Raw genomic sequence first — 144,179 nt, forward strand, 5'->3', positions numbered from 1 at the left:
GACTCAGATACACCATCTCTGCCAGGAGGAATGGGACAACATTCACACAACTTATTCTGGGAAGCTTGTGGAAGGCTAACCAAAATGTTTGACCCAAGTTCAACAATTTAAAGGCAATGCTACCAAATACTAATTGAGTGTATGTAAACTTCTGACCCACTGGGAATGTGATGACGTTATTGTCGGGGAAGTAATACAATCCTAAATGTATTCCCCTTCTATTATTCATGAGTGTGTACCAGTGTGCGAGAACCAACACACACAATGTGTGTATTAATTAAGATTGGGGCAGTACACTCCGACAGGAAGACCGGATAAATCCTTTCCCCTCTCATATGCCCTACATCCATCAGCACCCCTAAAATAATGCTGGTCCTCTCCCTTAGTGGGTGTTAGATTATTTATTGGCATGGGGCCATGTGCATGTTTCCTCTGCTGAGAGTGATGGAGCAAAACTCAGCTGCCTCTTTTCTGGGAGGATTACGGTGTTCTACTCTGTTCGGTTCTCTCCCTGTGGAGAGGAGGAGATAGAGAGAGGCAGAGATTACTGCAGATCCACCCGTTATTCTCTCCTATTTCCAGCCCCCTCTCCACTGAGGTAGAAGTATCCTGACATTTTGCCCCTCCACTCCTCCATCTCTTGCTGGAATAATGTATCCATTCTTCCTTCCTTTTAATTAATTAATGAACCTGCATGACAACACTGCATGAATACCTTCATCAGAGTTTGAGTGTATATATACGGTACATGTGACATACAGTTTGTATGTTTATGCTTGTATGTTGTGCTTCGTAGTTCTCTAAGCAGACTGACTGACTAGAGACGGACACTCGCAGACCCTCCTCGTCTTCTTCAACATGCTGAGGAAGGGTTCGGAGTTGCTCCTGGCCACAGGAGGTGACAGGGAGGTGCTGCTCGATCTGGATTACGTGACGAGCAATCGGGGCGAACCCCAAACCACAGACAGCTATGGGAGTCTGCAGAACGGGGGTTTCATCCCACCAAGATATGTAAGTGTCCCCCACTCCCTCCCTGATTTGGTCTCATCCTATTGCTGCTCTGATGATGACTTACCTAGAATGTTGAATGTTGCAGTGCATCTTGAATGGGGGTTAGTGCTGATTTGACTTCAAGCTTTCTCCTCATATAGTTGTATTGATGTCAATATGATCCCCAAAAAATATTTTCCCTAAAAACAGTGTTTTCATTTTGATTAAAATGTTATTTTATGGTGATTGAATCTAAAATCAATATTGCGAATAAAGCTTTTGTGCTGTTGCCTATTGCAATAGCTACAGCTCGTTCCAAATCAGTCACATTATATTTGTCGAATACAACTGGTGTAGACTTTACCGTGAAATGCTTGCTTAAGAGCCCTTCCCAGCAATGCAGAGTTTAAAAATACGAATACAAATACAATAGTAACACGAGGACACAATTAGATTTCACTGTCATTACAGCCATTTTTCTGTCCTATTTATTTATCTGATATGTAAATGGACGTTATATTGATATACATTATATAACGGAAATATTTTCAGCTTTCAGCTGCAGCGGCTTCTTCTGATGATAATGACGATGATGAGGATGACCCCATCTATATACACTGTGATAAAACGAGTAGCCGACCGGAACAACCACTAGGGGGGAACTACTTTAGAGATGGAAGAACCAAAATAGGTGCTTTTAGGCTTTCTGTATATCTATACAGTATTATATTTTACTTTAAGTTGCTTGACTTTAATGTTTCCACCACAGCACTAAAGTCACCTTTTTCAAATAATTAAATAATTATGGTCTTTACTTTGGGCCTTAATCATTTGAATCAGGTGTGTTAGTGCAGGTCTGGAATAAAAGCCTGCACACCCAGTAGCTTTCCAGGAACAGAGTGGCAGATCCCTGCTAACAGACAGTATAAAGAACAAGCCACCAATCAAACTCTAACCTATGGCTTTGTCTGACTGATCCTGAATCAGACTTTGTTCTAGTATGGGAGGTGAAACCGAGAAAGCATCGCTCCAGATGGAGGGGCCAATCTGAGACCAGCGGTCCGGAGGAGGTCGGAGCCAGGGCAGAGGAGGGGAGCAGCAGGTCTGAGCGGAGAAAGGCTCAGCTAGCTCGATGGAGGAACAAATTCACCCAAAACCTGCAGAATGCCGGCATACTGCTGGAAAAGGTAATACAATATACACTACTAACTCACCTAGCTCCACAAGACTTAGTGGTTAAATCTAGTGTTTCTACTTTCCCAATAACAATCGTTCCTTCTTAATGCTAATGCTCTGTTGACAGATTTACTGTTAAATCTAATAATGCTTATATGCTGCAGCACACTGTAACATATAATTCATAATTTTGTGAATGTTCTGTAATGATTGATGTTTGGCACTAGGTGGAGACGGCGAGCGAGAAAAAAACTATCCATTATCTGAACCTGAGCGCCCCTTGGGATGTGTTGGTGTATTACGCAGAGGAGCTCATTCTGAGAGCACCCCTACAGGTCAGTGCTAACACTACACTTTATGACAGTGCAAAATACAGTCGTGCAAAATACGGTAAAACCGATACTATGGTGTGTGGAGTGTTACGGAGAATGTTGTTTTTGTGTCGCAGGCCCAACCGAACCCAAACTTCAACACTTCTGACCGGATCCTTCGGAAACTATACATTCCCAACCTCATGGCGGAGTCCTTGCCAAACAGGCCGCTGGACTACTACACTTGTGCCTTTCGCAAGTCAAAGATGGAGAAGTGAGTCCCTACATCCCGGAAACTTCCTGATATCGGATTTGATTGCTAATCCTCAACAATTAGTTGAGCCACATTGCGTGCTGACCTTTATAAAAGACCCTGTTACTGTAAGTTGTAAATGACTACAGGTTTAACCTCTGTTTGTCACTTCTCAGGTTCCTCGGCTGTGAGAACCACGACACCTACTTTACTAACACACAGAGACACCGTATAGTGAGTGCATCCATTGACTTTCTGCATCTTCACCCATTTGTTGGATAATAATGGATGTACACCAGGAATAGATGGAAATACTGTACTGTATATAGGCCGACCTATATGTGGTCAAAAATGCTTTACTTCAGACTATGTCATTCTCATATGGCCAATTGGCTGTCCATGGCAGGTGTATGAGCTTCTGGCGAGAACGGTGTACGGCAAGAGGAAGAGAGCAGAGGTGGGCGTGGCTCGACTGCTCAACGAGGGGGCATACACTGCAGCGTTTCCCTTGCATGAGGTCAGAGACATTCTTAATGTACCGCCGCTAGGGCTGACACCATTAGTTGACTGGTCGATAGGCTGTTGGTCGACCGAGATTTCTTCTTTTCTTTTTTTTTTTGCATGGTGCACAAGAATCCTGTCTAATTCACACCTGTCTCAGTGGACTAATCCATTGCGGAGGCTACGGGGATGGCACAGTCCATCACTCTAAGACATGTGACAATGAAATTGTATATGGTTATATTATGTACAAATAATGGTACAACACTAATAAATCTAATATTATTTTAATGCGCTTTCTCCCGTTTGGGTACGGTCGCTGTCCGCGGTTCTGAAACAATCTTGCACTGTAGATTTGGCGCCTTTTCCTATGTTGCTATGTGCATAATAGCAAAATTAACACGCTTATTAGGATTGAGAACAATGTGGTGGAGGCAGGAGCAGCAGAGACGAGGAAACAACCTTAGCCTAATTGTCTTAGAAAATTGAGGCAAGAGGAATCTCCAACTTAAGTAGGTCTATAATCAGTAGCCTAACTGTTAAATGTGTCTGGCTTTATAAATCATCCAAAAATGTCTACAGAGATAAGGCAGATCTTGCTTCTGTTGCCTTCTGTGTTTGTTAAATAGCCTACTGATTCTGTGAGCACCAAGCCTCATGCAAAGGCAAAATGTCGGATCAAGCAATTTCACTCAGAGTGCAAGGGTTGAGGGAATAGGGAATTTTTCCTAAATAAATTAGGGATTTCGGTAACCAAACCTTTCAGTCAGAAACAAGTAAGTAACTAAATGGCTGAAATGATGTTGCAGCTCCAGCACGGACATCGAAATAAAGACTTGCTGTGCTGTGGTGCCTTTTCGCTGCAGTAGGGAGGAGATCAAGACAACGTGGGCCAGTCACTCAGGCATTCGCTGGATTTTTTTTTTTAACACAGTGTGCCCATCGTGCTTTTTCTTGAGTCATTTGTGTGTCTTAATTATTAAATGAAACAGTGTGCTTAAAGCATCAGACAAGTTCGGTGCATATATAGTTGATTTTATTCTAACACATAGGGTGTGTCTGTATACGGTACATTCGGAAAGTATTCAGACCCCTTGACTTTTTCCACACGTTGTTACGTTAGACTTATTCTAAAATGTATTAAATTGTTTCCCCTCATCAATCTAATCACAATACCCCATAATGACAAAGCAAAAAGAAGTTTAGACATTTTTGCAAATGTATTAAAAATAAAGAACTGAAATATTGCATTTACATAAGTATTCACACCCTTTACACAGTACTTTGATGAAGTACCTTTGGCAGCGATTACAGCCTCGAGTCTTCTTGGGTATAACGCTACAAGCTTGGCACACCTGTATTTGGAGAGTTTATCCCATTCTTCTCTGCATTTCCTCTCAAGCTCTGTCAGTTTGGATGAGGAGCGTCGCTGCACAGCTATTTTCAGGTCTCTCCAGAGATGTTTGATCGGATTCAAGTCCCAAAGCCACTCCTGCGTAGTCTTAGCTGTGTGCTTAGGAACGTTGTCCTGTTGGAAGGTGGACCTTGGCCCCAGCCTGGACCTGTGCTCTGGAGCAGGATTTCATCAAGGATCTCTCTGCACTTTGCTCCGTTCATCTTTCCCTCGACCATGACTAGTCTCCCAGTCCCTGCCACTGAAAAACTTCCCCACTTCCCCAGGTCTCCTCCGCTTGTTCAGGCCCCAATTTTTTTTACAATAAAATAAAGTTACATCTTGGTTTCATCAAACCAGAGAACACAATCCTGTCTCAGAGAGCTACGGACAATTCCTTTGACCTCATGGCTTGGTTTTTGCTCTGACATGCATTGTCAACTGTGGGACCTTATATAGACAGGTGTGCGCCTTTCCAAATCATGTCCAATCAATTGAATTTACCACAGCTGAACTCCAATCAAGTTGTAAAAACATCTCAATGATGATCAATGAAAACAGGATGCACCTGAGCTCAATTGCGAGTCTCATAGCAAAGGGTCTGAATACTTATGTAAATAAGGTATTTCTGTTATTTATTTTAAATACATTTGCAAAAGTAAAAACTTTTTTTGCTTTGTTATTATGGGGTATTGTGTGTAGATGTATGTGTTTAATCTATTTTAGAATAAGGCTGTAACGTAACAAAATGTGGAAAAAGTCAAGGGGTCTGAATACTTTCCGAATGCACTGTATATATGGAAAAATACATTTAAACAGATCAGGATGCTTCTCAGTCGACCACACTTTTTTTAGTCGGGGACAGCCTTAACCGCCACACACAAAGACATCTATCTGCCTAGTACACCAGTCTTTGTTAAATGTGTGTATGTACGTGTATGTTTGTTAGGGCCCCTTTGAGCTTCCAGAGTATGAGGTGCATCCAGATGAGCTGAACCAGAGGCAGGTCTTGTTCCAGTATTGGGCCCGCTGGTCTAAATGGTACAAGTACCAGCCACTTGACCACATCAGAGAATACTTTGGAGAGAAAATAGCCCTTTACTTTGCCTGGCTGGGTAAGCAGGATTCCTCATATAGTAAATCTGATACAGTACCAATATTTTGTTCTGTACTGCTTTTATGGTTATACTTTGGGGTGTGGGGGTTATGAAACTGAACACACATCAGAAAAATCTGAGATTTAGTGGCAAGCATCATACTTACGAAGACTTAGATGAAAGAGAGATCAATATCTTTTCACTTATGATATGTGGTCAATTTACCACAACAGTACAGTTTTGTGAGTTACCCCCATTGTATTGTTTGACATAGAGAGTTGTTGAGGAGGTTTTTGTCTCTCTGTTCCTCCTCTGTAGGGTTCTACACAGCCTGGCTGCTCCCAGCGGCGGTGGTGGGGGCCTTTGTCTTTGTGTCAGGACTCATGTCCATGGGGACCAACACTCCTGCGTGAGTCCTGAAACTCCTTCACTTACAATGCTTTTCTAACAGATTCATTCCTTTGGCTGTAATCAAGGTTCATGGTTTGAAAACTGTACAGTATAGAGGTCAGATTATATATCTTTACTATGAATAGAGACGAAAAGCTGGATCAAAGTGATGTTGTACCAGTATAATTACAGTATAATTTATGCAACAGAGTGGCCTAGTGTAAGGCACAGTCTGGGGCTCTGCAAATGTCATGCAGGCTGCTCAGACATAATGCATTGCCCACAAGAGTCCTCTTCAGTGTACTCATGCAGCACTTAGTCTGTTGCATTGCTTCACTGTGCTGTGTGTGTTTGTATATATGTGTTTGTGTGTATGTGCACATTTTACTATACTTGTGAGTACCAAGTCCTCACAAGAATAGCAAACCAACTAAAATTCAGAGAAGTGAGGACATTTTGCCTGTCCTCAATTCAAAATAAAAAGGCTATTTTAGGCTTAGCTGTTAGGGTTAAGGTTAGGATTAGGAGTTAGGATTAGGGGTTAAGGTTAGGGTTAAATTCTGGGTTAAGGAAAAAAGAATTTGGAATGGGAATGAATTGTTGGTCCTCACAAGTATAATAAGACGTGTGTGCTTGCATACACTCGCATGTGTGTCCGTGTTCGTTTCTATGTGTGTGTTAGGGGGAGAAAAACATTTTGGTCAGTATTTTCCATCTCAAATCTGTTTCCATGGCAAGATGCTGATAATTGCTTCCTCGGGTATCAGTGTTTGATGGCTTGGTGGTGAATCACAGAAGATTTACATTAAGAGCGAACATGGAGAAAGTGAGACTAAAGATGCAATAATAGAGAGAAGGAAGAATAGCATTGAGCCTCTTACAAGCCCAAGGGCATTAATGTAAATCCTCCTGTTCATTGTGGATTAGTGCTATCAATCACTGTACTGAATAAAAGCCAGAGAGCTTTAGTCTCGGGTAATGTACTGTGTAGCAGGAAATCAAGGGATAATAATCTTTGCATTACATGCAAATGCAGACTGGGGTTGTGTCTGAAATTGCACTCTATCCATTATAGTACACTACTTAATAATAAAGTAGTGCACTACAGATTTTGGATCTTAACTTGATCACTATTTTTATGCAGAGAATTTTCCTGCTTTATCAAATTAGCCTTGTTTTTATTAACATTTGCATTTCTCTCTCTCTCAATGCGGGGGAGGTCGAGTCATTGGGATCAGGGCTTGCTATCAAAATAGTGTTCTCTCTCACTCAAATATGCTTAGGTCCTATTACTTTTTTATCTGAAATGCAGCCATACACATCAACAACCGTTGTTTTATATAGCTTAATAACACAAGATAGATATTGATCTCCACTAGGCTACAACATAGAAGTGTCAAGTGTATCCTAACGTCATGAATTAACTTTCAAAATTGAGTTCAGTTGTGGCCTGGGGTCTAGCGGTTAGGGTTGCTGTCTTCAGTGCGTACACATAGACCTACCATGTCAGCTTGGGTTCAATTCCGGCCAATGCCCTTCTGGCATAACTAACAAAATTCTTCCTACTGACTTGATTAAGTTACACATTTTGATTTTGGACATCAGTTGATTGACAGATATAGAACGCTAAAATTTCCTCTGGTGTGGATGCTCACCTACGTTTTATAATTAGGCTATGTATCATTTGTTCATTTAGATATGGTCTTTGGTGTGGATTAAAAGCCTGTATTGTGTGGCTTTAATATTTTATTTCATAAAGCTGTGATGTTAATCAAAATACCTTTTTGTCACATGCACCGAATACAGCAGGAGTAGACCTTAACGTGAAATACTTTACAAGCCCTTAACCAACAATGAAAGTATTTACTAAATAAACTAAAGTAAATCATTTTTAAAAAAGTAACACAATAAAATAACAATAATGAGGCTATATACATGGGGTACCGGTACCGAGTGGGGGGAAGGGGGTTAATGCAAATAGTCCAGGTGCCCATTTGATTAGTTGTTCAGCAGTCTTATGGCTTGGGGGTAGAAAATGTTAAGGAGTCTTTTTGACCTAGACTTGGTGCTCCGGTACCACTTGCCGTGTTGTAGCCGAGAGAACATTCTATGACTTGGGTTACTGGAGTCTTTGACAATTTTTCGGCCTTTCTCTGACACCGCCTAGTATATAGGTCCTGGATGACAGGAAGTTTGGCCCCAGTGATGTACTGAGCTGTACGCACTACCCTCTGTAGCACCTGACGGTCAGATGTCGAGCAGTTGCCGTACCAGGCGGTGATGCAACCGGTCAGGATTCTCTCAATGGTGCAGCTGTAGAAAGTTTTGAGGATCTTGGGGACCCAAGCCAAATCTTTTCAGTCTCCTGATGGGGAAAAGGCGTTGTCGGGCACTCTTCACGAGTTTATAGGTGTGTTTCGACCATGATACTGTCATGGAAATTCTTACACAGGGACACTCGAAGTCAATCTTAAAAGAACAATCCTTCATTTGTCAGTGCGCTGGAGAGGTTCCAACCAACTCAATGCACCATAGTACACTTCAATCAGGAGCTCCCCCTGGGCAGTCCCAGCAGTTGTCTTCTATACGGCTATACACAGTTATATTTGCATGATTTAGCATAATTAATGAATCATTACCATTTTGTTTCATTCATGTGACCGACCAATACTGGTTCATAACATGTGACAGACCAATACCTCACAAGGCTTTGTCTCTCTAAGCTGAGACCTTGAAACTGAGATACCTTTTGTTTTTGTTCTCAAAACAAGGTCTGGGCATACTGCCAAATTGCAGCTACTGATAATCAAATCAAATCAAATTTTATTTGTCACATACACATGGTTAACAGATGTTAATGCGAGTGTAGCGAAATGCTTGTGCTTCTAGTTCCGACAATGCAGTAATAACAAGTAATCTAACAATTCCAAAACTACTGTCTTTTACACAGTGTAAGGGGATAAAGAATATGTACATAAGGATATATGAATGAGTGATGGTACAGAGCAGCATAGGCAAGATACAGTAGATGGTATCGAGTACAGTATATACATATGAGATGAGTATGTAAACAAAGTGGCATAGTTAAAGTGGCTAGTGATACATGTATTACATAAGGATACAGTCGATGATATAGAGTACAGTATATACGTATGCATATGAGATGAATAATGTAGGGTAAGTAACATTATATAAGGTAGCATTGTTTAAAGTGGCTAGTGATATATTTACATCATTTCCCATCAATTCCCATTATTAAAGTGGCTGGAGTTGAGTCAGTGTCAGTGTGTTGGCAGCAGCCACTCAATGTTAGTGGTGGCTGTTTAACAGTCTGATGGCCTTGAGATAGAAGCTGTTTTTCAGTCTCTCGGTCCCAGCTTTGATGCACCTGTACTGACCTCACCTTCTGGATGATAGCGGGGTGAACAGGCAGTGGCTCGGGTGGTTGATGTCCTTGATGAACTTTATGGCCTTCCTGTGACATCGGGTGGTATAGGTGTCCTGGAGGGCAGGTAGTTTGCCCCCGGTGATGCGTTGTGCAGACCTCACTACCCTCTGGAGAGCCTTACGGTTGAGGGCGGAGCAGTTGCCGTACCAGGCGGTGATACAGCCCGCCAGGATGCTCTCGATTGTGCATCTGTAGACGTTTGTGAGTGCTTTTGGTGACAAGCCAAATTTCTTCAGCCTCCTGAGGTTGAAGAGGCGCTGCTGCGCCTTCTTCACAATGCTGTCTGTGTGAGTGGACCAATTCAGTTTGTCTGTGATGTGTATGCCAAGGAACTTAAAACTTGCTACCCTCTCCACTACTGTTCCATCGATGTGGATAGGGGGGTGTTCCCTCTGCTGTTTCCTGAAGTCCACAATCATCTCCTTAGTTTTGTTGACGTTGAGTGTGAGGTTATTTTCCTGACACCACACTCCGAGGGCCCTCACCTCCTCCCTGTAGGCCGTCTCGTCGTTGTTGGTAATCAAGCCTACCACTGTTGTGTCGTCCGCAAACTTGATGATTGAGTTGGAGGCGTGCGTGGCCACGCAGTCGTGGGTGAACAGGGAGTACAGGAGAGGGCTCAGAACGCACCCTTGTGGGGCCCCAGTGTTGAGGATCAGCGGGGAGGAGATGTTGTTGCCTACCCTCACCACCTGGGGGCGGCCCGTCAGGAAGTCCAGTACCCAGTTGCACAGGGCGGGGTCGAGACCCAGGGTCTCGAGCTTGATGACGAGCTTGGAGGGTACTATGGTGTTGAATGCCGAGCTGTAGTCGATGAACAGCATTCTCACATAGGTATTCCTCTTGTCCAGATGGGTTAGGGCAGTGTGCAGTGTGGTTGAGATTGCATCGTCTGTGGATCTATTTGGGCGGTAAGCAAATTGGAGTGGGTCTAGGGTGTCAGGTAGGGTGGAGGTGATATGGTCCTTGACTAGTCTCTCAAAGCACTTCATGATGACGGAAGTGAGTGCTACGGGGCGGTAGTCGTTTAGCTCAGTTACCTTAGCTTTCTTGGGAACAGGAACAATGGTGGCCCTCTTGAAGCATGTGGGAACAGCAGACTGGTATAGGGATTGATTGAATATGTCCGTAAACACACCGGCCAGCTGGTCTGCGCATGCTCTGAGGGCGCGGCTGGGGATGCCGTCTGGGCCTGCAGCCTTGCGAGGGTTAACACGTTTAAATGTCTTACTCACCTCGGCTGCAGTGAAGGAGAGACCGCATGTTTTCGTTGCAGGCCGTGTCAGTGGCACTGTATTGTCCTCAAAGCGGGCAAAAAAGTTATTTAGTCTGCCTGGGAGCAGGACATCCTGGTCCGTGACTGGGCTGGATTTCTTCCTGTAGTCCGTGATTGACTGTAGACCCTGCCACATGCCTCTTGTGTCTGAGCCGTTGAATTGAGATTCTACTTTGTCTCTGTACTGACGCTTAGCTTGCAGAGGGAATAGCTGCACTGTTTGTATTCGGTCATGTTACCAGACACCTTGCCCTGATTAAAAGCAGTGGTTCGCGCTTTCAGTTTCACGCGAATGCTGCCATCAATCCACGGTTTCTGGTTAGGGAATGTTTTAATCGTTGCTATGGGAACGACATCTTCAACGCACGTTCTAATGAACTCGCACACCGAATCAGCGTATTCGTCAATGTTGTTGTCTGACGCAATACAAAACATGTCCCAGTCCACGTGATGGAAGCAGTCTTGGAGTGTGGAGTCAGCTTGGTCGGACCAGCGTTGGACAGACCTCAGCGTGGGAGCCTCTTGTTTTAGTTTCTGTCTGTAGGCAGGGATCAACAAAATGGAGTCGTGGTCAGCTTTTCCGAAAGGGGGGCGGGGCAGGGCCTTATATGCGTCGCGGAAGTTAGAGTAACAATGATCCAAGGTCTTTCCACCCCTGGTTGCGCAATCGATGTGCTGATAAAGTTTAGGGAGTCTTGTTTTCAGATTAGCCTTGTTAAAATTCCCAGCTACAATGAATGCAGCCTCCGGATAAATGGTTTCCAGTTTGCAAAGAGTCAAATAAAGTTCATTCAGAGCCATCGATGTGTCTGCTTGGGGGGGGATATATACGGCTGTGATTATAATCGAAGAGAATTCTCTTGGTAGATAATGCGGTCTACATTTCATTGTGAGGAATTCTAAATCAGGTGAACAGAAGGATTTGAGTTCCTGTATGTTTCTTTCATCACACCATGTCACGTAAGGCATACGCCCCCGCCCCTCTTCTTACCAGAAAGATGTTTGTTTCTGTCTGCGCGATGCATGGAGAAACCCGTTGGCTGCACCGCCTCGGATAGCATCTCTCCAGTGAGCCACGTTTCCGTGAAGCAAAGAACGTTACAGTCTCTGATGTCCCTCTGGAATGCTACCCTTGCTCGGATTTCATCAACCTTGTTGTCAAGAGACTGGACATTGGCAAGAAGAATGCTAGGGAGTGGTGCACGGTGTGCCCGTCTCCGGAGTCTGACCAGAAGACCGCCTCGTTTCCCTCTTTTTCGGAGTCGTTTTTTTGGGTCGCTGCATGGGATCTGCTCCGTTGTCCTGTTTGTAAGGCAGAACACGGGATCCGCGTCGCGAAAAACATATTCTTGGTCGTACTGATGGTGAGTTGACGCTGATCTTATATTCAGTAGTTCTTCTCGACTGTATGTAATGAAACCTAAGATGACCTGGGGTACTAATGTAAGAAATAACACGTAAAAAAACAAAAAACTGCATAGTTTCCTAGGAACGCGAAGCGAGGCGGCCATCTCTGTCAGCGCCGGAAGTCTGAGGATTTGTTCAGTCAGCCACTTGCATGAACACAGAAACTGGTTTATAGAAGAGCACATGAATAGAACACAGAAACTAGTTATAAGAAAAGCACAAACACAAAAAATCTGTTACATTAGTTTGTTGGTGATGTGGACACCAAGGAAGGAACTTGGAACTCTCGACCCGCTCCACTACAGCCCCGTCCATCCTTTTCCTGTAGTCCACGATCATCTCCTTTGTCATGCTCACATTGAGGGAGAGGTTGTTGTCCTGGTACCACACTGCCAGGTTTCTGACCTCCTCCCTATAGGCTGTCTCATTGTTGTCATTGTGTCGTTAGCAAACTTAATGATCGTGTTGGAGTCGTGCTTGACCACGAAGTCATGGGTGAACAGGGAGTACAGGAGGGTACTAAGCACGCACTCCTGAGGAGCCCCGGTGTTGAGGATCAGCAACTTCCTGGAGGCCAGGATCCTGGAGCATAGGGAGGTGTTTAGTGCCAGGGTCTTTGGTGCAATGATAAGCTTTGTGGGCACTATGTTGTTGAATGCTGAGCTGTAGACAATGAACAGCATTTTCACATAGGTGTTCCTTTTGTCAAGGTGTGAAAGGGCAGTGTGGAGTGTGATTGAGATTCCATCATTTGTGGATCTGTTGGGGAGGTATGTGAATTGGAGTGGATCTAGTTTTGGAATGATGGTGTTGATGTGAGCCATGACCAGCCTTTCAAAGCACTTCATGGCTACCGACATGAGTGCTACGGGGCGGTAGTAATTTAGGCAGGATACCTTCACTTTATTGGGCACAAGGACAATGGTGGTCTGCTTGAAACATGTAGGTATTACAGACTCAGCCAGGGAGAGGTTGAAAATGTCAGTGAAGACACTTGCCAGTTGGTTTGCGCATGTTCTGAGTACACGCCCTGGTAATCCGTCTGGCCCCACGGCCTTGTGATTGTTGACCTATTTAAAGGTCTTGCTCACGTCGGCTACGGAGAGCGTGATCACACAGTCATCTGGAACCTTTGAACCTATTTGAGCTCAATCAAAGATGATTTTGTTGAGCTGAGACACTCTTCTCTGATGTGTAAATTGTCAGACTATTCAATTTACTTCTTCAAAAACATTTAAATAAATGCAATTAACGTGTGGGCCTAATGCAGGCTCAGGTTTGTCACTAGATCGCCCAGCACTGGACACGAACTCACGAAGCTCGGAGCCAGAGAGCACTGCCAGAGAGGAAGAGGCGAAGCGAGAGACCCATCTCGGCCAAAAATCTGTGTTCTCCAGTAGGTGACGCTGTTTTGTTACTTTCGCTCAACAAGAGAGGAGTTTTTGTATGGAGGTCAATGAGAGTGTCAAATTTTGTCAACAAAAAATTTAATGATGTATTTGCTTGGTTGATTTGATCTAATAGAAGTTTTGTAATCCTTAGGTTGTTACGAGTGTAACAACCCATAACAACCCATCCCAGCAACTTTTAGAAAAAACACTTTAGAGTTGTCTTGAGATGCCTATGCATATTCATGGAATGAGGCTAAGAGCATCCCTCTCCAATACAGGTGGTTGATAACAACAACAACAACCCTCATCCAAAATTGTGACCCGGTCACGATTTATGCTTGATCCGGAAATGTGGTCAGGAGGCTCCGTACAGAGTGTGTCACGCTATTGCAGAGGCTTGCGGTGGACCAAATCAAGTTAAGGAAGTTGTCAAGTAAGTGAGTTTACGGAGAGTCAACAGTCAAGAGCCATGCGTCCTGCGAAACACTACCCTGCCAAGCCGCACTGCTTCTTGAAACACTGCCTGCTTTACCTGGAATGCCAGCCGCACCAATGTGTCGGAGGAAACACCGTACAACTGGCGGCCGTCTTAACGTGCATGCGCCCAGCCCACCACAGGAGTCGCTAGAGCGAGATGGGACAAGGACATCCCAGCCAACCAAACCCTCCCCTAACCCCGGCGACGCTGGGCCAATTGTACATCGCATCATGGGTCTCCCGGTCTCGGCCGGCTGCGACACAGCCTGGGATCGAACCCAGATCTGTAGTGATGCCTATGCACTGCAGTGCCTTAGACCACTGCGCCACTTGGGAGGCCCCCCTTTTCCTCGATCCTGACTAGAATGATGGAGGTACCTTTCCCCAGATCTGTGCCTCCATACAATCTAGGAGCTTCACGGACAATTCCTTTGACCTCATGGCTTGGTTTTTGCTCTGACATGCACTGTGTCTTTCCAAATCATGTCCAATCAATTGAATTTACCAAAGGTGGACTCCAATGAGGTTGTAGAAACATCTCAATGATGTTGAGATGAGGTGCTTCTACATCTGCATTGCTTGCTGTTTGGGGTTTTAGGTTGGGTTTCTGTATAGCACTTTGTGACATCGGCTGATGTAAAAAGAGCTTTATAAATACATTTGATTGATTGAATTCACCACAGGTGAACTCCAATCAAGTTGTAGAAACATCTCAAGGATGATCAATGGAAACAGGATGCATTTGAGCTCAATTTCGAGTCTCATAGCAAAGTGTCTGAATACTTATGTAAATAAGTATTGATTGGGGTGGCAGGTAGCCTAGTGGTTAGAGCGTTGGGCCAGTAACCGAAAGGTTGCTGGATCGAATCGCTGAGCTGACAAGGCAAAAATCTGTCGTTCTGCTCCTGAACAAGGCAGTTAACCCACTGTTCCCCGGTAGGCCGTCTTTGTAAATAATAATGTTCTTAACTGACTTGCCTAGTTAAATAAAGGATAAAGTTAATCATTTTTAAAATATTTTTTTAAATGTGCAAACATTTATAAAAACCTGTTTTTGCTTTGTCATTATGGGTTATTGTGTGTAGATTACTGAGGACATGTTTTTATTTCATCCATTTTATAATAAGGCTATAACATAACAAAATTTGGAAAAAGGGAAGGGGTGTGAATACTTTCCGAATGCACTGTTTCAAACCATAGCCCACCCCTAACCTTAACTCCTCGGAATTAATGCCTAAATTGTTAACCTTTTGTGTTGTTTATTTTTTAACCCTTTTTTAACCATGTGGAATTAACCCTGTAACCACGCAGAATTAATGTGTCAAAAATAGACATTCATCCATGAGTCAAAGGGGAGTGGGCCGGATTCGAACCCATGCCAACTCTGGCATATGTGTGTCGGGTAAACTGCTAGACTACACAGGCACAATTGCTTGCCTTGAACATATAAAAAAACGATTGATAAAAAAAAAAAAAAAACGATTTTCCGTAACGGAAACGACATATATCCCCTCCAAATATGTAAATGTATTATAATCCACATAAGAATCCACAAGAGATGCACTGCAGCCTGCACCTACCTTACATAAGGTTCAATGTAGGTATGGTACTGCATTGGATACAAACACTGCTTCCAGCTGCCCCCTGGCATCGATTCTAAATTATTTTTCAGGTATTAAAATCCTCCTGCTTCAGGATTATTTTCCTCCTGCAACAAAAGGGGTCAAATTAAGATTCAACATCTGTATATAGGAAATAGGGTGCCATTTCAGACACAGCCTGGACTAAAAGTAGTGAAGTCTGTGTCTGTGATTGTGTGTCTGACTGTCCACAGCAAGGAGATCTGTAATAGTGGGGGCAGCTACCTGATGTGTCCTCTCTGTAAGACCTGCAAGCCCTGGAACATATCTGATATCTGCCCCATGGCTCAGGTATTGTATGCTGGACATTTACAATAACAAGGGGGTGTGAGTGACTGTTTGATGTGCCTATTGAAACCTCTATCCCTAATGTGTTGCTTTTATCACAATAATGAACGATCATTATGGATAGCTTAGCCGTCCCACTATAATGAATCCATAGATGACAGGCCCATGTTGTGTGTTTGTGTTGGCAGGTGGGCTACCTGTTTGACCACCCCGGGACAGTCTTCTTCAGTGTGTTCATGTCCTTTTGGGCTGTCACCTTCCTGGAGTACTGGAAACGCAAGATGGCCACCTTGGCTCACCACTGGGACTGCATGGACTTCCAGGAGGAAGAGGTCTGGATAATAGCCAATTCATTCATTTAAATTTATATTCTTTCATAATTCTGTGATATGTGTTACCGTACATACTATAAAAACAGAGAATCAACAAAACTAAGTTGAGCCTCATTTCACATGATTTGTCACATATTTGTAAAATAACCCAGTTCTTGAGCAAGGGCACATCTTTATCCAGTTTTACTGTAGTATTGTTCACAGATATGGAGACTGCTTTGTTAACATATGCAGTGGTGGAAAAAGTATTCAATTGTCATTAGAAAATTAATCAAGTAAAAGAGAAATACTATACTGAACAAATATATAAACGCAACATGTAAAGTGTTGGTCCCATGTTTCATGAGCTGAATTAAAAGATCCCAGAGATGTTCCATACACTCAAAAAGCTTATTTCTTATTCACATGTGTGCTCGTCATCCTTACCATGGTCTTGACCTGACTGCAGTTCAGCATTGTAGCCGACTTTGTAACCGATTTGCTGTTGTCGATGTTTTGGACAGAGTGCCCCATGGTGGTGGTGGGGTTATGGTATGGGCAGGAATAAGCTACGGACAACAGACACAATTGCATTTTGTCAATGGCGATTTGAATCCACATAGATACTGTGACGAGATCCTGAAGCACATTGTTGTGCCATTCATCTGCCGACGTCTCCTATTGTTGTGCCATTCATCTGCCGCCGTCTCCTCATGTTTCAGCAAGATAATGCATGACGTCATGTCACAAGGATCTGTACACAATTCCTAAAAGCTGAAAATGTGCCAGTTCTTGGCCTACATACTCATCAGACATGTCACCCATTGAGCATGTTTGGGATACCTTGGATCGACAAAGTACGACAGCGTGTTCTAGTTCCCACCAATATCCAGAAACTTCACACAGCCATTGAAGAGGAGTGAGACAACATTCCACAGGCCACAATCAACAGCCTGATCAACTGTATGCAAAGGAGATGTCGCGCTGCATGAGAGAAATGGTGGTCACGCCAGATACTGACTGGTTTTCTGATCCACGCCTCTTACTTTTTAAAATTATTATTTTTATATATCTGTGATGAGCAGATGCATATCTGTATTCCCAGTCATGTGAAATTCATAGATTAGGGCCTAATGAATTTATTTCAATTTACTGATTTCCTTATATGAACTGCAACTCAGTTAAATCTTTGAAATGCTTGTGTTTTATTTTTGTTCAGTGTACTGTATGTACTTCAGTTAAAGTCTAAAAGTATTTGTTTTTAAATATACTTAAGTATCAAAAGTAAATGTAATTGCTACAATATACTTAGGAACCGAAAATATAAATAATTTCACATTCCTTATATTAAATCAACGGCATGATTTTTTTATTTTTTATTTTATTTACGGATAGCCAGGGGCACACTCGGACATTATTTACAAATGAAACATTTGAGTTTAGTGAGTCCGCCAGATCAGAGATAGTAGGGATGACCAGGGATGTTCTCTTGACAAGTGCGTGAATTGGACCATTTCCCTGTCCTGCTAAGCATTCTAAATGTAACAAGTACTTTTGTGTCAGGGAAAATGTATGGAGTCAAAAGTACATTATTTTCTTTGGGAATGTAGTGGAGTAAAAGTCAAAGTTGGCAAAAATATAAATAGTAAAGTATAGATACCCCAAAAAACGACATAAGTACTTTCACCACCGAACATATGTCCCCCATTGGTGTGTGTGTGTATCTAGGAGCGTCCGCGGCCTGAGTTTGCGGCCATGGCTCCTTCTATAGAGTACAACCCAGTGACGGGAGTGAAAGAGCCCTACTTCCCAGAGAGGGCCCGACTGTCTCGCATGCTCACTGGCTCTATGGTCATCATCATCATGGTAAGACACTGAGTTTTACTCTCTTCGTGTCCTTTGTTCTATGGTCTTTTACGTGGCGGAGTACGTCAGGGGTAGCAGGGTCCCAGATCTGTCACTGACATGACAATAATAATTATTATTATTTCAACTGTTATAGAGCTTTTCAAAGAATCTCAAAGCGCTTCAATGACTAAACGAGTTGGCAAAACGTCATACCCTACTGATGAGGAAAAGGCCAGGAAAGGATGCCATTTTAGTGTACTGCATTTGAGACACAAGTGTGTAAATAAGGTGTAGTTGGACTAATAATTGTCGTATTCTCCTCACTCCTCTTTTTTCTTTCTACCCCTGTCCCTAGCTGTGTGTGGTTATGATTTTCCTCGTGTCAGTGATTATGTACCGTGGGATAGTGAGTGTGATGATGTACCGCACAGGCAGTTTTGTGCTGCGCACTCAGGTACAGTACAATACTCTCTGCTCTGATAAATAAAGCTGCTGCTGGATCAGAATACCCTTCAAAACACCTGATAATGGCTGACATCCTGCATCTAGCTAATGCTAGGAGATGCTGTACATTAGCTTGGATTGATACATCTTCTTGGATACATTAGCTTAGGTTTTCTCTGTATGTATGTATGTGTGTATGTGTGTGTGTGTGTGTGTGTGTGTGTGTGTGTGTGTGTGTGTTTTCTCCCTCAGGCAGGGAACATTGCTAATATCTCCAGCAGTATGGTGAATCTGGCCCTGATTCTGCTGATGGGGCAGGTCTATACTGCGTTGGCACTGCAGCTCACTAAATGGGGTAAGAACATGACCCTCAGACACCTCTGCTTCAGCCAATACACTTCCACGTAATACATCAACCCACAGGGAAATCCACTTCCTTGGACTTAGATTAAGCGTCTACATCAATCACAGTGGCCTATAATATAAAACATTGTCTATCAGATAAGCGTGAAGACCATTTAAGCACCAAGTAGTATATTGAAAGTGGTGGTGTCATTACAGTACAGCATATGCATTTGGATACCAGTAAAGTACATTTAATGCATAATATTACCCTCAAAGATTTTTCTCTTACTTTCATGGATTCATATTTGTTTAAAGATTTTTTTTATTGTTTGATTTGTTTGTTTTGGGATGCTTGGACAGAGATGCACAGAACACAGACCCAGTACGAAGATGCATTTACCTTCAAGGTGTTTGTATTCCAGTTTGTCAACTTCTACTCCTCTCCCTTCTATGTGGCATTCTTCAAGGGAAGGTGAGAATAGAAGGTAGTGTTTATTGTTAGATGATGCAACAGGTATCTGGCTGGTTTGAAAACCCTATTCTATTGGCAGGTTTGTGGGTTATCCTGGACACTATGGTACCTTGCTTGGCATGAGAAATGAAGAGGTAAGTTTTCAGAAATTACAACCCATTTTGCATACAAAGAGCCATGTTCTCATACAGACATTTTCATGTTACCTGATGTAAGTGTGTTCCAGTATATTGATGTTATGCATTTCTGTGTGTCTCTACTTTGCGCATGTGTGTGTTTCAGTGTGGTCCAGGGGGTTGTCTCATTGAACTGGCTGAGCAGCTCTTCATCATCATGGTGGGGAAACAGCTCATCAGCAATGTTCAGGAGTTTGTTATCCCGTATGTTTCCTTCCTGACTATCCTACTTCTAACTCTGGGGCGAATCCTAACTTCCACTTAAAGATTAACTATGTAGAAATCACTTAATAATTATATTAATTTCAGTTTATGTGACAAAACAAGCAAGTATAGTGTAGAGCAGTGCATGGCTGTCAAAGGTACGCCAAATAAAAATGTGATTCACATTTTTTTTTAAATGATTTTCTTCACATTTTCAAACAGTACATTCATATTTTCCAACGGAGCTATACATTTGGGTGAGGGTTTTTTTCTCTTTCTTTTTTTAATTGAGAGACAAGCTTAAAGTTTTCTTTACTGACCATAATTTTCACTTGTCTGACCGCTTGCATGATGACGGGTTTCTCACACGACCTGCCCATATGGGTGATGTTTTTTCTCGCCTGAATGATCTGAATCTAGGATTACAGGGACTCTCCGCAACTATATTCAATGTGTGGGACAAAATTGAGGCTATGATTAGGAAGTTGGAGCTCTTTTCTGTCTGCATTAACAAGGACAACACATAGGTCTTTCCATCATTGTATGATTTTTTGTGTGCAAATGAACTCAAGCTCACGGGCAATGACAAATGTGATGTAGTGAAGCACCTGAGTGAGCTGGGTGCGCAATTACGCAGGTACTTTCCCGAAACGGAAGACACAAACAACTGGATTCGTTATCCCTTTCATGTCCTGCGTCCAGTCCACTTACTGATATCTGAATAAACTCTGCGCTCAGAGTTTCATCATTGATCTATACATAGAACAGATCAAGCGCTTCTTAGACTTGTGTTCAATGCGAATGACAGATCTATAACACACATTTCTATGTTAATTTGATCACTCCACCCAAAAAGTTACATACTGCAGCTTTATGTCAAATGTTCCATTAGTCTACTATTGACATCAATCCATGACTCAGTGAACATTTGGAAGTTATGACTATGTCATCCTTTGTATAACTTTTTGGCCATGAAAGTATTATTTTTTTGGTAGCATGATCTGCTTTGCTTTAGCCAACCCTTTTGTTGTCCATTCACACACCTTTACTTTTTCCATATTAGGTTGTGTTACAGCCTGAATTTAAAATGGATTACATTTAGATGTTTTTGTCACTGACCTAAGCACAATATCCTATAATGTCAAAATGGAATTATGTTGTTAGACATTTTTACAAATTAATTCAAAATGGAAAGCTGAACTGTCTTGAGTCAATATGTATTCAACGCCTTTGTAATGGCAAGTCTAAATGAGTTCAGGAGTAAACATTTGCTTAGCAAGTCACTTAATAAGTTGCATGGACTCACTCTGTGTGCAATAATACTGTTTAACAGGATTTTTGAATTCCCTCTGTTCTGAACAAATAGAGTAAAAACTCAAACAGATGACAAGAAAAAGCTCAAACCAAGTTTATTCAACCCACTAGGTGCTATAGTTGCAGAGACACATACAAGTCACACAGGCATATTGTATATTTATACTTTCTGACTAGGCGGAGTCACCTTATATGACTAGGATAGAAATCTGGCTATGTTGCTAGGCAAGAACAAACACTCTGTTCCTCTCATTGGTATTGTCATGGGTATGTAAGTGTGTGTGTGTGTGTGTGTGGACTGTAGATAAAGGGTTGTTATAGCGGGCCTCTCTGGCCCCCCTCCCAGAGGTTTCTTCTCTCTTCAACTGTTGACCTTATCTTGAGTTGAGTACCACATCCCTCCTGGTACTAATTTCCCCGAAACTGGCCTGCCTTATCAGGAACTGACTAGATTGTTGCTCTTTACCTCCTTCCTTAGGAATTTAAAATTCAACATTAAGATGTTTTGGAAAATTGCCTCTTGTCTCACCCAGTAACTTCCCATACACAAAGTTCCTATTCACCCTTAAACGTAATCAATAAGTTATAATATGGTGACAGGAAAAAGTATATTTCAAGTTAGAATCCAACACTACACAATCTCTGTACCCAAGACATACAATTATCTGTAAGGTCCATCAGTTGAGCAGTGATTTTCAAGCACAGATTCAGCCACAAAGACCAGGGAGGTTTTCCAATGTCTCGCAAAGAAAGGCACCTATTGGTAGATAGGTCAATTTTTTTTTTAAAGCAGACAATTAATATCCCTTTGAGCATGGTGAAGTTATTACCCTTTGGATGGTGTATCAATACACCCAGTCACTACAAATATGCAGGCGTTCTTCCTAACTCCGTTGCCGGAGAGGAAGCAAACTGCTCAGGGATTTCACCATGAGGCCAATGTTGACTTTAAAACAATTACAGAGTTTAATGGCTGTGATAGGATAAAACTGAGGATGGATCAACAACATTGCAAAACACGCATCCTGTTTGCAACAAGGCACTAAAGTAAGTTCTGCAAAAAATGTGGCAAAGACATTTAACTTTTTGTCCGGAATACAAAGTGTTATATTTGGGGCAAACCCAGTACAAGACATTACTGAGTACCACTCTCCATATTTTTAAGCATAATGTTGGCTGCATCATGTTATAGGTATGCTTGTAATCATTAAGGACTGTGGAGTTTTGCAGAATGAAAAATAAACGGAATGGAGCTAAGCACAGGCAAAATCCTAGAGGAAAACCTGGTTCAGTTTGCTTTCCACCAAACACTGGGAGATGAATTCACCATTTAGCAAGACAGTAACCTAAAACACAAAGCCAAATCTACGCTGGTGTTGCTTACTAAGAAGACAGTAAATGTTCCTGAGTGGCCGAGTTACAGTTTTGACCTAAATCGGCTTAAAAATTCATTTGAACCCCTTTTTTTTATCCCCAATTTCAATCTTGTCTCATCGCTACAGTTCCCCAAACGGGCTCGGGAGGCGAAGGTCGAGTCATGCGTCCTCCGAAACATGACACGCCAAACCACGCTTCTTAACACCCGCCCACTTAACCTGGAAGCCAGCCGCACCAATGTGTCGGAAGAAACACAGTTCACCTGATGATTGAGGTCAGCCTGTAGTATACTGTACTGCTGTATTGGCCCAGCCAGCAAATGAGCCATTGTGGTGGTGCTGAGAAATGCTCTCTCTATTTAAATTGCTCATTCTCTCCTCTCTTCTCCTCCCTCTCCTCCTTTCCTCCTCTCCTTAGTAAGGTGAAGGCATGGCAACAGAAGAGGGCGCTGAATAAGGTGCGGGGAACGCAGAACTCCCAGGAGCCTCGGCGGTGGGAGGAGGACTATCAGCTGGTGGAGTGCGAGGGCCTGTTTGAGGAGTACCTCGAGATCGGTAAGACAACAACCACACTCTGAGACTCTCAGAATATATTCCTTATGGATTTAGTGGATTTTTATTGCAAACATGCAAATGCAATATTTGAAGGCTAAAAGTTGATGAATTACATAAAGTGTAAATCCATCAAGTTAGTAGAACTCAAAACTCAGGGATTTCACTGTTCAGGGACACAAACAAACAAAGAATAAACACAAATCGGTTTGCATACATAAAAATGTGTGAATCTTGCTGTATCAATAGTGCATTTCTTTTTTGTTCTTTCAAGTGGATATTGTTGGTGTATTGTCAATGCATTACTTTCTTATATTATCATAAGAATAAAGACAAATCCCTCCCGTCAACTCCCCCCACCCTTATCCCTCGACTTCCTCAGTAGAGTTGCTAACTTATGACCTTCTCCATTCGTCCACAGTGCTTCAGTTTGGCTTCATCACAATCTTCGTGGCTGCGTTCCCCCTGGCACCGCTCTTTGCCCTACTCAACAACTGGGCCGAGGTGCGCCTGGATGCCCACAAGTTTGTGTGTGAGTACCGGCGGCCTGTTGCCGAGCGCGCTCAGAACATAGGCGTGTGGTTTAACATCCTGGAGGCCCTGTCGCACCTGTCCGTCATCGTCAACGTGAGTCGCACAGTGGTGCTCTCATCATTACCCGTGTGCTGTATTTTTTTTTTTTTTAACACCTGGTCTGAAAACATCTGATAAACTTTTATTTTGTAATGTCACTTTAAGCAGTACATTAAAAGGATTCTAATATTATTATGTCTATTATTATGTCGAGTTTTTATAATTTGTGTTCATTTTAATTTACTGTACCATAAAATAATTTTGTATGTCAAACTACCCCTTTCAGGCTTTCTTGATCGCCTTCACGTCGGATTTCTTACCACGACTGCTCTACCAGTACAAGTTTGACAACGATCTGAACGGATATGTTAATTTCACTCTGGCCTATGCTCCTCCCAGCTACACCAGCCATCCCATGTGCAGGTAACTGTGATCATAAATACACACCTGAACATAATATAGTAGATATAGTATAGCTGTTGTACATACTTAAAGGCATGGTTCAGTGAAATGACATGTTTAGATATGTGATTCCATTGCTTGGCAGCAAAAATTGCAGTCACAGAAAAGGAGTGACTGCAATCCACATGTTGGTGTTGTTAAAGGGATAGTGCGAGATTTTTGCAATTAAGCCCTTTATCTACATCAGGGATGGGCATTTTTGATGGGGTGGGGGCCACAAAAAATCTGAGCTCATCATGAGGGGCCACAGTGGCTCGCGGGTCTGCGTACCCAAATACATCCCCACCTTGCGAGTGTGATTGTGGAGGCCAGGTCATCTGTTGCAGCACTCTCTTTCTTGGTCAAATATCCCTTAAACAGCCTGGAGGTGTGTTTTGGGTCATTGTCCTGTTGAAAAACAAATTATAGTCTCACTAAGTGCAAACCAGATGGGATGGCGTATCGCTGCAGAATGCTGTGGTAGCCATTCTGGTTAAGTGTGCCTTGATATCCAAATAAATCACAAGAGAGTGTCATTGGCAAAGCACCTCCACACCATCACACCTCCTCCTCCATGCTTCAAGGTGGGAACCACACATGCGGAGATCATCCATTCACCTACTCTGCGTCTCACAAAGACATGGCAGATGGAACCAAAAAGCTCCCATTTTGACTCATCAGACCAGAGGACAGATTTCCACCAATCTAATGTCCATTGCTTATGTTTCTTGGCCCAAGCAAGTTTCTTCTTCTTATTGGTGTCCTTTAGTAGTGGTTTCTTTGCAGCAATTTGACCATGAAGGCCTGATTCATGTAGTCTCCTCTGAACAGTTGATGTTGAGATGTATCTGTTACTTGAACTCTGTGAAGCATTTATTTGGGCTGCAATCTGAGGTGCAGTTAATTGCCGATTTCTGAGGCTGGTAACTCTAATAAACTTATCCTCTGCAGCAGAGGTAACTCTGGGTCTTCCTATCCTGTGGCGGGCCTCATGAGAGCTTGCTTCATCATAGCACATGATTGTTTTTGCGACTGCACTTGAAGAAACTTTCAAAGTTCTTGAAATGTTCTGCATTGACTGACCTTCATATCTTAAAGTAATGATGGACTGTCGTTTCACATTGCTTATTTGAGCTGTTCTTGCCATAATATTGACTTGCTATTTTACCAAATAGGGCTATCTTCTGTATACCAACCCTACCCTGTCACAACACAACTGATTGGCTCAAATGCATTAAGAAGGAAATAAATTCCACAAATAAACTTTTAACAAGGCACACCTGTTAATTTAAATGCATTCCAGGTGACAACCTAGAAGGCCAGCATCCCAGAGTTGCCTCTTCACTATTGACGTTGAGACTGGTGTTTTGCGGGTACTATTTAATGAAGCTTCCAGTTGAGGACTTGTGAGGCGTCTGCTTCTCAAACTAGACACTCTAATGTACTTGTCCTCTTGCTCAGTTGTGCACCGGGGCCTCCCACTCCTCTTTCTATTCTGGTTAGAGCCAGTTTGCGCTGTTCTGTGAAGGGAATAGCACACAGCGTTGTACAAGGTCTTCAGGTTCTTGGCAATTTCTTGCATGGAATAGCCTTCATTTCTCAGAACAAGAATAGACTGACAAGTTTCAGAAGAAAGGTATTTGTTTCTGGCCATTTTGAGCCTGTAATTGAACCCACAAATGCTGATGCTCTAGATACTCACTAGTCTAAAGAAGGCCAGTATTATTGCTTCTTTAATCAGAACCACAGTTTTCAGCTGTGCTAACATAATTGCTAAAGGGGTTTCTAATGATCAATTAGTCTTTTAAAATTATACGCTTGGATTAGCTAACACAACATGCCATATATATGTGTATATATATATATATATATATGTGTGTATATATATATATATGTGTATAGGTAAATACAGTGGGGCAAAAAAGTATTTAGTCAGCCACCAATTGTGCAAGTTCTCCCACTGAAAAAAATGAGAGAGGCCTGTAATTTTCATCATAGATACACTTCAACTATGACAGACAAAATGAGAAAAAAAATCCAGAAAATCACATTGTAGGATTTTTTATGAATTAATTAGCAAATGATGGTGGAAAATAAGTATGTGTGTGTGTGTGTGTGTGTGTGTGTGTGTGTGTGTGTGTGTGTGTGTGTGTGTGTACATACAACAATATTTTATTCCTCTCAAATGTTGTGCACAGATTTGTTTACATCACTGTTTGTGAGCATTTCTCATTTGCCAAGATAATCCATCCACCTGACAGGTGTGGCCTATCAAGACGTGCACCCACCAACCTCTCAACCGCAGACCACATATAACCATGCCAGTCCAGAACCTCCACATCCCGCTTCTTCATCTGTGGGATCGTCTGAGACCAGCCACACAGACAGCTGATAACACTTTGGGTTTGCACAACTGAAGAATTTCTGCACAAACTGTCAGAAAGCCTTTCAGGGAAGTTCATCTGCATGCTCGTTGTCCTCACCACCACTTGACCTGACTTCTATTTGGTGTCGTAACCGACTTCTGTGGGCAAATGCTCACCTTTGACTGCCACTGACACGCTGGAGAAGTGTGCTCTTCACAAATGAATCCTGGTTTCAACTATACCGTGCAGATGGTGTGTATGGCGTCGTGTGGGTGATCAGTTTGCTGATGTCGACGTTGTGAACAGAGTGCGGTTATAGTTTGGGCAGGCACAAGCTACGGACAACAAACACAATTGCATTTTATCAATGGCAATTTGAATGCACGGAGATACCGTGACGAGATCCTTAGGCCCATTGTCGTGCCATTCATCCACCGCTATCACTTCATGTTTCAGCATGATAATGCACAGCCCCATATCGCGAGGATCTGTACACAATTCCTGGAAGCTGATAATGTCCCAGTTCTTTCATGGCCTGCATACTCACCAGACATGTAACCCATTGAGCATGTTTGGGATGCTCTGAATCGAAGTGAACAACAGCCATTGATGAGGAGTGGGCAACATTCCACAGGCCACAATCAACAGCCTGATCAACTCTATGCGGAGGAGATGTGTCACACTGCATGAAGCAAATGGTGGACACTCAAGATACTGACTGGTTTTCTGATCCACTTTTTTTTTAAAAGGTATCTGTAATCAACAGATGCATATCTGTTATCCCAGTCATGTGAAATCCATAGATTAATTTATTTCCATTGACTGATTTCCTTATATGAACTGTAACTCAGTAAAATGTTTGAAATTGTTGCGTGTTGCGTTTATATTTTGGTTCAGTGAGTATACTGAGCATTACGTTCCACAGGGATTCTGGCCTATGTTGACTCCAATGCTTCCCACCGTTGTGTCAAGTTAGCTGGATGTCTGTTGGGTGGTGGACCATTCTTGATACACACGGGAAACTATTGACTGTAAAAAAAACACCAGCATTGCAGTTCTTGACACAAACTGGTGCACCTGGCACCTACTATCATACCCCATTCAAAGGCACTTAAATATTGTGTCTTGCCCATTCAGCCTCTGAATGCCACACATACACAATCCATATCTCAATTGTCTCAAGGCTTAAAAATCCTTATTTAACCTGTCTTCTCCTCTTCATCTACACTGATTTGAAGTGGATTTAACAAGTGACATCAATAAGCTTTCACCTGGATTCACTTGGTCAGTCTGTGTCAGTTGTTTTTCGTGTTTTGTATGCTCAGTGTATATAAAATATATTACTTTATTTGTAAAATGTATCTGCAGGCTTACAACAATGGCGTCCCTCAGGGCCTCCAGTTGCCCATCCCTGATCTTTGGCTTAATTGCCAAAATCTTGCTCTATCCCTTTGTCATGTCTTTGCTATGCCGGATTAAATGATATGACATGCTATTCTATAAAGTAATTTCTCTGTAATTAATATTACCTGATTGAACTAATCATGTAAATGTAATTAACTAGGAAGTCGGGGCACCACAAAATAATGTTTATAGAGCTGTTATCTTCCGAATTAACTCTTACAGACCTAGTAATCTTTTACATCAGTAGCAGTTAATTATTAATCGTCACCTTATTCAATCTCATCTGAACATCTGGTTATCTTCACGAACCCTGGCTAACAAGTTGAATCAGCAATACAATTTTTTCTTTATTATTTATTTACTAAATACATAAAAAGTCACACAGAATTACATAAACACAGGATGGATCATACATTGATTACTGGTTACACAAAGGAAAGGGGGTTGGGTTTGAATGAAAGCGCGGGGAGACTGAGGAACAAAAGGTTCTGTGTCTCTATTGGACATTAGGAGCTATGCTATCGTAAATACAGAATCTTATGCATTCTAAATAACCGCCAATTTGGAAAAGAAAAATGCAATAAATATTTACTCTGAGCTGCGATTCGATCGGTTGGTCGTAGATGGAAGGCCGGGTTGTCCTTTGAAGAATGTCTGGTGGTAGAACGGATACTTGGTAGTACCGTCATCGTGTGGTAAAATGACTACTTTGTCCGTCCTTTCCTAGCCCACGTTTACAGCTGCTGTTGCTAACGCAACGGCTAGGAGGTATCACTTCTTTAGTGAATAAAAGTTCAAAGTTCATACCAAGTTGCCATGCTATATGCTCATGCTATATTCTGGCTGGTATCGTCGAAATTCATCCTTCCAACGTGTAGATCGTCACCTTCACGTTGAGATTCGATGCTAATTTCGTTAAGTTCTTGTTGTTCAACCAGAGCTCACGCTGAGGTTGACTTAGTTCTGTAGGTGATCTTGTCCTTTTAACACAGGGACCGCAAGTCCTCACGTCCTTGGAACAGAAAGTAGTATTTTTGTCAACGGGCTTATATCGTGGTGAAGAGAAGGGCGTGTTTCATAGTTTACAACCAATGTCTGTTCACTTGGGCGGGGCCTCTGTGTGAGCAGAGTTTACTCTATGACAAACCTTTCTCTCATTAAGAAGCTAAAATTACATTTAATCTTTTCACAAATAGTTTCATATTTAAACATTTAAATTGCACAACAATTCCATGTGAATCTGATAACTAGAATGTGTAGACTTTCCAAGATACAGTTTATGCCATACTATCATTAGTAGTAATGTCTCAGACAACAACTGATCTGACATCATATTCATTAAGTACCAATGCATATTTTCAACTGGGTGGATTATCAAAATATGGTTCTGTTTCCCACCTTTTGATGTTACCAGACTCTGGATGTTAACAAAGGCTTTCCAAGAATCAACTCTATAATGTAGAGAGAGAGAAAAGGGGAAAGCTATTTATGGGGGTCATTAACCTCCCCCAACAGGCCAACATCATGACACCTTTAAACTATCCAACTGCTAACAAATGCTATAAGCATTTTTATACCAAAACTCCATGAAAGTCGAATTCTCCTGTTTTAGCATGTTTTAAATGTCATGCCCAAGTCTGTCCAGTAGAGGGCACAATTGATGTTTGCAACCCTGATCTGTTGTTCTTACCCTGACTGTGTGCTCTGTTGTCTGTAGATATAAAGCCTTTAGGGACAACAATGGAAATTACACTCTGATTTACTGGGAACTCCTGGCTGTGAGGTTAGGCTTCATCATCGCTTTTGAGGTACGCAAGGATCTGTCTGTCTGTCTGTCTGTCTGTCTGTCTCTTTTGTATTCTTTCTGTTATACTGTGCCATGTCCACCTTTCTATTCATTACTTGTCTTGTCCTGTTCTTAACCCCTTATCTACTACCTGTGTATGTTATTGTGTACCTTTGCCTCTCCATCCTCACATGGTATTTTACTCTTTAATATTTTATCACCTTAATACTGCTCTTCTCAGAATCCCTCTACTTCCACTGAAGTTTCTCTGTAATTTCACCCTCGGTACTCTTTTCCATCTCTGCCTCTCTCTGTCTCTCTCTCTCTATTCTCTACCTTCCTGTCACCGCTAATGTGTGCTATTTTTCCCTCCCTCCCTCTCTTCAGCATGTGGTGTTCATTGTCCTGCGAGCGATAGACTGGATGGTGCCGGACGTCCCTGAGTCTCTGGGGCTGAAGGTGAAGAGGGAGCGCTACCTGGCCAAGCAGGCCCTGGCAGACAACCAGGAGGCCCTGTTGGTGAGTCATCGAGGTTCGGCCTCCAGCCAAGGTTAGTGGAACACAGCGATGCTCACACACCCTCACCACACACACACTGCTTTGCTGCACGGAATCATTCTGCTGGTCCGGTCGGTCAGGTCGTTATTGCAAAAGAGAATGTGTTGTAATTTGTCATGACTTTCCTGGGTAAATAAATGCACAAAACACAGACAGGCACACTCACACACACCCACTGCAAGACACCATTGGCCCCACCTCCTCCACTTTCATGCTGTATCATTGACCTACCAAAGAAGCAATGCAAAGTCATCAGCTTGTTATGACTCTTTGATATGTCCTGGATCCCTTAAAAGGCTTCCTGGTTTGTCTCCTTTCCATCATGACCGGTGATAAACGTACACTTAATGGGTTTCCACCACCTTGCCATTTTAACCTGTCCAAGGCCTTTCAAATCAATGGTCATCAGGAGAGCTGATTGTGGACTACAGGAAAAGGCGGGCCTGTTCGCCCCCCATTAACATTGAGAGAAAGCATATTAAAACTATTGGGGGACACAGGCTCTAATGTGTTCACTCACCTCACTCCATTGTTTGATACAGTGCCAATAGTAAAACACCCATTACCTTATTAGGGAGTGTGTTATCCATGTTAAATATTATACCTGTGGCTACTCATTAGCTAGGGCTCCTGTTCATATGAAATTATAGAGACGTACAGTAAGTCATTAAGGATATGAATTGATGACTCGGTGTGAGTCTCAAATGGCTCCCTATTCCCTACGTAGTGCACTACTTTTGACCAGGGCATCCATAGGGCTCTGGTCAAAAGTAGTGCACTATATTGGGAATAGGGTGCCATTTAGGACTCAGACACACTCATTGAATCCACTGTAAATTTCCTGGAGTATTATGGGTGGTAAAACAGGAGACATGTTGAAGTAACTGCTTGACTGAAATTATCAAAAGCTGCTGTATAAGTAGAGCAAGCTGCATTGTTATTAAGTTACATATTACACTATCACTGAAACCAATTTGGTCTTAATAAATTAATTGCAGACTTTATAGCCTTTTAAATGCCCCCCCACCAAAGGCTTGACTCAATAACATTACACTGCTCAAGTTAGCAGCTAGCCTGGTTGCTCTGTCATTCATACTACTATTGCCGAGTTGACAATCTAGTTGTGCACGAACACGTGCGTACACACACACACGCACACATACACACACATAAGCAATGGCTAACCACACGTAATGTTTAAAGACTGGACTACAATGGTCATAATATGGCCCCAGAAATGCTCAAGTGCTCAAAGCCTAACCCATAAAACATTAACCTAAGTTAATGCATCCATAACGCTCTTCCCCTGGAATGTGTAGTCTCTCTCTCTCGCCGCATCCCATCAGCACGAGACTGGTGCTTTCTCACCCATTGTTTCTCTTTGTGGTCGTGTCAGTTGTGTGGTGGTGTGTGTGCTTCCCTGTGTTCTGACCATGCCGTTTTGGTCGTTGTGTTTCTTGTCGTGAAGGTCTTGGATGGGGTGAGTAGACAATCTCACTCCTGCAGTCTGTTGTGTTTCTATTAGGTATATATACTCAGTGTACGAAACATTATGAACACCTGCTTTTTCCATGACATGACCAGGTGAATACAGATGAAAGCTATGATCCACATGTTAAATCCACTTCAATCAGTGTAGATTAATGGGAGAAGAGGTTAAAGAAGGATTTTTAAGCCTTGAGACAATTGAGACATGGATTGTGTATGTGTACCATCCAGAGGGTGAATGGGCAAGACAAAATATTTGAACGGGGTATGGTAGTAGATGCCAGGCGCACCAGTTTGTGTCAAGAACTGCAACGCTGCTGGGTTTTTCACACTCAACAGTTTGCCATGCTTGTCAAGAATGTTCCACCACCCAAAGGACATCCAGTAAACTTGACACAATTGTGGGAAGCATTCGAGTCAACATGGACCAGCATCCCTGTGGAAAGCTTTCATCACCTTGTAGAGTCCATGTCCCAACGAATTGAGGCTGTTCTGAGGGCAAAAGGGGGCTGTGCAACTCAGTATTAGGAAGGTGTTCTTAATGTTTTGTACACTCAGTGTATGTACTATTCTGATATGAAGTTTAAGGGAGACAACAAGAAAGGCCATTCTTATCAATCCATAAAAGATGATGTCTTGTAAAATGAGTTTTATGCTATAACTCAGTAACATAATATGATGTAGCACATTTGTGTCTACTGTCTGTATGTTTGCTCTTGTGTGCTTCAGTGTTCTCTACAGTTGTTCTAACTAAAGCTGTACTCATGTTGTCTCTCCTTCCTCATTTTCTCCCTGAACAAACTCAACTGTACTGTATGCCTCAAAGCAAGCAACGCGTCCTTTGGCAACATGAGTTAGAACAGTAGTGCTGAACTTCTGCACCCAAGAGAAGCAGAACAGATGGAGAGGAGGGGTAGAGGGAGATAAGAGATTCCTTTGCATTTCGGGTCCCATCAATGGATTTGTTTCCCTGTTGCTCTCCGTCTGTTGTCTATGGTCAGTCTCTAGGTTTGTTTACGGAAGGGATGACTTATCCGCAAAGGGCCGGTGTGGTTGCAGGTATTTGTTCTAGCCAAGCTGTAACACATCTGATTCAATGACCAACTTATAGTCTTTCATTAAAACTTTGATTAGTTTAATAAGATTTGTTACTGCTGGGCTGGGACAAAACCTGGCACCTACAGTGGCTTTTTGCTGGTAATATTGGCCAGAACGGCCACCACCTGGTTTTCAGTATGTGAGAGTGGGTTTGTATTGTTCCAATTTTTTTGCTTGAATATTAGCAGATGACTAGACCTACTTCAACTCTGATGATTTGTAATGCTCTCACTGTGTTAAATGGACAAGCTTGATTTACTCAAACAGTAATGTTGTCTTCACTTTTCTTCAGACAGCCTGCTCTGTTGTGTATAGGTATACATAAATATTTATATATGTGAAACTGGTCCTGCTTTTCTATACTATCACTACACTATATTTGTATGGAGATAAAACCCGAAACATATCTTGTTTATCTTGTTGGTATAAGAGTTACTGCTGAACTATCATAGGATTGAAGTCCTCCTGCATGTGTTACCCGTTTTGTGCAAACTGTTTTGCATTTCAATATTAATAATGTTTACATACTGTTTTAATTACTTTATATATATATATATATATATATATATATATATATATATATATATATATATATATATATATATATATATATATATATATATATACTGTATTTTAGTAATGGCTCATCCTATATAACTACTGCTGTACACACATTTATATTCACATACTGTCCATAATGTCTATACACATCATTCACAGACACATATACAGTATTATTTATATTCTGGACTCATTTCTGGAAGCTAATTTCCTGCAATTCTATCAATTTTCCTACGTGTTTTTGTACTGTGTACTTACAGTACATATTGTATTCTTGACATAGCTCATTGTAGTATTTATACTATTGTACATTGAATTTTAGTTACACTGTTTATACACACCACATATTTATTTATATGTTGTATTCTTGACATAGGTCACACTAATATTTCTACTGCTCTATATATAATTTCTAGTATATCTTTTGTAAATTCATCCAATGTATACACTGTACTTATAGATTGCATTTGGATTACTGTTACAGTGCTATTTTCGTTGTTAATTGGATTCGTTCCGACATTTCTTGATTTCTTCTTGTTCTTTCCGTTTTTTTTGGTTTTTGAAATGAATTATTTGTGTACCTGTTTGATATTTCACTGCATTGTTAGGTGCTACTAACATAAGCATTTCACTGCACCCGCTACAACATCTGCTTGGTTGGATGAATTTGACATTTTTGATCCTCCAAATACATTTTCAAAGTGCTAGATACTGCCGTTGTCAAATAAAATCTCAAATATGTTCTCAAATTTCGAAATGCCGAAGAACTTATCTTACCAAAAAATCTCCTCCTCCCTTCCTCCCCACTCGCTCGGAAACATGACCCCCTCAGAAAATGAGAAATCCAGACAGATGAAACCCCTCTGATTTATTAGGAGTCAGAGAGAGACAGGTGTTCTGTTAATGATTTCTCTCCCTCCTTTCCCTCTTCTCCTACGCACCCTTCCAAAATATTCCTATTGCCTTGGGCAACTCTCTCTCTCTCTCGCCCTGTCTCTTTTCTCTCTCTCTCGCCCTCTCTCTCTACTGCTGTAGCGTTCATGTTTTGATTGTTATGATTGCTGTGAGTGTGTTCCTTTGCCATTCAGCCTGCAGGAAGTGTGCGCTAGTACATGTCAACTAGTGGAGGCAGGTATGCAACGTGGACAGGGCCTCCAACAGACACTGTGTGTGTCCCAAATGGCACCATATTCTATATACTGTAGTACACTACACTACTTGTCAAAAGTCATGCATGATGTAGGCAATAAGGTGCCATTTAGGACAGAGACACTGTACTAATAGTTCTCCCCTTATACCTCAACACCACACTTAACAGAGCAGGGAAGCACTCAAAGGCAGGGAGTGAGAACCCATAACACCACCCAATGGTATTCAGTTGATGTGTTGATTGAAAAGTGTCAACTTGTCATTTATCCACAAACAAGTTGCCATTGTAAGATTGAATGTACAATATTGAGTAGTTATGAAAGCACATCAACTGCCAACTAGAGACAGAATTTATATGATTGATTTCTGGATAATTGTTAGACATCATGAAAATAAAACTCAGAAAGTCAACTTCAAAACACATCAGTGTTAACTGTTGTTTTTTAAATGTTTAATTACGGAGTTACAGTGCTAGAGAGGTAGAAGCCAAGGAGTTCAAGCATGTCTTGCAGATACTTTCTTTCTGCAAACTGATATTTTTCTACCTACTTAATTACACACACACACACACACACACACACACACACACACATGCCTGAGCACACACACTGTCTACTTCCCACCCCTTTCCCCCTCCTACCTGCCTGCTATCCACTTGCAGTACATTTTTGTTGACACACGAGAATCCGACCCATGCATGCATGCATGCACACACACACACACACACACACACACACACACACACACACACAGACACACTCTCACACATACTCACAGAGAGGAAATATTTTTCACTCACGCAGATGGCTGCTAGCTCACTCCTCTCTCCCTCTCTTTCTATAAGCAGGTGTTAATATGCAACACTAAACTATTATAGACCAACAAAGAGAGAGGAGAGGGAGGATAGAAAGAATAGGAGAGAGTGCACTACCCCAACAGTAGCAGAGGGAGAGAAAGAGAGCGAGAAGGATTGTGAGCAAGGAGAGGGAGAGCAAAAGCTTAAAGAGGGATCTGCATGGTAAGTAGCCAGAAGAGCGAACACTTAAAACATTTTTTTTAAACAGCTTTTTGGTGGAGAAGGAGAAGAGGGATACAACGGAGGAGTCTGGACCCTGTCGACCAGTTCACTTGCCTGGGCACACTGGTCTTCAGACGAGTGGAGTAAAAAGTGAAGGAAAACGACTGAAGGGAAAGAAGCCGGGAGGAACACAAGGCAGTCATGGATAGCACATAGAGGCTCAGCCAGACGCTAGGATGGCCTGGATTCTCACACTGTCGCTGGCAACCGTCCAGCACAGAAGCTAAAGATACTCATGAGGTAGTATAGCCTATCTATCCATATGGATTCCTATCTCTCTCTCTCTCTCTGTGCATTGTAATGTGGAATGTAGACTCAGTGTGTACCATTGTTAGATGTTGTGACCTTCGGATAAGGGTGTGGTCTGGTATGGGGCGGATTATAATGTTGAATATGAAAGTTAATCCTGTCAAAACCGTGCCATGGTGCTGCTTTCAGACTATTGCTTTGCTGCGGGTCAGATGCATACATTTTGAGGTAGACGGAAAAATAGATAATCAAAAACACCCTCAATTTTACATTATATTGAAAAAAGCACCAGGTCATAATATGTTATTTTCATGGCATTTGAACTGAGAGTGTGTGTTCCTCTAATGTGCAGTCGACATAATGTGCTTTTAGAGTAAGACAGTTTGTGATAGTTCAGGGGTAAATTTTCATTATCATATGGGTGTACTCCATAATATTTCACTGTTATGGAATTAAAATGTATTTTAAAGTGCATTTAACAACTCAATAAATGTAATAGAGTAAAATATGCACAACAACAATAACAATCCCTGACATTTGCTCTAATCCAGAGACTGACTTTACAGTCTGAGACAGTATTGTGTACTGTATAAGGATTATGTATCCATATAATGCACACAGGCATCTGTCACTACATATAGATACTTTAGGAACACCACCTAAAGTACAGATTCAAACTTTCACATCAATTATTAATTAAAATTGTAAAATATTATATTGGAAGCGTTCAGTGGTGTAAAGTACTTAAGTAAAAATACAGTATTAACTGTAAATAAAGTATTCACACCCCGTGACTTTTTACACATTTTGTTGTGTTTCAGCCTGAATTTAAAATGGATTACATTTAGATTTTGTGTCAGTGGCCTACAAACAATACCCCATAAAGTCAAAGTGGAATTATGTTTTTAGGAATGTTTTGAAATGAATTAAAAGAAAAAGCTGAAATGTCTTGAGTCAGTTAGGAAAGCTAAGACTAGCTTTTTCAAACAGAAATGTGCATCCTGTAGCACTAATTCCAAAATGTTTTGGGACACTGTAAAGTCCATGGAGAATAAGAGCACCTCCTCCCAACTGCCAACTGCACTGAGGCTAGGAAACACTGTCACCACCGACAGATCTACGATAATTGATCATTACAATAAGCATTTTTCTACGGCTGGCCATGCTTTCCACCTGGCTACCTCTACCCTGGCCAAAAGCTCAGCACCCCCTGCAGCAACTTGCCCAAGCCCCCCCCCCCCTCCGCCTCTCCTTCGCCCAAATCCAGACAGCTGATGTTCTGAAAGAGCTGCAAAATCTGGATCCCTACAAATCAGCTGGGCTAGACAATCTGGACCCTCTCTTTCTAAAATTATCAGCTGAAATTGTTGCAACCCCTATTACTAGCCTGTTCCACTTCTCTTATCGTCTGAGATCCCCAAAGACTGGAAAGCTGCAGCGGTCATCTCTTCAAAGGGGGAGACACTCTAGACCCAAACTGTTATAGACCTATATCCATCCTGCCCTGCCTTTCTAAAATCTTCAGAAGCCAAGTTAACAAACAGATCACCGACCATTTCGAATCCCACCGTACCTCAGCCACGATCAAGGTCCTAAACGCTATCATAACCACCATCAATAAAAGATAGTACTGTGCAGCTGTCTTCATAAACCTGGCCAAGGCTTTTGACTCTGTCAATCACCGCATTCTTATCAGCAGACTCAATAGCCGTGGCTTCTCAAAGGACTGCCTCACCTGGTTCACCAACTCAGACAGAGTTCAGTGTGTCAAATCGGAGGGCCTGTTGTCTGAACATCTAGCAGTCTCTATGGGGGTGCCACATGGTTCAATTCTTGGGACGACTCTTTTCTCTGTATATATCAATGATGTTGCTCTTGCTGCTGGTGATTCTCTGATCCACCTCTACACAGATGACACCATTCTGTATACTTCTGTCCCTTCTTTGGACACTGTGTTAACTAACCTCCAGACGTGCTTCAATGCCATTCAACTCTCCTTCCGTGGCCTCCAACTGCTTTTAAATGCTAGTAAAACTAAATGCATGCTCTTCAACAGATTGCTGTCCGCAAATGCCCGCCTAGCATCACTACTCTGGACGGTTCTGACTTAGAGTATGTGGACAACTTCAAATATCTAGGTGTCTGGTTAGACTGTAAACTCTTCTTCCAGACTCACATTAAGCATCTCCAATCCAAAATTAAATCTAGAATTGGCTTCCTATTTTGCAACGAAGCCTACTTCACTCATGCTGCCAAACATACCCTCTTAAAACTGACTATCCTACCGATCTTTGACATCGGCGATGTCATTTACAAAATAGCCTCCAACACTCTACTCAGCAAACTGGATGTAGTCTATCACAGTGCCATCTGTTTTGTCACCAAAGCCCTATATACTACCCACCACTGCAACCTGTATGCTCTCGTTGGCTGGCCCTCACAACATAATTGTCGCCAAACCCACTGGCGCTCCAGGTCATCTGTAAGTCTTTGCTAGGTAAAGCTAGGTCTTTGCTTATTTTTATGTTATTTATTTATTTATTTCACCTTTATTTAACCAGGTAGGCTAGTTGAGAACAATATCTCAGCTCACTGGTCACCATAGCAACATCCGCCCGTTTCACGCACTCCAGCAGGTATATTTCACTGGTCATCCCCAAAGCCAACACTTCCTTTGGCCGCCTTCACTTCCAATTCTCTGCTACCAATGACTGGAACGAATTGCAAAAATCACTGAAGCTGGAGTCCTATATCTCCCTCTCTAACTTTAAGCATCAGCTGTCTGAGCAGCTTACCGATCACTGTACCTGTACACAGCCAATCTGTAAATAGCACACCCAACTACCTCGTCCCCATATTGTTTTTTATCCTCTTGCTCTTTTGTACCCCAGTATCTCTACTTGCACATCATCATCTGCACATCTATCACTCCAGTGTTAATTCCAAATTGTAAATATTTTGCTGGCTGATTTATTGCCTTACCTTCCTACTCTTCTACATTTGCACACACTGTACATAGATTTTTCTATTGTGTTATTGACTACGTTTGTTTATGTGTAACTCTGTGTTGTTGTTTTTGTCGCACTGCTTTGCTTAATCTTGGCCAGGTCGCAGTTGTGAGAACTTGTTCTCAACTGACCTGCCTGGTTAAATAAAGGTGAAATAAAATAAAAATAAGTATTTAACCCATTTTTTTAATGGCAAGCCTAAATAAGTTCAGGAGTAAAAATGTGCTTGACCAGTCACATAATAAGTTGCATGGACTCACTCTGTGTGCAATAATAGTGTTTAACATGATATTTGAATGACTACCTCATCTCTGTACCCACACATACAATTATCTGTGAGGTCACTCAGTCGAGCAGTGAATTTCAAACAGATTCAACCACAAAGATCAGGGAGGTTTTCCAATGCCTCACAAAGGGCACCTATTGGTAAATAGGTAAAAAAAAAAATAATAATTAAAAGCAGGCATTGAATATCCCTTTGAGCATGGTGAAGTTATTAATTACACTTTGGATGACGTATCAATACACCCAGTCACTACGAAGATACAGACGTCCTTCCTAACTCCCTTGCCGGAGAGGAAGCAAACCGCTCAGGGATTTCACCATGAGGCCAATGGTGACTTTAAAGTAGTTATATGGTTTAATACCTGTGATAGGAGACACCTGAGGATGGATCAACAACATTGTGATTACTCCACAGTACTAACCTAAATGACAGCGGAAAGGAAGGATGCCTGTACAGAATACAAATATTCCAAAACATGCATCCTGTTTTTGTTCTGAATACAAAGTGTTATATTTTGGGCAAATCCAACATAACACATCACTGAGTACCACACTTCATATGTTAAAGCATGGTGGTGGCTGTATCATGTTATGGGTATGCTTGTCATCGGCAAGGACTAGGGAATTTTTTAGGATAAAAGGAAACGGAAAAGAGCTAAGCACAGGCAAAATCCTGAAGGAAAACCTGGTTCAGTCTGCTTTCCAACAGACACTTGGAGATAAATGCACCTTTCAGCAGGACAATAACCAAAACACACGGTCAAATATACACTGGAGTTGCTTACCAATACGACATTGAGGGTTCCTGAGTGGCCGAGTTACAGTTTTGACCTAAATCGGCTTGAAAATCTATAGCAAGACTTGAAAATGGCTGTCTAGCAATGATCAACAACCAACTTGACAGAGCTTGAAGAATTTTAAATATAATAATATGCAAATATTGTACAGTCCAGGTGTGCAAAGCTCTTAGAGGCTTACCCAGAAAGACTCAAAGCTGTAATTGCTGCCAAAGGTGATTCTAACATGTACTGACTCAGGGGTATTTATGCAAATTAGATATTTCTGTATTTAATTCTCAATACATTTGCAAACATTTTTAAAAACTTTTTAAAAACTTTGTCATTATGGGATATTGTGTGTAGATAGATGGTTGAATAATTTTGTTTTAATCAATTTTGAATTCAAGCTGTAACAACAAAATGTGGAATAAGTCAAGGGGTATGCATACTTTCTGGAGGCACTGTACTTTAAAGTACTACTTAAGTCGTTTTTGGGGTATCTTTACTTCACTAGTTATATAAAGTACCAGTCAAAAGTTTGGACACACCTACTGTACACATTCAAGGGTTTTTCTTTATTTTTTTCTACATTGTAGAATAATAGTGAAGACATCGAAACTATGAAATGCAATCATGTGGTAACCAAAAAAGTGTTAAACAAAGTAGGCACCCTTTGCCTTGATGACAGCTTTACATACTCTTGGCATTCTCTCAACGAGCTTCATGAGGTAGTCACCTGGAATGTATTTCATTTAACAGGTGTGCCTTGTTAAAAGATAATTTGCAGAATTTCTTTCCTTCTTAATACGTTTGAGCCAATCAATTGTGTTGTGACAAGGTAGGGGTAAAAGACCAAGTCCATATTATGGCAAGAACAGCTCAAATAAGCAAAGAGAAATGACAGTCCATCATTACTTTAAGACACGAAGGTCAGTCAATCAGGAAAGTGTCAAGAACTTTGAAAGTTTCTTCAAGTGCAGTCGACCTGTGCAAAAGTGCAAAAACCATCAAGCGCTATGACGACACTGGCTCTCACGAGGACCCACCACAGGAAAGGAAGACCCAGAGTTACCTCTGCTGCAGAGGATAAGTTACCAGCCTCAGAAATTGCAGCCCAAATAAATGCTTCACATAGTTCAAGTAACAGACACATCTCAACATGAACTGTTTAGAGGAGACTGCGTGAATCAGGCCTTCATGGTCAAATTGCTGCAAAGAAACCACTACTAAAGGACACCAATAATAAGAAGACACTTGCTTGTGCCAAGAAACATGAGTAATGGACATTAGACCGGTGGAAATCTGTCCTTTGGTCTGAGTCCAAATTGGAGATTTTTGGTTCCAACTGATGTGTCTTTGTGAGACGCAGAGTAGGTCAACGGAAGATCTCCATGTGTGGTTCCCACATGAAGCATGGAGGAGGAGGGGGTGTGGGGGAGCTTTGCTGGTGACGCTGTCTGTGATTTATTTAGAATTCAAGGCACACTTAACCAGCATGGCTACCACAGCATTCTGCAGCAATATGCCATCCCATCTGGTTTGCGTTATCATTTGTTTTTCAACAGGACAATGACCCAAAACACACTTCCAGGCTGTGTAAGGGCTATTTGACCAAGGAGAGTGATGCCTCAGATGACCTGGCCTCCACAATCACCCGACCTCAACCCAATTGAAATGGTTTGGGATGAGTTGCACCGCAGAGTGAAGGAAAAGCAGCCAACAAGTGCTCAACATATGTGGGAACTCCTTCAAGACTTTTGGAAAAGCCTGTTGGAGAAGCTGGTTGAGAGAATTCCAAGAGTCTGCAAAGCTGTCATCAAGGCAAAGGGTGGCTACTTTGAAGAATCTCAAATATTAAAAATACTTTTCTGGTTACTACATAATTCCATATGTGTTATTTCATAGTTTCAATGTCTTCACTATTATCCTACAATGTAGAAAATAGTAAAAATAAAGAAAACCCTAGAATGAGTAGGTGTGTCCAAACTTTTGACTAGTACTGGATACTATATATATATTAGTATTCATTACTTTTATGACTTTTAGTTTTAATTTACTACATTCAGAAAGAAAATAATGTACTTTTTACTCCATACATCTTTTCAGACACCCTAAAGTACTTGTTACATTTTTGAATGCTTAGCAGGACAGGGAAATGGTCAAATTCATGCACTTATCAAGAAAACAACCCTACTTTCTCTGGTCTGGCGAACTCACTAAACACAAATGAAGCATTTGTAAATTATATACTGTATGTCTGAGTGTTGGAGTATGCCCCTGGCTATCCGTAATTTAAAAATCAAGAGCATTGTGCTGTCTGGTTTGCCTAATATAAGGAATTTGAAATCATTTATTTTTTACTTTTACTTTTGATACTTAAGTATATTTAAAACCAAATACTTAGACTTTTACTCAAGTAGTATTTTACTGGGTGACTTTCAGTTTTACTTGGGTCATTTTCAGTTAAGGTATCTCTCTTGGGTGCTTTTCCACCACTGGAAGTGTTATTGTTTGCATTGATTCTATTTCCATCTTCTTGGGTACAGTATAGGACATTAGGTTTTGTGAGGCTTTGATGTTGAGGTGTAGTGGTTACAGTAGGAGGCAGGAGCTGTGAGTAGTTGCAGAGCAGGGCAGGTAAGTGCATGTCTGGAATAGGTTGGGGGGGTATTAAATGAACTGTACATTGCTGGAAGTTGGTGCTGTAGTGTTAACACACACTTTCCACGTCTTAGTCTACACCAGGAGACAGTTCAGTTCAGCTGCAGGCCCTCTAGTGACTACACTGTAAACTGAGGAGTGTGTGTGTGTGTGTGTGTGTGTGTGTGTGTGTGTGTGTGTGTGTGTGTGTGTGTGTGTGTGTGTGTGTTGCGTGCATTTGTGTTTCTCACAGCAGTGTTTGTGCAGGGAGCGTGTTTTTCTCTCCCTCACTCTGCCTCCTAGCATGTTTGTTTGCCCATTTAACTCTGTGTCTCATAGGAACTGCAATCTGGCTAAGCTGTTTACAGACCTTTTTGAGGAACAAACAACTGATGCAATGATGACATTCAACAGCTTAGCAATATAACTGTTTAGTGCCTGTGAGGCTATTACATGGAGTTTGTCCCAAATAGCACCCTATTCCCTATGTCGGTCAAAAGTGGGGCGGCAGGTAGCCTAGTGGTTAGAGCGTTAGACCAATAACCGAAAGGTTGCTAGATCAAATCCCCGAGCTGACAAGGTTAAAATATGTGGTTCTGCCCCTGAACCAGGAAGTTACCCCACTGTTCATAGGCCATCATTGTAAATAAAAAAATTGTTCTTAACTGACTTGCCCAGTTAAATAAAGGTTCAACAAATAAATACTAGGGAATAGAGTTTCATTTGGGATGCAGGCATGCTCTAATCGGCTTTGTTTTTTTAAACTAAGTTTGATTGAGGCCATGTCCCCAAAGACGACTTCTTGTTTAGATATAGATAGTTGATGTAACACTAATGGCTGTAGTGAGAGAGAGTGCCAAGGTGATGCTTAGAGAATACCCACAAGTAATTTAGTTTGTCTTGTGTATGACTAAGTGTGCTGTCATTGGGAAAAGACTGTGTGTGAGTGTGTGTGCCTGCGTCCGAGCCTGTGCGTGTCTCTGTCTGTGTCGGTGTCTGTGCTGGTTGAATGAATGTGTGTGAGGGTATATCTCTGTGTGTGAGTCTGTGCTACTGATTTGCCTACTGGCTTATAGCATATATCTACTTGCAGAAACGGATAGACATACAACAGCTGCTGCACTCCAGGCTTATACGAGGATCTGTACATAAAAATGAATTAAGAGCCAATGTTTCACTTTACATAAACAGATTCAATATAGATTGCAGAATTGTCCAAGTTGAATGTATCTTTCATTAGGAAATTAAACATATCCCTTGATCACTGACTGTTTTGCTCCTAAGCATGCATTTTTAACACCAGAATATATTGCTGTGGGAAGGAAAGTATTGACTGAGTAATTTTATCATTTAGGCAAATATGATAGAATATACCATAACAAATATTGGGTAAAGTTGTGACTAAGCCCTCTTTGGATCAGACCATAATTATTGTGTGGCAGTGGGGGCTTCCCACAGTCTGTGATGTCACAGCCATATAGTAATGTTTGTTGTCTGGGGGAGGTGAAGGAGACAGCCATAACTTGACTGACTCAGACCCCACAGACAAAAACACAGCTGTGGTGGAAACATTGACAGAAGGTTGGTTCAACTATGCCTGGTGGGTTCCTTATCATCACTGATCATTGAGTCAGTGGTAAATCATTCCAGGGAAATGGCCTGTATATTACTATAAACTTAGAATATCCATAATGGTTATTATTAGTTATCATGTTATGACTATGTTAATCTAAGGTTTTCTTGCTGTGAGTCAACAGTTGAGTGATGGTCCTCTGAGTGATGGATTTTTATTTGAGGTCAAGAGTGATGTGCCTTCACTTAGACCTCACTGAGGTTTACAACTTAATTTACTGCAGTGTACACTTTACTCCCTCCCCTTCTCTTTCCTTCATATTCCCTCCCTACGCCCCTCCCCTCCCTCTCTCTGGAGCACCGGCCCCATCACTTGTCACTCAGACAGTCTGTGTGTGTATACATGTATGCACGTGTGTGTGTTTGTGTGTATGCATGTGTGTGCTGTGTATTTAATGTGCACTTGTGGCTTTGTTTGAGTGTGTACACGTATGCATGGGTGAGAGTGGCTAGAGGTGTACAGTGGCTTCGGAAAGTATTCAGACCCCTTGACTTTTTGCACATTTTGTTACGTTACAGCCTTATTTTAAAATGCTTTAAATTGTATTCTTTTTACACACAATACCCCATAATGACAAAGCAAAAACAGGTTTATAGACATTTTTGCTAATTTATAAAAATATCACATTTACATAAGTATTCAGACCCTTTATCCAGTAGTTTGTTGAAGCACCTTTGGCAGCGATTACAGCACTGAGTCTTCTTGGGTATGACGCTACAAGCTTGGCACACCTGTATTTGGAGAATTTCTCCCCTTCTTCTCTGCATATCCCCTCAAGCTCTGTCAGGAGCGTCGCTGCATAAATATTATTTTATATATATATTTTTTTATAAGTTACCAAAAATGTATAAAAAAACTGTTTTTGCTTTGTCATTATAATAGCAATTCAATCAATTTTAGAATAAGGCTGTAACGTAACAAAATGTGGAAAAAGTCAAGGGGTGTGAATGTACATAGGGCAGCAGTCTCTAAGGTGCAGGGTAGAGTTCCGGGTGGTAGCTGGGTATTGACTGTGTCTTTCATTTAACCCTTATTTTACCAGGTAAGTTCACTGAGAACAAATTATAATTTACAGCAACAACCTGAGGAATATCTACAGGGGAGATGAATGAGCCAATTGGAAGCTGGGGATGATTAGGTGGCCATGATGGTATGAGGGCCAGATTGGGAATTTAGCCAGGAAACCGGGGTTAGCACCCCTAGTCTTACGATAAGTGCCATGGGATCTTTATTGACCACAGAGTCAGGACATCCAATTAACATCCCATCTGAAAGACAGCACCCTGGGGCATTGGGATATTTTGGGGGGGACAAGAGGAAAAAGTGCCTCCTACTGGCCCTTCAACACCACTTCCAGCAGAATCTGGTTTCCCATCCAGGGACCAACCCTGCTTAGTTTCAGAGACAAGCCAGCAGTGAGATGCAGGGTGGTATGCTGCTGGCTAAGGTTCAGGGCAGGGTACTGGGCAGAGGAAGGCTAGTGATGACTGTTTGATGGCCTGGATATAGACGCTGTTTATCAGTCTCTCGGTCCCAGCTTTGCTGCACCTGTACTGTCTCTGTACTCTGTACTGTCTCTAGATGCTAGTGGGGTGAACAGGCTGTGACTCGGGTGGTTGAGGTTCTTGATGATCATCTTAGCCTTCCTGTGGCCCCGTATGCTGTAGATGTCCTGGAGGGCAGGCAGTGTGCCCTCGATGATGTACATATCATTTAAATTGTAAGCAAGTGTGACTTTTTATTATACATTTGACACATTTTCTGTAGTGACATCACGTTGATACGTACAGTACATTGATCAAACGTGGAAAGGATGGAATGATACATCTAAAAATGTACATAACATAAAACAACCAACCAGTTTTTCCCCTTGATGATATCTCATATTTTGAGTGTATTCAGAAAACATATATTTTAAAATACCCATTAGATTCACAAACGTGTCTGTTTCTCCTTTTGTTTATGAGTGTGTGTGGTGATCCTGTATTTGAATGATAAAACAGAGCAGAGAGGAAGCGTGGCTCACGGGCTGTGTGAAAGGCCCTTCCTGACAATGTTTCTTGCACACCCATCTAGAGCTGAAGCCTGCAGGCTGTTCCAACCACTGAGTTGGCTATGGCCTCACATAATCTAAATTGATATAGGGAGGGTTTCACACATGCACATATGCACTCATGCACAATAATACATTTCTGTCCTACAATAAAGTTAAACAGTTCTTCAATCAAAGACAGTTGTGCAGTGTTCTTCATGAGTTAATCCCTTCAGTTGTACATGTTAGTATTCTGTTCAAAAATTAACCCCAGATATGGCTGCAAGGTACAGTGTCTGTCATTTACTTGCCAACTTGAAAGAGAACTATGGAGTTTGTCCTTTGAAATGTTCAAAAGTTAGCATTTTAGCATGACTCCATTTCACCTCCTGAGGCTGTGCTCTTTCATCCTTTGTATCTTCCCCCTACATGCAAAACAAATATTACTGCGTATATTTTAGTAATTTAGCAGATGCTCTTCTCCAGATGAATTAGGGTTACGTGCCTTGCTCAAGGGCACATAGACAGATTTTTAACCAAGTCAGGTTGGGGATTAGAACCAGCAAACTTCCAGTTACTGGCTCAACACTCTTAACTGCTAGGCTACCTGCCAGCCTATTCAACTTTGAGGTGGTTTCTCTACCAACCCCAATCATGTTTCAAAACAAGCAGCCCTCAGTTGACTTGTCCATACCTGTCCAGATAATAAAGGAGAGAGAAAGACAAAAAATGCTGTCTTGGATCGAAACTGGAGCAGAGAAAGAGGGAGAAGTGGATGAATACCACAGATGCATCAACAGAATGTTCAAAGTACATGTACAAGTTCTGACACATGATCAGATCTGAATTAAGCAATCTTTGATTGAAAGCTGTTTGAGTGGATCTGAACTAAATGTAAATAACACATCAATAACAGAACTTGGGCAAGATTCCTTTGCCTTACTTTTCAAAGTCATAAGTTATTTAAGGCCTTCACAAATGCATCCAAATTTATGGATCTACCATAGTCAATGAAACAGTGCTGTCCATTGTTACGATGATGTGGATTCTCACACAGGATTGTTGAAAAGTTCAAACATCTCAGGGCTTCAGGTTGCTTTGTGATGAGAGGTCTTCAGTTCATCCTTAGCCTACTTTTTACAATTCAATATTATGGCATTCACCCGAATTCAATGCTATTCCTAGAAGAAGATGTAATGTAATTAGTCATTTATCCCCATCTATTACGCAGCATCTTGCAAAATAAATGTAATCTAAATGAGACTAACCTAGATAAATGAACAGATCAATACAAAGCAATAATAGAGCACATTTGCTAATATTTTGATATCTGAATTGAGACAAGAAATCAGCCTTTAATTAGAGTACTTCCTTCATAAACTCATCAGATTTGGATTCAAATACTTTTTTAAATCGTTCAAATATTTTGACTTTACCCTGCCTAAAGTGCCAGATGGGCGGGGATTGCACTTTTGGGACTTTTCTGATGGTTCATTGTGACACAGAAGCTCAATCAAGCACAGCTAAAGTATTTGAAATGATTTCAAATAGTATTTGAACCGCAGGTTTGAAACTTACCCTCCTGACTAAGTCGAGTGTGTGTCTGCTGCTCGTCTCCCTCACACAATCTGTCTCTTTGACAGGGGGGATATTATTGTCGAGGGGACAGGATGTGCTGGTGCACTGAGAGGGGGAAGGCAAAGCTGCAGATGTCTTATTGTTTACATGCGAGAAGCTCCACATTTTTGTGGGCTTTTAAATAATAAATTGTTGTTTGTGCTGTCTGTTAGCTAGGATCCCGACTCTTTGCCGTGTTTGTCGGAGGTCATATACTCAACAAGAAATCTTTCTAATGTTGTGTCCCTCTAATCAAAGACTGCTAAAATCACTCTCTCGCTATACTCAGGTGTGTGTCCGTCCACCAAAGTTCTCCCTGTGTGTCAGTTCTTTGTGCCATGGTAAGCCAGGTTGTCAGTATGTCTTAAAAGGGCAGGGGTAGCTGCCCTAGGATCTGAACAGGCTTAGGACCCTCACCAAGTGTCAACATTAAGGGCACTTTCTTTCCCATCCATGGCCTTAGAGAACCTCACCTATGGGTGCACACAGCAGACAAGGAGAAATCAGAATACCCCTTTTTAAAAACATCTACCCAGCAAGTCACATCAACGACTTTAGTCTTTTGGTTTTGAGGGAATGGTCGCAGTAAGTGGTTCAGAGTGTTGCAATTGCTTTTCAGGTGGGGTTTCATTATAAATACATTTGATGTCATTTTCATCTCAGTATCCAATCCTGAATGAATCTCCTCACATTACTCTCAGTTCTAGTGGAGGAAAGGTTTGATAATCTCCTTCATAGTCCGATACCACTTTGCCCATAGAAATATAATTACTAGAACTTAACTTGAATGGGAAAGCCCAGTCTGGCCATTTCAATGATATGGCGGTGCCTCACCAGCATAGCCAATAGTGCAATGATGTCACATAGGGTATATCGGATGTCTATGGCATAGTGGCAGAGTCCCCCAATGTACTGCAGGGCGATTAATGTCACGATGTGACAGGGCTTCACTGCCTCCTCACACACACACAGGACGGGGTCACACCACACCGCCAGGCCACTCTGCTCCGCCTGCTCAAACACACTCATCCCATAACAGACCACATAACTCTGGACAAGGGACATGGAGGAGACACACGACTCCATCTTCAGAACAGGTCTCTGTCTGTCCCCTGACTTTCCCTTTGAAACTGGGAAGAGATACAGAGAGATTTATGCAAATTGATCGAGATTGAGGAGGACTGATTCTTGAAAGAGTATTGACTGTCGTAAGGCTGTTAATCAATCCCAACAGTGACACCAGTCATCATACCATATTACCACAGTCACAATGTGCTTGTTTAACTGCCGCGAATACCACGATAACATTATTACCATGTCTATCCCATAGAGATCACACTATGTTCTGTCTTTATGGTTTGTCCTGCCAAAGGGAAAACATGCTAACTTAAAGTGTCTGAGGATACAGACATGGAGTGTAACGAACGTCGTAGGTGGAAGAAGGTGAGGACCAAGGTGCAGTGTGGTACGTGTTCATAATTATTTTTAATAGAACACTGAAAAATACAAAAACAACAACATGAACGAAACAGTTCTGTCTGGTGCAGACACAGAGACAGAAAACAAACACCCACAACCAAAATGGGGAAAACAGGCTACCTAAGTATGATTCTCAATCAGAGACAACGAACGACACCTGCCTCTGATTGAGAACCATACTAGGCCAAACACATAGAAATGTAACAACCTAGAAAAAAGAACATAGACTACCCACCCCAACTCACACCCTGACCAACCTAACACAAAGACATAAAAAAGGAACTAAGGTCAGAACGTGACATGGAGACTTGAATCAGAATTGAATTTCAAATCAAATTTTATTGGTCACATACACGTGTTTAGCAGATGTTGTTGCGGGAGTAGTGAAATGCTTGTGCTTCTAGTTCCGACCATGCAGTAATATTTAACAAGTAATATCTAACAATTTTACAACATACACCCAATACGCATAAAGGAATGGAATTAAAAATATATAAACATATAGACGAGCAATGTCAGAGCGGCATATTTAAGATACAGTAGAATCGTATAGAATATTATACAGTTTATACATTTGAGATGAGTAATGCAGATATGTAAACATTATTAGAGTGGCATTATTAAAGTGACTAGTGTTCCATTTATTAAAGTGGCCAATGATTTCAAGTCCATGTATATAGGCAGCAGCCTCTCTGTGTTAGTGATGGCTATTTAACAGTCTGATGGCCTTGAGATAGATATTTCAGTCTCTCGGTCCCAGCTTTGATGCACCTGTACTGACCTCGCCTTCTGGGGGATAGTGGGGTGAACAGGCAGTGGCTCGGGTGGTTGTTGTCCTTGATTATCTTTATGCCTTCCTGTGACATCGGGTGCTGTAGGTTTCCTGGAGGGCAGGTAGTTTGCCCCCAGGGACGCGTTGTGCAGACCGCATTACCCTCTGGAGATCCCTGCGGTTGTGGGCGGTGCAGTTGCAGGCGGTGATACAGCCCGACAGGATGCTCTCAATTGTACATCTGTAAAGGTTTGTGAGGGTTTTAGGTGACAAGACAAATTTCTTCAGCCTTCTGAAATTGAAGAGGCACTCTTATGACTTCTTCACCACACAGTCTGTGTGGGTGGACCATTTCAGTTTGTCAGTGATGAGGAACTTAAAACTTTCCACCTTCTCCTCTACTGTCCCGTCGATGTGGTTGGGGGAAACTCCCTCTGCTGTTTCCTGAATTTATGGTCATATCCATGATATATGAGTCTGATACGGGATTATGCCACAAATTACATTGCTCTTTATCATATTCAAAAGAGATGCTAGTGTACTGCTAATTAACGATGTAGACATTCTGTCTTACAATGGCTTACTAAAATGACACAGAAACACCTACACCAAAGTTCATAACACTCCCAAATAACACCTTATAAACAAAATCAAATTATAAACTTTTGAAATGAATGAATGAAAATGTAACTTCATTAGAAATGTAATGAGTGCATGAAATACATAACTTACTCGAATGTATTTATGGAGATGACCTTGTTGGCAGTTATCAGTAGATGCGGTGCCTAGATGGAATGGGCAGACATGGCAGGTTTGCAAGGTGTTACATGTTTTGCTGCATGATAGTAGCGACACCCTAAGGCTTTGGGGCACAACACAGTTGTAGACTGGATATGAACAGGTTATAGACTCAGACTGGATACTGTCTTATTGTACATGTGTGTATGACCATACTAACTAACTGAGTGTGTGTCAGCCAACTTGTGTCTCTTATACTATCCCACACTGCTTTGGTAATAACATTTTCCCCACCTGACATGTACAGTGCCCTAATTATTGGGCCAGTGAGGCATTTTTTCTTCTTTTGGCTCAATACTCAAAGTTCGATTTGATATCTGTCACGCCCTGACCGTTTTATTTCTCTATTTGGTTAGGTCAGGGTGTGATGTGGGGTGGGCATTCTATGTTTTCTTTTCTATGTTTCTTTATTTCTGATTGAAAACTGGGTATGGTTTTAAATCAGGGACAGCTGTCTATAGTTGTCTCTGATTGGGAATCATACTTAGGTAGCCCTTTTTTCCCTCCTTTCAGTGTGGGTAGTTAACTTTGTTAGAGGCATCATAGCCCTGTTAAGCTTCACGGTCGGCTTGTTTTTGTTGGTGACATTCTAATAAAAAGGAATATGTACGCTCACCACGCTGCATTTTACGTAGTCCCCCCCATTTTAGAGAACCAAAAGTATTGGGACAAATTCACTTATTAAAAGGTTAAGTATTTGGTCCCATATTCATAGCACACAATGACTACATCAAGCTTGTGACACTACAAATTAGTGAGAAAATTATAGACACAAATATCATATCCCCTAAGACATGCTAACATCTCACCCTTGCAAAAAAAGGGGAGGTTAGCATTTTTGGGGATGGATGATATTTGTGTGTCTGTAACTTTATCACTCATCATTATTCATGATTCATTCAGGATTATCCGTAATCATGGTAATATCCACTTATATGTAGAATTGTTTCGAAATATATTCTGTTATTTTTTTTACAATAAAAGTGACTCCAGAATGACACAATACATTATTTACCGTTCATTTCAATTGGGCACAAAATAATCTGAAACACAACCAAAACAAACAGCAAATTAATCCAACAAATTTGTAGAGACACAAGCTTGATGTAGTCATTGTGTGTTATGGGACAAAATACTTCGTTTTTACTACTTTAAAATACAGTGCATTCGGAAAGTTTTCAGACCCCTTGACGTTTTCCATACTTTGTTAGTTAAGGCTTTATTCTCAAATATATTAAATTATTAGTTGTTCTCATCTATCTACACACAATACCCCATTATGACAAAGCGAAAATGAGGTTTTGAGGAATGTTTGCAAATGTATTAAACATGAACAGAAATACCTTATTTACCTAAGTATTTAGACCCTTTGCTATGAGACTCGAAATTAAGCTCAGGTGCATCTGTTTCCATTGATCATCCTTGAGATGTTTCTTAAACTTAACAGGAGTCCACCTGTGGTAAATTCAATTTATTGAACATGATTTGGAAAGGTACACACCTGTCTATATAAGGTCCCACAGTTGACAGTGCATGTCAGAGCAAAGACCAAGCCATGAGGTCGAAGGAATTGTCCCTAGAGGTCCGAGACAGGATTGTGTCGAAGCACAGATCTGGGGAAGGGTACCAAAAAATGTCTGCAGCATTGAAGGTCCCCAAGAACACAGTGGCCTCCATCCTTCTTAAATGGAAGAAGTTTGGAACCACCAAGACTCTTATAGCTGGCCGCCCGGCCAAACTAAGCAATCGGGGGAGAAGGGCCTTGGTCAGGGGAGGTGACCAAGAAACTGATGGTTACTCTGACAGAGCTCCAGGGTTCCTCTGCGGAGATGGGAGAACCTTGCAGAAGGACAACCATCTCTGCAGCACTCCACCAATCAGGCCTTTATGGTAGAGTGGCCAGACAGAAGACACTCACACATGCACGTGACAGCCTTGGAGTTTGCCAAAAGGCACCTAAAGGACTCTCAGACCATGAGGATCAAGATTTTCTGGTCTGATGAAACCAAGATTGAACTATTTGGCCTGAATGCCAGGCTGTCTGGAGGAAACCTGGCACCATCCCTACGGTAAGGGATGGTGGTAGCATCATCATGCTGTGGGGATGTTTTTCAGCGGCACGGACTGGGAGATTAGTCAGGATCGAGGGAAAGATGAACAGAGCAAAGTACAGAGAGATCCTTGATGAACACCTGCTCCAGAGCACTCAGGACCTCAGACTGGGGCGAAGGTTCACCTTCCAATACGACAACGACCCTAAGCACTCAGGCAAGACAACGCAGGAGTGGCTTCGGGACAAGTCTCTGAATGTCCTTGAGTGGACCAGCCAGAGCCCAGACTTGAATCCAATCGAACATCTCTGGAGAGACCTGAAAATAGATGTGGAGTGACGCTCCCCAGCTAACCTGACAGAGCTTGAGAGGATCTGCAGAGAAGAATGGGAGAAACTCCCCAAATACAGATGTGCCAAGCTTGTAGCGTAATCTCTGCCAAAGGTGTTTAAGCAAAGTCCTGAGTGAAGTGTCTGAATACTAATGTAAATGTGATATTTCAGCAAAAATGTTTAATAACCAGTTTTTTGCTTTGTCATTATGGTATAATGTGTGTAGAAAAATAAAAATAAAAAATAATTTCATCCATTTTAGAAAGAGGCTGTAACGTAACATAATGTGGAAAAAGGTGAAGGGGTCTGAATACTTTCCCAATGCACTGTGCATATACAGGGTGAATTTGTCCCAATACTTTTGGTCCCCTAAAATGAGGGGACTATGTACAAAAAGTGCTGTAACTTCTAAACTGTTCACCCGATATGAATGAAATAACCCTCAGATTAAATCTGACAATTGGGACTTTAACCTCGTCCAACATTTAAAGTATAGAGCCAAAAGAAGAAAAAATGCTTCACTGTCCCAATAATTATGGAGTGCACTGTATATATTCAAGATGCATTCATTTACTGTGAGAGTAATTGACTCCTCTAGTGTGGAAGGATCACAAACAGTTCCCACACCCTCTTAGATATCTTGTGTACCAGGCAACCTACCCCGAGCCATAAGGATAAAGAAGGCCTTTGTCTAAAGCAGGGAACAGGCAACCGATTGTGTCTGCATTCGTGTGTGCGTTTGTGAGTGTGTGCGTGCGTACGAGGCAGAGAGGGCTGCAACTTGCCTATCTGTGCACTCACGAGTGGGTGTGGTTATGTGAAAGGAGAAGGAGCTGTTTGTGCAGCAGGTGTGCGTCCGTGTGTGTCTCTCTTTAACTGGGAGCCTGTGCCTGTTACCTGAGTGGTGTTAGAGAGAGAGTGTGCTGTGAGGAGGGGTGCAGTAGGAAGAGACCGATGGCTAGGAGGATGTTATTTTACTTAGAAGGCTGCCTCTTTTTTCTTTGTCTATCTGAGTATATCAATCAAGTATGTGGTGAGAAACTACCACAGCATGATGAAGGTCTGTTGTGAGAAACTATCACAGCATTATGAAGGTCTGTTGTGAGAAACTATCACAGCGTTATGAAGGTCTGTTGTGAGAAACTATCACAGAATTATGAAGGTCTGTTGTGAGAAACTATCACAGCATTATGAAGGTCTGTTGTGAGAAACTATCACAGCATTATGAAGGTATGTTGTGAGAAACTATCACAGCATTATGAAGGTCTGTTGTGAGAAACTATCACAGAATTATGAAGGTCTGTTGTGAGAAACTATCCCAGCATTATGAAGGTCTGTTGTGAGAAACTATCACAGCATTATGAAGGTCTGTTGTGAGAAACTATCACAGAATTATGAAGGTCTGTTGTGAGAAACTATCACAGAATTATGAAGGTCAGTTGTGAGAAACTATCACAGCATTATGAAGGTCTGTTGTTAGAAACTATCACAGCATTATGAAGGTCTGTTGTGAGAAACTTTCAATCATTATGAAGGTCTGGAAGTAGTTTCAAATGGATTAAATTCAATACTCCACTACCCCAAGACACTAGTATAAATGGTAATCACACTCACTCACTGGATGTCTGGGTTTGAAAACTCGTATACATTCCAAGAACATCCCTCACTGTTCATAATTTCCTTATAGTTAGTAACACTAGCGTGAAGTTCAGTACTCTTATTCATGAGTCAGTGGGCGAATCATTTGTGGGCCAACGGCCCAGACTGTGACTCTCTTTCTCCCTCCCCTCTCTCTCTCTCTCTCCTCTCTCTCTCTCTCTCTCTCTCTCTCTGAATCTCTTGACCACTGATCATAACATCCAGGTTAAAGGTTAAACACCGTGAGAGAAAGATGGGTCTATATTCTCAAGTGAAAGGGTGAAAGGTCACAGGGGCTGAGGATACTGTCTCACTTGGTTTGGCCGTCTGTTGAAGGGTTCTGAATGTGTGTCTGTTGTGGCACTGGCCATGCCATCTGTAGATGAAGGAGGTGTGTGTGTGTGGAGAATAAATACAGGGGGCTGAGAGCTGTATGTGGAGCAGTCTTTAATTAAAGCAGGAAGACATGGCTCAGCGGTCGCACAGGGCCAGACCATTGTGCTCCAATGAACAGACTTCTTCCTTAACGAGTATATTTTTCACACTGTCCACAAGAGATTGTTACATAGTGAGTAAGAGGTAGAACAAACTGAAAATATCACAGGAAACATACAATTTGTGAACAGTATACATTACAAAACCTGGACAATTATGAGTGGAGGGGGCCTGTTTTGGCATACACAAACTGTAAGCAATGGCTTCGGGACAAGTCCCTGAATGTCCTTGAATGGCCCAGCCAGAGCCCGGACTTGAAGCCGATCTAACATCTCTGGAGAGACCTGAAAATAGCTGTACAGTGACGCTTTCCATCCAACCTGACAGAGCTTGAGAGCATCTGCAGAGAAGAATGGGAGAAACTCCCAAATACGGGAGTGCCAAGCTTCTAGCGTCATACCCAAGAAGAATTGATGCTGTAATCGCAGCCAAAAGTGCTTCAACAAAGCACTGAGTAAAGGGTCTGAATACTTATGTAAATGTTATATTTCAGTTTTTAATTTTTTTATAAATGTGCAAAAATTTCAAAAAAACTGTTTTTGCTTTGTCATTATGGGGTATTGTGTGTAGTAGATTCATGAGGGAAAACATTTATTTAATCAATTTTAGAATATGGCTGTGATGTAACAAAGTGTGGAAAAAGTAAAGGGGTCTGAATACTTTTCGAATGCACTGTATGTGTAGGGGTACGGTGACTAGACTTCAGGATATATGATAAACAGAGTAGCAGCAGCGTAAATGATGAGTGTGTGTGTGTGTGTGTGTGTGAGTAAAGTCAGTATAAATGTGTGTGCATTTTATGTGTGTGTTGAAGTGTCAGTGTGGGTGAGTGTGTAGAGTCCTGTGAGTGTGCAGAAAAGTCCTCTCAGTGCAAGGGTCAACTCAGATAGTCCGTGTAGCCATTCTGTTAGCTATTTAGCAGTCTTATGGCTTGTGGATAGAAGCTGTTCAGGAGCCTGTTGGTGTCAGACCTGATGCAACGGCTTGCCGTGTGGAACCAGAGAGAACAGTCTATTGCTTGGTTGGCTGGAGTCTTTAACAATTTTCTGGGCCTACCTTTAGACACTGCCTGACGTAGAGGTCCTGGATGGCAGGGAGCTTGGCCCCAGTGATGTACTGGGCTGTCCGCTCCTCCCTCTGTAGCGCCATGCAATCGAGGGGAGTGCTGTTTCCATACCAAGCAGTGATGCAGACAGTTAAGATGCTCTCAATGGTGCAGCTGTAGAGTTTTTCGAGGATTTGAGGGCCCATGCCAAACCTTTTCAACTTTCTTAGGGGGAAGAGCCGCCGTTGCGCCTTCTTCAGGACTGTGCCCATGTGAGTGGACCATTTTAAGTCCTTAAAGATTTGTACACTGAGGAACTTGAGGTTCTCGACCTGCTCAACTGCATTTCATGCCTTCTATAGAGGGAAGCAGGAACGAGACCAAATTATGAAGTGTTTAACAGAGATAAGTTAATACAATATAGCCTACAGTCAGTGCTGTTTTACCAGATATGGCAAGAGGATATTATGTTGGCAATTGAAGTTTATGGCAAAAACGTTTTCTCCTTTCTTCTGCAGCTCTCATGTGTTCTCTCAGTCATGCTTCCTGGGTATGGATTCTTCCCTCTCCCTGACTTCCAGCCTCATCTACACGCCTTCCGTTTCCGAGGAAAGAGCCCCATTATGTGGATCCCTGTCTCAGGTGAGTCCCAGGCTTTGAGCGAGGCCCCGGACGACATGCCTCTCCTCCGGCAGTGCCACCACAAGCACATCGCTGTGTGTCAGCAGGAGACTCTGACCTTCATCGAGCTGCAGCCGCCTGTGACACCCAGCGTCAAAGGCTGGGGCTCCCCAACTGCAGACACTCAACGCTTCAGCCAGTTGTCTCTGAATCATCCTAAACACAGGAGTGAAGCACAAATTGGCAGTGGGAGAAGTGATTATTACACTGATTCTAATACGGACCTGAGTTTAGACTCTCCGACGCTAGGGGGCGAGGTTGAGCTGGTTATCCAGGAAGATATCAGGACCAACCCTCCAGTGCAGGAGCAGTATGAGAGACCCATGACGGTGTCATCTGTGTTTCTTCCCCTCCACGCAGCCCTCAGCCTGCCCCTGTCCCTCCCTCTGTCCTCCCTGTACAGAGACACAGACTCCTGGGACTCTCAGCCACCTGGCTCTCCATCCTCTCCTGAGCTTCCGTGGCTGCAGAGCCCAGATACCTGTCGACCCCAGAGGAGATCATCACAGAGCTCCCTCAGGGAAAAGTCCATCCGTATGTACAGTATCTATCCATTTCACATCTTCAACTCTCTGTTAGTCCTCATCATGAGAATGTTTTATCCCCCTTCACCTATTTTTATCTGTAGGACTTAAAAATCACACTTACTTCAGATATATTTTGCACATGTCCATATTCAATATGACTGGACTGTAATTCGGGGGGAGGAATTTTCACCTGAGTCTTGTTTGTGTTGTGTCCCAGGGCGTAAGGTGCGGGTGTACTCACCAGACAGCCTAAGTGACGAGTCTCTGGCCAGCCCCATTCTGGACGGCGACTACCTTTTCCCAGGACCCTTTGACTTCTTTCTGGAAGAGGACCTCAGGGGAGACCCTGAAGACGCCACGAGTCCCTCATCAACAGGGGGTGCCGTAGACCCCCAAAACCCCAACCCTCCAAAGATTCCACCTCTGTCCTCAGAGCCACATCAGTCGTCAGAGGACTCCTCTGTCTTGAACTCTGGGGCTGTAGAGAATTCCTCGGCCACCGGGGGGAGCACTTTAGCCTGCTCTCGTATGGTGGAGCACGAGCGGCGGCGCTTCTCTGCCTCTGAGCTGATCTCACGGCTGCAGCTGTCCCAGAGGAAGAACTCGTTCACGCTAAAGCTAGGCAAGTCGCTGTCGGCTCGCGTGGCTTCCCGTGACAGGCAGACCTCCAGCAACCTCAGCCCCAGCTCTGACTGTAAGTGTCCCGCATTAGCCAAGAATGCTAATAAATAATTTTGCAATTTGAGGCAACATTCTGTGGTGGTTGTGTGTCTGCTAGTTTCCTCCACCTCCATCTAGAGGTCTTCATGGGTCCACCTGACCCGATATGCATAAATTAATTTGAAGAAATTAAACAAGACCGCTCCAAATGGACCCTCGGACAGTCAGACCCAAAAAGGACCTTGGAAAACAGACCCAAACAGACCCATGCTGGTTCAGATCCGAGAGACCCGTTCAGATTCGAGAGTAGAGAGAGAAAGAAACCTCCAACTGTGCACTGCCAGTGCCATCAATAAACAAACTATATTGGCCAAATGATCCACAGTTACGTGTCTTTAAAAACTGCCAATAACAACTTACAAAAAAACTATTGTTGTTTTTCAATGTGTAGCATATTCAAAACATATAGTCTATTGTTTATTGGTTTTTAATTTCCTAAAACAATAATTGTGTACCACATGGTTTAGCTGTCAGAGATTTGAGCACTAAATGCATAGGTCTAACTTTCGTTTTACTTCATTGAAAGAGAATCCATCCTTGCAATCAACAGTAGCCTCGCCCAATGCTTTGTTTACTACCTCTCTCTCTCTCTCTCTCTCTGTGTCTCTGTGTCTCTGTGTCTTTGTCTCTCTCTCTCTCTCTCTCTCTCTCTCTCTCTCTCTCTTTCTCTCCCCTAAGCAGCAGGTCGCACGTGAGGTGAGCAGCTGGAACCAGTTTCAGCTGGACATAAGCTATATGTTTTATTGAGTTGCAATTGGCTGACACAGATAACAAGCTTGTGCAGTTCTCATCACACAAACAGTAAATTAACAGAGGACAGGTTCAAATGGGTCCAGTCGGTAAATCAATTTTAATTGCACATGCCCGAGACCCATGGCAATTATATCAGACCCACCCAGATCCAAGACAAAAGTCTGAATTTAAGACCCGGGCCTGCTCGTGTCCTGGGTCGGATCTTAGAATTTTGGGTCTGTTGGACTTATGAAGACCTCTACCTCATCTACCTTCTTCTTCTCCAGATAATTCCACTTCCAGGCACTGTGGCTCAGGTGGTTCCAGTCACAGCGCCCCCCACAGTCCTGTAGGACCTGTACCGCCACTACCTACTGCTGACAATAACACGCAACAACATCGACGGAGCACTGGATTCGCAATCAAAAAGTGTGTTTTAACAGCTAAAATGGGTATATATTATCAAGATTAAACTCACAAAGTCACATTTCAACTATACGTCTTTGCTGGAAGTGGGTCGTAAAGATGTCTGCTGTAAATAACACTGCTATAATGAGTATAACTACAACCCTTCCCACAGTATAAGGAAGAAATCCATCGAGGAGGATTGGTTTACTCCTCCCACAGTCAGCAGCTCCAATCGTCTGTCACGGTTTCTCCCCAGCTGTGAGTCTTACTTTCCTCCTGTGTCAATATGTCAGTGGTATTTATATGGCATAGCAATTGTTTCACACTCGTTCAACTACATGCTACATAACAAAATAACATCTGAAAGTATTTAAAAAAAACTTTCTTCAATAATGATTTTTATTCTCAATCAACCCTGTATACTCTTCTTACTTCTCTCTCTCTCTCTTGCGCTCTTTCTTTCTCTCTCTCTCTCTCTCTTTCTCTCTCTCTCTCTCTCTCTCTCTCTCTCTCTCTCTCTCTCTCTCTCTCTCTCTCTCTTTCTTAATCTCTTGCTCTTGCTCTTGCTCTTGCTCTTGCTCTTGCTCTTGCTCTTGCTCTTGCTCTTGCTCTCTCTCACTCTCCTCAGCAATTCTGTACCAGGAGTACAGTGATGTTGCAATCAACCGAGAAATCCAGAGGCAGCAGGGGGAGGAGCCAGGTGCTGAGGAGGAGAGGCTAGGGGTAGAAGGGGCTGGGGAGGCCCCATCTCCGTCCAATCTGTCTCCGTCTAGCTCCTTTTGCTCGTCACGAGGCTCCGCCTTCTCCCTGTGGCAGGACATTCCTGATGTCCAGACCAGCGATCAGCTGGACAACTTCAGCAACGAGGAGCGCAAACTACAGGAGGTGAGAGCATGAGGATGACATCAAGCCACATTGGGATTTAGGCAGCACTCAAAGAGATGCATAGAAGTTGTGCATGACTTTTGTGGAAAGTGCACACTCTATACATCTCTATGGCAACCCTACAGGCTTTTAGCATGTCCAATTAGCCAGCTAAGTTGATTTGTTTCATCTATGTGATGGATTACATTTTTTATGGGTTAACATATTTTGACATAACATTTGTGGTCATAACATTATATTCATGATTTTATTTTAACTATGTGTTTCCCCATAATGTCTCATGATATTTTTTAATATAAATAAAGCACCTTGATTTTACTTGTGAGTGAGAGGTGCTCCTATTGCTTCCGAAAGGCCCATAATGTCTCCTCGTCACAGGCCAAGTTTGAGCTAGTGACATCTGAGGCGTCGTACATCCGGAGCCTGGCCATCGCGGTGGACCACTTTATGCTGTCCCAAGAGCTGGGGGAGTGTCTGGGGACCCAGGACAGACAGTGGCTCTTCTCCAAGCTCCCCGAGGTCAAGGACGTCAGTGAGCGGTATAGTATAGTAACATGACACTGATGGGAGAGTGCATTTCCTGAATATATATCATGAGATTATTTCTGTTTTTTTCTGTCTTGTTTTTTCGCTCAGTATTTGGGGGTTCTGTTTCTCTGGCTTTCAGCATCTTTCTATCTTAATCGCTCACTCTTTTTGCTCTGAATTCTTCACTTTCTTTGTTTCTCCCTCTCTTCCTCTCGCTCTCTCTTCCTCTCGGTCTAGGTTCCTGCAGGACCTGGAGCACAGGTTGGAGGAGGACATCTTGCGTTTTGACGTATGCGACATCGTCCTGGCCCACTGTCCCGCCCTGCGAAGGGTCTACCTCCCTTACGTGACCAACCAGGCCTACCAGGAACAGACCTACCAGCGCCTGTTGTGAGCCATCTTACTTTGTGTTTATTTCTATTGGTCTTTGTTGCACATTCGAGTCTGTAAGTATGATGCTTGAAAATGACCGTATGTCACTCAGTGCCTAGTACACACACTTAAATAGTTGCTTTATACATATGGATTGGGTGGTTAACCCATAGAGGGTGTGCAGGTTTCTGTTCCAGCGCAGCACTAACACACCTGGTTTAACTAATCAACTAATCATCAAGACCAAGTGCGTTAGTGCTGGGTTGGAACGAAACCCCGTAGCTCTCCAGGGTTCGTGACCATGGATATACACTACATATCCAATCCATACCAGTGAAGGTTTTCCGACTATGTTGCTTGATTTTAGTGTTTTATATTTTCTCTGTAGACAGGAGAATGCTCGCTTCCCAGGTATCCTGGCTCGTTTGGAGGAAGACCCCATCTGCCAGCGTCTTCCCCTTGCCTCCTTCCTCATCCTCCCCTTCCAGAGGATCACACGGCTTAAGATGCTGGTGGAAGTACGATATAGAGCGCCCCGGTTCACCATAAAATTCAACTATTCATGCCTGGCTGTAGGGACAGAACATTACTCTACCTTACATCAGGTTACACCAGCGAATATGCCAGGACACAGCAGTAAGTTTTTGCAGTGCCCTGAGGTGAAAGTCTAGATCCAAAATGTTCTATCTCCCTTCTATCTTATAGAATATTCTGAAGAGGACAACACCAGGCTCTAGGGGTGAAGACACAGCCACCAAGGCCTTCAATGAACTGAAAAAGGTAACAGAAAATATACAAAATACTTTATGCACATTTTTGTGGTCACACCCCCTTTACATTTCTCACTGTCAATCGTGATTGCTAATTCTTCAAGTTTTACCAGTAAAATGTCCATGCAGCATCTGCATGCCAACCATTTGATCTCAATCAGTTTCATGGGAATATGCATTTGGGTCTTCTTGAGTTATGTACAGTGCTGTTTTGAAATTATGAACAGTGAGCACATTTTTGAGTAGATGGTGTTAACAAACTGAAGCATAGGCCTACCTGTGTTTTGTTTCAATCAAAGCACACATTTTTCCGCATGAGTAAAAAAAAAAATGGGTTGGTGTTTTTTGTCTTACAGTAGCCTTATAATAATTTATTTATGTCGAATACTGTCATCTTGCACGAGCACCATTCCTCAATCATCACTGAAATTCGCCAGTTTAGCCTGTTCTTTGAGCAGCTGAACAAGCAGAGCAGAGACTGTGCGTAAAGTAGAGAATCCTGCACATGCACAGAAGCTTCAGATCGTTAGTTATCGGCAAGAGGGTTACAAAGAATTCAGAACCTCAGCCACTCCTTATACCAAAAACTGGAGTGAGGCCAATTTCTGGTCGTTAACAGTAGACTTTGCATAGACATAGACATTGCATTTTGAAGAAACAATGAAACTTTTTTCTAATAGACTATTGTGCCCAAAACAGCTTATAAAGGAGTGTAACTCCAGTGTGCAATCAATGAAGAGGATGGAAGAGCTCATTCACCTCAATAAGAAGATCCACTTTGAGGGCAAGGTAGATGAAAACATCACTCATTATGAACACGGAGAACATTCATTCTCAGTACACCTACTGTATGTTCATGTACAGTATGTTCCCCTTTCCTCTATCCATTGCGGTATTGGTTTTGGAGAACAAAGAATCCTATTTCTTATTGCCATAGTATGGGTTAACCCTATCATGTTTGCCCATTGTATATCTCAAGTAAAGAAACTACTATGCCTCTAAACCCAGTAATAATTAATTAACTGTTCATTCATGCTCATTAATAACATACATCTCCCCGTTTAAGATATTCCCTCTGATCTCCCAGTCTCGCTGGCTGGTCAAACACGGGGAACTGCTGGAGGTGGACACACAGACCATGAGTATTTCTGGGTCAAAGTTCAAGTTGCCCACAAGGCCTGTTTATCTGCATCTGTTCAATGACTGTCTTCTGCTGTCCAGGAGGAAAGAGTGAGTTCTAAATATGTAAAATGTACAGTTGAAGTCGGAAGTTTACATACTGTACACCTTAGCCAAATACATTTAAACTCAGTTTTTCTCAATTCCTGACATTTAATCCTAGTAAAAATTCCCTGTCTTAGGTCAGATAGGATCACCACTTTATTTTAAGAGTGTAAAATGTCACAATAATAGTAGAGAGAATGATTTATTTCATATTTTATTTCGTTCACACATGCACTCAATTAGTATCTGGTAGCATTGCTTTTAAATTGTTTAACTTGGGTCAAACGACTGGGCCGCGACTGGGAGGTCCGTGGGGCGACGCGCAATTGGCCTAGCGTCGTCCGGGTTAGGGAGGGTTTGGCCGGTAGGGATATCCTTGTCTCATCGCGCACCAGTGACTCCTGTGGCGGGCCGGGCGCAGTGCGTGCTAACTAAGGTCGCCAGGTGCACGGTGTTTCCTCCGACACATTGGTGCGGCTGGCTTCCGGGTTGGATGCGCGCTGTGTTAAGAAGCAGTGCGGCTTGGTTGGGTTGTGTTTCGGAGGACGCATGACTTTCGACCTTCGTCTCTCCCGAGCCCGTACGGGAGTTGTAGCGGTGAGACAAGATAGTAACTACTAATAATTGGATACTATGAAATTGGGGAGAAAAAGGGGGTTACATTTTTTTTTTTAATAAACTTGGGTCAAACGTTTCGGGTAGCCTTCCACAAGCTTCCCACAATAAGTTGGGTAAATTTTGGCCCATTCCTCCTGACAGAGTTGGTGTAACTGAGTCAGGTTTGTAGGCCTCCTTACTCGCACATGCTTTTTCAGTTCTGCCCAGGAATGAGGTCAGGGCTTTGTTATGGCTACTCCAATACCTTGACTTTGTAATCCTTAATCCATTTTGCTTTGGAAGTATGGGGTTATTGTCCATTTGGAAGACCCATTTGCGACCAAGCTTTAACTTCCTGACTGATGTCTTGAGATGTTGCTTCAATATATCCACATAATGTTCCTTCGTCATGATGCCATCTATTTTGTGAAGTGCACAGTCCCTTCTGCAGCAAAGCACCCCCACAACATGATGCTGCCACCCCCGTGCTTCACTGTTGGGATGGTGTTCTTCGGCTTGCAAGCCTCCCCCTTTTCCTCCAAACATAACAATGGTCATTATGGCCAAACAGTTCTATTTTTGTTTCATCAGACCAGAGGACATTTCTCCAAAAAGTATGATGTTTGACCCCATGTGCAGTTGCAAACCATAGTCTGGCATTTTATGGCGGTTTTGGAGCAGTGGCTTCTTCCTTCCTGAGCGGCTGTTCAGGTTATGTCGATATAGGACTCGTTTTACTGTGGATATAGATACTTTTGTTTCCTCCAGCATCTTCACAAGGTCCTTTGCTGTTGTTCTGGGATTGAATACCAAAGTACGTACATCTCTAAGATACAGAAGGTGTCTCCTTCCTGAGTGGTATGATGGCTGCGTGGTCCCATGGTGTTTATACCTGCGTACTATTGTTTGTACAGATGAACGTGGTACCTTCAGGCGTTTGGAAATTGCTCCCAAGCATGAACCAGACTTGTGGAGGTCTGCTACTTTTTTTCTGAGGTCTTGGCTGATTTCTTTTGATTTTCCCATGATGTCAAGCAAAGAGGCACTGAGTTTGAAGGTAGGCCTTGAAATACATCCACAGGTACACCACCTCCAATTGACTCAAATGATGTCAATTAGCCTATCAGAAGCTTCTGAAGCCATGACATCATTTTCTGGAAATTTCCAAGCTCTTTAAAAGCACAGTCAACTTAATGTATGTAAACTTCTGACCCACTGGAATTGTGATACAGTGAATTATAAGAGAAATAATCTGTCTGTAAACAATTGTTGGAAAAATTACTTGTCAGGCACAAAGTAGATGTCCTAACCGACTTGTCAAAACTGTAGTTTGTTAACAAGAAATTTGTGGAGTGGTTGAAAAACGAGTTTTAATGACTGCAACCTAAGTGTATGTAAACTCCTGACTTCAACTGTGTGTTTTTTTATATATATGGAATTATGCTATGCTAAGATATGCTAAAATATGCTATGCTATACTACAGTATACTAACCTGTGCCATGCTACACTATACAATGGCATGTATGGCTCATAGCATTATGTCCTAAATGCTGGTTGATTGAGTGATGCATGGCATACATTGACAAATTCCTTGATCTGTCTGCAGCACGTGGAAGTTCATGGTGTTTGTTCACGCTAAGATTGGGCAGCTGAAGGTGAAGGACCTCAGTCAGAAGCTCCAGGGCATCTCAGGCTTCATCTTCCACCTCCAGCTGTGTGAGGGCCAGCAGCTCAAACACCAGATCCTGCTCAAGGCCCACACTGAGTGAGCTAGTGCACATACCACTATCAATCACGATCATGATTTGTAATGGTAGTGATAATGTAAGAACTGACAGCCTCTACATGGGTTTTGTTTCTTCCCAGGAGTGGGAAACAAAGATGGATCACAGCCATGTTCCCCTCTGATCCATTGGAAGACATTGAGCAGGCCAGTGAGAATGATGGTGAGTATAAGCAGTCGCATGTTGCAGTGTCACTGAGTTTCTATTCTTTCATTTACTGTAACCTGGAAAATAATGCTTCATGCTTTAAAAAGTTTTAAAAATATATTTTAACAGCACTACAACTTTTTCATGAATTTCGATACATTTTGTTGTTTCTCCTCTCAGATCTTTCTCAAGTTCAGTGCATCAAGAGCTACCAGGCCCAAGAGCATGACGAGCTAACATTGGAGAAGGCTGATATTCTTCAAGCCAAGACCATTACAAGTGACGGTGAGACACTCCATTTGGCGACCTCACATTAAACACTATCATAATAAGTATAAACTTTAAAGGGCAACTTCATTAAGATAAAAACATTTTACCCTTAAAGTAGTTCATATGACTTTTCTATCATATGTCAAACCCAAAGTTTCAGTGTAAAACATATAGACCACCACAAGTGATAATGTCACTGGGTGTGTTTTCGTTTGCTGAGGTAGTTGTGTATTGTATATCCACAGGCTGGGTGGAGGGCATTCGGCTGTCAGATGGGGAGCGGGGCTGGTTCCCCAAAACCAATGTAGAGGAGATCACAAATCGCAGTGCGCGTCTCCGCAACCTCAGAGAAAACATCCGCATCAAGTGTGTCACACAGAAACTGGAGGAGGAGCTCTTTTAAGTGTCCTCTCCACCCTGCGGCTTTTAACTTACACTTGGAATGTCCAATCGTAATGGTGTAATAACTCTCAACCCCAAACATCTATAAGTCCCAGCTTTTACGCAACACCAGTTACATAATAGCTGAGCAGTTTCAGGTGATCTGGATGTGGGAGCTTTCTTTAGTCTGCAGGTGCTCATAAGATTTGGCGTATCTTGACCATAAGCAATATAGCTAAGTAGTATGGTTCTCCAGCTGCATAGCAGTAATTTCCTTTCACTCATGCTTGCTATGACTGCATATACAACTACTGTAACATCAGAAATCAAGTGTTTTTCTTTGCCCCAAGCACTTTAACTGTCATCTTAAAGAGTCCTCTCAGCATTCGAAATAAACACAATTTCAGACATACTGTACATTCAAATCATGACTAGCCTACTAATTTACTAATGGAGAAAGTCCATTTCAGCAAAACATTGAGGATTACAGAGTTTGTACATCTTCCCTGTGATTTGACATTGAGAGCTGTTTACGCGTAGACCAAAATTAAGATGGAAGCACATAATATTATTTACCAACCACTACTACAATCTACATGTAGATGTACACCATTCCATTGGCACATTATTATTATTTTTAAATATACCGTTGTTGAATTTCTGAGTTGTTAGTACTAATTTAAATGATTGCTGTTGCAGCATGTGTATTTGTTTATGCTCCTAGCTGGTTATTCTCTATGGAGAAAATGATGTAAATTTACATTCTGTAGATGTACTTACATGTTTAAATGAATATATGTCTAATTTACTATTATGACTGTAATTTATAAGGGCCAGGATCTGCCAAAAACATGCCATACCGTTATAACAAATATTAGAATTGAAAAATATAGATTACAAAAGATTAATAACACATGTGAGCTACTTGAGATCTCTGGTTGTGAGCACAATACTGTAAATGCTTTACCCCTGAAATAAATGCACATGCTTACATTTTTCAGTGATTTAAATGACTACTGACATTTTTTTCCCTCAATAATACAGTATGTAGGTGGAGCCTGAATGTTTGCCGACATGACATAAAGTTTGAGTTCCTTGTACAAAATAAGTAGGCCTACACAATTTGGGAAAGGTAGTGATGAAAAAAAAGTTTTTATTGAGTTTGTACATACAGTATCAAGAACAACCTAATAGAAAATATGGAAAAGGTCATGAACAGCACTACATTTTCTATTTTGGTTTAAACAGCGATTTGACGAAAAATATTGTAAGATCAGTGCACTAAAAATATACTCCCAATTTAGCCTATCCATTGCTATTACTAGTGAAACAGAGTTCTACAGACAGTAACCTACAGCATAAGAAATTTCACCAGAATCTCTTATTTTCATTGTACCCGACTGAATAATGTATGCATATACACTGTATACAGTACATGCTATACACAATTTCAGTGTCTATTGATGAAAAGAGGCATGAGTCTTCTATTGAGTGAGGCCATTGGCCAGTGAGTCTCAGTCTTGTGCTACTGTCATTGGTTCCCGGGACTCCTTCCTGCTCCACAGTTTTTTCAGCATGAGAGGTGGAGCCGTGTGGTTTGAGGTAGCTTGGAGGTTTTTTTCCAGCTATGTGAGAAAATAAATCAATTTTTAGGTTATTACATTTTGGAACTACTTTTGGGGACTTACTGTCACTAACTTGATTTCTTCTGTAAATTAATCTGCCATCACAACAGTTCAAGGCTAAGCTAACTCATTTTTAGCATCCTGCATCTTCACAAAATGGATATACATGTATATATGGCTCAATTGGAATCAATATATATAGGCAGAGAAGGCTAGCCACACAGTTTTTCCAACCAGTTTTATCTTTGTTCCCTCATTTCCCTTTTTAATGGGACTGTAATGGTACTGTACCTGTTGTAGCTGGAAGATCCAGTTCTGATAGTCTTCAGGACAGGTGCAGGATACCTGCAGCGGCTCCATCAGTTCACCTGCACCACACAACATACAATATAAGTACAATGCTCTTCACCACTGTCTACAGCAACACTTGATACAGTTGACTTACTGCAGATCTAGTCGCAGTTTCAATGGTTAATTTAGGGTCCTTTTGCTTCATTATGCAAAAGTGTTAAGAGCATTTTGACGTACGTTATGCCTGTTTTGTATTTTACCTGTTAACTCAAATTCCATCCTCCCAGGTAATGCAGACCTCTCCACGGCTGCGATGCTTTTCCGAGACAATTTACCCTAAAGTGTTATGACAAACAGGTTGAAGTGTCATATATTGGATCAGCTCTATAAATTACAACATCTTCTGAACTGTACATTTTAGAATGTCACACCAACATCTACTGTATAGCGGAAATTGGCAAACTAGGTAAGGTCACCAGATTCCCAATGTTTACTGTGACATTGTATCCTTGAGAACATAATTTGGCTGTACCTCATATTTCACACTGAGGCGCTCGTTATCCACAGAGAGCAGGAGGACATCTTGAGGGAAGAGTACGAGTAGCCGCTCATGAAGTCCCTGCAAGAATGTATCAATGTTGTCACAGTGTTTATTTTATCTCAAGTCCACTATTATCATTATAGTTACTGTTTTCATTAGCAATATGACTATTTGTATAATCAAGTACTATTATTAGACCTATGATCATTATTTACTATTAGTATATGTATTAACATTAGCATTATTTATATATGGTTTTTTTTACGTAGCAGATAGTTCTGAGAGAGTACTGGACTAGTGTAGGATTATTTTCTGAGTAAACTAGTATAGGATTATTTTCTAAGTAATTGTTTAATTCGTATGGCATTTATACACATTTCTAATATGTGTTGAATCTGTGTTTTAGAAGGAAACTGTGTTCGCCTAATTCTGGAAATATGTAATTCATTATTAACCTGTGAAAAGAGAAGAAGAGGCGAAGTGAGAGGGTTTAATCCGCCAAAAATCTGTCCATGAAAATAAGACCATGAAGTGAGGAATTATTGTATGGAGGTCAATAAGAGTGTCAAATTTGGTCAACAAAAAAATCATTACTAATATGCTACGTGAGGCTCATTTGCTCGAATAGAAGTTTCATAATGGTTAGGTTGTTACGAATGCACTGATGTAAGTGTATGCATTAAGACAGATTTGAGAAAAATAACTTTATATCGGAGTTGTGCCTGTTGTTTACATGGGTATCTGCCCTCTCATTGGCTAGAATGGTCCCATCTGATCTCGCCTCCTCCCGACTGCCTTCCATCTTTGAGGACATGAATTTACATTGTTAGAGTGGTCATTAGACTATCTTGTCAATATAATAGAAAATCTTTGCATGGGAACTAATGATCTGTTGTCTGATTTACCAATGCATTAATCATGTTTTAATACCTTTATTGAAACAGGAAGTGACAGAGTTATTGAGTTGTGGCAAATGGTATTCAAAGGGTTGTCACTAGTTACCACAGCCTATTCAATGGGGTCTGCCTAAATAGTTATCCATCTCCATCATTCTCCATCATCCAGTCCTTGCTGCTTACAGGAAGTCATCCATCCAGCTGTATACAGCCCCTAAAGTTACAATGGTGGCAGCAGTGATGCCATTTTTGGTGGATTTGTGTCTTTTGGTGAGTTTTAATCTCAGTACAATTTGGTTAGCTAGCTTCACCTACCCAGCTAACCACTTGCATAAAATACTGTTGAGCTCTTGAGCAGCTGTTGAGCTTTTGGGGCTTAGTGCTGAAGATATAATGGATTTCTGCAGTTTTATGGTCATTGTGCCACCATTTCTGCCACCATTTGGTCCTGTGTTGCTCAGTTGGTAAAGCATGGCACTTGCAATGCCAGGGTTGTGGGTTTGATTCCCACGGGGGACCAGTACAGAAAAAAGTATGAAAAATGTATGCACTCACTACTGTAAGTAGCTCTGGATAAGAGTGTCTGCTAAAATACAATATTCCACATATGTTTGACTTTTTCATTCCTGGACAACGTGCCTTATTGTGACATATTTCAATCGTTTAGCATTTCTAAAATTCCGGCTAGCATGACAACTATTAAGCTATCAAGACCCCTTGAAATGGACTTCAGAGCAGTGGTGAGTACAGAAGTTACAGCGTGGGTTGTGTTAGATACCTGTCTCTGTGTATTGAAGATGTGGACCATGGATATGTATCCTGGCTGGCCCATGTGCTGGATGGGGGCCCCTTCCCAGTGCCTTATTGGGGCTTGCAGTAAATACTTTTTCAGTTCCTCTTTCTTCCAGCTCTCATCGCAGGGTACCTACAGTAAATTACAACAGAAATGTAGCTTCATATTTGGAGAGTTTCGCCAGTGATAATTCTTTTTTACAAATGTCCTTTCATGATGATGTATTTAGCTCATTAGATGTTCAATTTGTGATCAAGCAAAGTAAACCTCACAATTGTTAAGACAGTTTTAGATTTAACAATGACACATATGTTTAAGATCTATAATTTACTGCATAAGGGGATGGTTCTTCTAGGGGGTGTTCTGATTGAATACCTTACCAGGTAAGACAGCGCACAGCTGGAGGGGCTTAACGGTTGGCTAATGGATTTGTATCTCCTCTCCTCCATGTGGTGTATCCATTTGTTCAGCTCGGCTGCACTGGCACAGGTGAAGACTTTGGAGTCCACCATTGGACCTAATAGTGGGAGGGAGATGCTTGCCATGTTCAATACAGTAATTAAACCCTTTTCTGATGGCTTGCTTCACACCTATGACCATAGCACAGCTGTGACAAACCACAATAAATCAAATAGCCTTGTGTATTAATTGCTTTATTGAACTGTGAAGCTTTTTGATCCATTATGATAATAGGACTCACCACTGATCTGGAATATGTGTTGCTTGTTGGAGTCCAGTGAGGTGGCTTGGAAAGACAGTCCAGAGAGAGGCAGGATGCCCTGAGAAAGAAGAAGCAATACACTGACTAGCCTTAGGGGAATGACATGTACATTCAAGTTAAATGTTCAACATGCATCTATGTCATTACAGTATTTCCCCATTTGTAAAGCAACCAACCTCGTAGATAAAGTTTTGACGAAAGGGATCCAGATATAGAATCAATAAGTGGAAGGAGAACAGCACCAGATAGTGTTCACTTGTCTCCTATAGGAACATAAACAAAGAAAACATGAACAGAACATCAGTACAGAAGTCCTAGAGTCGGGAAAGTGGGTGCTGGACAGTGAGTACTGGACAGTGAGTGCTGGTCAGTGAGTGCTGATTGACATCTACAGCATATATGAACATGGTGTAGAGAGATGTTACCTGTGTGTAGCTGTTGTGGAGAGACACACGGGAGGAGTGCACTATCTCTCCATACATGTGTGCAGGCTGGCCCTCCCAATCACGGATGGGCTGGTTGTATATGCTGTGGTATAGCTCCTCTCTGCTCCTGCCCCATAGCACAATCTACGGGAATATAATAGAATACTTTAGGTGTCATGAAAAAATAAGATGTAGTGAAGGAGTTTACATTAGTATACATCAGTATTATTGTATCATTAATATGGGGCGGGGTGGCAGGGTAGCCTAGTGGTTAGAGCGGTGGACTAGCAACCGCAAGGTTGCAAGTTCAAACCCCTGAGCTGACAAGGTACAAATCTGTCGTTCTGCCCCTGAACAGGCAGTTAACCCGTTGTCATTGAAATTAAGAATTTGTTCTTAACTGACTTGCCTAGTTAAATAAAGGTATAAAAATGTGATATAACAACTTTGACATAAAATGATATATTGACACCATGCATTTACACTCGCTTGCACTCAAATTATGCGGTCCACTGGGGGGTTTACCGTGTGATAAGTGCATGGCAGAACTTTTTCCAATTTATATCTTAGTGTCATTTTCATACAGACACTCCCTTTCTCTGTTTGTCTCTCCCTCTCTCCTTCTCCACTGACCTCCTGATCGAGGTGTCTCACTGAAGGGTAGCGAGAGGTTGGACCGTCTTTTCCATTCCTCACAGAGAGCTGAATTCTGCTCTCTCCTAGAGTCCATATCCTGAAACAATAATATATACTGTATCAGCAGTCAACCCCAAATCTCATTTTACCATATCCCATTAAACCATGTTACATTTACCCCACACTCTACTGTAGCATCTCACAAACCTAACTAGTCTACAAACACATATGCAATTCCCCTGAACTGAGTGTGGTGACAGCAAATGTAGAAGAAGGATTTTTTAAATATATTTTTTTACTGTAGACCAATTTGCCCACCCCACTTACAGCCTGAGCCCTCTCCACCCGACCAGTGTCCATTCATAAGCAGATTAAAGTGGGGTGCACACAAGGAGCAGACACCCACCATCTGATCACCTCACACAAAGACCTGTTGCCCTCATTGGACCATTTATCTGGTAGTGATATAGTAGTCACACACCCCTAAACCATTCCCTAGGTATGGTAACAGTTCTGTTACATCTGTGTTTGTGTGTGTACGAACAAGCATCCTTGCGTGTGTGCATAGTATATGTTGCTGGTGGCTGATCCCTCGTCTTCTCTCAGTTTGGACACATGCTGTCTGTGAGCTGCTATTTTGATTAGCTCCTTGTTTTAATCCCCCATTCCTTTAATGAGGGGATTTAGAGGCCTGGTCAGTGTTAGACCAGGCTGGACAAAAGAGAGATGAGCGGTAGTATTGTCTGCTAATTAGCGAGACAATATCCCTCCCTCCTGTGCTTCTGCATGTGAATTGTTTGCTCTTTGGGGTTTTAGGCTGGGTATCTCTGTATAGCACTTTGTGACAACTTCTGAAAATACATTTTGATACATTTGATTGATTTCACCGGCCGTTCATGTCGCATCAATATGTTCATGTCTAAACAGAGTCCAAACTAGCGTTCTGCCTCTGTGTGTGCTTTTGTGTGAATGAAAACGACACAGATATATTCATTGTTCCATAATATATGCCCTCAAATGTTATTTTTTCTTACTCATGGAACTGAAGTGCTCAGAGAAAGAGGTCTTCCAATTTCATTGTCCATTTCCTAGTAAAACCATGATCAGCATCGCTTCGCTGTAAAAACTAAAGCAATGTAAGATTGTGGTATTAGCCTTAGGCTATATAGTTATTCTGATTGACTGGTGCTGGCAACTACAAAAACTCTGCAGAAACACAGACGAAGAGACTTGAATATAAACCCGGACTGTTTACCACAGTGATCTCTCTTCCATAATTTGAAACTTGTTTGTTTGAAAAGGATAGTGGAAGCCACAGTGATTGAAGCACTATTTTTTCCACCCATCACCCAAAGGTTTGCCACTTCCTCTCAATGCCTCGTCTTATGACCTTTAATCAGCCAAAACCCCAAAATAGGTACTATTTAATAGTATTCATTCAAACTTTCCTCCAAAGCTAAGGGGCTCAGTATTTTCAACAGAGATATCAGATCATTTTCTTGTTAGTCTTAGATGCTGTCGTGTCATAAATATATATAAAAAATCTCCACAGTCATGTTTCCGAATCAACTTAAAATGGGATTGTGAGGTTGTGAAAAGCCGAATGGCTATCAAACTTAAACAGACCGCTCTCGTGAGGGATTGATATAGTTCATGGTCCTCTGTTATACATCAAACTATCAACAAACAAAGACTCACCCTGAGTTGTCAATCTCCAGAAGCTCGATCTCGTCAGGGCCCACCTCGTCAATCCCAGAATGCGCTCCTCTCTGAGTCACACTACAGCATCCCATGACCAGGTAGCCCTCTCCTCTCCTCTTGCAGCCTAGTCCAGTCCAGACAGACAGAGAACTCTTTCCTTCACCCTCAGGCCCTAGTCCTCACACTAACTATACTGTACCATTTGCCTACATCTGCACCCATCCCCACAGCTTCTGCACCGCACTAAGACCAGACAGGGGGATATGTAGAGAGAGGGAGGGGGGATGGAGAGGAAAAGAGGACACGCCTGTCGCTTAACTTCTTAGTTCCCCCTTTTTCCTAAAACACAATATCACTATCCCTGATATTCCAAGAAAAAGGTGCCAAAGTTCCCGAGATGAGTTTAGTCAAGAAGCGAAAAACTGTGAGCAGCGTAACAGTGCACTCTTTCTTCCTTCCTGTCAGTTTGCACTCAGACCACCCAGAGAGCCACGCAACTTCCTCAGTGGTCTTTTCACTTTGACGGTGTCACAAAGAAAACTTAACTTCTTCTGAAGCCTGTCAGCCCCCCTTTTAGAATTCTGCAGATTAAGCAATTGAGAAACAAGAGACACTGTTGACTGTTGTTGAAAGAATCCTCCTGTTTACATGAGAGACAAAGCAGTCATAAAAACAAGCCACAGCTTCAACACGGTTGTGTGTGTATTGTGCTGCAGTTGTTATTGTTGTTACAGATTAGAACAGTGTTGAGTAGGTGTGCTAGGACCAGTTGTCATTCTGATCGTGCAATTGTATTGTTGAAGCCACCTCAAAATGCAAAACGTCAAAGACAGAATCATCTGTTTTGGTCAGAGGATAAACATACTTTATTATTTTCATACATGATCTAGGGATTTTCTGTAATGAAAAGCTAAGCGGGATTCCTTTCATGGCGAGGTTCCATATGGCTGCCAACTAACCAGAATGAGTGTCTCAGTGTGAATATATCACAGCGCCGTGTGCTCTTTCTCATATTTCTCTTCCTTGGCTGAGCTCTGTGTGTCTTCACCTGGCTCCTGGCCCCCCTCTCCTCCCTGCCCCCCTTCCTTCTCCTGTTTGTCTGTCCACACGGGGCAGCTGGTGCCGGCTGGGCCAGGTGGAACTGGATGGGCCTTACGGAGTAGCAGAAGGGTTGGGCCTGGTCGGGGCGGGCGTGGGTTTTGGGGTGGGATGGGTTCTGGGGGTGCCTGCTGGGCCTGTGGGTTGGTTGGGAGCAGCCTGCAGGGATGGATCATTAAGTGTAGTGACAGGGACAGGAGGGTCGGCGGCGGTTGAATGGTATCAGTGCCAGTGAGGGATTCAGATACAGCCATCATGACTGTAGGAGAAACTATGTTTCTACAATTACCTCCCCAGACACTGATGCTACAGACTCGGCCTTCTGAGTCCTGCTGGTGGTGGAGAGCTTTTGGGTGGAGGCACTATTTGAGCGCTGGGCTCGGAAGTGTACTGCCGTCTTGCTCCTGCGGCTGAGAGCAGGGACAGGAGCAGTCTCCTCATTATACAGTTGCACAAAGTTCCTTTTACTGACCAGTGGCAGCAGCTTCAGCCAACAGTGACACTTGCTGAAGATCTCCAGAGTCAGACATGCAGGAGATAAGGCATAAGGCAGTAAGGCCTGAATAACCAACAGCTGGGTGGTAGCTACAGTATTACACATTAGTCTATTTTCAACGCTCCAACAGAAAAACAGAGAACAGCCACACATGGGCAAACTAACACATTAAAGGGGAAATGGGACACATCAACAAATCATCTCACTATCATGATTTACGAAGGCAAAGTTCCGAAATGAGTTTATTTCTGAGATCAGCTGTATTTGAGGAGAAATTATTTAGGTCATACAATCCAACAGAACTGGTTAAGGTAGTGTGTGCTCACCTGAAGTGTCCTCAACAGTACTGGGAATCACTTCCTCTAGGACCTTGCAGTTGGTGCGGTGGACTGGGTTACAGTTAATCTTCAACAGCCAAACCTAGATTAGGACAGACCCAGACACAGCAAGTACTTCAGCTGCTAATTTCACCAATCGCTCACTAATACGTTGAAACCTACACACACACTGTATATTAAAAACCAATTAGCCTTAAAGTTCTCGTCAATCATGAAGTCACCCAATCAGGTCAAAATACCTAGTACCCAGCACCCATTCCCTAGGCAGACCCTTGTCAACCCTGAGCTTGTCATTGATGTAAGTGTTAAATCAGTCCATGAACCAGTCGGTCTCCTCCTTCAGCACACTGTACAGAGGGTTTTTCTTCTGCTTTTACTGTGGGGAAACAGCAAGGGGATCAGGATACACATGAATGGGCCAGAGAGAGAGTTGTTGAAAGTGGACTGGTACCATTATTTTATGACCTGGTTTCTGGTCTATTTTCATGCACTATTCTATGGCGATGCATCTGTTGACAACCTGATTCTGAAATAGTGAATGTCAGATTATATTACTAAACTTGCAGGTCAGGGGATGCAAAATAATTTTGCAAGCCGAGCAAGAGAAGCATCTTTTTTCTACTCATCTTATTGGTCAAATGGGAAGAGGGGTTGTGGGGGTTGGGGTCATAAAGGTCACAGGAAGTGCAGGTAACCATGGCGAAAGAACAGGTGTGTGGGTGTGGCGCAGGCAATGAGGAAATAGAAGCACACGTCAAACTTTCTCGCCTTCAGGAGCAGAGTGTTCTGGACATACCTGAGGAAACATTAGTTATTATACATTATAATCCACTTGGCTGATCTAGGATCAAGCCAGTCCATATAATCTTATTCATTTTTATCTATAAGCTAAACTGATCCTAGACCAGCACATATACAGGCCCAAAGCATTGTATCTACAGTACATCTCTTTTATTAACAGATCTTGTATTCCCTCTGTTGGTAAGAAATGGAATAACATATCCAATTCTGGTTGACACTGGCAGTTTGCAAATTCATGGAGAATTTTCAAACACTTTTCTAAATTTGGTTTATACAAGCTGCGTGGCTGCCGCGGAGTACTACAGTATAACCACATTGAATTAAACACGAATTTACGAATGTATATGATCCATAGAGAATGATAGAGACCTAGTGGCCATTGAGGACATCACCGATGAGGGCATCCACCACTTCAATGTAGTCAACTGGGTGGGACTTCCAACTTCATTGACTGATCCCTCCTGGTGACCTTGTTGGAGTCATGTCCAACCGAGTCATCAGGAGGGATCAGCCAATCGTGAAGAAGAAAATTGACTACTTCAAATTGGAGATTGCCAGAATGGCGCTGCCCATGCTTTCACAGACGCAATAATGGCTCAGCCACAAAGATGTCCTCTATCTATCTCTATGATATGATCATATCATCCGCAATTCCATATGGCAGACAAAGTACTGAATGTCCTAATAGAGCAGTGTTCACAGCCCTAGTGTTCACCCACCGCTGCACGATGCATGCCTGGGGCAGGCGAAAACGCAGCTTCCTGTTGCAATGACTCTCTGCGATGTTCTGCAGATTGAGTCTAAAGGCTGAGATATCAACCTGGTTCTTCAGGAGGAAGATGCCCGCCCCTGCTGAAGGCCCATGGGTTTACAGATCCACACACTCATCTCCTCATCACACATACCTAGTAGCAACGCTATGGTCTTTTTAGAATATCTCGTGTAATCTTGGATTTAAAAAATGATGAGCAAGAGCAGTGTGTGGGTTTCTTTTTTCTTTGACATTGTCGCATTATTCCCACGTGCCTGCAACAAGATAAGTAAGATGTGTGAGTGCGTTTTTGAATATCTTATAAGAATATCTCAATAGTAACCATTGTAGTTACAGTTGAAGTCAGAAGTTTACATACAGTTAGGTTGGAGTCATTAACTCGTTTTTCAACCACTCCACAAATTTCTGGTTAACAAACTATATTTTTGGCAAGTCGGTTAGGACATCTACTTTGTGCATGACACAGGTCATTTTTCTAACAATTGTTTACAGACAGATTATTTAACTTATAATTCACTGTATCACAATTCCAGTGGGTCAGAAGTTTACATACATTAAAGCTGACTGTGCCTTTAAACAGCTTGGAAAATTCCAGAAAATTATGTCATGGCTTTAGAACCATTTGATAGGCTAATTGACATCATTTGAGTCAATTGGAGGTGTAACAGTGGATGTATTTCAAGGTCTACCTTCCAACTCAGTGCCTCTTTGCTTGCCATCATGGGAAAATCAAAAGAAATCAGCCAAGACCTCAGAATTTTTTTTGTAGACCTCCACAAGTCTGGTTCATCCTTGGGAGCAATTTCTAAACGCCTGAAGGTACCACATTCATCTGTACAAACAATAGTACGCAAGTATAAACACCATGGGACCACGCAGCCGTCATACCACTCAGGAAGGAGACACCTTCTGTCTCTTAGAGATGTACGTACTTTGGTGCGAAAAGTGCAAATCAATCCCAGAACAACAGCAAAGGACCTTGTGAAGATGCAGGCGGAAACAGGTACAAAAGTATGTATATCCACAGTAAAACGAGTTCTATATGTCGACATAACCTGAAAGGCCACTCAAAAAGGAAGAAGCCACTGCTCCAAAACTGCCATAAAAAAGATAGACTACAGTTTGCAACTGCACATGGGGACAATGATGGTACTTTTTGGAGAAATGTCCTCTGGTCTGATGAAACAAAAATAGAACTGTTTGTCCTTAATGACCATCGTTATGTTTGGAGGAAAAAGGGGGATGCTTGCAGGCCGAAGAACACCATCAGAAAGTTAAAGCTTGGTTGCAAATGGGTCTTCCAAATGGACAATGACCCCAAGCATACTTCAAAAGTTGTGGCAAAATGGCTTAAGGACAACAAAGTCAAGGTATTGGAGTGGCATTTGTGGGCAGAACTGAAAAAGTGTGTGTGAGCAACCTGGCTCTGTTACACCAGCTCTGTCAGGAGGAATGGGCCAAAATTCACCCAACTTATTGTGGGAAGCTTGTGGAAGGCTACCCGAAACGTTTGACCCAAGTTAAACAATTTAAAGGCAATATTACCAAATACTAATTGAGTGTATGTAAACTTCTGACCCAATGGGAATGGGATGAATTAAATCATTCTCTCTACTATTATTCTTACATTTCACATTCTTAAAAATAAAGTGGTGATCCTAACTGAATGAAGACAGGGATTTTTACTCTGATTAAATGTCAGGAATTGTGAAAAACTGAGTTTAAATATATTTCAATGTGTTTAAATGTGTTTAAGGTGTATGTAAACAGGTGGAGATTATAACAGAACATGGCCAAGATGTTCAAATGATCATAAATGACCAGCATGGTCAAATAATAGGTGTGGGACAGGTAGCACGTTCGGTGAGCAGGTCGGGATTCCATAGCCGCAGGCAGAACAGTTGAAACTGGAGCAGCAGCACGGCCAGGTGGACTGGGGACAGCAAGAAGTCATCATGCCAGGTAGTCCTGAGGCATGGTCCTAGGGCTCAGGTCCTCCGAGAGAGAGAAAGAAAGAGAGAAAGAGAGAATTAGAGAGAGCATACTTAAATTCACACAGGACACCAGATAAGACAGGAGAAGTACTCCAGATATAACAAACTGACCCTAGCCAACCGACACATAAACTACTGCAGCATAAATACTGGAGGCTGAGACAGGAGGGGTCAGGAGACACTGTGGCCCCATCCGGTGATACCCCCGGACAGGGCCAAACAGGAAGGATATAACCCCACCTACTTTGCCAAAGCACAGCCCCCACACCACTAGAGGGATATCTTCAACCACCAACTTACCATCCTGAGGTCAAGGCCGAGTATAGCCCACAAAGATCTCCGCCACGGCACAACCCAAGGGGGGGGGGGGGGAACCCAGACAGGAAGATCACATCAGCGACTCAACCCACTCAAGTGACGCACCCTTCCTAGGGACGGCATGAAATATATATGTCATAATAATTACTTATTTATGTCACAAAGCAATGGCAAGAGCACTGGCAAATTTAGCTCTGTTCTGTTGTTCTCCAGGCAGTATATCTCACTGGTTCACTCAATCACATGGGGGTTTCACACAGATGGTGGTACAGTATCTTTGGATTTGTTTACTTTGTGATAACCGCGTGTTATATTTTACCTGATTGTTGTCATTTTGCCGTAGTCTTGAGATATGCTGTTTGATAACAATATGCAGATGCATCACTGTAATCCTTGTAACTTAACTTCAATTAAAGTTATTATAAACTGCATGTATGTTTCTACTTTTATAAAGAAACATGATTAACATTACAAATTATACTGCATCCTTCTTCTACGACAGCTGAGTCATAAGTCTATTTGTGCTTTGGTGTTAAGTGGAAGAACTGACTGTGTCATGGTTTCTTCTTCAACCCCTGTCTCTCTAACTAACCTTCTTACTGAAGAAAGCACACACATCCCTGGGTCGCTCGTCTTCTCTGTTCACCTCAGCTAGCGACTGGAATGAGCTGCAACAAACACTCAAGCTGGACAGTTTTATCTCAATCTCTTCATTCAAAGACTCAATCATGGACACTACTACTGACAGTTGTGGCTGCTTTGCTTTATGTATTGTTTTCTCTACCTTCTTGCCCTTTGTGCTGTTGTCTGTGCCCAATAATGTTTGTACCATGTTTTATGCTGCTACCATGCTGTGTTGTCATGTGTTGCTGCCTTGCTATGTTGTTGTCTAAGGTTAAATCAAATAAAAAATAAACAGGTTTGAAATTTGGAGAGACATAATGGTGGAAATCCTTCTGAGGCGAGGCGGTAGGGACTTTTCAAAGGACTGTGGGTGTCCTGACTTCTCCCTGTGTAGCTCTCTCTGTGTCTCAGACTTGCCCTCTGCCGACATGTCTCTATGGCAACAGAGCAGGTTTCTCTTGTGATTTTATCACACTAGCCTGCTGGGAACTGATGTTCTGTACTCTACAGTATGTACCGTAACTTTCCAACATAAAATCAATAAATAATAATACATTAAAATCACAAGGACGACTATGGTGTCCCTCAAACCTGTCAGTTACAAATGATTTGTTTTCATAGTTTGCTTTCATTGCCTCTTCCATGAAGCACAAGTTCCTTTTTCAACTCTAGCCCCCTACAGAATCTAGTTCTGTATTGTAGTGTGCTGTTATTGGCGCATCATTGTGTAACTGGAGGCGTTATATTTGACCCATTTCTACCTTCCCACTGGGCAAAGAAAACCTTTCTCTCATCCCTCACTTCCATGTGGATGGTAGCGAGGGAAAACTCCTCAATTTTCAATCTCCTACAAGGCACAGAAGCAGCTGTTAGATGAAAGGAAGTTTAACTGTCTTATTTAAAGGGATAGTCTACTTTTTCAAATGTAAAAACGGTTCTAGGAAAGACGACACCCTAGAGAAGTAAATAAAAAAAGTACTTATAAGTTAATATAGAACAGTGACTACAGGCTAATACTTCCGGGAACGCTGCCTCACGAAGCAGACTCGACAGACCCGGGTTTGGGTGTCAATGAGAGAAGTGAAACATGTGTCCTTAGTTGTTCATTTTCTCAATTTCTCAAGGCACAACCCATTATTGACAAACTGCCACGTTTTCATTAAAAAAAAAAAACTTTATATCGAAGGAGTGCCTTGATTTGATGGCCTGCACATACAGATTTTGGCGAGACACAACCGTTAGATCCAATGACGTGTTTCTGCACGAGCTTAGCTATCTAAGGTCCATGACATCGCCTACAAGCGTGATCTGAGATTTATTTTGGAGAAGCAGTTTCTAGGCATCTTATTAAACCATATTTTGCAACAAAAAAAGAAAAACATTACAAGAAGGCCAATACCATCATTAGTTATGTTTTTAAATGAACACTAGATGGGGTAGGTGTTCAAATTGAAATGTTTTTATTAATGGGTCACTCTTTTAATCATGTTAATGGACTAAGTTGCACTGAAATTCAGTTTTCTTTCATGTAAACTACCAAACGTGCACCATTGTGGCACATGTATTTGTGAAAACTAAAACTATCTATATCTTTGACTGTACTGTGAGAGGTCTATTTTTTATTTATTTTACCTTTATTTAACCAGGCAAGTCAGTTAAGAACAAATTCTTATTTTCAATGACAGCCAAGGAACAGTGGGTTAACTGCCTGTTCAGGGGCAGAATGACAGATTTGTACATTGTCAGCTCAGGGGTTTGAACTTGCAACCTTCCGGTTACTAGTCCAACGCTCTAACCACTAGGCTACCCTATGCACCCTCTTTGTCTCAGATGCCTCACCTCAGTCCTGGACCGTGGTTGACCTTGCTGCTTATGCAATCATACTCCCTTAGGTTGCTAAGGAGGACGATGTTAGTGGTCAGCACCTTGTTGTTGGGGATCTGGTACAGAAGCTGTTTACCTACAACAGGGTTTCCCAAACTCGGTCCTCAGGACCCCAAGGGGTACACGTTTTGGTTTATACCTAGTACTGAACAGCTGATTTAATCAACTAATCATCAAGCAGTGATCATTTGAATCAGCTGTGTAGTGTTAGAGAAAAAAACAAAATGTGCACCCCCAGGTCTCAAGGACTGAGCTTGGGAAACACTGACCTACAACATGACGACATATTCAAAACCGCTCTCCTTCCTATTGTTGTCCTCCACAAAATACACAACATTTCAAACACTGAAACCAGATCTATATTTGGTGCTTATTTAGAAATAATCAAGACTGAATTAAAATGTAATGTTACTGTCACTGTATTGACACCTCTGAGGGGTGAACCACATGAGCGTGTATAGTACAGCTACCTTCTTTGAAATTGTAGTAGGTGACAGGAGATTTGGTCTCGGACCACTTGAGTTTAAAGTCCTTCAGTCTTGTCGTAGATCCGTTGCCATCCTCTACTCTCACAATAGGAGGTTAATACTCTAAATATTTAATCAAGATCTATGTTGAATTGCCTTAAAATGTCACATCATTGGTATAGGGGAGTGACTCCTTCAAAGAAAAAGAAGGGCCCCTAGGCTCCTCTGTCCCTCTCCCTCTCTGGGTACGGTAGTAACAACACCACCCTGGGGGATGACCTCCTGCTCCCACTGAGGTACCTCTCCTCCAAACACACACCTTCCACACCCAGAAATATGGATTAAAACACACACACACATGCGTGTATACACTCGCACACACACACGCACGCACGCACACACACCTAAACACACACACACATACATACACTCATAAAGTACATGCACGCATACACACACTTGAATGTAGGTATGTTTAGTGTAGTACAATGGAGTTTCTGTGCCCTGTTCATGTGTGAGCCTTCAACTCTGCTATTCACTAAGGCTCAGGCTGGTACAGTAAAAACATAGAGGGCGTGGGTGACCCTATCTATTTAACCCTTCAGGAAACCAAGACCATGCATTGTTGGATAAGATATGCATCTCATTTTACTCATGAGGCTTTAGTGGTATACTGTATTGCTCAACTGACTCAGAGTGCCAAATTCTATTCAGCAAGTGTCAATAGATACTATAACTACAAAGGTGGGAACTCCAGAGAAAGTATTTTTTCCTAAACTATAAGAAATAACTTTGGTTGGACACTGTCTTTTCTTTTTTTTGTTCACGGCACATAGGAACTGTTTTGCACTGTATGAGTAACTGGCAGTTCATGCCTCTCCTGTTACTTATTATCAAAAAACTTGAACAGAAATAATAGAATTGAACAAAATCCAAAATTACATCCTACCATTCCCCACACACACCTGGCCCTCCATTCTCTGTCGGCCCCCCTCCTCCAGTTCTGCAGACGTCTCCTGGTTACCTTGGAGGCCAGCCTCCTTAGCCTTTTCCGGTTGGCCTTCCCCTATACTGGGTTCTGATGTCACTTCCTGTATCTGGTTGTTGTAGGCCAGGGACTTGCTGTCTCCCACCTCCTCCTGCTGTGTTGAACCCCTGGCTCTGGCTCTCCTTGGGCAGGTTGTCTCCACAGACCAGCTGGGTGTCCGGCAGCCCTCTAATATTCAACTCTATTAAGACATGGAGTCCAATATACACTAGGGTTTGACAACTGATGTACAACAATGGTTTTGATACTGATATTTTTGTTATGCAACCCAGTTCTCCGATGACATCACTGACCGCTGACCCAGATAGTGGGAGTACTGGAGCAGGAGGAGTTTTTCCTTTCAATGTCAAAGTGGTACAAATTGTATTTTTCATTTATAGCCTAGAACATTTTGTCAAATTGTATCATTCTTCTATGCTTTATAGATAATTAAGAATGAAAATATTTGTATTTATTTAAAGTAATTCATATGTCACCAAATGCATGAAATGTAGGCCTGTTTTGCAACATGCAGAAGTAGGTAGGCAGTACGTGATGACCTCTGACCTTATCTAGAGCTGGTCCTGTTGCACACTGATGCCTGTAGAACTGGAGGGAAAACTTGAGATATGCATATGCCTAGGTCCTAAACACAAGCCTTTTATGTATGCATTTCAACCAGTTGTCCACGAGGCCAAGAAAAGGAGAAAAAAATTGCCCATGCTCAAATGAAATAGTGTAAGCCAATATGTTGCAATTCAGTGTTAGTCGATGTAGGTCTTGGTCTGTACCGTGCCAACTGAGTAATAAAGTGTGTAAACAACCAATGGTTGCATGGGAGATTGGTGCTTTGGCAACAGTTAGATTGAATCTTGCAACAATACCACCACAAAATATACTACTCAAGGATATGAATACCATTTGCACGCCACCTCCAAGTTCGGCATCATTCATTATTAAAGCCCTTCCCAACAACGCAGAGAGAAAAAAAGAGAAATAATAGAATAAATACACAATGAGAAACAATAATTTGGATATATACAGGGGTACCAGTACCGAGTCAATGTGCAGGGGTATGAGGTAATTTAGGTATATATGTATAGTTCCAGTCAAAGGTTGTTGGCTGCTTTTCCTTCACTCTGCGGTCCGACTCATCCCAAATCATCTCAATTCGGATGAGGTCAGGAGATTGTGGAGGCCAGGTCATCTGATGCAGCACTCCATCCCTCTCCTTCTTGGTAAAATAGCCCTTACACAGCCTGGCGGTGTGTTTTGGGTCATTGTCTTGTTGAAAAATAAATGATAGTCCCACTAAGCGCAAACCAGAAGGGATGGCGTATCGCTGCAGAATGATGTGGTAGCCATGCTGGTTAAGTGTGCCTTGAATTCTAAATAAATCAACGACAATGTCACCAGCAAAGCACCCCCACACCATCACACCTCATGCTTCACGGTTGGAACCACACACCACACACTCATCAGACCTATGGACAGATTTCCACCAATCTAATGTCCATTGCTCATGTTTCTTGGCCCAAGCAAGTCTCTTCTTATTATTAGTGTTCTTTAGTAGTGGTTTCTTTGCAGCAATTCGACAATGAATGCCTGATTCACGTTGTCTCCTCTAAACAGTTGATGCTGAGATGTGTCTGTAACTTGAACTCTGTGATGCATTTATTTGGGCTACAATTTCTGAGGCTGGTAACTCTAATGAACTTGTCCTCTGCAGTGGAGGTAACTTTGGTTCTTCCTTTCCAGTGCCGGGTCTCATGAGAGCCAGTTTCATCATAGCACTTGATGGTTTTTGCAACTGCACTTGAAGAAACTTTCAAAGTTCTTGACATTTTCCTGATTGACTGACCTTCATGTCTTAAAGTAATGATGGACTGTTGTTTCTCTTTGCTTATTTGAGCTGTTCTTGCCATAATATGGACGTGGTCTTTTACCAAATAGGGCTATCTTCTGTACCACCCCTACCTTGTCACAACACAACTGATTGGCTCAAATGCATTAAGAAGGAAAGAAGTTCCAAATTAAATGTTAACAAGGCACAAATGTTAATTGAAATGCATTCCAGGTGACTACCTCATGAAGCTGGTTGAGGGAATGCCAAGAGTATGCAAAGATGTCATCAAGGCAAAAGGTGGCTACTTTGAAGAATCTCAAATATAAATTATATTTGGATTTGTTTAACACTTTTTTGGTTACTACATGATTCCATATGTGTTATTTCATAGTTTGGATGTCTTCACTATTATTCTACAATGTAGAAAATAGTCCAAATAAAGAAAAACCCTTGAATGTGTAGATGTGTCCAAACTTTTGACTGGTACTGCACATATAGATAGGTGTAACGGATGTGAAACGGCTAGCTTAGTTAGCGGTGGTGCGTACTAAATAGTGTTTCAATCGGTGAAGTCACTTGCTCTGAGACCTTGAAGTAGTAGTGACCGTGGCTTTTGTGGAGCGATGGGTAACGATGCTTCGTGGGTGACTGTTGTTGATGTGTGCAGAGGGTCCCTGGTTCGCGCCCGGGTATGGGCGAGGGGACGGTCTAAAGTTATACTGTTACATAGGGATGAAGTGACGAATATGATAAAATATGGATAAAGTGAGAAATATGAGAACAGAGTGTCAATCAAAAGGATTTACCAATTTTCCAGGGATGGTATCTAACAAAAGTGCAAAATAATATTTGATAGTGGATGCACACATGCTTTTACATACCGGTATTATAATGAAAATTAAAAATCTATCCAGGGGACATTTCTTTCAAGCTTCAGGTACTCCACACCCTATTTATTCCATTTATTCAATTTTGATTTAATTGTTTTCCTAAACATTGTCAAATTTGATATGCTTTCTAGGTTTAATTTTGTACACTTTTTGTTTATTTTTGTGTATCATTTTTCTGCAATATGGATCAACTGGCAAATACTAGTAGCTAAGGAACCCTTTCCTTTTTTCTCTTCCAGATCATTTTTGCTTCCTGTTTGGTAAATCCAGTAATCACTCCCCATCTCAATAATTTGCTTACGGAGGACCCAACCCATTACAGTTGGCAATTACCACTAATCCTATCCCTACCTCCCAACACCCTGATAATTTACTGCTAGTGGTGTCATTGCATCTACCTTTAACGGAGTTGTCAACAACCACAAGTATCCAGTTTTCAGGGACATACCTATCTTCAAACTAGCTTCCTTTGCCGATGAAAACCGGATGTGAGAACTTCGCTCAGGCGTTTCTTCTACATCTGCTATGTTAGGTTACATTGCATCAAACAGCCATGCAACTCTACAATATCCTATTATCTGATTGGGTAGGATAAAGATTTAGATTTTATTGTATGTTACGTATGAATGGATTTTGTATTTCTTTATGAATATAAATGTTAGTAAATAATGTCCAAAGAAAGTAATACAAAAGTAATACAATACAACAATACAATACAACAATACAACAATACACCAATCAATTTTCCAGATTAATCCAAATATTACATTTAAGTTCAGTTGTTGCTTGGTAGGACATTGAAGACACTAAGCACCCCTACCTTTTACATGGAACCCTCCCATGTTTTGTTAGTGTTCAGCCAATGTTAGTCACACCTTGATAAAGAACCGCCATCTGATAGACACTGTGCAAAGTGCTGCGTAGGTAGACAAAGAAAACAGGTTTGTTTTACAACCCTGACTGTCGGGGTTGGCGGGAGTCTCCGCTGACTCCCGCCTATTTGTGCACATTCATTGATTCATTGTGTCAATTGTGTGCACTTTGTTTGTCAACGTCTATCAATCCCCGCATTTCCCCAGCACTCGATAATGTTTGGTTATTGTAGCCTAATTTATGTTCAGTCATTACCTAAATATATTATTACATGCATAGCCTATATTTCTCCTTCTAGAAGTTGTTTGAAGAGCTCAGAAACTGAGCAACACTTGTTATAAAGAAGCTTTGGTTTATTTAACTCTATTTACCAGTTTTATGTCAATTGTTTCATTGTCTTTTGCTTGGAGCACATGTCTGGTTTTTCCACCTTGTCCAATGGTGTGTGAACGTGCCATTCCATAATGGCTACTGTGGCTAATGCTAGCTAGCATGAGGACGAAAAGGGCAGTTTTCCAATAAAACTAGCAGTATTTCAATCTTCGCAATGGTGCATTGTGGATGAAGGTCAAATTTAGAATACCTGCATTGAGGTACGTTTTCCGATCCGATCTCGCACCGGCTCCACAGTGTCTTAAGGTAACCATGATGGAAAGTACGAAAGTCGCTCTGGATAAGAGACTGCTAAATTACTAAAATGTAATTGAGTTCCAACTCCAGTGCAGCTCAAAGTAAACTAGCATAATGGTAATTTTCTGGCAAGGTATTTTCTGCCAAGGTAGACCCCACCTGTGACTTGAATGGTTAGTACAGATTTTGGCATATAATAAGCATTTTATTTAGAATAGTCTGTTTGAAGTCTAGAACTTTGTATATACAGTGTAATCAATTGAATTGTAAATGTATCACCATCATCACCAGCACTGTGTAAATAAATTCAACCACCATTTACACCTCTACCTGCCTGCCTACTGCTGAATCTTTGTCCTCACGACTGCTACAAGGTCACTATTTTACACCATGGCTCGCCATCAGCCAAGATAGTGTGTGTGTGTGTATCTGTGTGCGTGCGTATGTGTTTGCCATTGGGGGAGACAGAGGAAGATGTGTGTATGTGGAGATTTGCCTATTCCCATGCCATCCCAACTGCCTCATGCACCAGGTGATAAGCAATTGTAGTGCACCCTCCAGTCATGGTGTCTCTGCACAACCCATTATACAGAGGGATTCTTCTTGTCAAGGTGTTATAGTGGAAGTGAAGGAGTTTGGTGTAAAGAAAGGCTGTTTTCAATGGCTCTCTCACACCATTCATGATATCCTTACAGAATTACAGTGGCAGTGGGGGCTTTAGGGGTGTTTCCCATGCTTAGGGTCAGATCCATTCCACTGAGGGAGAGATATACATCCTGTTACGTAAGACAGGATTTGCCAGCCTCCCCCAACTGTGAGAACCAGGTAAGAAGTGTCTATCATGTTTTTCAGTGAAACCTCATCACTTTTGAGGGGAAATAGCAAAATGTTGTGAATATATTGTATGAGAATAATGCACTATTCTAGGATAGAAAAGTCCTTGTCTTGAGTTTTGCTTTTGTGGATGTTGCTATTACACAAGATGAATATGTTTTTTTAGGGTGGTAGAACTACCTCCAATAGATATTGGCTCATTGAGGATCATTCATCATCATAAATCTTTATACTAAACTATAACTGTCATGTCCCTAATCGAGACATACGCTCCCATCCAAATGAACCCCTTCTTGTAATTCAATTGACATACCCGTACGTTTGTTTGACTCCTCTCAGTGAAGATGGCTGTTAGAGGAGCTAATGACACTCGATGAAATAGCTCATCACTGCTCTAGAGGAGATCTGCATTGAGGAATGGGCCAAAATACCAGCAACAGTGTGTGAAAACCTTGTGAAGACTTACAGAAAACGTTTGACCTCTGTCATTGCCAACAAAGGGTATATAACAAAGTATTGAGATAAACTTTTGTTATTGACCAAATACTTATTTTACACCATAATTTACAAATAAATTCATAAAAAATCCTACAATGTGATTTTCTGGATTTCTTTTCTTCTCATTTTGTCTGTCGTAGTCGAAGTGTACCTATGGTGAAAATTACAGGCCTCTCTCATCTTTTTAAGTGGGAGAACTTGCACAATAGGTGGCCGACTAGAGGTAATTACGATACAGCAATTAAACACAAGAGTGATAGATGTGCAGAAGATGAATGTGCAAGTAGAGATACTCGAGTGCAAAGGAGCAAAATAAATAAATAAATACAGTATGGGGATGAGGTAGTTGGATGTGCTATTTATAAATGGTCTAAGGCCCTTCTCCCCCGATTGCTCAGTTTGGCCGGGCGGCCAGCTCTAGGAAGAGCCTTGGTGGTTCCCAACATCTAGGAAGAGTCTTGGTGGTTCCCATTTAAGAATTATGGAGGCCACTGTGTTCTTGGTGACCTTCAATGCTGCAGAAATGTTTTGGTACCCTTCCCCAGATCTGTTTCTCGACACAATCCTGTCTCAGAGCTCTACGGACAATTTCTTTGACAACTGTGGGACCTTATACAGACAGGTGTGTGCCTTTCCAAATCATGTGCAGTCAATTGATTTGACCACAGGTGGACTCCAATCAATTTGTAGAAACATCTCAAGGATGATCAATGGAAACAGGATGCAGCTGAGCTCAATTTTGAGTTTCATAGCAAAGGGTCTGAATACTTATGGGAATTTAAAAAAATAAATTTGCAAGCATTTCTAAAAACTTTTTTGCTTCGTCATTATGGAGTATTGTGTGTAGCTTGCTGAGTTTTTTAACATGTTTTATCCATTTTAGAAAAAGGCTGTAATGTAACAAAATATGGAAAAAGTCAAGGTGTCTGAGTGCTTTCCAAAGGCACAATATACCAACTATGCCACAATGCCCTAAATCCTACTACGTGTTCAATCTCTCTGACTCACTCTACCGGAGATCCCTCCCCGTGTGTGTGTGTGTGTGTGCGTGTGCGTGTGCGTGCCTGAATATTTTGGGTTCATTTTGTTAAGACCCTCCAGGACCCGACTTGTCCAGAGCAGATTGTTGATAAATACATTTTTCCTAAAATACTAAAAACATGTATGTCAAATGCATTTTTGATACATTTTTCTAGAATAAAAAATGTACAACAAATCAACAATTCCTTCTGGGCAAGTCTGGAGAATATATCTAAGGATAACCACACAATATTTGGTGAATGCTTCTGAAGCTGAGAAACATTTCTTTGCATGAGTCTGATTTTCGGGAAATATCAGTTAAAGACAAATATATGCAATTTATTCTAGAAAACGCCAAATGTCGATTTAGACCCAATTACCAACTTTTCAAGGTTACTAAATATAGTCCAGTTTGTAACATTCTTTATGAAATGGGCTTTAAAATTATGTGTAATTAGAAATTATTGATGCATGTCCATTTTAAAGTGGTTAAAATTCATTAACATTTTTATGACAATAGTATGATAAACTAAAGAAAATGTACTTTTCATTATGTGTTTTACATTTTTATGTATACTTTATGGAAATTCTAATATTAATAGACCAAAATCCAACAAATCTCAAAATTGACAGGTAGATGCAAAAATGTAAATTCAGCCTGTGGTGCCTGGCCTTAAACGCGGCCCCTCTATCATGGGGCCGTTTCACCTCACTGGTAAACCCAGGTGAACCTCACCCAGGTGAATGGCAGGAATCTGGTCGGACGGCACTGGCGCATGCACAGACCAGCACTGGAATCCTCCCTCTCCCAGCTACGGGCAGTCTGTGATGTCACACAAATGTTCAAATAGTTGACTACCCCTGAAGTTTTTACATGTTTTATGTAATTTATTTAAATAGTTTAAAAATATATATATATGTGCACCCCTTCCTTGATTTGGCATGAATATATCATTTTGTGAGCATGAACTCACACGGAAAGTGGATGTTCAGTCAAAGCATCAAGGGAAATAAAACTGGCGCAATTCATTGCATGGTATTAGTCAGTTACACATTTGTTGGCTGTTCGTTAACCAAACACCTATTCATTAGCATTGGAAAACCATTACATAGTAGTGAGGGATGAAGACTATTTCCTCTGAACCTTTTAACTTGCTCAGCTCTTGTTCTGCATCGGAGATCAGTGGGGTCCCGGGCCTGGTTTAGTAAATGGTCGAATGGACTCTGTGTTTGTGTTCCTCCTGATACAATCAGAGTTCCAAGGAAACCAACCCCTCAGAGGGGTATACTACAAAGAGGATCAATGAGTTAGCCAGCTAACTTTGATAAACAACCTGAAATAACTTGTTGATTTTCTGATTCATTAAGAAAGCTAAACATATATACTGTGTCTGTTTTTGTGTCTGTTTTTTGGTTGTTGAGTCAATTAGACCATTCCCATTTCAAGCTTATCGTTCCAAAAATGTTCAACTTATTTTAGAATATTTTTTGCAAGTTAGGACAACTCCTCAATCCTCCTTTATAGTGTACACCTCAAGCCTCTAACAGCTGTAATTAAACACCAATGGGGTTTTGCTATTTGTGTGTTTGTGTGTGTCTGTGTGAGTGTGAGAGTGCATGTGTGCATGTTAAAGCTACAATTCGTAGCGGTGAAACTGCAACGTCCGTTTGCGATATTACAACAACAAAGAAGTCCCTTCAAACACCGTTTTTTCCCTCGGACATCGCTGCACATCATTGCACATAGAACAGCAGAGTATGTGCTAAACAATTTTACCAAGATGCTGGATGCTCCTTTCCTCCTGTCATAAACAAAACAAAAACAACAACAAATGCTCCTGGGGAGTCCAGTGGGGCTGTTTCACTTAATGTGGATTCCAGCTTTAAGAGGGAATCTCTGGCCCTAAAATCTGTGAAAAGTGGCCCTATGCATCTCAGTCTAACAACGAGACACACTGGGCAGCCTGTTAGGAGGTGCTTTCGAGCAGGAGTTGGAACACAATGAGGGCTTGGCTTGGCTGATAGGGGGACCTCATGGGTAAATTGAGACATTTAAAAAGGAGCTCTGTTCAGATGTAACCTGATCTCCACCTGACTGGGGCCAGGCATTGCACTCTGCCTGGTAAAGAGTCCCCTGAACACAATGATCGGAGAAAACAGCAAGGACAGGCCTACATATCATCACATTCATAACCCTTCAAACAAAACTATGTGACTAGAAAACACAATTCAATGCATTCAGACAACACTTTATGATCACAGTCAAACAGAAAGACGCAAAGTCAAATATGATTTTTCTTTCAGGTTTATTTTATATTTTCATGTCATATTTTTATTGCCAAACATATATGGTTATCTACAGCTTGGTTGTTACAAGTTTTACTGTACCTGGAGAAATGCCAAACTCTGGGCAAGTTTCCCATGTAGAATTTAGTAACCATGAGAACCCTGAGGAACACTGAGCGAATATGCAAATCTTTATTTTATTAAGTAAGATAATGCCAAATGAAATGTTCTTCTAAATCCTTTATTTACATGAACATAATATTACATCCATATAGATATAAAACAATTGAGAGAGAGAGAGAGAGAGAGAGAGAGAGAGAGAGAGAGAGAGAGAGAGAGAGAGAAGATTTGAATGCACCTTTAAGCATTTAAATTACTTCTGGCATCACAAATATCCCAAAATGCTGTATAGCTTTCTTTTAGACATCCTGGGCCGCTGCTCAAGGAAGAAACTCTGACACAAGCTTGGCACATGGAAAATCACTGGCAACTTAATCAATCTTCCAGTGCAAAGTTCCTTTATAGTTATTGTCTTTATCACCATAAACACCATATCTCAACCCATCTGTCATTTCAACCATTGTGTCCATGTTCTGGTCATATACACACACAAACACAGTGTATACACATAGTGTAGACCTAAGAGCTCAAACATCTGTGCAAGAAGGAGAGAGGGAAAAAAGAAGGTAATGCCATTCAATGGACGGCATTACCAGACAGTATTAGACAGGGATAAATAGATCTAACCATGTCTGGTAAGACGCCAATCAACAGGCCATGGAGCTAGGACTGAAGGACTCTCTGAACCAACCGTCCCCTGTACGCAGAGGGAGCCAGCTGGAAAAAGGCAGGATGAGATGCAAGAAGAGACAGGCTGAAAAAGATACAGTGTGTCAGTCTGTCTGTCCTTCCGTCTGTCTCACACACAGACATGGATACTAGTTTGTCTTTTTCGTATTCTCAAAGACTGTTATATGGAGTTAATTTACAATGAAGACAAAAGACATATTGATGATTGACTGGTCACGTCAAAGATATAGAAAAACAGCTTAAGTGGGAAAATGTGGTGCCTTTTCACCACAAATGAAATCCTCATGCCACTTTAAGGTTCAGTGCAACATCTAAATGGTCTTTTTAACCGTGTGAAAAGGAGAGGGGATAAGAAAGGGAAAGAAAAAATATGACAAACATTGAACCATTCCGTGTGTCTATGTCATAGATAAAGGCAAACGACATGAGGTGAGCCAATAAAGGTGTGGTTCATTATTTGTGGGGTAATTCTCCCTCCTTAAACAAACATTCAGACTGTGCCGGCTCCTTGTTTATTATTTTCCTATGTCTGTGCTGCCTGTTTGAGAGCTTTACCTACTCAATTGGGATTTTTTTTTTCTTCATGGAAGACCATGAAAAATGGGAGACATGGAACGAGATGGAAGTTTTCCTTAAGGGATCAATTCCATCAAGTCTATGGCTGTTTATCAGTTGCTTATGACAAAAAGGAAACACAATAAAAACATTCTAATTGTAACCAAAAAGATGCGAGGCAAAACACTTTTGTTCTCCAATAAAGCCTAGTAAAACGACAAAAGACACTACAGATAGAGTTATGGGATATACTTAGCAGTGATTAAAAAAAGAGCAATCATTCATATGAAGGGAGAGAGAGAGAGGGGAGGCTGGGGGGAGTCAAGGAGGATGTTGTTGAGTTTCTTTCGTAAGTGCTCAGGTGAGCTCGTGTCAGTTTCAGGATGTGCCACGCAGGTAAGGCGAGCTGAACCAATCACAGTGACACAACACAAAGCCACACGCTGCAGGGGGGAGGGGACACGGAAATGAGTAGTACGACCGGTGGAACCATCAACCGACTGGTATTCTTTAACTCAGGCTGGGTGGGGCCACTATAAAACAGGACAGGGAAGTGGATAATACAAAGACTGGGTGAGCTAGGGCTCCTAACTGTCTCCTCTACTTGTCCTCTCTGTTCTCGCAATCTGTTCGTGCCACTAATCTACTCCACTTGCTTAAATTGATTCTTAACTGAGTAACACTAAGATATTTCAACTACTTTGATTGACATAGCACCCCAGTCATATCTGCCATACATTTTTCCAATATGATTCACAAAATAAGCACTTCATATGCCTATCTTTTTGACAAATAAATGATGACGTTACAACGGATCGTTTTTCAGATGTGTAGTTTTAGCTAGTGTAATAAAGATGTGCCAAATGGAAGATTTAGGACAATCGCCCATGGACAATCGCCCATGTAGAATCAAGTCAACTCAAAAGAGGGGAAACACATATCATTCTCTTCCCAGTTTCCTGGTATAGTTAGCCCACCTCTGCATGCTAGCAAAATTCTAACCAAAATTACAGATCAAGTTCAACCAAGTCTTCTTATCAGTGACGTTATCGGACATCAAATCCTTGAAGAAAGATAGAGTGTTCAAACTGTGTGTTCAAACTGGAGTCAAGTGCTACCATTACCACAGTACAGTTACCACAGATAATCTGATCAGGTATTGCCTATGGTAGGTTTTCATCAAGGGGTCACACCTGACCCTCTAAGTCTGTCCATAGCTGAGGAGTATCTCTGGAGGTATGTGAGTCACCCAGGAAACATCGTTACCAGACAGTGTTAGAACACAGTTGTACAATCCAGCACTGTCAGGTAAGATGGATCCTGAAAGCCATTTCAGTGGGAACCAGGCCATTTAATTTGAAACAAAACGGCCACCAAGTTTAGGTAAAGTGTGTTAATGTAGCTAGCTAATGTCGTAAGTTGTGTGGTGTCTCACTGTAGTTAGCAGATGGCTATCATCATCATTACCAGGCAGTATTAGAGAGAGTGATTATATCCAATGCTGCCTCGTAAGATGGGGATGACCATCCAAACATGAATAGGAGACAAACAATGGGTCATAAAAGTTATTATTTTACAGATCACATTAATAATATTATCCTCTGAGCATTTTCCAATACATGTTTCTCTTGTATATATTAGTGTTGTGATATCTCCTGATTTTGACTGACAAAAAAACTTGATAAAGGCTAACCATCCTTTGGTAAGTTTGTGTGTGGATAAGCCCCGCCTATGGGCATAATGGTGGCTTCAGGGACATTCCACTCTGAAAAGAGAGGGGTGTTCTAAACTGTTGACAACCCTAACTGTGGATGCAAATGATCATTAGAAGGCCAGTCTATCACATCTCTGAAACTACATTTATATTTACCAGAAAGAAGGATAAACTTATACAAAATAAAGTATACCCCCCTACCCAGGCACACATACAACTCGTCATCAATATCCATTACAACCCCACTTCAGTTAACTCAACAAATTTGGGCTTTGGGTGGACTTCACTACCTCAAACTCAAACTAGCAGTGATAAGTGTCGATATATCAACTAACCCTCAGGACCTGAACAAGAGATGAAGTCGGGGAAACCACTTATTTGAAACTTGCCTCAAAACTAAAAATACAGCTTGTTGTACGGCAGACAGGGTCTTTGTTCTAGTAGGGGCTGTAGCTTAGGCTGGCTGTTACAGGAGAGTGGGCCACAGTGGCTGTTAATGATTGCCCAAACCTGTTCTGACTGGTCTGGTTCTATGGCACAGCAAGGCTGAGAGGGCTGCTTTTCTTAAAATGGATGCAACTTTTCCCTCATTCCGAACATCCATTCTAGACTAACCCCACTGCATTCTTCATAATCAAAACTGAAGTAACAAGGCTTTGGGGGGAGTTGTTCCGTATTCACATCGCATGTCACTGAAGATGTTAGCACAATTAGCACGTTGTTGCAACATGCTGTTTGGTACCAAAACTCTGCTAATTTTAATTTCAACAGTAATTTTATGAAATGTTGAAAACAAAGGGGGAAATGAATTCCTTGCTTTTTCCTGTTCCTCATTTATTTGTGTTTGTAATGTGATGAAAGCCTGGAGGAATGCTGGACTGACCTGAACTGTTCCTATGCAGTGTGTGCAGAAGGTCATTGAGACAGCCTTCGTTTACTGAATAACATGGGCGATTCACAGGTACTGTACACAGTGTGAAAATATCACACTCATTAGAATCCCATATGACGTAATGCTGCATGCTCATTATTTCTATTTATGTAAGATAAAGACTCAAATATAGTATGTTACAGTATTCCTTAATTAGTCATTCTATTTACATTGCCACTTAAAATAATAGTGACACAAGTCTGACACATCTGACACATTTAGTCGACAATGAAAAGTGCCTACAAACTACTTGCATCGTGCTTTGTAAATAAAAAAAATGCTATTAACTGTTAGAATATTTTTGAGACTTGGTACATTAAGTCAGCAATACTTATACCAATGAACTATTTGAATATATTTTAAACAGGAATCATTTTCTGTAAACCTGAAACAAAAATAGAATCAAGACAATCTTGTGTCCAGAGGGAAAGAATAAAGTGACTTCCAGTCATCCTGCCAGTGAGCTAAATGGAAGAGCTTTAGTGAATGAGAGAGAGTGAGAGAGCAGGAGAGAGGAGAGAGAAAGACAGAGCATAAGGGAGGGAAAAGCACAGGCAGCAAAGGGAGGTGGAGAATGAAAATGGAGAATGCACCTGTAACCTTACCGTTGTGAAAAGGAACCCAAAAGGAAAGAATGTAACAAAACAAAGTGATTAAAGGTGGGGGGAGGGGGGAGAAAATATCTTGAATTTCCAGAAACCAGAGCCTGTAAACACTTCAGCTTCTTCCCGGTCAGTCAGTCAGGCCCCATGAAATGAGAAAGCCAAGCAGACCTGCTCTCTGCAGCAGCCTCTATTTAGTTAATCATCAGCATTATAAACCAGGGCTGCAGGCCTGAGGAAGAGAAAGAGAGAGAACGAGAGAGAGAGAGATTTGTGAGAAAGAATGAGTATTAAAGCTTTTGGAATGAAGAAGAAAACAATGGAAATAAAAGTTCAAGTCAAGTAGACCCTATAGTTTTACTGGAGTACTTGGCATCCTACCACCAACAAGTACTTGCTATGCATTTCTTCTGTTATCTTTCCTTCTTTTAGCTTCGCTTAAGTTTTCTCCCTTTCTCCCTGGAACTCATCCCTGTTTTGGCTGAAGTTATTCCGTTGTTGGAGCTGTTGTTCATTTGGCATGGCGCTTATGGCTGCCCATGCTGTAGCCTTACTGAGTTGTGAGGCGTGATCAGGTAACTCTGCCCTCTTCGCTGGAATGTGACTCCACTGTGAAATGAACAACCTGATAGGTAAACCAGCCTGGCCCTTAATCAATAGTTGGCATTTTTTGTGGAGAACATTGGCAGGGAAATACAAAACCTTATTTAAGGTTAAACCTTATCTCAACACAACTAATTAACCCTCCAGACTACTGGAGAGAAAAGCTCGATTTGTCGCTTTTGTCACTTGTTCAATTCCCCTCTGCTAAATCACTGAATTAAGTTATCTGAAATTCTATTCACTATTCTACTATTTTATCAGAGTTAAATATTTCAGTTTAGAACTATCACTGTTTCATTTCCCTTTCAGTTTTAAATATTTCCTATGAGTGAGTGAAATTTACAAGACATTTGTTGAGCAAAAAAGGTTTGTAGACACTCATGCATGGTGCCTTAATTCAGTAATCTATATTTCAGTTTGGGTTGGTATAAATCTCACAAATATAGATTAGCATTTCCAATTTTCCTCACATTGATATTAAAGCTAGGAATAGACAAAAGTAATTTATTTCCATGGTTTGTCTGATTATATTTTCTTCCCTTAACATATCGTTAAATAGATTGCCTTTAACGTATGGTTAAATAAAGGTTAAATAAAAAAATATCCTTAAAACCCTGCCAATGTTTCACATATTTTTATAGCACCTATTGCCATTGATTTATCGAGGCACAAAGCAACAGCATTCCATCAAGATATAACGACTATAACGTTAATGTTTTAAACCGGTTATTGCACAAGCTGCATAGTCAGTCATACTGTACCTATTTAAATTGCCTGGTCTTCAGTTCACAAACGGAATGTTTTTTTTCCTGACCTCTCACCTTACTCCGTGATTGGCACTACAGTACATTTGTTCTTAGTTTCACATGTCTGTTTTCTAAGCTGTAAAAAAATATATAAATGATATAAAAAATTCAACCACCATTTTGTATGGCCTGCCAATACAGCAAGTCACATACTATGGAAATTCTCTACAGACCAGTCGTGACATCTGTAATGCCCAAACCATAGCCATAATCTTTAAAAAGCTATAAACAATTACAAATGACTCATTCATGTATGTGTAATAATTGCGCAAATGTCTCTCTCTCTCTCGCCACCAAACAAGATCTTCCGCCTCACTCCTCACATTTTCCCTCCATTTATAAACAACCCCTTTATAATTCCATGAAATATGCAAAATATTAGTTAAATCTTCTTGCCAACATAAAACATTCCAAAAACATAACCATCGTCATGGCGATTTTATAATCCCAGAAGTCTAACAATATATAACAGTCCTTATTGACTTGCAATTGAAACCACACAGGAGAGTAAAATGGATGAGCAGACATTTTACGTTCAACATACATCCACTACATGAAGCCTCTTATTTCTCACATCAAATATTAAGACAAACAGAGATTTATATTTCAAATCTCTATCTTTACATTCCAAAGGAAACAAGTAAGAACAAGCCTTGGTATTTTAGTCTCCTTTTCAAGACATGCAACATCCTAACAAAAGGCTGCGATGAGACTCTTATTCAACAGGTATCAGAGATAAGTTTATCAAAAGCCATTTTAAATCAACAAGAAATGCTCCCATGCATTCTTTATAATTGTTTATCAGAAATAGATACATTATTTTAAATACATAATAACAATGTTTCTTTTGTGAAATAATCTAAACATTCAACATGATTTCTTCGTCAGTTGATTATCATCAGCTTTTCTAGATGTAAAACTAGCATAATGTTACCATAACTGCTCAAATGTTCCTTCAAATGTGCATTGGAGGGAAAAAGCCGCTGTCTTTATATCCTTTGACAAGTCTGGCTGTTTGCCTCTACCTGCCCCAACTGGTCTTTCCAGTTTAGTAATGAACGTTTGGCTCTATTGTTCCCTCTTTTTCTTTCTCTTTAAATGGACTGGAATCTGATACGGTTTATGATATGCTTGCCATCGAAGCATGCATTTTCCTGTAACAGCACACAAATACCAACAACCTTTGTTTGCTTGCCATCCACTTACTGGCCATTACACAAGTATACACACAACTGGGCTTCAGTGTACCTGTAAGCCGGTGCTGAACAAGGGCGATGACAAAGCAAATATATCACAAATAACGTCGGAGGAAATCGTACACTGATCAAAAAGAAAACAAATAAAGAGATATCATGTTGGTGAGTTACCCTTTCCTTCCCAGGTGTGGTCAAGCGAGCCAGAAACCCATGACAAGAGCCATCATTGTGCGCTGGCTGCTGGCTGCTGGCTCCTGGCTGCTGGGGCTGCTGGCTTCATATGCTTGTCTTCCTCTTCCCTTGTCTCACAGAGAGACTACCTCTACGATGATCGCTTTGAAAAAGTCGTCAATCTCAGGCAAGAGAATTAGCTCGGCTTGACTAGACACCCAACGAGGAGGCAAAGAACTAACACCAAAAACCTAATCAACAGGTTTGACTCGGTTCAAGTTTCAAGGGAGCTTGCGGCGCCGCTACCTGGTTAAGCTCCTTAAGATGAGTCGACTGAATTTGTAAAGGGGCTAGGTTTACATGTAGCCCCCCCCCACACAGGTGTAATTTTCAGGTTTCAGCCAATCCTCTAAGCCTTTGGCGCTCACAGGTGTGTCCCCTGCGCTGCAGTGAACCAATCAGGTCTGAGACTAACCCCAGTCCCCCCTTCAGTCCCACCTCACCAGCCATGTTTATGATGTCACCCCGAGCTTCTGTTCTTCTGTTCCTATCACAACACAAACTGCACCACCATCATCCACGATGGGGGGGGGGGGGGGGGGGTAGAGCCTAGAGCCTCTGTAGAAAACCACATGACCTCTGGCTTACTTGTCAGCGTATATGAAATGGCTGTAACCTGAAATACCTGCTCTTTGCCCTTGTCTCTTTCAGTCTCTCTATTTTCTGTTCACACACCCATTCCAGCCTCTGTGGCTAACAAATAAAGCCCTACTGGTTTACAGCCAGAATGACAGTTGAACAACGTACCAGTAAGTGAAACAGACAGACAGAGAGACACATGCTGTTGGAGGCAAGCCAGGGAAGGCCAGGGAAGGAGAAGGAGGGAGAGAGAGGGAGGGGGAGGTGACAGGAGCAGGATATGTTGGTCTATCAATCACTGGGGCTGATGGGGCTGAGGCTGAGGCTGAGCCCCGGAGGCATCAGGCCCTAATCCCTGGGCTGGGCTGGCTGGCTGGCTGTCTAGTTGGCTGTGCTGGGCTGACTAGTGGGCAAGGCAGCCACTGTAGTCCTGGTGTAATTGACTGGATTAGCTTTGACAATACAAACAATGCCAGATTCAGATCCTGTTTCAGGGGAGTGGGCGTGGCACAGATTGCCGTGAAGCAGGCGAGAGGAGAGGTGATTGTTCGAATTGGCAGGCCACAGATATACATGGAGTGTACAGTTAAGGCTGCTGAGGGGAGGACTGCTCATAATAATGGCCAGAATGGAGTGAATGGAATGGTATCAAACACATTCTTGTTTGATATGTGTTTGATACCATTCCATTCACTCCATTCCAGCCATTATTATGTGCCGTCCTCCCCTCAGCAGCCTCCACTGGTGAACAAAACATTAGGAACACTTTCCTATTATTGAGTTGCACCCCTCTTTTGCCCTCAGAAAAGCCTAAATTCGGCGGGAGATGGACTCCACAAGGTGTCGAAAGCATTCAATAGGGATGCTGGCCCATGTTGACTCCAATGCTTCCCACAGTTGTGTCAAGTTGGCTGGATGTCGTTTGGATTGTGGACCATACTTAATACACACGGGAAACTGTTGAGTGTGAAAAACCTTTTGACACACTCCAACCAGTGCGTCGGGCACTACATTACTCTGTTCAAAGGCACTTAAATCTTTAGTCTTGCCCATTCCCTTTCCCTTCATCCTCTGAATGGCACATATACGCAAATTCATACCTCAATTGTCTCAAGGCTTAAAAATCCTTCTTTAACCTGTCTCCTCCCCTTCATCTACATTGATTGAAGTGGGTTTAACAGGTGAAATCAATAAGGGATCATAGCGGTCACCTGACTTCACCTGGTCAGTCTATGTCATGGAAAGAGCAGGTGTTTTGAGTAGAATTATGCAGAATCCATCTAATTTGAACATTTCTTAAAAAATTTAACTAGGCAAGTCAGTTAAGAACAAATTGTTATTTTCAATAACAGCGGGTTAACTGCCTTGTTCAGGGGCAAAACAACAGACCTTTACCTTGTCAGCTCGGGGATTTGAACTTCCAACACTCTAATAACCACCTGCCGCCACTGTACATGATAGCAGTTGGAGAAACAACCCATCATAGAGTAGCAGTGGCCTTACATTTAACATTACATTTTAGTTAGCAGAGCGGCTTACAGGCAATGTATTCAACTAATATTAATAAAAACAACCACATACAGTGATTGTGAGAGTGGAATGACTACTCAGGGAAGACTATGATATGTGTTTATTTTTCTGCATTTAGCAAACTATGGGTGCACCAAAGCACCTAAGTGTTCAAGCACACAGAAAAAATGCCTTGTGAAGGCATGTTTCCTTCCAAAAAATACCTATTAGCTTTTCTGCTTCTCTCTAAAGTTGTTCCTGAGTGAAAGTTAGCCTTTTTCAAAGTGATTGGTGAGTAAATTGCCCTGGTCTGAAAGGTTTGCTTTGTTTAGCATTTTCATTTGCATTCCAAATAAGGTTTAGAGTGAGGAGCTGGGGCACAACCTGAGTTCATTTGAGTACTGATGGGTATCAGGCTGGCCTGTCACGCGAGGGAGGATGTAAAGACATCCATCAACACTGGTCCAGCGTTAACTACAGCTTCACACACACACTAAACACACACTCACTCACTCACTCACAGACGCACGCACGCACGCACACACACACACACACACACACACACACACACACACACACACACACACACACACACACACACACACACACACACACACACACATAAAACACACAGCACCACAATTCTGCTAAATGGGCTAGTGCTCATGCCATCATAGAGTGTGTGTGTTTTTGTATTACTTTGCATTTATGCCCTGTTGTACCCACTTTCCCATTGTGTTTATCCAATTGTATCCACTTCTTATTGTCTGATTAGTCATTGTTGATTTTGTGAGGTCATTCATTTTAAATGTAATATAATTTGGTCAGTTTGTCTGTTTGTGGTCAGCTTGTGGACTTTTATGACGCCTCCTCCCAAATAGATCCCTGTAACCTTACGCCACTGGACACTAGTTAGACATTAGGTCAGCCCTAAAGACAGTCTGTGAGTTATGATCACATTTCATTTTGTCATCACTCAGGTTTTACAATTTCACCTAGCTACCTACATGATTTTCCTCCTCTTACATCGTAAGCCAAGTCATAGTTTTGTCATTACTCGTCAGTACTTGTCCTCCATTAGGCCAATATGCTGAATCTGTTTGTTTTGTTTTATCCACCTGTCTTCCTTTTGTCCTTCCGCTCAGTGACTGTGGGATAATTACAGAGGTTGACATTGTTTTACAGGAAATTAAAGGACTTAGCACAGGTGTGATGCTGAAAGAGCTCTCATTATCATGATCAGTGCTGAACCATTGATTTCTATGAAGTTTCTCACCAATTACCTTCTTGTCTTTGCACTACTCAAGAGTTCAGCTACCTCTGAGTAGACCAGAGATGAGCCATGAGTGGGAATGAATGACTAGGCCTACTACATAGATACATTTCATGTGACAGATTACCTTAACTCACTGTAACTCCATATTATGATGTGTTCCTATATGAAAGATGTTTAGAAGTGATATGAGAGGAGTTGTGTGTGTGTGGAGCATTCACCTGGGGACTGCAACACACAAGCAGGCTAGCTACCACAGCCTTGCTCCAACTTGCTGCCATATACCACCAGGTAATTGGGCCCCAAGGATTGTGTGGGGGCAGGGTGTGTGTGTGTGTGTCTCGGTCTCGGAGAGCCATCCCATAAGCCCCAATGGGGTTGTTGCCATAGGGACACAGGGAAAGGGGAGTCAGACATACCAATTATTAAAGCACCTTTATTCCACAACACATCTGTTAGGCCAGCCCAGTGGTTTAATTTACTCAACACAATCAATAGTCCTCACCAGTGGAGAAAAGGCACTTTCATGTGATCTTCAAGGCCTAAAGCTGAGAAGTTTTATAATGCACAAAATCCACTATAATGTTCGGCCTTAAAAAGGATACAATGCTGGAAGTCACTTACTGGCATTAGTCTCAAATTTAGGGCCTTAAAGTGACTTTTTTTGTTGGGAATGCAAGAACGCTAGTGGAAATGTATTGCACAAGTTAGCAGTGCATTCAAATGCATGGACACCAACACATCATTATTTTATGTGATTATTTTTATTCAACCTTTACTTTTACAGATTGTAATCTCTTTTACGGGAGAGACCTGTTCCATAAAGATAAAATTACAAACCCCACTACATTTTCAATCTTAATTTCTCATTTTGAGTTTTCCCCTATGTAAAGCACTTTGAACATAAGAAAAGAACGCTTTTTCAATCCATTGCTCATTGTTATTATTATTATTTTGGACATTATGATCATTAATCGCTTTGTATTTGAGCGAAGCCATCACATTCTCATCTGCACACATTAGCCCATGAAAGGCCCTGCTAGGTCTGACCGCCACAGCCCATCAAACACACCTGGCCAGTGGCTGCTCAGGGTCAAGTTTCAGTAACGAGGGGAAAGCCATGTGCGTGTCCCTGTGGAGTTTGTTTAGGAGATGAGGCTAAATGTTGACCTCCAGGTCTCCTTTTTCATTGTACTCCTGGTATAGAGCATGTCTGTTTGCATCGCCTGCTTCTCAGGCACATTGGGTATTGTGTCGTTTTGAAGAGGTTTGTGTGCTCTGGACACAACATATGGACTATTGCAGCGCACCGTCTTCAAACACACCTGTCTGTCTCTCCCATTCGAGAATCCTCTCCATTGTTTCTCACAGAATACCAAAGCCAGTTATGAATTGTTCACACTAGAACAGTACATGCATATACATGACCAAATCCTCTTAAAAAGGAATGGAAACACTTCAGGAAGTAAAGCTGAGCAAAAACATGTATTCTGTCAGTTCTCAGACCTGTGTGAGGAGAACGACACCATAGACATGTCATCTGTGCACTAGGCAGTCAATAGCTGCCCCCATGGTGACAAGGATAGGCAGGGGCTGGAGAGACTAGACAACATGCTTCTGAGGCTGCAAACAGGGCTGAGGGACAATCACACGCTCACCGGAAACATACACAGATACAGTGCCTTGCGAAAGTATTCGGCCCCCTTGAACTTTGCGACCTTTTGCCACATTTCAGGCTTCAAACATAAAGATATAAAACTGTATTTTTTTGTGAAGAATCAACAACAAGTGGGACACAATCATGAAGTGGAACGACATTTATTGGATATTTCAAACCTTTTAAACAAATCAAAAACTGAAAAATTGGGCGTGCAAAATGATTCAGCCCCTTTACTTTCAGTGCAGCAAACTCTCTCCAGAAGTTCAGTGAGGATCTCTGAATGATCCAATGTTGACCTAAATGACTAATGATGATAAATACAATCCACCTGTGTGTAATCAAGTCTCCGTTTAAATGCACCTGCACTGTGATAGTCTCAGAGGTCCGTCAAAAGCGCAGAGAGCATCATGAAGAACAAGGAACACACCAGGCAGGTCCGAGATACTGTTGTGAAGAAGTTTAAAGCCGGATTTGGATACAAAAAGATTTCCCAAGCTTTAAACATCCCAAGGAGCACTGTGCAAGCGATAATATTGAAATGGAAGGAGTATCAGACCACTGCAAATCTACCAAGACCTGGCCGTCCCTCTAAACTTTCAGCTCATACAAGGAGAAGACTGATCAGAGATGCAGCCAAGAGGCCCATGATCACTCTGGATGAACTGCAGAGATCTACAGCTGAGGTGGGAGACTCTGTCCATAGGACAACAATCAGTCGTATATTGCACAAATCTGGCCTTTATGGAAGAGTGGCAAGAAGAAAGCCATTTCTTAAAGATATCCATAAAAAGTGTTGTTTAAAGTTTGCCACAAGCCACCTGGGAGACACACCAAACATGTGGAAGAAGGTGCTCTGGTCAGATGAAACCAAAATGTAACTTTTTGGCAACAATGTAAAACGTTATGTTAAGCGTAAAAGCAACACAGCTGAACACACCATCCCCACTGTCAAACATGGTGGTGGCAGCATCATGGTTTGGGCCTGCTTTTCTTCAGCAGGGACAGGGAAGATGGTTAAAATTGATGGGGAGATGGATGGAGCCAAATACAGGACCATTCTGGAAGAAAACCTGATGGAGTCTGCAAAAGAACTGAGACTGGGACGGAGATTTGTCTTTCAACAAGACAATGATCCAAAACATAAAGCAAAATCTACAATGGAATGGTTCAAAAATAAACATATCCAGGTGTTAGAATGGCCAAGTCAAAGTCCAGACCTGAATCCAATCGAGAATCTGTGGAAAGAACTGAAAACTGCTGTTCACAAATGCTCTCCATCCAACCTCACTGAGCTCGAGCTGTTTTGCAAGGAGGAATGGGAAAAAATTTCAGTCTCTCGATGTGCAAAACTGATAGAGACATACCCCAAGCGACTTACAGCTGTAATCGCAGCAAAAGGTGGCGCTACAAAGTATTAACTTAAGGGGGCTGAATAATTTTGCACGCCCAATTTTTCAGTTTTTGATTTGTTAGAAAAGTTTGAAATATCCAATAAATGTCGTTCCACTTCATGGTTGTGTCCCACTTGTTGTTGATTCTTCACAAAAAAATACAGTTTTATATCTTTATGTTTGAAGCCTGAAAAGTGGCAAAAGGTCGCAAAGTTCAAGGGGGCCGAATACTTTCGCAAGGCACTGTATATCCTACCAACGGGACATTAAAAACTGTAATATCTTATGTTTCACCGAGTCGTGGCTGAACGACGACATGAATAACATACAGCTGGCTGGTTATACACTGTATCGGCAGGATAGAACAGTAGCCTCTGGTAAGACAAGGAGTAGCGGTCTGTGTATATTTGTAAACAACAGCTGGTGCACGATATCGAAGGATGTCTTCAGGTTTTGCTCCCCTGAGTTAGAGTATCTCACGATAAGCTGTAGACCACACTATTTCCCAAGAGAGTTTCATCTATATTCTTCATAGCTGTCTATTTACCACCACAAACGGATGCTGGCACTAAGACCACACTAAATGAGGTGTATACAGCCATAAGCAAACAGGAAAACGCTCATGCAGAGGCGGCACTCCTAGTGGCCGGGGACTTTAATGTAGGGAAACTTAAATCCGTTTTACCTAATATCTACCAGCATGTTAAATGTGCAGCCCGAGGGAAAAAACTCTAGACCAACTTTACTCCACACACAGAAACACATACAAAGGTCTCCCTAACCCACCATTTGGCAAATCTGACCATAATTCTTACAAGCAAAACTAAAGCAGGAAGCACCAGTGACTAGGTCAATAGTGACAAACCATCAAACAGGCAAAGCGTCAATACAGGACTAAGATCGAATCATACTACACCGGCTCCGAAGCTCAATTAGTATTTGGTAGCATTGCCTTTAAATTGTGTAACTTGGGTTAAATGTTTCAGGTAACCTTCCACAAGCTTCCCACAGTACGTTGGGTGAATTTTGGCCCATTCCTCCTGACAGAGCTGGTGTAACTGAGTCAGGTTTGTAGGACTCCATGCGCACACACGCTTTTCAGTTCTGCCCACAAATTTTCTATAGGATTGAGGTCAGGGCTTTGTGATGGCCACTCCAATACCTTGACTTTGTTGTCCTTAAGCCATTTTGCCACAACTTTGGAAGTATGCTTGGGGTCATTGTCCATTTAGAAGGCCCATTGCGACCTGACTGATGTCTTGAGATGCTTCAATATATCCACATAATTTTCGTGCTTCATGATGCCATCTATTTTGTGAAGTGCACCATTCCCTCCTACAGCTAAGCACCCCCACAACATGATGCTGCCACTGCTTCACAGTTGGGATGGTGTTCTTCGGCTTGCAAGCATCCCCCTATTTCCTCAAACATAATGATGGTCATTATGGCCAAACAGTTCTATTTTTGTTTCATCAGACCAGAGGACATTTCTCCAAAAAGTACCATCTTTGTCCGCATGTGCAATTGCAAACCGTAGTCTGGCTTTTTTATGGCGGTTTTGGAGCAGTGGCTTCTTCCTTTTTGTACCTGTTTCCTCCAGCATCTTCACAAGGTCCTTTGCTGTTGTTCTGGGATTGATTTGCACTTTTCGCACCAAAGTACGTTCATCTCAAGGAGACAGAACGCATCCCCTCCCTGAGCGGTATGACGGCTGCATGGTCCCATGGTGTTTAAACTTGCGTACTATTGTTTGTACAGATGAACGTGGTACCTTCAGGCGCTTGGAAATTGCTCCCAAGCATGAGCCAGACTTGTGGAGGTCTGCTACTTTTTTTCTGAGGTCTTGGCTGATTTCTTTTAATTTTCCCATGATGTCAAGCAAAGAGGCACAGAGTTTGAAGGTAGGCCTTGAAATACATCCACAGGTACACCTTCAGTTGACTCCAATGATGTCAATTAGCCTATCAGAAGCTTCTAAAGCCATGACATCATTTTCTGGAATTTTCCAAGCTGTTTAAAGGCACAGTCAACTTAGTGTAGGTAAACTTCTGAACCATTGGAATTGCCTTACAGTGAATTATAAGTGAAATAATCTGTCTGTAAACAATTGTTGGAAAAATTACTTGTGTCATGAACAAGGTAGATGCCCTAACCGACTTGCCAAAACTATAGTTTGTTAACAAGAAATTTGTGGGGTGGTTAAAAAATGAGTTTTAATGACTCCACCCTAAGTGAATGTAAACTTCTGACTTCAACTGTACATAAAATCTCAAATACCTTGACTAACCGGTGCCCCAGCACATTATCTCTGTACCGGTACCCCCTGTATATAGCCTCGCTAGTGTTATTTTACTGCTGCTCTTTAATTATTTTTGAATTTCTTCTTATTTTTTACTTATCTATTTTTTATTAAACATGTACTTTTTCTTAAAACTGCATTGTTGGTTTAGGGCTTGTAAGTAAGCAGTTCACTGTAAGGTCCGCCTGTTGTATTCGGCGCATGTGATGAATACAATTTGATTTTATGTAACTTGCACTTAGTTTTCAGGTTTGAATAAGAGATTGTATTCCCCTAACCTTATTCTTTCAATTAAGTTATTGTTTTATTAGGGGCGGCAGGGTAGCCAAGTGGTTAGAGCGTTGGACTAGTTCAAAACCCAGAGCTGACAAGGTACAAATCTGTTGTTCTGCCTCTGAACAGGCAGTTAACCCACTATTCCTAGGCCGTCATTGAAAATAAGAATTTGTTCTTAAGTGACTTGCCTAGTTAAATAAAGATAAAATATTGTGTAGTTCTTTTCTTATCAAATGTAAGACTAAATGCCATTTGTAATATGTTTTGTTGCATATATGTGTTTAATATCCTATTCAGATAAGAAAGTACATGATCACAGAACACGCCATAGAATTCTAGAAAAATACCACCATTCACTAAAATGTTTCAAAATGTTTCATTTCAGATGATCAATCCTGACAAAATAAGGAGGACTCAATATTCTCAAAGTTTTTCTCTATTTTAATTAGGAAGTTTTGTTAATGGCAGTTGTTTGGGAAAAGAGCATATAAGATACACATTTTAACAGAAGTACTTGAAGACTGGAGTTGGGAAATACTGCCATAGATATATCATATAGCATAACATATATTTTTTAGAAATGTAACAGCAGGTCTAGATAATGATGCAAGATGTGTTTGTGATGAGAGGACCCTTGGGGAGCGGGGCTCATGTGAAGATACAGTCATCACTGGGCCCAAAGGGATTGGTTGCCAAGGAGGGGATCAGACCTCCATGGGACACCTATCTCCCTTCTTAGCCCTTCCATTGTGCTAAGAAGCCACCAGGAACATTCTAAAAAATGAAATGTGATTTATAAAATGAACAAATATGATACCAAGATCAGCAGCATGATAAAAATGTGAAATGTGAATATTGGGGTAAGAATAATCATGAACCTCAACTACTCTCAAAAAAGGTTGTATAGATACAATAATAAGCACAACTCAATGGTCAAATCTCATGTTATCATAAAATCCACTCACAAGGAACATAGATCTCACATACTGTATGTGGAACAACTTAAAACCAGACCAATGTTCTGTTGCATATAGCCCTTCTGATCTTCAATAAAAGGCATCAGCCAGAGGGTACAGATTCATAAAACTGACTGCCTTAATGCCTAAGTACATTTCTGTGTTTGTTGCTGGCTGCACTGGGGACCCTTTGTTCTTCAATGAGGAGTGTAAAAAAACTGGTTCCTCTTTGTGTTCAGTGAGTAGCATAATTTACTTGAGCACAGTGTTAAAGTTCCCAATTAAAAGTGATTTACTGAGAAATACTGAGAGCCATCGTCAAAGAATACATCTCACCTTAGCATTATAGGGGGAGATCAAAATATTCAAAACGCTCCCTCGTGAACAAATACATTTGAGGAGAATGCATGGACACACACACACTGATAAATAAATGCTGTGTTTATAAATTGTGTTTTTCTTTCATCACCTATTATATCTAGAACTTGAATGATCTAGACACTCTCTCTCAAGTTTAACATTGTTCACATAGGCCCTCAGGTCAAGTAAATGATTGGCAGATTCAATTTATTTTCAATGATTCAGGAAGAAATTAGGAATCAAAGTCCACGGGCCTGCCTGCGTATCATCTGACTCCATCATATATACACTTTGGAGTCTGCAAGAGGGCTATACATTAACACATTTGTCAGTGTGTTAATAGAACAGGGGCTGTTGCTCAACCCTGGAAGCAGTTTTATGGCTTCACAAAACATTCAGTTTTGGCGCCACTCTGTCAACAAAGAGATCTCTAGTCACAGAGCTACTGAGTCCACTACGGCCTTTGCCCAATCAGAACGTAGCTAGACATAACAGAGTCCCAAAAGAGCCTATCAGAGAACGGGAGTTAAGGAGACCAGCTATTCATAATTCACCCTGATGATGTCCTATGTTATGATATAGAGATAGACTTGGGCATAGGATCATGTAAATTACTGGTGCTACACTACATGTATGGCACAGATGCTATAGTATTTGGGTTGGTCATGTAGCCTGGTCAAGAGAGTTAAGTGGTATCTGATAAGAATATCTTTCAGGAAGACAGGTGTTAATTACTGTAGCTATCAAACAGCACTCTGGTTTCACCTAAGAATTTCCACTCATACTTTGCGCGGACATCACTGAGGTTTGACGTATATGATGCAAACATCCAAAACTCAATTGTATCCAAACAAAACAACAAGTAAAATAGTATTGGCAAACACATATTTATGATCTAATTTTGATTATATTTAGAGATGCAAGCAAATTATTTTGAAGAGCTGAAAAGGAGGAGCTAAGTCAACTTTACAAAACAATATGAAAATGCTTATTTATCTAAAATACCGGTATTTGGTACTGCTGCTGCAAGTAAATTAAACAGAAATTTGAAATGGCACCACAATCCATCGAGATACATTACCTTCAAACAACTTATTTTGCCCGAAATGGATTTCAACAAGTCATTCTGTTCTACTCACTATTAATTTTATGACAGTAAAATGCACGTGATTTATTATATTCTACTACTCCAAAAAGTGCCTGTTTCCAGTCATAGTGACAGGTAGACACTCGGTAGGTGTGAGAACACCTACCTCATGATGAACGTGACATGTGCCGTGGAAGAGAAACAAATCCAGCAGTCTCCTGTTCAGGAAAACAAAGACGACACCACCGTGCACCACCCGGAAACAGCTCCCTCTGAAATGCAACCTCATACACAAACTTCAAACTATCCAAAAACTGCATGGACTTACTTAGCTGACTTGGTTACAGGAGCTAAGCCAGAGCTAAAGAAATAAGGCTTGGGGGGAAAAGAGATGTTGGTAGCTGTGATGTGTGTTGAGAAAAATGCATCAGTGTTATCACTGTGGGTTATGCAAGAATAGCTTGGTGTAAACCTTTGCCTGGTACAGCACTGGGCCCCAGCCTACACGTGGCCATGGAATCCTACCCTGAAGAATTCCTAATTGCCCTTCCTGAACAGGAAGCTGTCGGAGCAGCCGGACTCACCCAGGGTCTCCTGCCTGGGTTATCACATATTCCACCAACCTCCCTTTTCTCCCAACGGTACTATTTTTAGGCTTATTTTTAAGACAACCGAGGGCATTAGGTGTATGGGAGGCATGAGGAGAGACTCCCATCATTGTAATGTATAGCCTGAGCCAAAACCCTTAAAAGTATTTATAGTAGGATAGGGACTTTCCCATGTACTGTTCTGTATCACTATCCAAGGCAGGAATCCTAACTGATTCTTTCACACAAAAAAATGTACATTTACACAGATTTTACACAAACTGGTTTGGTCATTTATTGGGGGTCATTTTATTCAATCAAATCTTTATACCTAGCTACAAGCGACATTATTTAGATATGCTCTTGCCTTCGATGGTGTGTGTAAAACAGTAACAGAATTGTTCGTGGCCAACTGCATATTCAAAATGAAGTCTGCAGGATGCAGTGTAGTAGTGACTTTGAGCCCAGCGCCATAGACCTGTTTGCAGTGACAATGGGGTGAGGAAGATGGGTATCAAATGTACAGATGAAAGGGGTTCTGTAGATTTAAGGCTTTTTGTCTTTGGTCATTCAAAGGAAGCAGCTGCCGACTGCACAGAGTCTGGGCCTATTCATGTGGTGCTGGGGCACAGACATGGACCACGCCAGCACACACCAGGGTTGGGCTCAATTCAGAATTTTGTAATTGACACCCCACAGGATGTAGAGTTAGAATTTGAGTGACAGGAAGTAGAATTTAAATCTGTGCTATTCAAACAAATTCCACTCAGTCATACTGTCTGTAGTCATAAAAACAATTAGGCTAAATACATTTATATTATTATGTTGGGTAACGGATCAGATCTCAGAACTCATTAAGAGGCAGCTTCTATCTTCAATATAATCATTCATTCAGAAGGTTAAACCTACAGGTTTTAGGCCTGCAGTAAATTAAATGAGATTATCAGGTTCCTTTTACATTAGGTTATAATAATCCATGCCTTCTGGGAATGTTATAAAGTCCAACAGTTATGGGTTGAGTTAGAAATTTGACTGTCAGAAGTATTAAAATCAACCAATGTCAGCCTTTATTATCCAAATGTTTAAAGTGCGTGTGGAAGACAGAGAGAAACAAAATGGTGTAGTTTGAGGCAATGTGGCAGAGTGGCGCTGGAGATGGGAGTGTGAGCAGGTGGGTCTGGGCAGGTGTGACGTAGTTGTCATTTGTATGTTTTGTATTGTCTAAACATATAAAATAAATTAATACGAAAAATTAAGGAAAAATGAAAAGCTTGCAACAGCATTCCGATTATTCATTATGAATACGATTTATATGATTTACATTCTTCATTGTAACCACATTGTCACAAATAATTAACACACACACGGCAGATTAACTTGGTTAAAACAGTCAAAACATGTCTTTATTAAAGACTATCAGAAAGAACGTTAGTAATTATTTATTTGGATCCAAAGCCATGAATGAGTGAGTCACTCAGCTTTATGCTGACAAATCCTTGCTGCACTCTCTTTCATTCCGTTTCTTCACATCAGCAAAGGACTCTGTGTTTCAGAGACGTACTTTATGTAGAGGGTCTATCACTCTTTCACACTGTGGTGAATAAAGCCTGTTTGTTATTTAAAACCAAAAGCCCACCGTGCCTATTTTTCAAAATTTGTCAGTCCACATGTCAAGTGTAAATGCGCCATTGTATTTACCCACGTTCTCGCTCAACTCCAGGACCACCGCCAGCATATATATATATATATATATATATATATTTTTATAATGCAGGACACTAGTGCCAGAGAAGAGAGACTTTCGGACTGAAAACACATCCATTAATTTATGAAAAGATAGTCAATTTGTGCCACAGTTTAGACTATCGATAGATCAGCTTTCTAACTCCCCCTTGTGATAGTGTGGTGCAATGACAGAATTACACAATTTACCACAATCTGCCTCCATCTACCACAAACCGTAACGGCATAAACTAGAACCCTTTAAAGAAAGAACCATTGCAGAACATGAGAGTTGCGTTGAATCTGACAGGTCACTCACTCATCCAGATACCAAAAAATGTATCACCTTTCTCTGAAAACAATGTTCATATACTCTTTTAACCTTTGTGCTTAGAATAGCCGATTATATTTCTACCGACCATTTTATTTGTTTGGCATCTTTTTGAAGGCCTCAGGGTCAACTTGAGGGTTAAACTAAGGCATTCTGGGAAATGTGCACGCATGCATACAAAGAATAAAAAGAAATGGAAGGAATGTATTTAATGTATCATACACCACAGCCAGAATATTGAATCTACATTATTACTGTGGCTAAAATAACATTTAATTAACAATGACATCATGCATCCCCATGGCTCATGAAAATTCTAAATCCAAATCTCTGAAAAACCAAGGATAGGCCCAAAGGGTATGAAAAGCCCTTTCCACTGTTGAGATTCAAATGTCACCCAGTCTTCTGTATCATGTTGCCTGCAGCTTGAGCCTCCATCCCCAGCACAACAGTAGATATTTGCATCCGAGGCAAATCAGTTTGGCTCTGTCCACAAAGAAAGTCTGGTATATTTCATGTGTTATTATGGGTGTGGAACTGTGGATAGTTTATAGAGCTTCACATATATTCCGACCGAGGGAAGACTAAACATACATACAATTATCTTAATACATGAAACAATGAGCATAATGTATACATGTCATCTTTTGAGTAGTAATACATTTTGAATGTAAATTAGGTTTGATAGTACCGTAAAAAAAAATGGATTTGAGAGTATATAACCCACAAACTAAGAATTGCTTATCAATACATTGAGCAGATAATGATTTAGGGTACAAACACATTTTCAACACTTTCTTGTAGAACAGGTTAGTATTAGTCTCATCCAGCCAAGAGTTTCAGGTCTGGTAATTATTAAATAGTTATGTTACTTTTAGTGTCAATGGATCCAAAAGTAATGAACATGTATGCCTAGTTAACTCCTCAGCCTTTAAAGACTACACTTTAATTTTCCTATGCAAAAAAACTTTGCATTAGTTGAGCGGATGCTTTGCGGGGTTAGGAGACAAGGATGCTCTGTGCCACCCCTGACCCTATCCCTGCCCCAGTAAAAACCAAACCAACATGCAAAGCAGCCTTCAACGGGGTCCTCTGTCAACACTCACCCTCCATTAGGGCTCAAACAGAGGATATCAACAAATAACAATGACAAAATCTGCTGTCTGTTTCTGTGCGATGAGTCGTGTACTGACACTGCTTTACCAAACATTTCCCAACTAGGACATTTGGTTCCTTGGAAGTTGTGGGAACATAGTGTATGTTTTTGGTTTTTAAAAAGGTTGTGGGAACAAAGCCATACATTTCCTGCCTGGTAAAACAGAATGTTTTTTCAACATTCTGAAAACATAAGTGTGCATTTGGTCTGTTCTGGGATGGTTTATTTTTAGGTTGCAGGGAGGTTCTGAGAACATTTTACTCTGGTTCCTTGAAAGTGTTTTTATGGAGGTTTTATTAATGCTCTGAGAACAGAAATATATTTGGAGGTTTTTTAATAACTTCCTTAAAAACGTTCACTGAATGTTTCAATACAACTTTTAATAACACTGCTAGCTGACTTGATGTAAACTTTTTTAAATAGATTTTTCTACTTCAAGTACAGATAGGAAACATGGAAATTCATATTTTTTTATTTTAAGGGGTGGATCAGCTTAATATTGCGGAAAGAATGTTGCTTCCATCAATGTAATTGTCTGCATCATTTCCAGTCCCCCATACATTTTTTGGGTAAATATATATATCCATACACGGATTCACACATATATACATACACATACCTATATAGACATATATAAATTAATTTCCTTAGGCATTAATCATGCAAAATGTAATTTTTTATTGTGATGCGGCATCAGTGAGATTCAAACCTATAATATTCCATTCTCTATCCAGGGAATTAGTCCACTGCAACCACCAGGATGCACGCTATGTTTATGCAATATTGGAGATAGTTTGGTGAGATCTGACATGCCCCCTGAGCCCACTCTTGACACCTATCCCAAATGGGAACTACACATGTGGCTCATGCGCGCAGTGCAATAGCACTATAAAAACGTCTTTCTTCAGACACCCACATACAGGTCGAAAGATCCATGTTAGGGGTATCATCTCATGCAAGACCAAGGGAGTAATCTATCTCATCAACTGTTCATGTGGAAAAGCCTATGTAGGACAAATAAAAAGACAATTAAAACAACACATAGCTGAACACCGCAGCTCAATCAGGGGTAAGAATATTGACTATCCAGTAGCAGCTCACTTTGTTGAAGCTAACCATCCCATCTCCTCTCTCAAATACACAGGCATTGAGCATGTTGCTCTACCAAGGAGAGGAGGTAACATCGAGATCCTACTACTACAAAGGGAGGCTTACTGGATATCCTATCTAAAAACATTGACCCCTAGTGGTCTGAATATTGACTTTGATCTCTGGCCCTTCTTATGAACACATTTTCCTTTATGAACAAGTCTTACAATGTATTCATTTTTTTACAGCTTATTAGCGTACAGTACACCTAATATGTTCCCTGTGTTGATGATGTTCATTATATATTAAGGTTGAACCAAAAGATTACATGTAACAAAAATGAAATACGAAATTATGTGAAATTGAAAGAAACAATGTATGTTGATGCTAATATGATGTACAATATTCCATTATATTTCTATATGATAACAATAGCATAATATATATGCCATATACTATTTTTTAACAGTTTCACAAATGTTTTATTAACTTAATCATTATGACACCCCCTGCAGTACTGTCATTGGTTACACTAATTGCACTGTGTGTCTACATAACCTGGTTCAAGTACTCATGACATTACTGTCACTGATGTGATCTTCCTGTCTGGGTTGGCGCCCCCCTTGGGTTGTGCCGTGGTGGAGATCTTTGTGGGCTATACTCGGCCTTGTCTCAGGATGGTAAGTGGTGTAAGGGCTGTGCTTTGGCAAAGTGGGTGGGGTTATATCCTTCCTGTTTGGCCCTGTCCGGGGGTATCATCGGATGGGGCCACAGTGTCTCCTGAACCCTCCTGTCTCATTCTCCAGTATTTATGCTGCAGTAGTTTATGTGTCGGGGGGCTAGGGTCAGTTTGTTATATCTGGAGTACTTCTCCTGTCTTATCCGATGTCCTGTGTGAATTGAAGTATGCTCTCTCTAATTCTCTCTTTCTTTCTCTCTCTCGGAGGACTTGAGCCGTAGGACCATGCCTCAGGACTACCTGGCATGATGACTCCTTGCTGTCCCCAGTCCACCTGGCTGTGCTGCTGCTCCAGTTTCAACTGTTCTGCCTGCGGCTATGGAATCCTGACCTGTTCACCGGGCGTGCTACCTGTCCCAGACCTATTATTTGACCATGCTGGTCATTTATGAACATTTGAACATCTTGGCCATGTTCTGTTATAATCTCCACCCGGCACAGCCAGAAGAGGACTGGCCACCCCTCATAGCCTGGTTCCTCTCTAGGTTTCTTCCTAGGTTTTGGCCTTTCTAGGGAGTTTTTCCTAGCCAACGTGCTTCAACACCTGCATTGCTTGCTGTTTGGGGGTTTAGGCTGGGGTTCTGTACAGCACTTTGAGAAATCAGCTGATGTACAAAGGGCTATATAAATAAATTTGATTTGATTACCCTGAGGAAGGCACAGAGATGCCGAAACGTTGGCAAATACCCATTAAATTGCTGGGAGATTGTGTGACTTTCTTTATTTTGATAGTTTATCTGCCGTTAGTCAGCACCTCCACACAAACTATTATTCTGGGTGTGCGCCAGCTCATATTTGTTTTTTTACATATCTGGGAGATACTTAAAAATCTGGAAAGCTGGGAAGGTTGTATCTTTAATTTACAATCTGTAGAAACTATGAGAATAGAAAGGTTCAGAACTTCTGAGAAGCATCACAGTTGAAAAATATATGGCAAATAGAAATCCTATATGGATGGTGTTAAGAGATAGATTGGAGGATTGAATGGAGCTGAAGGGTGGGACTAATAACAAATGTAAAATATACTGTGTCTGTAAACTGTACACTACCTTTCAAACGTTGGGGGTCATTTTAAAAGGCTAATTGATCATTAGAAAACCCTTTTACAATTATGTTAGTACAGCTGAAAACTGTTGTTCTCATTAAATAAGCAATAAAACTGGCCTTCTTTAGACTAGTTGAGTATCTGGAGCGTCAGCATTTGTGGGTTCAATTACAGGCTCAAAATGAAACAAAGACTTCTGAAACTCGTCAGTCTATTCTTATTCTGAGAAATGAAGGCTATTCCATTTGAGAAATTGCCAAGAAACTGAACGCTGTGTACTACTCCCTATTGGCAAGTCTGAGATATGGCTTTTTCTTTGCAACTCTGCCTAGAAGGCCAGAATGGTGTTTTGCAGGTACTATTTAATTTAAAACTGGGAACAGTTGCAGTTCTGTACTGGAGTAGTCTCTCTTTGTTGGTCACATAGCCTCCCTCTGTCAGAGAAGAGACACTGACGTGACACTAGAAGCTTTTCGTCGCTCTGGGATTAGATTGTCTGAGACAAATTTATTCTTAACACTCTTCAAGCTCTTAAACCAGTTATAACTTTCCCATCTCTGCACCAATCAGAACTCCTCTTCTCCAGTTCTACAACCAATCACAGTTCAGCTTCCAGGCTCTTCAGTGGTCTGCAGCAAACTTGGACTCCCTCACACACAGAATGTCCATGCCGTCCACCTACACCCAGACAGGAAAGTCAATTAAGCAGATATAACGTACATTCACTGACTGTGCGTCTCCTACCTTGAGGTCAGGAATATAGTCTCTTCTTGAAGTACTCGGTGCTAGCAGATGACCTCTACAGACGCCCCATGCCAAACTTGTGGTTCTTATAGATGAAGATGGCAGCTGCCACAGAGCCACCATGGGGCGGCAGGGTAGCCTAGTGGTTAGAGTGTTGGACAAGTAACCGAAAGGTTGCAAGTTCAAATCCCCAAGCTGACAAGGTACAAATCTGTCGTTCTGCCCCACTGGGAGAACTGTAGCAGGAGAACAAACTTTGCTTCTCTGGGCAGGCTGTTTGAATGTAAAATGACCATTTTTATTTTTAGGCTATTTTTATTTATTGCCTAAAGGATACATACACATCTGCAATAAGTACATCTTACGCAAGGGGTAGCCACCTCGCTACTGCTGCGCATGAAAACCAGATGTGACGCACTATATATCCTCCACAATTCGTGGTATGGGCGGGTCATGGCTAGAGGGGATACAGCTTTTGTCAAATTAAAGTCAGATTTGATTTTCCGTAGCAGGTTAGGAGTCCATGATCATAGACACCGTTATGGAATTACACGTTAACACAGATTCAATATTTGGAGTCAGGTAAGGAAAGCACGACAAAAAATGTTTTTTCGAGTAGATTCAAATTTTAGCGTTCGCTAACTAGCTGTGTGGTAGCTAGCACACAGGACTACCAGCTGTAGTTACTGAATTTATGTTAACTAACTAACGAAGCAAATGTATCAATATGTGGTACCACTGGCAGTTGTCGCCCAATGTCATGGCAATTGAAAAGGATACAATTCCGGCAACTATATGTTATACTGTGGCTTGTAATGCAGATCCACTTACACATTTAAAACCTAGCCTAATATTGAACCATAAGGACAATTCAGTGGCCTACCCGTCTTTGACACACTAATATGTAAGACTGGTTTCAATAACAGGTGGTGAGCCTGCTTCTTCACTGGTATTAATTCTTGAAAACCCTTATTATGCTTGGAGTTTTCAGCAGTGGGCGTAGCAGGTGAGCTTCGCCCACGATTGGCTGTATGTGAACTACAATTCCCGGCACTGTGGTTTGAAGTTGAGAAACGTCGATAATAATTGCTTGCGAAACGGTTTTGGAAACATGCCCATTATCTTTCATATATCACCGAGAAAGAATCGTTAAAATAAAACATTTACACTTACTGTAGCAGTTTTGCACAGATCCATACGTTGTTTCTCCACTTGAGGAACTACACCTCCTCCCCAGTTAGCTTACGCATAGGTTTTCAAAGCATGCTAGATGGCAGTCTAATCAGTTTATTGGTCGCGTGCACAGATTTTCAGATGTTATCGCAGGTGAAATGCTTGTGTTTCTTGCTCCACTAATGCATTAATGCCAAACAATACAATATAAAACAAATAAACATGCATAATCCAAAAAGAAAGAAATTAACAAATATCAGCACGAGCATTGACTTATTCCACATTTTGTTGTTACAGCCTGAATTCAAATGGATTAAATTGTTTATTTTCTCATCGATCTTCCCTTAATGACAAAGTGAAAACATGTTTTTAGAAATTGTAGCAAATCTATTAAATTAAATACAGAAATATTATTTAGATAAGTATAAGTATTCACACTCCTGAATCAACAAGAGCTTTCCACACCTGGATTGTGCAACATTTGTCCATTTATTATTTTAGCTCTGTCAAATTGGTTGTTGATCATTGCTAGACAACCTCATTTACCGGGCTGTAGTGGAGCAGGTTGAGAGCTTCAAGTTCTTTGGTATCACGACAAAGCTTATTCCCTCTCAGGAGACTGAAAAGATTTGGCATGAGTCCTCAGATCGTCAAAAAGTTTTACAGCTGCACCATCGAGAGCATGGTTGCATCACTGCCCTGTAAGGCAATTGTAGTGCCTTGCGGTCAGATGCCGAGCAGAGGGTAGTGTGTACGGCCCAGTACACCACTGGGGTCAAGCTTCCTGCAATCCAGGACCTCTATAGCAGGCAGTGTCTGAAGAAGGCCCTAAAAATTGTAAAAGACTCCAGCCACCCTAGTCATAGCATGTTCTCTCTGCTACCGCACGGAAAGCGGTACCGGGCCGCCAAGTCTAGGTCCAAAAGGCTTCTTAACAGCTTCTATCCCAAGCCATAAGACTCCTAATCAAATGGATACCAAGACTATTTGTGTTGTCCCTCTCACCCCCACCCCCCCTTTTACGCTGCTGCTACTCTGTTTATTATCAATGCGTAGTCACTAACTCTACCTACATGTACATATTACCTCGACTAACCTGTGCCCCCGTACATTGACTCTGTACCAGTACCCCCTGTATATAGCCTTGTTACTTTTATTTTACTGCTGCTCTATTATTTTGTTTATTTTACTTATCTATTTTTTACTTAACACTTCTTTTTCCTAATTGCACTGTTGCTTAAGAGCTTGAAAGTAAGCATTTCACTGTAAGGCCTACACTTGTTGTATTGGGCGCATGTGACAACATTCCATTTGATTTTTAGGTCTTGCAATAGACTAGCATCAAAAAACCTTTTTTATGCAATGTGGCTGACGCAACAGATCAGAACGTTTAGCTAAAAATGTTTTATCAACTGTTAGGCTATTTCTTCACATTATAAGAGCAGCAATGCACACATGGTAGTAGGCTATGAGCGCAAATGTTCCATTAGCAGAAAACACCATTATCAAAAGTGACTGCAAATACAATTATGCATGTAATACTATTATAATTTTCAGCATTAAAAATGCACCTTTATCTTCCCCAAACTTGAAACTCACGCGCTGCTTATGAATGCCAGTTAGGCTCTACACCCCTTGTAAAGTGGATTAATGAGCTTAATTTTTTGGCCACTTTAGTTGTCTTATTAAAACATTTACCTTGTCCAGGTGGGATAGGGCAGTGCAATGGTGATTGTCATCTGTGGATCTGTTGTAGTGGGTCTAGGGTGTCGGGTAAGGTGGAGGTGATATGATCCTTAACTAGCTTCTCAAAGCACTTCATGATGACAAGTAATTTTGTTAAGTTACCGTTGCTTTCTTAGATACAGGAACAATGGTGTACATCTTGACGCAACTAGGGACAACAGACTGGGATAGGGAGAGATTGAATATATCCGTTAACACTCCAGCCAGCTGGTCTGCACATGCTCTGAGAACACGGCTTGGGATGCCGTCTGGGCCGGCAGCCTTGCGAGGGTTAACACGCTTAAATGTCTTACTTACTTTGGCCACAGAGAATGCGAGCACACAGCCGGCGACGTGGGCCCGTGCTGTGTCGCCGGCTCAATGTTTTCCTCAAAGTGGGTGAAGGTGTTTTGTTTATCTGGGAGCAAGGGCCTGTGTCTGTGACGTGGCTGGTTATCCCTTTACAATCCATGATTGTCTGGACTCACTGCCACATATGTCTTGTGTCTGAGTCGTTTTGCCTCTTTGATTGCTTTTTTTTTGTACACGTCCATGTTCCCAGTCACCTTGCCATCGTTAAATGGGTTCTCACTTTGTTTTGCACGAATGCTACCATCTTTCCAAGTTTTTTTGGTTTGGATAAATTCTAATCGTCAGTGGGAACGACATCCTCTATGCACTTCCTGATTAACCCAGTCACCGAGTTAGTGTACATACGTTGATACTATTCTCAGAGGCGACCTGGACATTTCCTAATCTTGAATCATAGATTCTGATTTTCGGTTGCGTTTTCCTCTGATTTACTTCATTGAAGTCCCCAGCTACAATTAATGCGGCCTCAGGATGTGGTTTCCAGTTTGCACACAGCCCAGTGTAGTTCCTTGAGAGACGTCATGGTGTCAGCTTGGGGGGGAATATGCACGGCAGTGACGATGGTCATTCGGGAGGTAATGCGTGTGGTAATTGCGTCTGCTTTTCATTATTCCAGACTGGGAGAACAAAAAGACTTGAATTCCTATACATTACCACAATCACACCCTGTCACACCATGAGTTGTTAATCATGAAACATACCACTCAACCTTTTCTTTTTATTGAATCATTATTTCTTCCTGTCTGCGTGATTGACCTGTCCTATCTAGTCATGAGCTGGCCTGCCTTGCCTGTTATGGACAACAAGACTGGCTTTGTATACAGACAGAGCAGCAGGCTTCATTATTAGAAATAGTCTACTGTGTGGTTCACCACCACCCCCTTATCATTGGCTAATTGGCAGTAGGACTGTCAGCTGCATGTGAGTCGTTCCATGTAATTTCAGCAAGCCATGACACCCACCATCTCAGATTGTTCTGAAATAGTTTCTGTAGATAGAAACATTGTGGTCATCCTCACAGTTCAAGCTAGTCCTTCATTAAAGCAATTCAGTTTGTCCTTCTTTAGGCTTAATCAGTGTTCAAGAAATGGCCCCTAAAAAAGGTCTGGATTAGTTACTGTTAGACCATTCTTGGTGAACAAGAAGAACATTAGGCTACAGCAGTTCTAATGGTTTCAATGTTAAGGTCTTCAATGACAAAAGTCCCAAACACACACTCGTGTTTTACAATGTTGATGATATTGGCATCTATTAGAGTTGTCACAACATTTTAGTCCCTAGCCCATTTCTCCATCAACGTTTTGGACTAGGAAAAGTCTTCATATGAGAATTGCACCATAAGGATAGCCCGCTCAGAGAGCTACTTGTTGGACTATTCAAGAAGAGTTTGGGTTGAAGCATTAGGTTGGTAAGAGAATGACATTGAATTGCTTTCATGGAGGACTGGCTTGAATTGTGAGGATGACCACACAATATATTTTAATAATGTGCCAAATCTATTAGGTTTCTACCCAAAGTTGCAAAGGAAATGTTGTGATCTATTTAACAAACACAATAGTGTAGTGGTATAGCAGGAACTGCTGCATTTAGTAGTCAAAACCAGGTACATTCACACTACTTTCAATCTTTAATTTCTCAACAGGGGGGAAAAAACAGGGCATACATTACATAGTATGTATAAACAATACTACAAGCCTCATACTAGTCGTCAAACATAGAGAACTGATACTGGTTGTTGGGGTGGGATTGGCATGAAATGTGGGGGGTCCGTGGGGGGATTTTTGGGGCGATTCCTTTGTGTCTTACTCATTGGTAGGAAGACGTTTTGTCCAAATCAGATGTTGGGTACTATATTTATTGAATATTACCTGAATCATATAAATTAAAATGGCCAATTCGGGTGCAATCAATTAGCTTAATTTCTCAGAGATCAACTTATATTTAAACAAAATAATGTTGCAGGAATTCTAATCACATCTGTTATTAGTTATATAAACGATTTCAGAACAATCTCAGATGTTGGGTGTCAATCCTCTTTCTTGTGCTTTTTTGAGGTGGAACTACCCAGTAGCCTGTTCATGTGACTGTTTGTAGAATGACTGACTGCAAAATGTACTGTCTTGTCAATGCCCTCCACAGCTGTGCCCACATTATTGAATTACTGTCCATGACCATGTGCTGTTCAAAGCGTGAGAACAAACACACACCCATTATTCCTCTTCCACTTCCCTGGCTATACCTCCACACACACACACACACACACACACACACACACACACACACACACACACACACACACACAGTATTTATTATTACAGTATTAATGATTGCTAAATATTGCACAATTTAAGCTCTTGCCCCCCAATCCCTCCCAAAACAAATGTAAATATTTGACTATAAATTGTGCCTTCCTGTATTATACTTGTGCTAAAATGTTTATTCTACTGAGCCATTTACTTTATGCTTGTATTTATATATTTTATTTCTTATTGTTGCATTATCGTGAAGGAACATACAAGGAAGCATTTCGTTGGACGGTGTATACCATGTGTATCCCATACATACAACTAATATAACTTGAAACACACACAGGTCTACTCACAGTCCATGATTGAAAATTGGAACCATGGCAGGTGCTCATTCATAAAGTCTCCTTCCATATGGCCCCTTTTCTTCCCCCCAAAAGCACAACCCGTCTCCAAACACATTGCCCCCTCCCTCCTCCCCTGCTCTTGCTGCCCCTCCCCCTCTTCTCTGTTCTTTGCCCGTCTGCTCACTGGCAGCAAAGACAGAGTGAGGTGTCCCTGGGGCATGGAAAGGAAGGCTGTGCAGCACAGTGTGTAAAATGCGCACGCGCACATGTGTGTTGATGAGGGAGAACACGGATTTAGCAGCCGAAGAGAAGCCTGTACGTGTGTGTGCATGCATGAGCCCAGGTCTGAGTGCGCTGCCTGGGCAGCCACTTTCCCCGCTGCCCTCCTCCTCCGATAATCCCTGCTGACACGGCGCACAAAGGACTAAACGCTGGCCGCATCCTCCAGGAAGGCCCTCTCCACTCTGCCTGTCTACCCTCCAGCTCTGATTACCCACACAGAATCTGAATACAGGGAGGATGCTGCTGCCTTAACGCTGCCTGCATGCGGCTACATAACCTCTGGTTCACTGTCCACCACAGCATAGGGCTCTAGCCCCAGGATCCCCCCCCCTCTATCTATCTCACTGGAGGTGTTCCAGGGGGTGCTGTAGAACTCTGTCCTCACCATCTTGTGCAGATCGGAGGCTGCCGCCTCCTCTCCTACCCTGTTTTTGTGTCTCTCGGCTTGCTGACTGTGCCCCACGCTTCTATTCCAACAGGTAAACCTACGAACCGAACCACATATGTAGCAGTACTACAATATTTAAATACATTTTCACTAGTTTCATGGGGATATGAGAATGCTATCTGCACATTCTGACAGTAAGGTTATTCCTTATCATATTTCTGGTAATACATTGGTAATGCATGTAGCCTATGGCTTTTCCTATTGCTATAGCTATTAAATTGTTTTGATTTGAAGGTTCACAAAAATTAAGGGAGTGTATTTTTGGTAACATGGCAGTAACCTGGAAACATTAGATTTTTTTTCACTCTAAAATGAAACATGAAGACCTTATTTTATTTATTGGTAAATATGACAACTGCCCCATTTGCGTTAGGGGAAGTAGAAAGGGCAACCAGTGAAATATTTGCATGTGCACAAAGACCGTAGCAATGTAACCAATACTACAATGGCTACACTACTACGATTGTGCAATATGTAGTTGGAAACTATAGTAAAGCCAGCAGATAGGCTTGGCCAGGCAGGCACTACCTTCTACAATTGTTGCGTAACAGGCTAGTGATAAAATATTCTGGCACCTCCAAAAAGGTGGTATCAAGACATGTTTGCAGAGCTCTAGTCTGTTGTTTGAGATTGAGGTTCCAAAACTGTGACATTTGTTAGAAATGTAGAATTAGACTAATTTCTCACATGAGGGGTAGTCTTATTTGAGCATACATAGTAAAAGTCTTGCCCAGCTATGATAATACTTTTACACGGGTAATTTGATTCCCCTGAACATTTTGGTTGATCTAAGCACCTACTGTAAATGTTCAAAGCTACTGTTGCAACTTATCAGTGTTGAATGGATTTAAACAGGGCAATTGCTACAACCCTTCCACATATTTTCACAGAAACCTTTATTTCTTTACATTGTTTGTTGCCACAGATAGTGAGTCCAGTATGTTCTGTCCTTGAAAGTAGACCAAAAACTGTTAGTTCCTAAAACAAAGAGCAAAGTTCACCCCAAAAACAAATAGTAGAGATACTGCTGGAACATATTTATTCCCCTGTTAGCAGGATGACTGGTCCATAGTTAGTCACATTGACAAGGCACTGACACAGCACAAAGCTGCTCATGGTGTCCTGTGACTCTGGAATAGAGCTCTTCAAGATGTTCAGGAATGGGCTGAAGATCATGGGAAGTGAGTTTACTTCTCTCTCTTTAAGTGTACAAACTACTGTAGCTCACTGTTGCATTATTTAGAGTAATAATGGTATACTCCGTAGGATTGGGTACTGTTCAAGCTTCTGTTGAGATTTGTGTTTAGGTCTGTTATGTGGTGAAGTGGTTTGAGAGTGGTTCAGAAGCTCTCTGATGTGAAAATTAGACACTCATTTCCTACGCGACATTGTAGAAGTTTGTGTAGGTGTTCTGTAATGTCATACCGGAACAATACTTTCTGATGGGAGAAATTGGACTGTCAGTTAAAGTAAGAATTTGGTGGGTGCATTCGGGAAGTATTCAGTCCCCTTCCCTTCCACATTTTGTTACGTTACAGCCTTTTGCTAAAATTACATTTCCCTCGTCAATCTACACACCATACTCCATAATGACAAAGCGAAAACGGGGTTTTAGAAGTGTTAGCAAATTAATTTTTAAAAATCAGAAATACTTTGCTTACAAACAGTACCAGTCAAAAGTTTGGAAACACCTAAAAACCTAAGGTTTTTCTTTATTTTCACTCATTTCTACATTGTAGAATAATAAAGACATCAAAACTATGAAATAACACATGATATCATGTAGTAACCAAAAACATGTTAAACAAATCAAAATATATTTATAATTCAGATTCTTCAAAGTAGCCACCCTTGGACAGCCTTGATCACAGCTTTGCGCACTCTTGGCATTTTTAAAATAAGGCTGTAACATAACAATGTGGAAAAAGTCAAGGGATGTGTACCGTTCAAAAATTCGTCGTCACTTAGACATGTCCTTGCTTTTGAAATAATATTTTTTTTGTCCATTAAAATAACATCAAATTTATCAGAAATACACTGTAGACATTGTTAATGTTGTAAATGACTATTGTAGCAGATTAATAAAAAAAAATCAAATTCTGGAATATCTACATAGGTGTACAGAGGCTCATTTATCAGGAACCATCAGTCCTGTGTTCCAATGGCACGTTGTTAGCTAATCCAAGTTTATAATTTTAAAAGGCTAATTGATCATCAGCAAACCCTTTTGCAATTATGTTAGCACAGCTGAAAACTGTTGTTCTGAATAAAGAAGCAATACAACTGGCCTTTAGACTAGTTGAGTATCTGAAGCATCAGCATTTGTGGGCTTAATTACAGGCTCAAAATGGCCAGAAACAAAGAACTTTCTTCTGAAACGTGTCAGTCTATTCTTGTTCTGATAAATGAAGGCTATTTCATGTGAGAAATTGCCAAGAAACTGAAGATCGTACAACGCTGTGTACTACTCCCTTCACAGAACAGCGCAAACTGGCTCTAACCAGAATATAATGAGTGGGAGGCCCCGGTGCACAACTGAGCAGGAGGACAAGTACATTATGGTGTCTAGTTTGAGAAACAGACTCCTCACAAGTCCTCAACTGGCAGCTTCATTAAATATTCTCAACGTCAACAGTGAAGAGGTGACTCCAGGATGCTGGAGCCATATCTCAGACTGGCCAATAAAAGATTAAGATGGGCAAAAGAACACACACTGGACAGAGGAACTCTGCCTAGAAGGCCAGCATCCCAGAGTCGCCTCTTCACTGTTGACGTTGAGACTGGTGTTTTGCAGGTACTATTTAATGAAGCTGCCAGTTGAGGACCGCTCAGTTTGGCTGGGGGGCCAGCTCTAGGAAGAGTCTTGGTGGTTCCAAACTTCTTTCATTTAAGAATGATGGAGGCCACTGTGTTTATGAGGACTTCAATGCTGCATACATTTTTTTGGTACCATTCTCCAGATCTGTGCCTCGACACAATCCTGTCTGAGTTCTAGGGACAATTCCTTTGACCTCATGGCATGGTATTTGCTCTGACATGCACTGTCAACCTTGGGACCTTTTATATAGACGTGTGTGCCTTTCCATCTCACGTCCAATCATTTGAATTTACCACCGGTGGACTCCAATCAAGTTGTAGAAACATCAAGGATGATCAATGGAAACAGGATGCACCTGAGCTCAATTGAGTCTCATAGCCAAGTGTCTGAATACTTCTATGAATAAGGTATTTCAGTTTTTTTTATTTTTAGTACATTTGCAAAAGTTTCTACAAACCTGTTCGCTTTGTCATTATGGGGTATTGTCTAGATTAATGAGGACAATGTTTTTAATGTAATGTAACGAAACGTGGAAAAAGTCAAGGGGTCTGAATACTTTCTGAATGCCCTGTACTTACATGCATACACATAGGAACTCCAGTCGGGTCTTGACCCCTGGTATCATATGAACATAAGACATGGTGAAATTGGTATAATTGCAGGAAATTGGCTTTAAAGCTGTAACATTTTCTCTGCCCCATGGCAAAATGTGTAGAATTTCAGGAAATGAGCTTGAAAATGTAAAAAAATTTCTCTTTGCCAACAAGGAGTGTGAACAGTACAACAGTTTGGGGTCTCATGGCTTGCAAAGTGGGGGTTGTTGTAACTACTCCGACAAATGACAATATCCAGTCGGACCTTAGCAACCTAGGACATTTGTGTGACTGGACTTTCTCAAATAGTACTTGAGTACCCCTGATGTATAGCCTAAATTTGGATGACGGAATAACCATTTCACTGTCTGTGCACCCCCCATTGTAGTGTTGAATTTGCCTCGTCCAACATTCTATTGTGTTAGTCCCACTTTCTAGAAAGTACCTTCTTTATTCCTGTTGGAATATGTCTTCTGTCACTGGTTCAATGTAAACGGTCAATATTTGTCTTGAACAGTAAGCTACACCAAATCAAAAACAAGGGAAGTCATGAGCCTGAAATGGTAAATGGCAAATGAAGTTTGTCCAGGTCATTTCCATGTAAAAGGACCCATGAGCACCAATATGTGAAGTCCATAGGAGCATGTCAAATTGGGTATCAAATGAAAGCTGTCTCTATTTTGGAGAAATGAAGGCACATGTATATTTTAACCATTTTCCATCTTAAAAAATTATGAATAATCAAAGGCTTTAATTTCGGGTCAAACAGATGGAAAGAAAACATACCAGAAAAAGCCTTAAAAGGTATTTGAAATGCATTAAAACACAATAGTGTTGAAGTAAAGACTCCAGCCACTAACATCAACACTTTTTTATATTTAATTTGACTTTTTTTTCTAACTTCTGTAAATTTAAACATTGCCTTGTGCCTTAATTCTGTTACCAAAAACCCACGTCTTTAAGATATTTTCTAATTTCTCTCCCTCATGAGGGAGGATAATGAAGGTTCACAGAAGTAACAAGTAAAGGTATACCTATCAATTTAGTTGGTGTTTTTACTGATATCAACTTTGTTTATGAACTGTGATTAAAACTCGTTGCGTTAATGGAATTTCCCACAAAAAAAAATCTGCAATTTGATTGGCTACAATGGGAACTCATAGTAGTGGCAAACCACTGTTTAGTTCACAAGTTTGGACAGTACAGTCAAGTAGAGTATGCACAGCCTACAGTAAAGAAAAGAGTAGAGTTCAGTACAGTGCACACTGGAGTTGAGTACACTAGTGTACTGTGTTAAACTGAACTGTATTCTACTGAACTCTACTGTGCTATACTGGTACTCTACTGAGCTCTACTGTGCTGTACTTTGATGTCCAAAGTTGTGAAACATATATGATTGGTTCACATTTGGTCTGGTCTGGACCAACCCAAATTTGATCTTGTTTGGAGGCAGAGCTCATTAAAATAATAGCCAGTATGTAGAATAATACCCAAATATGCAAATGGGGATATTTGCATATTTATAGCTTTTTGTGTACCTATTTAGGATATTTCACAATGAAGAGAATGACATTCATATCCATAATTATGCATCTCTGTATAGTACAGATCAGGGACGCATGATGAAATTCCTTTACCGCAATTCCGTTACTGGATGTAAATCCACTTCACCTATTGTAGTTCAATAACCAAAATAGATTTTTTTCAAAGTCAATATGTCATGTCATAGCTGACACTCACATCGTTGAATTTCAATTTGGAGTAGATATTTAAGTTATTAAAATCCTTATTAAACATTATAGGCTACTGTAGGTTTCTGCAATTTCAAAGCAAGTACCTAGCCTATTTCTATCGATATAGGCCTACCTACTTCAAGCTATGTGTATGCATAGACCTATATGATGAAATACATTATTAGCCAGAGAGAATGTGCATTACCCACATTTTTACAGCTGTCTAGATGTACTGTAGATGGTCATCAGATGTTAGTGTGATAGAATAGGATAACATGGTTGTTTAGGCATTCAATCCTACCTTTACCAGTGGTTCACATTATTATACTGTCATACTATCAACTTTTCACAATAGCATATGGGACAGATATGGCATTTTCTGTCTGATATTTGTTGTTATAAACGGGCAAACAATCTGAAAGTGTTAATTTCTGTTTAGGAAAATTTGAATATTTCCCTATTGATTATTATACCGTTGAAACTTTATCCACTTGCCTTCAGCCGATGCACTTGCCTCTTATGTAATGCTTAGAATTCTGGGAGAGGCCCAAAGTGAGCGATTGATTAGTAATGTTTAGGATTCATCCACCTATACAGGGTTGGAGACTAGGGTATGTGTCTTGTGCACTGTTATCAGAAAATGGCCCTCAATTTAGATGTTGCCTACTTGTATTACTGATTCTCTTCTCAATAAGCACCTAGAGTATTACGTTGGAAGGTAATTCTGTGTCTGACGGTGTGTGTGTCTTTGTGTGTGGTGACGTTGGCCTCACAGATAGGTCCTTAGCGGATGTGTGACAGAGGCCAGTCCATCTGTTATGAGGAGCAGAGCTGCTTATCCTCTCTCTTAGCCCTCAGACACAGATTTGCAGAAATTGCTCCTAACAGGTGGCCTACCTGGGACCCAGTCCACCCCAGGGAGGACTGTGAGGACACCCTGTCTGGCTACCACCTCTGTCTCCCTGCACATGCAACCCCCTGTTGGGCACACTAAATATGGACCGCTGTGTTGGTGTTAAGTTTTGGCTTGCTTGCGCTCATGCTCGCCCACAGTGCATTTGGAAAGTGTTTAGAATCCTTGACAAAAAATATTTCGTAGTCAATCTACACACAATACCCCTTAATGACAAAGCAAAATTATTTTTTATTTTTGCTAATTTGATAAAAATTAAAAGAACATAATACCTTATTTACATAAGTATTCAGACCTTTTTGCTATGAGACTTGAAATTGAGCTCAGGTGCATCCTGTTTCCATTGATCATCCTTAAGACGTTTCTACAATTTTATTTAAGTCCACCTGTGATAAATTCAATTGATGGACATGATTTAGAAAGGCATACACAGTTGACAGTGCCAAAACCAAGCCATGAAGTTGAAGGAATTGTCCATAGAGCTCCGAGACAGGATTGTGTCAAGGCACAGATCTGGGGAAGGGTACCAAAACATGTCTGCAGCAAAGAAGGTCCCCAAGAACACAGAACACAGTGGCCTCTGTCATTCTTAAATGGAAGAAGTTTGGAACCACCAAGACTTACTAGAGCTGGCCACCTGGCCAAACAGCAATCGGGGGAGAAGTGCCTTGGTCAGAGAGGTGACCAAGAACCCGATGGTTACTCTGATTAGAGCTCCAGAGTTCCTCTGTGGAGATGGGAGAACCTTTCAGAAGGACAAACATCTCTGCAGCACACTAAAGGGCCTTTATGGTAGAGTGGCCAGACAGAAGCCACTCCTCAGTCAAAGGCATACAACAGCCCACTTGGAGTTTGCCAAAAGGCTCCTAAAAGACTCTCAGACCATGAGAAACAAGTTTCTCTGGTCTGATGAAACCAAGATTGAACTCTTTGGCCTGAATGCCAAGCGTCACATCTGGAGGAAACCTTGTACCATCCCTACGGTGAAGCATGGTGGTGGCAGCATCGCGCTGTGGGGATGTTTTTCAGTGGCAGGGACTGGGAGACTAGTCAGGATTGAGGGAAAAATGAACTGAGCAAAGTACAGAGCGGTCAGGATCAGACTGGTTTGAAGGTTCACCTTCCAACAGGACAACAACCCTAAGCACACAGCCAAGACAATGCAGGAGTGGCTTCTCTGAATGTCCTTGAGTGGCCCAGCCCGAGCCCGGACTTGAACCCAATCAAACATCTCTGGAGAGACCTGAAAATAGCTGTGCAGGAAACACTCCCAATCCAAGCTGACAGAGCTTGAGAGGATCTGCGAAGACGTTTACGAAAAACTCCCCAAATACAGGGGTGCCAAACTTGTAGCGTCATACCCAAGAAGGCTGTAATTGCTGCCAAAGGTGCTTCAACAAAGTACTGAGGAAAGGTTTGAATACTTATGTAAATTTGATATTTCCGTTTTGAATTTATACATTCGCTAACATTTCTAAAAACCTGTTTTTGCTTTGCCTTTATGGGGTATTGTATGTAGATTGCTTTTATCCATTTTAAAATAAGGCTGTAGCGTAACAATGTGGAAAAAGTCACAAGTACATTGTCCCCATGTGCAGTTGCAAACCGTTATCTTACTTTTTATGATGGTTTTGGAGCAGTGGCTTCTTCCTTGCTGAGCGGCCTTTCAGGTTATGTTGATATAGGACTCATTTTACTGTGGATATAATACTTTTGTACCTGTTTCCTCCAGCATCTTCGTAAGGTCCTTTGCTGTTGTTCGCACCAAAGTACGTTCATCTCTAGGAGACAGAACACGTCTCCTTCCTGAGCGGTATGACTGCTGCGTGGTCCCACGGTGTTTATACTTGAGTACTATTGTTTGTACAGATGAACATGGTACCTTCAGGTCTGCAATTCTTTTTCTTGAGGTCTTGGCTGATTTCTTTTGATTTTTCACATGATGTACATACACAGGTATACCTCCAATTGACTCAAATGATGTCAATTAGCCTATCAGAAGCTTCTAAAGCCATGACATCATTTTCTGGAATGTTCCAAGCTGTTTAAAGGCACAGTCAATTTAGTGTATGTAAACATCTGACCCACTGGAATTGTGATTAACTGAAATAATCTGTCTGTAAACAATTGTTGGAAAAATGACTTGTCATGCACAAAGTAGATGTCCTAACCAACTTGCCAAAACTGTAGTTTAACAAGACATTTGTGGAGTAGTTGAAAAACAAGTTTTAATAAATCCAACCTAAGTATATGTAAACTTCTGACTTCAACTGTAGGTGCATGGAGGGAGATTTTTTTCCTTCTCTTTTGGGGTGTATCTTCTCTCCCTAATCTCCAATTAGTTCTTCATCCAGGGTGCATATGAGTAATTTCAATTATCCTAGAATATATATTTCCCCATGGTTTCTTATCTTGTACTGTATTCCTAGCTGGAGTGATCTGAAAGAACTGCCAGGATATCTGCCTTATTGCTTTAACCTCTCCAGTAGATCAAAAGGAGACGAGGACAGGAAGCTACTTTAGACTGACACAGGCTTGCTGAATTGTCTTTCTCTATTCTGATTTGTTTATTCTAAACCAAACTAGGACACAACTGACCGTGAAGTAGTCCAATTTGTGTGGATCCATACACAGAGAGAGAGAGAACACAGGAGTTATGCGAACAGAGGGTCATGGAAAATAATGGAATTGGATGTTGATGTCTTCCTGTTTGCATGCACACAAACCCTGTGACAGTGAATTGTGGAGCGATGGTAATTAGTTGGTGCCCATCAGGGTCTGTGGACTGAGTTAGATGACTGGCCAGAGTTTTTAATCCAGTGAAAGCAGCCTAAACTGTAATTTTGGGGCTGGAGAAAGAGAGCATCAGCAGCCTTCTTATTCCCTGTCTAATCCCCCCACTCCAAATGTTTTCACGCTAAAGCACATACCTTTAATACACAAATGACATAAGCATACAAATATAATTTTTAAACATTTCTAATAATTTTGTTTTGCCTATTGCTGCAGGATTAAGGCCTATACTAAACCACGTAACTTGATACTTATCCTGGGATTAACACTGAATTAGACAACAAAAAATAATGATATGAACTGTGTTCGGTCCACATTGGCATCGGTTGTGTCACTCAGGGTGAATGAATGTTTGTAACCGTGAAGCCTCCTAAGTAGTGTTTTGTGCGTGGGTAGAACTAGCCTAATAGTTGCAGGTTCCTTCTGTTATTGGAAGCTGTGAGTGTGAAATAGTCTTTCGAGTGAAGTAGCGACAATTAAAAGGAATACCTGTCCGAAATTCTGTGGGTTAGAATAATTGCATCAAATTTGAGTGCGTTTAAGATTCCAATCCATTTCTGACAGGCTTTTGTTTTTATTAGACTCGCTCTCACACACCTGCACACACAATTCTTTAGGCTGTTACATAAGGGCTACAAGCCCACGGTAGGCAGCCCAGGCAGAGGAGGAGGATGCAGAGAGACAGGCTGATATAGTCTGCTCTGTCCACATCTACAGGTGGATGGACTGCCTGCTTCTATCTATGCAGTTGCTCCCCTAGATTCCTCTTGTGTACTGTAGACACAGACCACCGAAGCAGCATCAAATAATGCTACCACCAACATGATCAACAGAAATCAATCAAAGCCAAACGTGTTGGCCGAGAGACAATCGAGGTAGGCTTCCCCCTCCTCAACAATAGTAGTTAAACCATCGCTGAATAGCATTTGTGAATTAATTGACCGTTAACGTGCCTTAGCCTCTTTGGTTGTGGCTGTGTAGACGGTCTGCTGGATCTAAGCATGCGTCCTCGAGGAAGATGCGGAGGGTTGAATATCAGTCAGTGTTTCAACAACCAGTCAACTGAAACATTCCTCTTTGAAGAGCAATGCTATGTAAGACGGGCTAAAGTAGGCCATGTATGCAGTCTGCCCGGTTCTGCTGACTCAGTCCACATGAATATAGACTTCCTTTTAAGGTTTTAAGCCATGCTACATGCCATGGCTTCATGATGAGGGCATGCCTGTATAGCTGTTTTGTGGTAGACTGTGTGTGGCTGCTGTGTCAGGTCAGGGGTAGAGCAGTGGGGCATGTCAGTGGTGTCTAATGTCCAGCTGCTCCTCTCTGAGTTAGCCCATGTCACAGCATGGTGCTCAGTGAATGTTCCAGGAAGGATGAGGGAAAAAAACAATCAGAGCTTCAGTAATCGGGTTAATAAGACCTAAGACTTTTTTTCTGCAGCTTCACTGACTGTCCTTCAGCAGTCGTCGACTAAAACACACAGTATCTCTGGGATGAGTGTTGAGCATCATTGTTTTAGGGCTTAGTCTCACTGCTCTTTTAAAATGTGTCAAGATCATAAAATGATTAAGCAATGAAGTGGCGGTGAATAGCTTATTTACAGAAAAGGCTGTTTGGCAACAATTACTATTTGTCACAATGAAAGCTCAAATTCCGAGTCTCATTTTTTTTTTCTGACATTTTATTTAACCAGGTAGGCCAGTTGAGAAGATGTTCTCATTTACAACTGCGACCTGGCCAAGATAAAGCAAAGCAGTGCGACAAAAACAACAACACAGAGTTACACATGGGATAAACAAACGTACAGTTAACACAATAGATAAATATATGTACATTGTGTGCAATTGTAGTAAGATTAGGGAGGTAAGGCAATAAATAAGCCAAAGTGGTGAAATAATTACAATTTAGCATGTGATAGATGTGCAGAGGATGATGTGCAAGTAGAGATACTGGGGCACAAAAGAGCAACATACAAAAAAAAATATGGGGATGAGGTAGTTGGGTGTGCTATTAACAGATGGGTTGTGTTCAGTTACAGTGATCGGTAAGCTGCTCTGACAGCTGATGCTTGAAGTTAGAGAGGGAGATAGAAGTCTCCAGCTTCAGGGATTTTTGCAAATCATTAGTCATTGGAGAACTGGAAGGAAAGGTGGCCAAAGGAGGTGTTGGCTTTGGGGGTGACCAGTGAAATATACCTGCTGAGGGCATGCTACAGGTGGGTGTTGCTATGGTGACCAGTGAGCTGAGAAAAGGCGGGGCTTTATCTAGCAAATACTTATAGATGACCTGGAGCCAGTGGATTTGGCGACGTATATGTAGCGAGGACCAGCCAACAAGAGCATACAGGTCGCAGTGGTGGGTAGTTTATGGGGCTTTGGTGGCAAAACGGATGGCACTGTGATAGACTACATCCAATTTGCTGAGTAGAGTGTTGGAGGCTATTTTGTAAATTACATCGCTGAAGTCAAGGATCGGTAGGATAGTCAGTTTTACGAGGTTATGTTTGGCAGCATGAGTGAAGGAAGCTTTGTTGCGAAATAGGAAGCCGATTTCTAGATTTAATTTTGGATTGGAGATGTTTAATGTGAGTCTGGAAGGAGAGTTGACAGTCTAACCAGAATTTGTATCTACAAATACCTAAGTCAGAACTGTGCAGAGTAGTGATGCTAGTCGGGCGGGCTGGTGCAGGTAGCGATTGGTTGAAAAGCATGCATTTAGTTTAACTAGCATTTAAGAGCAGTTGGAGGCCACGGAAGGAGTGTTGTATGGCATTGAAGCTCGTTTGGAGGTTTGTTAACACAGTGTCCAAAGAAGGGCCAGATGTATACAGAAGGGTGTCATCTGCGTAGAGGTGGATCAGAGGTTTACCAGCAGCAAGAACAACATCATTGATACATACAGAGGACAGAAGAGTCGGCCCGAGAATTGAACCCTGTGGAACCCCATAGAGACTGCCAGAGGTCCGGACAACAGGCCCTCCGATTTGACAAACTGAGCTCTCTCTGAGAACTAGTTCGTGATCCAGGCGAGGCAGTCATTTGAGAAACCGAGGTTATTGATTCTGCCGATAAGAATGCGGTGATTGACAAGGTTGAAAGCCTTGGCCAGGTCGATGAAGACAGCTGCACAGTACTGTCTGTTATCGATGGCGTTTATGATATCGTTTAGGACCTTGAGCGTGGCTGAGGTGCAACCATGACCAGCTCGGAAATGAGATTGCATAGTGGAGAAGGTACGGTGTGATTCGAAATGGTCGGTGATCTGTTTGTTAACTTTGCTTTCAACGATTTTTAGAAAGGCAGGGCAGGATAGATATAGGTCTAGAGTGTCTCCCCCTTTGAAGAGGGGGATGACCGCGGCAGCTTTTCAATCTTAGGGGATCTCGGACGATACGAAATAAGTTAAACAGGCTATTAATAGGGGTTGCAACAATTTTGGTGGCTAATTTTTTAGAAAGAGAGGGTCCAGATTGTTTAACCCAGCTGACTTGTAGGGATCCAAATTTTGCAGCTCTTTTAGAACATCAGCTCTCTGGGATTTGGGTGAAGGAGAAGCGGGGGGACTTGGGCAAGTTTCTGCGGGGGGTGCAGAGCTTTTGGCTGGGATAGGGGTAGCCAGGTGGAAACCATGGCCAGCTGTAGAAAAATGCTTATTGAAATCCTCGATTATCGTAGATATATCGGTGGTGACAGTGTTTCCTAGCGTCAGTGCAGTGGGCAGCTGGGAGGAGGTGCTCTTATTCTCCATGGACTTTAGTCTCCCAAAACCTTTTGGAATTAGTGCTACAGGGTGCAAATTTCTGTTTGAAAAAGCTATCCGTTGCTTTCCTAACTGCCTGTGTATATTGGTTCCTGACTTCCCTGAAAAGTTGCATATCGCAGGGACTATTCGATGCTATAATGCAGTATGCCACAGGATGTTTTTGTGCTGGTCAAGGGCAGTCAAGTCTGGGGTGAACCAAGGGCTATATCTGTTCTTAGTTCTATATTTTTTAAATGGGGCATACATGGTGGTGCATACATGGTGGTGCTGAAATAATTTTTAAAGAGCAACCAGGCATCCTCTACTGACGGGATGAGGTCAATATCTTTCCAGGATACACGGGCCAGGTCGATTTAGAAAAGCCTGCTCGCTGAAGTGTTTTAGGGAGCGTTTGACGGTGATGAGGCGTCGCCATTTGACCGTGGACCCATTACGGACGTAGGCAATGAAGCAGTGATCACTGAGATCCTGGTTGAAGACAGCAGAGGTGTATTTGGAGGGCAAGTTGGTCAGGATGATATCTATGAGGGTGCCCATGTTTACGGATTTAGGGTTGTACTTGGTAGGTTCCTTGACAATTTGTGTGAGATGGAGATAAGATAAGCATATCTAAGTTTAGGTCACCTAACAGTACGAGCTCTGAAGATAGATGGGGGGGGCAACCAATTCACATATGGTGTCCAGGGCACAGCTGGGGGCTGAGGGAGGTCTATAACAAGCAGCAACAGTGAGAGACTTATTTCTGGAAAGGTGGATTTTTAAAAGTAGAAGCTCGAACTGTTTGGGCACAGACCTGGATAGTATGACAGAACTCTTCAGGCTGTCTCTGCAGTAGATTGCAACTCTGCCCCCTTTGGCAGTTCTGTCTTGTCAGAAAATGTTGTAGTTCGGAATGGAAATGTCAGAATTTTTGGTGGCCTTCATAAGCCAGGCTTCAGACATGGCTAGGACATCAGGGTTGGCGGAGTGTGCTAAAGCAGTGAAAAAAACAAACTTAGGGAGGAGGCTTCTGATGTTAACATGCATCAAACCAAGGCTTTTAAGGTTACAGAAGTCAACAAATGAGAGTGCCTGGGAAATGGGTGTAGTGCTAGGGGCTACAGGGCCTGGGTTAACCTCTACATCACCAGAGGAGGAGTAGGATAAGGGTATGGCTAAAGGCTATAAGAACTGGTCGTCTAGTGCGTTGGGATCGGAGAAGAAACAGAGAAGATTTCTGAGTGCGGTGGAATAGATTCAGGGCATAATGTACAGACAAGGATATGGTAGGATGTGAGTACAGTGGAGGTAAATCTAGGCATTGAGTGACGATGAGGTAGTTTGTGTCCCTGGAGGCACCAGTTAAGCCAGGTGAGGTGTCCGGATGTGTGGGGGGGCTGGGGGCTCTACAGTGAAATAAAACGGGAGACCCAGCGATTCAGAAAGCTAGTGGGCTGGGGCTAGCGGATGGGTCTTCGGCAACATCTCAACGGAAAAGTCTGTTGAATCCACCTCGGACGATTCACACCTTCTCTAGTAGACAGCGCCCTAACTGATTTGGTATTTTTTCTTCTTTTCTCTCTTTCTCCCCTCAGTCACCCCTGATCTGGTCCCGGAGCCCCTGGTTCCACCTGTGGTGCCTACCCTGCCCTCGGCGTGGGTCCGGCCTGCCCTGCACAGGCCCCGTAGGCGCAGCAGCAGCGGCAACAGCAGCGGAGGCGACCCCACCAGGCCGTGCCCCTCAGGCCTGGCAGGCCCCAGAGGCAGCATGGAGGTAGGCATGCGTGTGGTGCGTGGCCTGGACTGGAAGTGGGGGAACCAGGATGACGGTGACGGCCACGTGGGCACGGTGGTGGAGATCGGGCGGCAGGGCAGCACCACCACACCCGACAAGACGGTGGTGGTGCAGTGGGACAGTGGCACGCGCACCAACTACCGCACAGGCTACCAAGGATCCTACGACCTGCTGCTCTACGACAACGCCCAGATCGGTGAGCACTGAGCCCTGATCACCCCACCACAGGTTTTGAAACGCATATAAGTTACACTATATATACAAATGTATGTGGACACCCCTTCAAATTAGTGGTTTTAGCTATTTTAGCCACACCCGTTGCTGGTGTATAAAATTGAGCATACAGCCATGCAATCGCCATAGACAAACATTGACAGGAAAAGAATGGCCTTACTGAAGAGCTCAGTGACTTTCAACATGGCGCTGTTTTTTTGTATTTTATTTAACCTTTATTTAACTAGGCAAGTCAGTTAAGAACAAATTCTTATTTACAATGACGTCCTACCCCGGCCAAACCCTAACCCAGACGATGCTGGGCCAATTGTGCGCCGCCTTATGGGACTCTCGATCACGGCTGGTTGTGATACAGCCTGGAATCAAACTAAGGTCTGCAGTGACATACAGTGCCTTAGACCGCTGCACCACTCGGGAGCAGCGTTATGGAATGCCACATTTCCAACAAGTCAGTTCGCCAAATTTCTGTCCTGCTTGAGCTGCCCCGGTCAACTGTAAGTGCTGTTTATTGTGAAGTGGAAACGTCTAGTAGCAGCAACGGCTCAGCCGCGAAGTGGTGGTCCACACAAGCTCACAGTATGGTAGAGCGTAAAAATCCTCTGTCCTCGGTTGCAACACTCACTGCCGAGTAGTTTTTGGCTAAAAGCAACAGTGAAAGAGAAGTTTGACGAAAGAACTGATTCTGTTATGAAAAGGTTTTATAGTGAGTTTTGCATTGATCTGTTAGGTCTTGTGGAAACTCTGTTAGTTGCGTGCTTGTAATTGCCAATTGAAGTGGGGAAATAGCATTCCCGAGGTCAGTGCATACTGGAGGGTAAATGTGCAGCAGTAGTGCAATGCAGTTATAAAAACTACATTCACAAGTTTGTTTTAAGTGTTTCAAATGTCATGGTATATCCCTGAAGGTAACAATATCACTAGGATAATTTAATTTATAACAAAACTTTTTCATTGTTAAAATAGGCCTACAATAATTTTTCTCTACAGAAATGCACACTCAAGTAATCAAATATGAATGTCCTTTCGGATATCTAGATATTCAATTAACCGTGCCCATCCCTAGTACTTGTGTATATTGTGTATAAAACAACCTACTGTATATAAAACCATTTTCAGTGAGGCCGGGATTCAATCTAATCCATGCAAGCTTGACATTTAAAGGACATTTCCGATTGAGGCAACATGCACAGCATTTACCGTGAATGTGATCTCTGCGAAAGTTGGGGAAATTGCCTTTTTAAAAGCGTCATTGTCAGCTGTCCAGCACATTTTGCTCTGAATTGAGTCCCGGCTTTAAACTCTATTCAAGTTTGATTCATTTTTTTGTATATCATTCTTTATTTTTAGGTATTTATGTCTCATCTCTATGACTCAAGCAAGCTTCCTCAAGCTTGTGTTTACTTAGATGCCCTTTGCTCTGCGATGCTTTCTCCATTTCCTTTCGACTCAAAAATAGAGACAGGCAATACAGCCCTGTTTTAGAATCAAATGCCAAGTGCTAAGGCAGGATTAGTCTGCATTTTGCACCATTAAAGACATAATTTTTCTGCCTCAGAAGCCAATAATGCTTCAATTTTAGCCTAAAAAGGGGGAGAGGGATGAGGAAGAGCGCCATCTCTCGACGTCTCTTTCATCAGTCAAGCGTCTCATTTGCTAGGCTTCTTGACCTCCTTCCACCTCTCTGACTCTCTCGCTCTCTTTTCTCTGTCTCAGGTGTGCGCCACTCCAACATCATCTGTGACAGCTGCAAGAAGCATGGCATCATGGGGATGCGCTGGAAATGTAAGGTGTGCTTTGACTACGACCTGTGCACGCAGTGTTACATGAACAACAAGCACGACCTGGGCCACGCCTTTGAACGCTATGAGACCGCCCACTCCCAACCGTGAGTACCATGGTCACCCCCCCCACATCTTTTCTCAAGGATTCCCAATTTCCCGATTATTTAGTGTAATACACCCAGTATTATATAGCAACAAAAGCCAGTATTATAGCTAAAACACTATATGGGAGAACAGTACTTAAGCAAATATATTTAGTGATGCCACGCAGAATACTGTTGGCCAATACTACAGTAATTCCTTATGTGGCACCAATTCCCTCTTATCTGCGATTGTTAAACATTTACATAGTTGCAGTTTCCTCAAGTGAGTGAAGACTTTTGAGTCCGTAGACATTGTGAAAGACATTAGGGCAAAATAAAGAGGAACTGTGTCAGAGAACAAGCTCACCAAACCTGCAATGGCTGTATGTCATTGCTGCTTAAGTTTAGGTCTATTCAATCAAAACATGTTGTCTGGTTTTTAGGGTTAAAGTAGCCTGAACTACTGAATGAATGAGTCTTCATCTTGACATGCAAAAAAAGCATTATTTAAAAAAAAATATTCTCCCATATCGAGAAGATAGAGAAAATGTAATTGTCACTGACAGTCAGCTCTCATATTCTGTACAGTACAATACAGTCTTGACAGAGGCTCCTTCCCCTCTCACTTTGACTCCCGCCTCAGTTTCTCTAGCCCACGGTATTGATATCACATTGGGCCTGTATGCTTTTATAAGATCTGATTTAAATGTGACTGCTTTGTGTCACATCGAGTTAAGTCTGGACTTCATGACTTGAAAGCTGACGGGAGAGTAAACACAAGGCTAAATGTTGGATTTCTGTCCTTTGAAAGCACTAGTGGACAGCAGTTTGCCCCAAGAAGACTACTATAAGGTCTTATCGGTCTTGTTATTTTGAGGATGTTTACAAACTACTCAGCCCCACTGTAGGACTTACTCTAGCTACCTGACAAGATTACAAATCTCAACCTTTAAATAGATTTATCTTCTTCTACTTATATCAGTCTGCTCAGCCCCACCAGAGGACTTACGCTCACTACCTTACTAGACCGCAAATCTCAACCTTTGAATAGATGTCCATCTTCTACTTATATCACTGGCTTCAGTAAGAAGCTTGATACATCTGGTGGGTGTGTTGATCTGATTTGAGAGTAGTAAACATACACACCACCAAACTGCTGCTTTGTGGTGAGGGAAACAAAAGCCCATTATTTGGTTACTTCACCATTTATGAAATTACTCCCACAAACACATTAACTTCTCTATATCAACAAACAGAGCAGAGAGGTAAAGGCAAATGCAGGATTAGATATCTCAGTAGTTGAATCCAGTACATGAATGATGGAGGTTTTGAAATGCAATGATTGTTTGATTTTGACCCAAAACGGCTGATGGTTAACACATGTTTAGTGCATGTGACCATGCAGGAATTGAACCAACAACTCCTGAATGCCCCGATCTGGACGCCAAAACAACAGAGGGAGGTTCAAATTTGAAGTGGGTCTCTGAAGGGATCTCTGTCACCCCAGTACAAACGCGTTATGAATCTGTCGCCTTCTCTCTTGAGACATCTTTAAGCAAGAATGGAGCAGTCAGTCTAAAGTGGAATGAAAGAATGTCACTCAGCTGAAGTTAGTGGGCCGGCAGTGATGTGATAGACCCTTCAGACATCTCTGGCCTTGCTCTTACGCAACCCGCATCCTGATGGAGAACATTTTATTAAGCTGATTCTACGAATGTTTTCCCACCGTGACCACTGAGGATTCTGAGAAACAGATGTCGTCAACAATGATACATACAAAGAGTCATTGATGGTTTTTCTCAGATCTCTTTAGGCCTCGCTACTTAGCCTATTTCAGACACTTGTGCCTTTTGTATTCACACAGCTCATGAGGTACAGCACATGTCTTTAGAGAAACCCACCTTATTTGAACTATGACTCCCATTGGCATCATTATAAATTCGCTACATTGGTGTCAGGTGGGAGGCTGAACCAGTTTCAGTTCTCCTTTGGCCAAATATGCCATATGCATGAAATATAGCCAGTCATTTATATTTCAACACCTCATCATACCATAACTCATCC

General features: G+C 41.7%; 4 protein-coding genes and 1 non-coding gene across 9 annotated transcripts in view; 4 read left to right on the forward strand and 1 right to left on the reverse strand.

Moving 5' to 3' along the window:
* Positions 1-795: 795 nt before the first annotated feature.
* ano11 (anoctamin 11) lies at positions 796-33,349 on the forward strand. 2 transcript variants are annotated; one of them, XM_021616226.2, is made up of 23 exons: positions 796-1,011; positions 1,543-1,681; positions 1,978-2,177; positions 2,394-2,501; positions 2,615-2,751; positions 2,907-2,964; positions 3,137-3,247; positions 5,574-5,739; positions 6,040-6,130; positions 15,945-16,041; positions 16,227-16,370; positions 18,078-18,215; positions 18,553-18,651; positions 18,894-18,996; positions 19,347-19,458; positions 19,538-19,592; positions 19,741-19,838; positions 22,947-23,083; positions 23,502-23,707; positions 23,940-24,076; positions 29,582-29,672; positions 30,038-30,200; positions 32,523-33,349. In XM_021616226.2, the coding sequence occupies exons 1-23, from the start codon at positions 859-861 to the stop codon at positions 32,552-32,554; spliced, it is 2,775 nt and encodes a 924-aa protein (XP_021471901.2). In that variant the 5' UTR covers positions 796-858; the 3' UTR covers positions 32,555-33,349. The 2 variants fall into 2 exon arrangements, with proteins under 2 accessions (XP_021471901.2, XP_021471902.2); XM_021616227.2 differs by having other exon boundaries at positions 30,038-30,169.
* Positions 33,350-33,436: 87 nt separating this feature from the next.
* Positions 33,437-66,598, forward strand: LOC110532377 (rho guanine nucleotide exchange factor 19). 2 transcript variants are annotated; one of them, XM_021616229.2, is made up of 17 exons: positions 33,439-35,822; positions 56,954-57,077; positions 57,477-57,650; positions 57,861-58,337; positions 59,383-59,524; positions 59,676-59,761; positions 60,132-60,388; positions 60,767-60,927; positions 61,154-61,306; positions 61,677-61,806; positions 61,994-62,068; positions 62,758-62,847; positions 63,125-63,288; positions 65,487-65,645; positions 65,747-65,826; positions 65,992-66,096; positions 66,327-66,598. In XM_021616229.2, the coding sequence occupies exons 2-17, from the start codon at positions 56,975-56,977 to the stop codon at positions 66,482-66,484; spliced, it is 2,514 nt and encodes an 837-aa protein (XP_021471904.2). In that variant the 5' UTR covers positions 33,439-35,822; positions 56,954-56,974; the 3' UTR covers positions 66,485-66,598. The 2 variants fall into 2 exon arrangements, with proteins under 2 accessions (XP_021471903.2, XP_021471904.2); XM_021616228.2 differs by having other exon boundaries at positions 33,437-35,822; positions 56,954-57,650.
* A 992-nt stretch (positions 66,599-67,590) lies between these two features.
* Positions 67,591-77,246, reverse strand: LOC110532378 (probable pleckstrin homology domain-containing family N member 1). 2 transcript variants are annotated; one of them, XM_036988312.1, is made up of 13 exons: positions 76,263-77,246; positions 76,012-76,105; positions 74,089-74,334; positions 72,388-72,487; positions 71,755-71,898; positions 71,506-71,592; positions 71,309-71,387; positions 70,989-71,125; positions 70,594-70,740; positions 68,911-68,997; positions 68,639-68,714; positions 68,379-68,455; positions 67,591-68,087 (listed from the first exon to the last, which is right to left on the reverse strand). In XM_036988312.1, the coding sequence occupies exons 3-13, from the start codon at positions 74,181-74,183 to the stop codon at positions 67,977-67,979; spliced, it is 1,140 nt and encodes a 379-aa protein (XP_036844207.1). In that variant the 5' UTR covers positions 74,184-74,334; positions 76,012-76,105; positions 76,263-77,246; the 3' UTR covers positions 67,591-67,976. The 2 variants fall into 2 exon arrangements, with proteins under 2 accessions (XP_036844207.1, XP_021471905.2); XM_021616230.2 differs by lacking the exons at positions 76,012-76,105; positions 76,263-77,246 and having other exon boundaries at positions 74,089-74,591.
* Positions 70,260-70,335, forward strand: trnaa-ugc. The gene has a single exon. It is a non-coding gene; the product is annotated as a tRNA-Ala (tRNA).
* A 42,227-nt stretch (positions 77,247-119,473) lies between the features above and the next one.
* The window catches only part of LOC110532379 (E3 ubiquitin-protein ligase MIB2), a 78,788-nt gene continuing 54,082 nt past the window's right edge, over positions 119,474-144,179 (forward strand). The window contains exons 1-3 of one of the 2 annotated variants that reach the window (XM_021616232.2): positions 119,474-119,620; positions 139,818-140,213; positions 141,965-142,136. In XM_021616232.2, the coding sequence (XP_021471907.1) occupies positions 139,991-140,213; positions 141,965-142,136 (395 nt within the window). In that variant the 5' untranslated portion in view covers positions 119,474-119,620; positions 139,818-139,990. Of the gene's footprint in view, positions 119,621-126,706; positions 126,813-139,817; positions 140,214-141,964; positions 142,137-144,179 lie in introns of those variants that run through there. The other variant, XM_021616231.2, reaches the window with a different exon arrangement.

Source organism: Oncorhynchus mykiss, chromosome 9 (genome assembly GCF_013265735.2).
Source record: "Oncorhynchus mykiss isolate Arlee chromosome 9, USDA_OmykA_1.1, whole genome shotgun sequence".
In the NCBI taxonomy this organism is placed as follows: Eukaryota; Metazoa; Chordata; class Actinopteri; order Salmoniformes; family Salmonidae; genus Oncorhynchus; species Oncorhynchus mykiss.

What these genes read in the sequence shown, in the direction of transcription:
- ano11 (XM_021616226.2), top strand. Translation starts at nt 859, where the DNA reads ATGCTGAGGAAGGGTTCGGAGTTGCTCCTGGCCACAGGAGGTGACAGG. An exon ending in GTTCAGGAGTTTGTTATCCC is followed by an intron (nt 19,839 to 22,946) that starts GTATGTTTCCTT and finishes TCCTCTCCTTAG; the next exon opens with TAAGGTGAAGGCATGGCAAC. An exon ending in ACCTGTCCGTCATCGTCAAC is followed by an intron (nt 23,708 to 23,939) that starts GTGAGTCGCACA and finishes TACCCCTTTCAG; the next exon opens with GCTTTCTTGATCGCCTTCAC.
- LOC110532377 (XM_021616228.2), top strand. Translation starts at nt 56,975, where the DNA reads ATGCTTCCTGGGTATGGATTCTTCCCTCTCCCTGACTTCCAGCCTCAT. An exon ending in CAGACCTACCAGCGCCTGTT is followed by an intron (nt 61,307 to 61,676) that starts GTGAGCCATCTT and finishes TTTTCTCTGTAG; the next exon opens with ACAGGAGAATGCTCGCTTCC. An exon ending in AGATCCACTTTGAGGGCAAG is followed by an intron (nt 62,848 to 63,124) that starts GTAGATGAAAAC and finishes TCCCCGTTTAAG; the next exon opens with ATATTCCCTCTGATCTCCCA.
- LOC110532378 (XM_036988312.1), bottom strand. Translation starts at nt 74,183, where the DNA reads ATGGGATGCTGTAGTGTGACTCAGAGAGGAGCGCATTCTGGGATTGAC. An exon ending in TCCACAACAGCTACACACAG is followed by an intron (nt 71,593 to 71,754) that starts GTAACATCTCTC and finishes ATGTTCCTATAG; the next exon opens with GAGACAAGTGAACACTATCT. An exon ending in TCTTCAATACACAGAGACAG is followed by an intron (nt 68,998 to 70,593) that starts GTATCTAACACA and finishes ACATTCTTGCAG; the next exon opens with GGACTTCATGAGCGGCTACT.